Below are 109,850 nucleotides of genomic sequence, written 5' to 3' on the forward strand. Positions count from 1 at the left end.
GACTGCAAGCGCTCAAAATGCTCTTCACGTCCGACAGCACGCTGCTCACCACGCCGGCGACGGCCAAGATGGTGCAAGACAGCGCCAACATCCCCGGGTGGTGGGAGGGCAAGTTCAAGAAGGCATTCGTCGAGAGGTCCGAAATCGAGGTGCGTGAGAAACCCTGCAAACAAGAACGAACGCTCCAATGGCCATGCGTTCCTGGCAACAGCAACATCGGATTGCTCAGTAGTGTGGATGATCTTAGTTGACGACCCTGCATTGCTTCCTGATCTCGCCCTGCTTGCCGGTCTTCACCTCGATTTTGGACATCTCGACGAATGCCTTCTTGAACTTGCCCTCCCACCACCCGGGGATGTTGGCGCTGTCTTGCACCATCTTGGCCGTCGCCGGCGTGGTGAGCAGCGTGGCGTCGGACGTGAAGAGCACCTTGTGCGCCAGCACGTTCTTGTAGTACTGGTTGTCGAGTCCGTTGGGGGTGACGATGTCCTGGTTCACGGTGGGGTCGTTGGCCGGCGTCGGGTTGGCGGGGCACTGCCCCCTGAGGAAGTTGGCGAACCCGGCGTTGATGTCGGAGGGGACGGCGAGGCGGTCGGGGACGAAGGACGAGCAGTGGGAGCGTCCGATGGTGTGGGCTCCCGAGAGCACGACCATGTCCTCGGCGTTGAGGCCCTTGCCGGCGAAGCTGCCGACGAGCTGGGCGACGTTGAAGACGGGCGGCGGCAGGTTGTTCAGGGCGTCGGAGGAGCTGGAGACGCGCCCGTCGAGGCGGCCGGCGGGCATGTCGATCTTCATGTTGAACCCGCTGAGGAAGTAGGCGGCGTCGCGGGCGGCGAAGGCGACGATGTCCGCGCAGGAGACGACGCCGGGGCAGGCCTTCTCGACGGCGTCCTTGGCCGCGTCGATCACCTCGAAGCCGCGCAGACTGGGGAAGTTGGGCGGGCTCAGCTTCTCCGGCTGCGGGTTCGCCGGCGTTGGGTCCAGGAGGACGGAGCCGTCACATCCCTATATATAAGTGTGCATCGTGTCAGTGTCGTCGCATCCCTTGCAGCATTGCACGAAGAAGCATCTCGATCGTGTTCGTGTGCACGGTCAACAGTGCGTTACCTCACCGAAGCAGTCGTCGCAGAGCATGCGCATGAGGCCGGCGCCGATGCCGGCGTTCTTGTAGACGAACTTCTTCACCTCGTCTCTCACGATGTGCTCCACGCGCGGGCACGTCTTCTTGTAGTAGCCCACATCCAAGCCCTGACACGCCGTCGCCAGCAACAGGGCGCATGTCACCGCCACGGCGAGCCTGAACGAAGCAGCCATTGTGTGTCCTTATTTGGCTGCTCTCTTCTACTTTGCTCTGAGCCTTTGTGTATTTGAGTGCGGGAGCTAAGAGCGGATGGGAAATGATGAAGTGCTTTCCGGATGGGGTGGCTATTTATAGATGGAGATTCGCCGACGACGTCGACGTTGTTAGTTGGATCCATGGTGTATTGTATTATGGAGTAAGAGGAACTGATTAAAGGAGCTAGCTGTTACAGAACATGCATGGAAGCCGCAACCGCAAGTAGCTAAGCATGTTACAGAACCTGCAGTCTGCAGATGGATTGTTTAAGTTGCTGTGGCTGCATGTTGCGGAAAACTGCCTGTGGTATCCTCGCTCTGTCTGTGACTGAATTTTTTTGTCTCTTGATGGGAATGTTCCATTGCATGATTTGCTTTCAACCAATTGCTCACACTGCATATATCTCGTGGTCTTCTTTAGGGAAGTGAACATTTGTAGTGAAGAGTAATATATGCTCGTGAAGAGCAGGACGGAGCTGCCCCGTTGGATTAGATGATCACTTAATCTTCGAATTATCGGATCACAATGTCGAAGAAGCCACGGAAAATTAGCACCTGATGGTTGGATTTAAAATTTTCTCAAATGGATATATGTGTCAGTGCTAGGAATAATGCATTCAAATTGCCTTGTAAGAACCTGTAGATGTTTTTTTCTTAAAAAAAGAACAACTTGTGGTGTCTTTGTTCCTTTCTAAATCAGAAAGTTTGTATTTTATTGGCGCCTTTAACAAGCTGTCCATATGATTGGATCTCTACTTATTTTATTGGCGCCTCAGTAATTACTACTGTGTTATTGTAGGATTTTCAGAATAATTACCATTTTAAGTTTTAATACAAGAAACTGCCTTGCTGAATTTTCATTCACAACCTACATTAGGTAGTAAATGATATGCATTCAGCACAAAAGTTGATCATAAGGTATAAATACATGTATTTGGGAATGTATAGAGTAAAAAAATTACACAGATGACCTCCCCCTGTTGGTTGACGTCTGCCAATCAAACAGGATCGCCAACCTAAGTTCGATGAAATAATTAAGCTCTAGATAGCTGTACGCTCTTTCTTAGCTCAACTGGGAATTATTAGTACCATGTGGGATTAGGCACTGAGTCAATGAGCAAGCGAGCCGACTAAAACTGAATTGTTTGAAGTTTACACCTGGCAATGCACAGTACTCATCACAGCTGGGGGCGTTGTGCCAGACTGCCAGTCTTGCTTGCCTCTTGTGCATACGGTTTTGGCTGCTTCCTTCAGGTTTTCATGAACCGGAAAGTTGAGTTGTTTAGTAGTCCTGTCATCCCAAATTATAGATTGTTTTGACTTTTCTACATTTATAGAATTTGTTATGCATCTAGATATACATTATATCTAGATGCATAGCAAAAACTATAAATAAAACAAAATGATCAATAATTTGGGATGGAGAGAGTAGAAAATGTTCCGATCCCATTGGAAGTGTCCTTGAATTCGATTTCAGAAAGGTTAGGATAACTCCCTGCATTTCAAGTGAGCCTAGAATCAGATGCACTACTTAAATTTAGCTGAGCTCCTGAATTTCAATACGTGGTGGTTCATTTTCTCTTGCGCGATGTTGTTCACACATCTAGTTTAATATTCCCTCCATTTCAAACTGTAGGTCGTTCTGGCTTTTCTAGGTTCATAAATATTATTGATAATATTTATAATATTTATGAAACATATAAAAGCCAAAACAACCCACAATTTGGAATGGAGGGAAACAACCCACAATTTGGAATGGAGGGAGTACAACTTGTAGCTTACTAGCCTACCGTGCACTCTTCAGGTAGGCATAGGGAGCACGTTCTAAACTCTAATTATTTCCTCTGTTTCTAAATGTATTTAAAAATTGAGAGAGTAAAAGGCAAACTCGTGATGTTTTTGGTAACAAATAAGTTGAAAGGGTAGCAAGAAAAAGACAGTGTACAATAGGTTTTGCACTATGGATTTCAAGCAAATTATATGTTTTTGGTAACCAAACTCTAAGGGTTTCTCCAAAGAACACCTATATAGTTCAGGTAACAATTTATTGCCTAATTTAATTTCATCTATTAATCCTGGTTCGCTCAACTTAACACCCGTGAACATTTGTTGTTGTGTCAGAGGTTTAATCGAACATTGTGAAAGGTGAGTCAGCTAGCAAAATTGGTGAAGCCCTTGTACAAGTAGTTTCGGGTTCAAATCAACAAAATCACAGATTTAAGGACCACTCCCAAAAAATAGTTTAGATTAGAGGCTTACAGCACAATTTAGCCTTTTACAAATTATTACCGCTGTATTTGTTACTATTCCTGAAGATTCAGTTGAAGAAGGAAGAATACTAAGAAAAATAGTAAATGAGGGTGCAAGTACCAAGTAGCATAGCTTTGTGAAATTGGTCCCAGAAATTGCAGTCCCTCAGCAACGAATTTCATCACTTAAAAATAAATTTCATTTTCTTTCAACATAATCATGTGAACAAAGGTTAAATGAGTCATGTCCATGTTTATTACATAAACGGTACTCCTCTTATTATATATGACCTGATAATCAGACAGAATGTTGCTCATAATGTCCAAGGACAGAAAGAGGAACTAGCCAAGTGTTGAATAGCATCAGACAGTGAAACATATAAGCTCTCAGAACAACATGCACCATTATATGACCGCTTTGAATATTTGTACATCTGGGGCACATGGAGATGCACTCTAAGAAGAAAAAAAATTTATACACATTTTGGAGCACACATAATGACATGAATGATTTCTCATTCTTATTCACTCCACTTGTAAATTGGGAACAACTTACCCTTCTAAATAAATTGGGAACAATACACAACTGGTAGTGATAGACTCATAGACCTACCATTATATTACTGTAAGTTCAAGGAAGCGAGGACTTCAAGAAGGGAAGCAACAAATTGCATCTGAACCTTCTCATCAATTGCCAAGAAGAGGGGGAAATGAACGAAGAGAGACCTGATACCATGTTTCTCTGCAAACCTAAGAGAGTGATAATAGACATAGTTGCACACAAATCGACCAGCATCATCTGAAGGCGCCACATCATATCCCATTTGTTGAAGAGACTCGCTTATTTCCTTCACTGGTAGTGTAGTCTGCTTGGTCATGGAAGCAAAACGTGGTTCAGCTGATGGGCATGATAAGATAACTAACAGGAGAACATTTGAGATAAATCGCTCGTTAATGAGGGTGGTGCATTGAAGTGATAGCTTTAAGTTCAACAATGGAAAATCAATACTTGGATTGTGCTCTTGAAAATGAAAAGAATGGACAGCAGAGTCAGCAAAACAGAGGATTTGCATGACAGTAAGTTAACAACATAATGTGAAAGACAAGTTTTCCAAATGACATGTTTAGAGATACTCATAATGATTTTCAAATTTAATGGTTAAAATATACCTGTCTTGAGTGTAAGATGCTTCCATCACATGACAATATAGGCACCCTCTGGAATGTAGAACAAATGAATGATTGAACGTAAACAAGTTACGAAGATATAATGAAATAAAGAATGGAAACAAAGGTACAAGGATAGCAACCTGCGGTTTCCATCCTAGCTCATCTGGGCAACGAAAAGTAGCTTCATTAACAGCTTGGTTCTCAAGAGCAAACCTATGCGAACCACTGTTGGCTCCAAAATGGAGCTAAAAATGTTCCATAACCATAAGTCAAGGTTTAAACCACATGAATGGATAAATAAAAAATGTTTAGCCATCTGAAAACATTTCAGCATTATATCTTTCACCCAAATTAGAATCAGTCAATCGACACAACTTCTATTTAAATGGCCAAATTTCAAACCAAGAGGTGATGGAATTCTGTAAAATATACATAGTTCCGACTTTGCCTGCAGAAAAATGTTCATAGATGGCATTGATTTAAAATTATGCTAATCTCATGATGAAAGATGCTAGGTGGTGTGTAAATTAAAAAATTTACAAAGTGCTGTTATTTCTAAAACTTGGGAATTTATCACAGGAACTAATAAAACCGCTACTCCAAACTAGCTCACAGTTTCATACTTCGTCAGACAATTTACATTCAGTGCTGATATAGGATCGGGCGAAGGTGAGGTCTTACCAGAATTACTTGCCCCTGATTCGGTGATCCATTTTCCCGGTCCAGGACAGTTGACTCGAACAATTCATACAACGGACGCAGCGCACCCTGCCCGGCCGCTTCAAGAACAGTGCAGCTCCCGAGCACAAGGCCCTTGGGCAGCCCTCTCTTCTCCATGAACGACAGGAGATTGTGCACGATTCTCTCGGTCGGGTTCTCGGCGACTCCATGGAACCTCTTGAATCCGGTCACGTGAACGGTGATCGGAGAAGGCCCCTCGGAACCCATCTATCTTGTTATGCAGCTTGAGCAGTGAAACCTTGGCTCTGCCGGAGAACCTGGATAGAGGCCGGCTTGTATATGTAAGGTACTGCAGCCAGCAGGGGGAAAGCATGTTTGTTGAGGTTACTGCAGAATGCAGATAATTGCTGCAACTGCACAGCGTGAATGCATTCACACATCCAACATGTGGGCGATGCTAAGCAAGCCATGATACATGACATTCAGCAATATCGTTGCCAAGAAGAAATTTGTAATGATGGGGCGGAGGAAAGCCACAAAAATCAAAATGTGGTCCGAAGTCGTAACCACTAGCTTATCAACAAAGTATAGAAAAAAAGGATTGTAATCGGGTGTTTGGTTACATGTGCGACTGGCAGGACGCCACGGAGCGGCGAAGCCATCCTGCCAGGGACTTTGACACCGACTGACCGAGACGTCGCCCCGGAGTCTCATATACTAGGAGCAAGCAAGCAATGACAAAGCCATCCCATCTTTTTTGACCGGATCAGAGGATTAAAAGTTCATCCACAGTGAGTCCGGTTGTTGGAACAATTTAAACATGGAAGCTTGGAGGAATTTGTTCCCGTTGTGTGCAAGTACATGTTTTCTATTCTAGTAGCGTGCCAGCCCAATCCGGCCCAAAGCCAACATCGAGAAACCTGTCCGGTAACCAGGCAGCTCAGAAGAAGAATCCGTAGATGACGCAGGAATTTTCTTTCTGTGCTAGAAAGCACAGGATCAGAAGAACAAGGGAGAGGTCCCATCCTAGGTGCTCCAAGTTGTCCCGAAACGAAATTCCCCACACGAGAGCAGGAGTAGACCCGAACAAGCCACGCACTCACCTCGGGACAGAGAGCGGGGCGGGGGCGACGAAGGAGCTCCTCCTCCTCCTCCTGCAGCTGCTGGGTTGAGTGCGGTGCAACGATTTGCTCTTGCTTCTCGGCCTGTCTCGGGGACGGACGGGGTGTGGTGTGGCCGTGTGGGTGTGGGGGAAGAAGCAGACGGAAGGAAGAGCTTTGGCTAGCAGAGGAGCCGGGTCCGCCCAGCTGCCCCCTTATTAAAGCGCGCGCGCCGGCGGGCGGGCCCACAGGACAGAGACCGTGGGCGCTACGGCGGGGCCCCACGATTCAGCGGCGATTCGACGGGGGTGGGAGCCAGCTGAGCTACCCCCGGCCCCCGGCGTGGGATAAGCGAGAGGGCGGTTTCTGGGGTCTGGGGAAGCGGAAGCAAAACGAGACGGCAGCTGAGCTGAGAGGGTGCCAGCGTGCCGGCGCCGGGACGTCAGCCTTTGTCGGCGGCGCCGCCCCCGTGTCCGGTTTGGTTTTGCGGGGCCTGGTCTCCTACGCTACCACGGCAGGTTTCCTGAAACCGCATGGCGGTCGTGCGGTTTTTCTATCGCGCCACGGTTTCGCGCTCGCGGCGCCGGCGTCGGCGCCTGCTGGATCGATATCCGGACGGAACGGCACGGCACGGCAATGGCCACGCGGAGGTAACGCCATGACGGGAAGAGGAGCTGAGGAGGGGGCGCCAGCCGTTTGCTGCTGCTGTTTGCACCACAGCACTTTTTTCTTCAGGCCGGAAAAAGTAGTGACGACCTTATTCGGCCCGACCACAGCCTTAATGTTGTTCCAACGTGTAAAAATTTGACAAATGGCCTGACCCAGCCCGATTTGAGCCCGAACGTTTTTCTACTCCGACCTGGCCTGGCCCGTGGGCTTTGAAGATGAGCTGTGGGCTTGTGGCATGTCGGATTAGGAGGATTTAACAGCCCAAGATGAGTTGGGGGCTCGTGGCATTGCGGAAATCCTATCCATCTTCCGAAAGAATTTTTTAAGTTATTCGTACAACAAATGTGGTTTGTCAGATGTGCATCAAACCTAAATCTAACCTTCACTCATCTCTCCTCCCCTGCCTGCACCACCGCTTGTCGCCACCCCCTCCCCCTACCACCACCAGCCTGCGCATTGCCCGACGCTGGCGCCGTCGCGCCGCGCCCCGCATGGCCGTCGGCCATCGCGCTCGCCTCGCATGGCCGCGGCCCCAGCCCACATCCTTGTGCCGCGGCCGCCGGAGCTGGAGAAGAAGGCGTGACCGGCGCCGAACGTTTTCTAATAAAACTTGAAACAATTAAAAAAATATTGGTACAACTTTTTCCAAAAAGATGTTGGCTCAACTTTTTTTTCGAATAAATGTTAGTTCAACTTTTTCCCCGAAGGAATGTTGGTCCAATTTTTTAATAAAATATTGAACAATATTTTTTATCCAATATTTTTTCAGTGTGCCATTATCAAATGAGCGAGTCGGGGAAGAAGTTGAGGAAGAAGAAGATAAGGTTGAGATGGAGCTCAGTGGGCCGGGAGTTTTCCACGAGATAGATATGAGCCCCCGTGGCATGTCGGGGATGCGGAGGATTTCACAGCCCTGCCATGTATCCTTTTTTAGGGATAGAAAAATATTATCTGAACCAGTGAACCCTACCGGCACACGGCGGATTGTTTTCATTCTGCGTGCCCCATGAACGAATGACTGATGCTAAAACAAGGACTAGTAGTGACCTCGTTCATAATTTCTCAATTCGACCTTCTTCTTTTGAAAATGCTCTGCTTTTATTTGCATTTGATTTCCATATTAGACTAAAGCCTGAAAACCAACTCTTCTCTCGGTTGAGTGTTCTGAGAAAAGCGTGAACGGGCAACAATCTTCTCATACGGCGAGCCGTTTCCTTTCTCCGGTAGAGTTTCTTCGTCCTCTGGGTTTAGAATTAGAGGGAGGCGGGCATCATGGAAGCACAACGCAGCGGTTGAAGATGCTCGTGCTAGCTACAGAAACCATGGTCCGGGATTCATACGTTCCAATACCAGACAGAGACAATCAAGTGTGTACAGAGATAACGAAATATGTACGCAGGAGTACTAGGCAACGTCAAACCAAGCAGGGAGTCACGCGTAGGCTTCCGGCGCGAGTCGCGGCGTGACGACGGCGCGGAGCGGCACGGCCTTGGGCAGCGCGAGCCCGAAGGTCTCGGCCATGTCCAGCTTCTCCTCCCCCTCCGGCAGGCGCCAGTCGAACGCGTGCAGCAGCGTCCCCAGGAAGTACTGCACGAACACCATCCCGGCTAGCTTCCCGGCGCAGATCCTCCGCCCCGCGCCGAACGGGATGAGCTCGAAGTAGTTCCCGAGCGGGTCCACCTTCTCCGCCGCGCCGCCGGGCAGGAACCGCTCTGGCCGGAACTCGAGCGGCGCCTCCCACGCCTCCGGGTCCCGGCCGATGGCCCAGATGTTGATGAGCAGCCGGGTGTTGGCCGGGACGCGGTAGCCGCCGCCGCCGACGTCGACGTCGCAGGCGTCGAAGGAGAAGTGCGGGAGGCTCAGCGGCGTCGACGGGTGCAGCCGCATCGCCTCCTTGCAGGCGGCCTGCAGGTAGGGGAGCGCCGGCAGGTCCGACTCCTCCAGACGGCGGCCGCGGCCGACCACGCGGTCCAGCTCCTCCTGCGCCCGCGCCATCACGGACGGGTTCTTGAGCATCTCCGCCATCGCCCACTCCACGATGATCGACGACGTGTCCGTGCCCGCCGTGAACATGTCCTGCGTACGTGCGCGTCCATTGGAAAATTAATGAGCAAGAATGCAACTCAACGGCTAATAATCAGAAGATTAGTTTATAGGTTGGTTGGAGACACGATCGACGATGCATGGTCCCCGAGACGTAGGTGAGATTGTTCGATATTGTACGGCATGAATGTGAATCTCAACAAACTTTGGTCAAGTGCAGTCATCTGGGGTGTTTGGATACCCCATGCTAAAGTTTAGCACATGTCACATCGGATGTTTGATGCTAATTAGAAGTATTAAATATAGGCTAATTACAAAATTAATTGCACAGATGGAGTCTAATTCGCGAGACAAATCTCTTAAGCCTAATTAGTCCATGATTTGACAATGTAGTGCTACAGTAACCATTTACTAATGATGGATTAATTAGGCTTAATAGATTCATCTCGCGAAATAGCATAGGGGTTCTGCAATTAGTTTTATAATTAGATCATATTTAGTCCTCCTAATTAGCATCCGAACATCCGATGTGACACTGCTAAAGTTTAGCACCTAGTATCCAAACACCCTAAACTTGTTCATTTATTTCACCATTTTAGTTCACTATCTATCGATACCTAACAAGTTGGTGAGTTTAGACTTGAGATCAGTGGTGCATTGTTTTCGTAAAAGAAAGTTGAACAGAAGATAAAAAAAGTGACCGGTGACTTGATGAGTATGCTAGCGGTAGCAGCAAGCAACTCTGCACCAACCGAGTACCGGGCATGAGTAGGCTACCTTAACTTCCAGCCAACTTAACAACTAAACTATATATGGATAGATCCATTGTTTACGAATTCAGGTATGTTGGTGATCAGTTTCTTTTCAAGTTTGGCCCCGAAAAGTTTATGCTTTTACTACACCTTTCAGTGGCAAATTAAAACAGCAGTAGTACATTGCAAGGTATGCAAGTGAGTTGAGAACAACAGGTGGTTACAGCATCACTAATCCAGAACAATTTTTATTACGTCAAGCACAGTGTACCTTATGCTCCCTCCGTTCCAAATTGTAGGTCTTTTTAACCTTTCTAAATTCATAGATATTATTATGCATCTAGACGTACCCTACATTTTGGAACGGAGGGAGTATTAGAAAAAACAAAATTCATGGATGGTGATCACCAGTTCCTTGTCAACATCTTTGGTCTACGGGAACACTGCTCTACAACAATTTTGGTACTGTCAGTTTTGTATTTACCCTAGATAGCGATCGATCAATATGGAGGCAGGTGTCGTCATAAAGTTGTGGGTGTACCGTGTGTACGTAGTAAAGATATCGAGGTTCAGACTTGAGTCAAGGCCACAGGAGTCAGTAGGATGTCATGTTGAGAGCCCTGCTTGTCCAAACCTTAACAACCGTTAGTGGTTTTGGTTGCCTGAGTAGTCACGGCGCGGGCTAGGCTCAATGATATCAGTGTTGACACTCACCAATAATCACAACTAGATCATGCTTCAAGGCAACAGCCTTCGCACCATAGGTTCACTTGCCTACAAAATTCTTCTGGGAAATGACATAAGGACAGGAAGTAGAGTGCAAATATATCCCTAGGTATAAATGTCTCTTTATTTCTTTCCTGATAGACTGTTTCACTTGTTATTACTAAGAATTACGTGGCTTTCACTAATTAATTTCTATATGATCTTGGAACACACCATTTTTCCCCCAAAATTTCATTTAGAATATACTCCATAAGAATATATTTTATTATTGTAGTGTTTCTTCCAAAGAGGGCTTTTTGTTTGTTTTCAGAAAAAAAAACCCTCCTCTTTAGGGTGAGGATTCGAGGATCCCTTCCCCCCCCAACCCCACCCACATTTTTTTTCAGTAAAAAAAGCTTCTACTGATATCAAAACAATGTAAGAGGTGATCGCAACTATCTTGAGATCAGCCGCCTCTGCATGCAAAACAGACACGCTAAACAACCATCAATTTGCAGACTAGATTGTCATGCACCCATATGCCGGGGTAAAAAGAAATTTATTGGCCACCTTCTCCAATTGTTGACACGCCGTAGCAAGAAATAATTTTGGCCACCACATGTATAGACTTTTGTATTTAAAAAATATATGTTGTCATGTTCCAATCTAGTAAAAACATTCCAGTTAGAGAAAATGTTCGAGAAAATTGTATTTTTTTTTCTTGTTTAATTTCACCTACTTTTATATTTCGGCCTTATTAATTGTTACTGGATTTATCCAACGCTTTTGCAAAAGTTAATGATCCAGGGACCGCAAATCTATGGGCAGCTAAATAGATTGTCCCAAAAAAAAATCCTAAAAGCTAAGTGAATTCTGGGGACTAGGTAAACATCATCTTTGCGTAAAAGCATGCATTTTGTTCTAGGAATTTGACAGAACAAGCCATCAGCTATCACCTCACTTGACTGATCATGGTTGTGGAAGGCTCCAAACTGTACCATCAGTTCGACCACTAACCAAACATATCAGCTCGAGCGTGCTTTCGGTCGTCGTCGCTTTCCAACAGCTCGATCCACTAGTAGCTCCACCTACCTCACTTCACTCGTTCCCGCCCGGTCATGGAAGCCGCGCGCCCCCCACGAATTGCACCCGCACCGATGTGGCATGCATTATTCTTTTTTAAATAAAGCAGGAGAGCTGCCGATTATATTAAAAAAAGATGAAGTCTGAACTAGGCAATACAGCAAATGGAAGAAAAAATAACATGAGCAGATTGGATTAGGACATCGACACGATCTGAAACAACTCTGGCCGGTCGGATTGGGACATCGACACGATCCCGCAACAATAACATGGCATGCGTTACAATTACACAGCTAGAGCTAGCTTTCGGTTGAATAGTGCCCCATGTTAGGTAGTGGCTACTACATCTCGGAGCGATGGATCAGTCAATGAGTACGTAAAGCAAGCAATGGAGGAAAGAAATTAACTAAAAGCAGTAAGTAAGTAATGGATGAGCCAGGTCGAGCGCTTACGAAGATGAGGCCCTTGATGTTGACCTCGGTGATGGTCTCGCCGCTGTCGTCGTCGGCGCCGGCGTCCATGGCGGCGCGGAGCCTGTCGACGAAGTCCTGGCGGCCGTGACGCGCGCGGTCGGCGGCCGTCGCGGCGTGCTCCGCCAGCAGCTTGGTGATGAGGCCGTCGAACTGGTGGTGGATCCGCCGCAGCTTGGCCTGCACGCCCTGCAGGTCCAGGCGCGCCAGCGCCGGAACGAAGTCGCTGATGTTGAACAGGCCCGCGCCCGTCAGCAGCGACACGATCATGTCCTTGTAGCTGATACAATGATGCGACATGATAGTATGATACGGACATTATGTTTTGCACACCATATTTTGGATAAAAAAAGATTTAATTTTTGTTAGTCCGATGCTTTTCACAGTTTCACTTTCTAAGGTCATGTTTAGTTTCTCCCAAAATCCCAACTTTGACACTATGCAAAAAGAAGATTTCCCATCACATCAAACTTGCGATACATGCATGAAGTACTAAATGTAAATGAAATCAAAAACTAATTGCACAGTTTTGTTGTACTTTGCGAGACGAATCTTTTGAGCCTAATTAGTCAATTTTTAGACAATAATTCACAAATACAAACGAAATGCTACAGTTGCGCATTTATGACAAACTCCCAACTTTGGTACTCCCAAATTGGGAACTTGGCCTAAGTTTTGGTGAGCGACTCTCTTCACTGACAGGGACTTCACGGTTCAGTCATTGGCAGCTGGCAGATACAGATTTTTTTAAGTACGGACATCATACATAGGTCACTACCTAATTGATTATTCGTCTGTCTAGAGGACAGTTCCGATTAGTTCTTATTTTCTGAGTATTTGCGAGGAAGTACGATCCAAATTTTAATTATATCTAAACTAAAGGCACCGATTATCCTGAAATGTGGGGAAAATGTGGTTTTTAATTTATTCACTTCTAGAAGCGACTTTATTAATTTATCTTTCTGTTCGATCTCAACACATAATTATCTTTTTAAGAAATTTGAATTTTTATGATATCCATCGAACCGCACGCGTACAGGTCCTCACTCACCTGTTGGACTCCTCCCCCTGCGCGTCGAACACCCGCTTGCTGACGGTGATCTGGCCGACGATGTTGGCGAGCGCGCAGACGAGCACCTCCGGCACGACGACGGGCCTCCCCGCCGCGGCCGCCTCCGCCATCCCCCGCAGCAGGTGCCCCGCCTCGTCACGGCGCACGCACGCCCAGTCGGCGAGCGCGCGCGCCCCGAGCAGGTGCACGCTGGCCAGCTTTCGCATCAGCTTCCACTTGGGCCCGTAGTTGGCGAACACCATGTTCTGGCACCCGTACGTGATGTCGGCGGCGCTGGCCACGGCGGGGCGGTTGGCGTACGGCGCGTCCAGCGCCTTGAGGAACGCCCGCGCCGCGGCGGGCGACGACGCCACCACCACGCCGGCGGTGCCCATCTTGAGGTACATGACGGGCCCGTACCTGCGGGCCAGCGCGGCGAGGCCGGCGTGCGGGGCCGGGCCGACGAGCGGCAGCGCGCCGAGGATGGGGAGCCCCGGCGGGCCCGGTGGGAGGCGGCCGCGGCCGGAGGAGGAGGAGAGGGAGCGGCGGAGCGCGAGGTGGAGGAAGAGGCAGAGGAAGGCGCAGGAGAGCACGATGGGGTCGGTGCAGAGTGTGGCGAGCTGCATGGTGGCCGGTGGCCGGTGGCGCGTAGGGAGGAGGAAGACCTGCCCTAAGCTTCTCCCTCGCGCGCGCACGGCGGCTTTTATATATCCGTGCTAGCTGATACTGCTAGCGTGCAAGCTCGATCTGATAGGTTTGGTTCAGGTTGTGGCTCAAGATATCGATGCTTGGCTGCTGTACCTTTCGATTGACTTGTTTGTTGTGCGATCCTCGTCTTTATACGTACTCCCTCCGTTCTTTTTTATTCTTTTTTATTTGACGTTGCTTAGCTCAAATTTGAGCTAACCAGCGTCAATGATTTCTTTTTGAAACACCGTTTCTCGTTTACTTGAAAGTTTTCTTACGGTCAGAGGAGCATGGGCATGTCATGGCGTGGTGAGCTAGTGCACCCTCCACCAGAAAAGAAGACCCCGGCCCCCTTAGTGGCGTGGTGCAGCATGTAGAAAAATGGAAAAGCAACTTAGGCGTGCAAGATGGGAGTCCCGTGTAGCAATGATTACGGATCGATCACCGCATTTTAGGGTGATTCCGTGTTGGTATATGCATCCAAGAAGGCTCTCGTATCATAGTGTTATATTATGCTATCCAGAAGATCAAACACAATCACAACCACAACAAGATCATAAATTATGGTTTGGTGAGCTTGGTGCACACTTTCTTCCTATATAAAGCTGCGGGAAGAGAATTTCTTTGTCGCCACGGGCATGCCAACTTACGAGTGAGTTCATGACCCTGATACACATACTACATGTCAATTACGTACCTAGCTTACTAAACATAGCGAGAGTACTGCGTAACACACGTTACGCATATGTAATAATCCATCCACCTTCAAATACAAGGCACCGAAGAAATTTTTATGACAGATTAAGGGGGCAAAGGAAAAAAGCCAACATGTCCCTCGTTAAGCATTTAAGAGCTGTTGTGACTGCATGGGCTGTTCGTGTCCCTGTGCAATTAATAGGCAACCTTTTGCATGCAATTGGAGTAGAATTAAATGGATTAGTGCAAAATTGTGCAAGGATGGTTATAGTGACGTACTCCTCGTATAGGAAAAGGAGGTCGTTTTAGGCGTTTAGATGATTTACGCAAATGAAGTCGTTTTGGCTCCGTGAACCAACTTTTGGATGTGTTTGCCCCTGGCGCTTTGTTTTCTTAGCCTCCCTTCATTACTTGTGATGCTTTGTTTCCTGTGTGCCGGCCTTCCCCTTCCTCGCTAGCTTTGTTTCCTGTGCGCTAGCCTTCCCCTTCCTCGCTAGCTTGCATGCGCCATAGAGTCCGACGCCATGAAGCTCGCTCGCGCCATGGAGGAGGCGCCAGACTCCGTCTCGTTGGAGGAGGTGGCGCCGGACTCCTTGCCGCCGGACTCGTTTGCTGCCGTCTCGTTTGTGCCAGACTCCTTGTCGTCAGAGTCCCAGGCTGCCATCTCGTTTGTGCCAGACTCCTTGCCGCCGGAGTCCCAGCCGTCTACTTGTGTTCGCTGCAACATGGCCCATGACTGTGACGACGTTGAGGGCTGCCGCCTAGCTCGCCGCCTAGCAGGTGTGTCCGTTGTGGTCTTGTTCATAGTGACTACGACCTCGCAGCAAGGATAATGGATGACATAGACAAATTGGATTGCGAGATCTATATTCCTGATGTCAAAAAGTTTCAACCAAATGGATGGCGACACTATACTTGTGCCTGAGCACGTTTTGAAGAAGCTGGATGAGCTATGGAAGATGAAGCAAGATGCAAGGAAAGAACAGTAGATAATCGGTAAGCTTACATATCTCATTCATTCAAGCTAACATGCCTCTCCTAAATTGCTGCCTAAGCTTACACGTCTAACTATTTTTATGCAGGAAGACTAGCAATGGCATCAGCTAGCAACAACACCTCACAAGGGATTTGCAATGGCAGCCGATCTTCTTTCTCTAGTTTTTCTTTTTGCATATGAGAAATCTTGAACTTGTTGCATGCTTTAACCATCATGGATTCCTTCAAAACACTATGAAGTGTTAGAAAAATTATGTTTTCTTTGTGTGGACAATACTCTATGAATTCCTACAAAACATGTGTTGAAGAAATCAATCAATGGGTAAATTAGTTGTTCAAAAAATAATGAAACAAGTGAACAATTGATCCATTTACCTGTTGCACTGCTGGAACTAGATCTTCTATTATTTTTGCATTCTTCTTGTATTGAATAGATTGAATAGCTCGAAAAAACCTCAAGTCTAGAATGTTGAAATCTGAAGAATTGGGTGGTTGACAAATTAGACGAATGTCAAATCCTTGTTGCTTAACAGCCTCACAAAAAACCGGATCATTCACAGGTAAATGGGAAGGTGCATTATCTTGTTGTATGAAAATTGGTTTGTTCACATCTTCTCTTGGCCATTTGGCTCGATGGCGGGCGATACTTTGTTTACCATGAAATCTCTAATCACATCTCTTGTGATTGAAGTTATGGGCTTGATAACTTGGGCTCCATGAAGACGATTCTGACTTGTTCTTACAGCATTTCCATAAGTGATCAACGGAAAGCAACCAATTTTCCCATCAAAAATACACTCTCCATCCCTAAATCTCGGCCGAGCACAAACACACAAAAACATGAGCCTAGGGATGTAATTCTTGTTCTTACAAGTGAGATGGGGCTCATCTTCCTCGGGTAGCAAGTAATACTTCTCAAATTTTTGAGAGAGATAAAACCATTTTTCATCGATGAACACAAAGTCAAAAAACCCCTTAAATCTTGGATCACCAAGTAAACCCTTCTCAATCATGTCAACACACCACTTTAACTGAGACTTCTTGTTAGCATCTGTGAGGTATGATTTGATGCTACTAGAGTGGCGCCTAAGAAAACCTTTTTTAAATACATTTGTATCTTCCATTTGCTCATGTTAAATTTGTTACACACATCTTCTATGGTCATTCTTTCCTTGAGAGGAATGTTGCACAATACACACATCTTCTATGGTCATTCTTTCCTTAAGAGGAATGTTGCGTAATGCTTCCAAATCAACAGGGATTGCTTTACGGCCTACTGTACCCTTCTTTAGACTAGCAACACTAACCGAAATGTTTTGAGCAAGGGGGATTTTTACCTCGCTTCCACAAGCGCTAAACAGATCGAATGTGAAGTCCAAATTGTTCAACTACAACTCTCGTATCATACTTGCCTAGTTCCCCATTCTTACTTCTCGCCAATAAAGTTTGGAACACTTGTTTTGTGACTTATTCTTTCATGTCTTTCCTTCGTCCATTGACTTGAACGGGAGCCCATCAACATCTTCTAGTTGAAAAAAAAACGAGCACATTCAAACCAACGATTTTGATTACCAGCATAGTTTACTATCAAAATAAAATATCTTACCAGCAATGTTTTCTTCAAAATTGAAATTAACTGCACCAAATTCGTCTAGTGGCAAGTTCAAATAAAATCCTATCCAAAAGGAAACAATGATACGAGAGATGATTTTTAAATATAAAAAGGAAAGAGTGATATGAGAGGAGATTGAATATGAAAAAGGAAACTAATAAGAAATGGATCAAATCAAATCCTATGTGTGCCCAAACGTGAGCAAGCGGCAAAAATACGCGGCAAAAAAAACGCCTTCCTGGAAACAAATTGTGGACCTCAAGCCTCTAAGGCAGGCGCGCTAACCACTCCAGCAAGGAAAGTTAGTTGTATAGGTAATACCCGCAAGGTATTTAGCCCTTGTTTACTTCACCCCCAACTTCCAACTTTGGCACTATGCAAAAAGAAGATTCCCCATCACATCAAACTTGCAGTACATGTATGGAGTACTAAATGTAGATGAAATTAAAAACTAATTGCACAGTTTTGTTGTACTTTGCGAGACGAATCTTTTGAGCCTAATTAGTTAATGTTTGGACAATAATTCACAAATACAAACGAAACGCTACAGTGTGCTACAGTGCCAGCACAGTAATTTTGCACCTCCCAATTTGGCCAACTAACAAGGCCTTAATAAGGGCAAACAGGAAAAAAAAATACACCATAATTAATCACTCTTTGGTATGCTAAATGCTGTCCTAAACGACTTCCTTTTCCTATACGGAGGAGTACACTATTTAAGGATAAAAATTCGAATGCTTCGATGCCTTCGGCCCTAGATTATATAAGTTGGATTATAGATCATGGGTACTATGGTAAAAGATCACTTTGGGACCACTTGGAACCACAAATAATCTAAAATGGATAGCTTATTTCAGATTATTCGTGATCACATAGTGATCCCACGATGATCTTTTACCTTACTACCCTTGGACCATAATCTAACTTATATAATTTATGAGGGAAATAAACTTATACAAGAGGACTGCATGGTGCTACCTTACGGGGAAATCATGATAATTCAAGTACCGCGCTCCGCAAGACTTGCATCAAGCAAAAGAAAAACAAGTTTACCAATTGTTTTGCATATATATGGAAATGACGGGTACTTTAAACTTGATGCTCCTGCTCCAATCTTTCCCCTACCTTTTCCTCGAAAGAATTCTTTTTCCTTCCTCAAAGCTTGCATTAGTACGTTTCATCTATCAGCGCCCCATCCGAATCGAAATGCAACAAATTAGGGCTCCGTCCTAAAATCCCAAGGTTGCTGCTGCCTCAGTGCCAGCCAGCCAGCCAGCCAGCCAGGGGTGACGTGGGAGTGACGCTCGCGGGGAGTAGGTGAAGGAGGGCGACGGCCGGCCAGGCACCGGCAGCCGCCGCTGCATGACACGAGAGGTCGACATGGATGGAAATGGACCCGTCCATATATCTATAAATGTCCCCGTCGCGGTTTGGTGAGGCTTAACCAACCGCGCCGACCGTCCGCGGAGTCAGCTATGACTGGGCCGCGCGACGGCCGACGAGCCAGCGAGTGGCACAGGCTTTTGCCTTTCAGATGTGCCTCTGCCGACGCTTGCAAAACGCTGGCGACACTACAGTAATTCACCACTTACAATTAGCGAAGTCCAATTCGGCCGCGAAAAGCTTCACAAGCCGCGACATGCCAACCAAAAGATTCTAGAAGATTGAAATCCCTAAAAACCCTAGGACTAGAAGGAACATGGGAAATCATTGCATGCCGTAGAAGGCGGTAGTAGTGGCTAGTGCTTGCTGCCCATGCCCCATCAAGCCATCATGAGAGCTGACGAACACACACCCATGAGGGGAAACCGGGAAACAAACCATGAGTAGTAAAACGGGGAAGTTGACGATGAAACACAAGCCTCAGGATTCACTGTCAAGATCGGTACTCCCCTGCACCCCACATCGCTGTCCCGTTAACATCCGACGTGCCCTTGTACAGCGACTAGCAGCAGCTCACCAGCTACCACCACCACCACAACCTGCAGCAAAAGAATAAGCCGTCTCCAAGCTAGCGGCGGCCGCAGCGGGTCGCTTGTCTTGCTGCCAGTCAGATTCTGTGTATTCTGCGGAGTCATTTTCAGAGCTAACGGCTGCCGAGCCATCACCATCACCAAAATGCCTCAAAACTGTAAACTGAGACCAAAGGTTCCTACTCATACACCCCTGTAGAACGACCGGTATATACTTCCTTATCTCTTCTCATTTACGTCAATGGTTGCATCTTACACATGGTTTGTTTTCCATACACGACGTAACAACTTCTCTTAAAAGGTTTCCGTACCAACTTTCCATCGTCGAGTGAACTATAAAATGTCAGAAAGCTCGAAAACGATTCCTCTAAACCGGCACGATTCTGGAACCTCAGAGTATCGTGCACCTGTTGAGGCCAAGAGACGAGAAGATCCTCCTCGCGGAAGGCCACACACGGCCGAGCAGTCCTGGCCTCTCTTCCTCAAAGGCGTACTCTGATTCTCCACTCGGGCTGCCCTTCGTGTCCGCACCTCTATCAGCACTTGTTGCCTCACCAGAGCCTTTCACGTCGCCTGAGTCCTTTCCACCCTTTGATTCTGCTGCACCGACTTCGGATATCTCTCCGGGCTTCTTGTCGAAGAGTCCTTTGAACTGCTTCCTTGCCTTCTTTTCAGCTTCCTGATTTACAAAGGGTCCATCTCATGTCAGCCACACATTTGGAAGGGTCTGGGTTAAGGTTGCTCTATGGCATACCTGTTCCTTTTGCTTAAGTTTAAGAAGGGCAGCTGTAGCTTCTGGTTCTGACGACTTGTCGATAGTAATCATCTAACAAAGAAGCACGATCACCTTAGCACAGTGATGCATGCTGATAATTAGACATGGCACTGAAGTACGGCGTCACTAACCTTCTTAAAATCATTCCTAGCGTCATCAAATTCTCCTAGTAACATGTAGGACATTCCTCTGCGATAAAGAGCTTTCACATGCACAGGATTTGCATCCAGCACCTGCTCAAAGAGTAAACAAAAAAAAGTTTTCCCAATTTAGCTTCAGCATTACGTAGCTTAAGGCAGTGATGCATGTTATGAGAAACAAAACGATCGGCTAACAAATTCATTAACTTATGTTACAATTTGGTGCACCATGTGAAAGCACATATGTGACTGTTACTATCTTCCAGACAAATGCATAATTTTCAACTGAAGAGGGGATTAAGTAAGACTGAACATCATAAACACACTACCAGCAATGTTTTTTATATACTGCACCAAATGAAATTTTTTTGATATACAAAGCAAGGAAATTCTTTACCGCTAAACCCAAATGACTATAAGCAGTATTTGGCAAAGGCAGTTATTTGAAAATACCTACTAATATTCCGAGAAAAACCTACCTTATTGCATGTTTCAATGGATTTTCTGTATTCGCCAATCCTCTGGTAGCAAAAAGCTACATTTAGATGTAGAGAACTCTGCAAGTGTAACAAAAGAGAAGGTGAACAAATCTTCCACTGCTGCTTATTGGAGGATGCGCAAGAAAATGGTCGATTGATCCAAGCATCAAAATGTCATGGTAGGAGTGAAGTTGGAACAGAGTATCATCATACTCTTGAATTGGCAAAGATTTTTCCCTCTTCATCATCATGGGGATGCACGTGGTTATACTCCCTAAGCACCTGCAGCCATAGAGGTAGGAGTGCCAAAGTTAATGAAAAATTTGAAAAGTGTTTAATCTTGTATCAGTCCAAGAGAGAGAACATGTACTCATGAATATTGAACATGTACTAATCGAACAGCATGGAAGACCATTCAGAGACAAAATAATTAAAATCGCTGGAAAGATGTAGGTAACAAGACAAATATCACAAAGAAAAAAAAACATCTTCCTTCAATTATATGACAAATACAACAATTCAATTAGTAACCAGAACAGAATCGAAGTGTAAGAACATAATGTGCCTTCACCCAATATCTATATGACAAACAACAGTAACTCAATTATGATAAACATCAATTTGTGGCATACAAATTCCAGATCCTATGGAGGCCATACCTTATCATATTTTGCCTTCGCAAGTTCGTACTTTCCTTCTTTAAACAGTCTGTTACCCTGAGAAAGGCCTCCCATTTAGAACCAATCAAGCATAGCAAGCACAAGTATTTGACAGCAGATAAACAATTATTGCATATCATGTAAACAAGTACAGGCTGAAATATAGGACTGAAACCACCAACAAAACCAGACCAGTTAATGGACTAACGTAAGCTTCAAGACTTTCTCATGTTCATACTGAACCAATTGAACATATTGAGAAACATTGCGTATTTCCTTTTAGATATCATTCCAAATAAGGACGGGCTATTCAGTTTGTCAAAGTATACACATTTCTGCAAAAATACACGTATGACAAGCTAATGGGATACGAATTGGCAAGCTAAGCATAATTAGTTTAAGTTAGTATACCGTGTTCTTTATTTTGTCTGCCTCATCCATGATTTCTTTGAAGGTCAAGCCAGTCCAATCCTACATTAAATTTGGATTAGTTGTCAGAAGAAAGAAGATTCGATAGTGAAAACTACTGGCACTAGTGAAAGCAAAGGTGGATAAAAAAGGCATGTTACCTTGGGCATTTCGAATCCAAGTAGTTCAATTTCCCACTGAACGGTCGCTCCTTCAGGAACATTTGCTGGCCTGTTGCAGCCATAAGGCATTATTCAGAAAGCTCCATTACAAAAATGGACCCTAATATAAATGGTTGATACAACCTTGGGAACTTATCATATGCAAAATCCGGAGGGCAGGTGACAATAGATTTTTCACCAGGAAGCATTAGTCGAACACACATTTCGAATCCTTCAGGAACCTACAACATGCTTCGTCGATTTGTAAATTTAACAGCAAGATTTTATTCCACTGATCATTGTATAGCATGAGAAAGGTTAATGTGGTATTACTTACCAAGCCTTCTCCAGAACAGAACTCCAATGGCTCACCATCATTATCAACTCGTGTATCATAAAATATTGATTTCGATTCGTCAAGGAGCATACCCTTATAATGCACTCTCAATAAACTATCATGAAGAGGGCAGTCCATTGGAAATTCACCTGACATTTATAAGGAACACAAAGAAGCATCACAAGCAGAACTACATGATATAATCAAAACAAAGAACAGTAACACCATCGAAGGTAAAGTTACATTCCATCTGCAAGGTTTATTTAGTGAAGAACCTGCAGGTTTTATTAAAATATAAGAACAAATAACAAAGCAGTTTGTCTAATTTCACATTACTAATGCTTCCCTTAACCCAAAATTTTGGTTGTTTCTAGCGCTATTACTTGGATTATCAGACACCATTAGTCATCTGATTTTCATCTCATGGAATAATGATACATATAAGTCAATTCGACTTGTTCAATATTGGGAAATCAGTTGTTGACCAGGGATTTCTGGGGTCCATGTTAAGAAAAAAGTTCCATAAGAATCATGTGTGTAGTACAAAGTAGGTAAACCTACAAAATCTCAATTTCAAATTCATCTTTGAAATAGACTAAAAATCAAGTGTTACTGTTAGCGCATGATGAACAATGCTGGATGGACTACTTTTGTTTTGTTTCTTGACATCTAGGATGAATTGACCTCTGATTTTTTTGGCAGGCTTACTTTATGTGTAATACGTAGTGCATACATGACTTTTTACGAACTTTTGAAACACTGCAACATGCTGCATTCACAAAAGGGGATACCAGAACCCTGGATACAAAATCTGATAACAAAATATAAATAACTTAAATGTATTAAAGTCGACAAGTTGATGAATTTTGGGAAGGAAGCAACCATTTGTACTATAATTTTGTTTGTTCTAAAGAACTTATGCAAATGGAAGGTAGTAGGAGACACAAGAAAAATATTTCATCCTCACAAAAAAAAAAGAAATAACATGAAACAGAGTGTTAAGCTTATCTACCTTTTCCATCAACTACACGTCGTTTTATGAGGCGACCATCGCCAAGCATGTCTCTCACCTGTTAATGCATCCAACACACACATTTTAATGCAGTTTAGCATGGAAAGGAGAATGTGAATCTCCATAACAATAGAATATAAGTTATATGTACAAGAAAGATTGTGGTCTTAATCATATAATTCAAATGTATCAGAACTCCTAGAATGCTCTGGTATCTTCCATCAGCATATTTAGATATGAGAACCAGACTAATCTATTATATAGCAGGAACCCTCCATGCCTGACCAGTGAGCACAGCAAATGATTTTTGGAACTCAAATATTGGTCAAGCATATCTGGATATAGAGGTCATAACCCTTTTCCAGTATTGCACCCAGTTTTCTGTTGTTTCAATCTACCCAAAAGTTGTAGTACACTCTTATTCTAAGTCTCAAGAAACATGAGATTAAAAAATTCTTTAGGGAAACACATTTTATTAAATGTAGCTACATAAACATGGAAGAAAGAAAAAAAAAGTTGAGACCTTCAAATAAAACCAATCATAAGAATCTTTAAACAAGACAGCATAACAGTTTCTTAGTGGTTAGTGGATGGCAGGTGATCACCCAAGCTTCAAACACTTTAGGTTGGTGTAGCGATGCAAGCAGGCCAATTTATGACACAATACACTCAATCAGTTCACTGCTAACTTAATTGGTGATCCAAGTTATACACATGGTTAGTAAAGCAAAAAAGCTTAGGATGGGCCAATCATCAGCATGGTTAGTAAAGCAAAAGAGCTTAGGATGGGCCGATGATCAGCATGACTGGGATTGTATCTCTAGTTTGGTGGCCTAGATATACTGATATGTTATAGTGACCTTGATATGAAATTGTCTGCTAAAATTAACGCATTAGGAGGTGAATTGTAGCTCCAGTGACCTTGATCTAGAAACTGTTCAATGGATAATTGACATGGAGCCTTGCCCACTTGTAGCACGCCACAAAATCATTTTCATTGCAGTGTTCTGGTAGACAGGATAATCATCTAGTCAAAAAATCAAAGTATGACCACAATGATGAAATCATCATCAGGTATAGTCTAGGACAATACCTGATATTATAGCAGCCTAGGACAATCATGGGATGTCATCAAAATATAGCAGGCCTTAATATTAATTCTAAATTAATATAAAGATGCATGAGCATAGCAAGGAGATGGCGCACAAAATGAAACTACCAAACAGTTATGACTGTACCTGAACAAACTGAATCAGTTCAACGTCAAAATGAACTTCTTCAAGGCCTTCAAGGTGTGGCATTAGTGAGGCCTTTGTCAAATAGGTACTGCTAACAAAAATAATCGCCTTTTCCTTGCGTGTCATTGTCCCAATGCCCATCTCAAGCCCTTTAGGTACCTAAACTAGAACAGTAACAAAGATATTGCAACAAGCAGTCGTTAGGGGCAAAAAAGGCACTTAAATCAAAATGAAGCATATATGCTTTTAGTGTTAATTAAATAGAATCAGTGTCAAGTTTAGACTTATATTAAGACCAGGAAGCCAGCACTACAGATTGTTGCATTGAATTAACTGCTAGATGTTAAACAGTTCATGTATATGAAAGAAAACAGCCAATCACACATCATCCAATGTGCTACAAGGCTACAAGCAAACTACTGAATTTCTATATCCTTGCAAAGAACTTCAAAAGAGATGATATGACATGTTATCTCCAGTGATCAGTGCTATGTGTTCCCAAAGCTGTAGAATATTTTACAATAGAAGAGTTTGAAATACACTATGTATCTTTATCCTGCTACATGCAACGGAGTTTGAAGAAGCACAAAATATTGATATAACCTATGTTCCTATTACATCCAACAAGATATCACTGACCTCAGATTTACCAATAGTAAAGAAATATGCTTCTTCTTTACTGGGAATAATTTCTTTTCCATCTGCTGTTCTTGCAGTTATCCTGGAATGTTAAACAATATCTTAATTCAGATAATATTCAGGTAGGCAAAAAAATAATACAGTCATAGATTACATGTATTGATGTGCCTTCCATAAACTACTGTAAACAGAAATGGCAGTTGCAGAAGGCAAAGAAGATAAGAATGCAGTCAAAGTACAGGAAGACTGGAATGTAAACTGGTTTGCATCAAATACTTTAATTTCCATAGTGCCCGTACTAGCTAATTGTTGAAGTCAAGGGTATATTGGTCACAAGTAGGGATGCAAGAGGGTACCTGATGGGTCGTTCTAGATCATTTCCTTAGTTAATTTGCATCCCTTTTTTCTTTGAAATCCAGATTAGTTCAATTGAATGAGTTTTTTGTCAACCCAATGATCCAAAGAAACCAAAACTCGCATACCTAGTCACAAGGTCTTAAGAGCATTTTGTACAGGCACGTGCAACAACAAACAGAAGGCATGAATCACCCCCATTCCTTTCCATGCCAGAAATCCACAATATAGGCAATCATGTTGACCATTTCTAATCACAGAGATTAAGTGGCTGACACGAAGAACGAAAACATATCCTATGAATACAGCCAAAGCATAGATGGCTAGACGAGCCTTCTGCAAATAAATAAACGTAGATAGTTTACCGTGCTGTTATTTCATATGGCTCCCTAGGTGTTTCCCATCCCTTGCCTTCATCAATAATCTGCCACATTCAAAGGGAAAAAATTGTTTGTCAAAGAGCTGAAGCATCCAGCCTCACATACTAGACCACTTATTGGGCAAACCCACAAAAAAGGAATCTACAATGGCAGTTAAATAAATAACACTGATAAAGTTTGAAGAAAACAAAGACTAATGTACTCCTTTAGCGGTACTCCAAGCAAACTGGGGGAAAAAAACAGAATTCAGAATCTTTCAAGCTGAATGCAACAATATGAGAAGGCTGTTCACCTTCTTTACAACCCCTAAATCCTCAGCCACAACCTGTCAGAAAATAAGCAGAGTAATCAAAAGTAGCAAATATATATTTTGAATCTCATTAGTTCTTTAAATGTTAGGTTGGACAGCATCCATGAAATCAAGAAATAATCGAGACGGCGACTGAAGGAGAGAAAATGTGTTTCTCAGTTGTGACATAAACCTGACAAACTGTGTTTAAGTGAAACAAGTGTCATAATCAGAGTAAAAACGCTTGTTTGCATGAAACAGTTAACCTCAACAGCTTCCATATTCAATTGAAATCGATTTTATCCAGGAAAAGAGAAAACCAAATCATTAATATTGATAAACAATTTCTTATGTGATATATAGAAATTATAAGTCGTTTTAGGTTTGTCCTAAGTCAAACTTCTTTAGCTTTGACCAAGTTTAAAGAAAAAATGCATAAATATCTAGAACCATCAAACTAATTTCTCTAGGTAGATCATGAAATGTATTTTCATAGTGCATTTATATGATATTGTATAACATATTTTTCTATAAACTTAGTCAAAGTTAGACAAGTTAGAATTAATACAAAGCTGAAAGGACTTATAATTTGGAACAGAGGGAGTACTACTTAGTGGGATATACTGGCCAAAAAAACTATATACAAAGTTAGCAACAAGTGTTGCCATAAAAGAACAATTGGTAGACACAATATTATTTGAGTTATGAAGAGGAAAAATGATATGCCATGTCAACAACCACATTAGGTACCCTGCGATCTTGAGCACTGAGTCTTAACTTATATGACAATATCCCATTTTGTAAGCAAATATTGGATACTATTTTTAAAATCGTACTATGCTGTAGATAAAATTACTACTAGAAAAGGAAACTATTTGCCAGAAGTGCTTTGACATTACTGAAATAACCACCGGTTGAATTCATACTCAAGCAGTCATTTAATGAGACTAACCTTGGCTTTAAAAAAATCCAACATTTCAATCTCAAATTGAAGTTCATCATCTTTTGGAAAGCCATCTGGAGCTGCAACTGGACAATCATCCTCGGCATAGTGAATTTTAGGCTGCATTTTGAACTGAAAAAAGAAAACTGTAAGAGAAAAGGGGAAAGGGAAAAAATGAAAAAAAAACAATTGGTGCTTGCATTGTTATTGACATGTGCATTTTTTATTCGAATAGTTGCATTCTCTCTGAAAATTAGTGTTCTCTTTTTAGAATAAATTGTTTAGTTTAATTAAATGGTTTTAATCTGTTCAAAAGAAATACCATAGCAATTTCACCCTTCAGCATTGTTGGGAAGCCTTCAGCAAAGCCTAGGATCATCTTGCTCTTCCCTAAGACAAACCTGAGAGGGATCCCTTTACCTGTAAATTATAACAATAAAAAAGAAGATGATTTAAATTAGTTATTCAATTGGCTGCTCATATAGATGTGACAAATATTTGGGGTACATAATTCATGTAACAATCAATTGTAAGATACAAATATTATGGAAAAGGCATCTAATCTAATATATTGTTCCAGACTCCATAGGGTATATGGAAGCACAGGACATGTGTTTAGCTAGAAAATTAGGTTTTGTACGGACCTCTGTTTCTCCTTTTCAAAATCGCATACATAGTTGCCAGCATAAAACAGCAATAAGGATGCTTGCAACATAAAATTTAGAATCATAACCATTCAATGAAAACAAATGTAAACCTCTCAGCGACTGAGAAATTGGTAGTTGGGAAATGGAAGCAGGATACCTCAGCTCAGAGCAGAGGGGAAAGCAAACTAGTTAATATGAAAAAAGGATATGGAAGCAACAGCATTATAAGAAATAAGAATTTCTAAATTCAGGGTTATCTCCATGATTCTCTGCAATATATTTGGGTATACATAAGGTGATAATGCAGAAAGATATAGCATCACCTCCATGCTCCCTTCTTGTAGAATTGACAACAATACCATCCATTGTCCGAGTAGTGCAATGAATTATAACCTGCACAATTATTACAGATGAGCAATATTTGACAGCCTAAAATTCCATATGCCTACAATGCAAAAACAGGACTGTCTTAAAACCATTACGAGGGCCAGAAAAAAGTGCAGTCATGAACAATGTAAACTCACTAGTCTTGAATGAAGAAAAAAAGATTATATATAAGCTGTACAAGAAGAATTTCATTTAACCATCAGGCTAAGTTTCGTTATAGCATTTACAGGACACAGTAGGAAATGATAGTTTATGGATGCTCTCGGCATTACCCAAAATAATTACAACAGAAGGGTCATTCCTATTTAAGAATCAACAGCCAATTGCACAAATTGTTGGATGATTTAATCAATCAAGTATAGCTAAAGCTCAAAACGTCTTTGATCATCAACATTACAAGGGAAACTTAAATTACAAAAACAGAAGAGCATAGGGATAATCAAAACGGTGCTCGGCTGCAGATACAAACACACATTCATGTATTGTATTTTCGCAATGGTATCGGGCGACATAGGAAGGGAAGATTGCAGGTGGACACTGTAACCTGATCGCCGTCCGCAGGGGTAGCATCGCCGCTCCCAGACCGTATGAGCCCCTTCATCAAGCTCCCAGGGGTGAGTTTCTCCCTCCTGCAGCACAACACAAACGTCGCGTGATCACAAGCAAGCAGCAGCAGTTAAACCAACGAACGAAAATTTGGAAAACCTGAATTGCAAAATAATACATCCGGGAATAAAAATACAAAATTAAGTTGCGCAATTAGACTTCTGTATGCTTCGGAATCCCAGGGGGCGGACAGGGACTGACCTCTTCTCGGCCGCCTCCTCGGCGGGCGACTTCTTCTTCGCCGGCGGCGGGAGCTCGCCGCCGCCGTCGCCGCCGTCGCCGGCGTCGTGGGCCATGGCCGAAGCTAGCTCCCGGGGGAGGTGCTCGCCGGCCGCTGCCGCCGCGTCGAAACGGTGGGGAGAGGTAGGCCAAGGGTTCGATCTCTTCGCCAATCAAGGGCGCTGCGTGCGAGCGTAACTGCGCATTAATGGCCGGGGCAGGCGGAGCAGTTGCGGTAGCGGCAGCGCCGCTCACCTAGCGAGTCCCTCTGGCTGGAACCGGGTGGATGGTGGTGGAGGTGGACTCGCGCCGGCGCCGGCGGAGAGTCCAACGAAGCTTCGCTTGCTGCTGGCTTGCTTTGACTTGGGTCGTTCGGTCCAGTGGGCCCTGGGCCCTGGCTCCGTGTTCTGCTCATCAGAATGGGCCGTTGGGCCTCCCATTCCAGGCCTATCCCACGCTGGCAGAACGGTGGTTCGCCTGCTTCCTTTCCTTTCTCTGCGGCGGCGCGTCGTCTTCATACAGTCACCACCGGCGCCGCCACCGCGCCTACTCCTTGTGCGCCGGCACCGGGAGGTAGTCAACAAGGCTCGGCAGCGGTACCGTAAAGTAGGTAAGTAATTCAGAGTAATGGTACTGGTATGCAGTATCCTTCCTTTCCTCTATCTTGTCTTCAGTTCGTCTCAAACAACTCTTTCGCCAAGAGAATTGGGCATTGTATTGTTTGGTGCATTTTGATTCTCTTGCATACTTTTAGTAAATTGTTCTCTTATGCATCCGGCTGTTTAATCATGTAGAGGCATCGTGGTGATTCATGGAACTACGGTGGTATGGGGAATATTTGAGCTGCACTTTAGGTGTTCGAGGAAAGGACCAACCGTGTGATAAAACTAAATATCTTTGATAAAAGGCGACTGGTAGCTACCTATTTAGGCATGGGAGAGAGAAAGGAAAACGAATCAGTAATGCATAGTTCCCTGTGATTAGGGTAGCAGTCAATAACACCTTGAGATTTTCATCATGTTTGCATGTCTTGAAGGGATGTGGCAGTTTTTCTTTTATTCTCATTCTGTATGAAAATAAGTATGAAGCTCTTCTAACATCTCTTTCCTAACATTCGCAGCATGGAACCTCTTCATCTCGTGCACGTCAAGATTCTGGCTGCGGACCTTCTGTCCCTAACCGTGCAGCAGACTTCGCTGCCTTCCTTTCTTCGCCGTGGTCGTACGGTTACTCGTGCAGAGCTTGTTGGAATTGTGGTCTCGCGTGACCGCAGGGACAAGTTCCTCCGCTTCTTGATTGATGATGGCACTGGCTGTGTACCGTGTGTCCTATGGTTGAACCACCAATATTTAAATGCGAATGCTTCCTCCGAGCTGTCAGATTCCGATCCTACCGCGGAGATGGCATTGAAAATGTCAGAGGAGGTGCTTCTAGGCACTCTTTTGAGGGTCCGAGGAAAGATTGTCATGTACCGAGGTGCAATCCAGATTGCTGTGAGAGATGTAGTTCTGGAGAAGGACCCTAATGTGGAGGTGTTACATTGGTTACAATGTGTCCGCTTGGCCAAGGAATGCTATGATCTGCCACCACCTTCCGCTCAAGGTGCCATTTGAATGCAATTGATGATGTGTAATATGTACAAATTCATCTCTGTACTTGCTGGAGAACCAATCTCTTCTAACATGATCAAATTGTGCATAATAAGCCTCATTAATGAAATACACATGCTTATGTTGGGTGTGTGGGTTTACTTTTATTGAGTAATTTGCAACTGCTGTTTGCAACTGCATTACAAGGTCTAATGCGGAGGCACCTAGTGGCTAGTGGTAAGATTCTACACTTGGACCAGGCAATATCCATGTGCCCAAAAATGGTTATGTTTTTATCTGTCAGTCGAGAAGGAAAATTTTATTTTAGTTCTCACTTATCCATTTAAGTGGATGTTGACACTGAATGGTACTATATCTACTATCTCATTTCATATTTCGTTCACTTAAATACGCGCTTTGGTGCTCAGTATGGAATATTCGCCTTGCAGGAAAACAGTGGCTCCTGTTCTTAGGCTTGACTCCTTTTCTTCCAAGCCATTATTGCTGCAATGGTAATACAGGTCAAGCTGCACCTAAAAGAATATAACCAGAAACATTATGGCTTCTGAGGAGCTGAGCATTGTTCAAGCCAAGTGTGCAGGAGCATCTAGTGATGTCATCACCTATGGACAGAAAGAAGGATCAACCTGTTGTAATGTGGAACAAGCCGAAATACTGATGCATATTTTTTTTCCCTTGAATTGGCAGGCGAGCTGCCCATCATTAAATTTAGGAGGAACAAAAACCAAAGTGCAAACATGAAGAGACATATTATGACTGATTGGTGAGAGGCAAAACCTTTTGCAGCCTTTTCTTCTGAGGTTTATAATGTTGGCAGTATTACAATTATTGGCATTGGCTGCATCGTTTATTAATTTTTGTGTCTACATGTGGTCCTCAAGGGCCCAAAAACTTAAACAAAACCAAGTCAGATGATCTTGTATCCCCTTTTAGACTTTTATTTACTGTTTTATATTGGAATTCACATTCACTGAATGATATTTGCAATGTTTTGTACTCATTTCTGGAGGCTACTGTATTTAAATGCTGTTTGTTCCAGTAAAAAATATATTCTGATACTATTACAATACCAAAAGTTTATAATTTTGCAAACTAACTAAATGTTGCTGACAGATTTCCTATCGCAATCACCTTTGGCTTTTCCCTTTTTTGGATTGTTTGAAAAAAAAGAAGTGCTATCTTTCCCAGTAAGGACTTGCATGTCTGATTTTTCTGATGGTGACAATCTGTTGCTAGTCAATGTTTATGTTAAAGTTAACTTTAAGAGTGGCTTTTGCTTTTCTGCAGGTTTGGAAACCCCTTGGATCAAACAAAGAAACTAAGGCAATCCGTGCGTCCTCTTTGGACATGTGTTTCTTTGATAAGAAAAATTGTTATTTCCTGTTAGCTATATATTGCTTCTCCTTAAAATTATGGACCTATCTTTACTTATGCAGTTTTCGAGGTGGAGTCTGCTTAAATTTTAGAACCTCCTTGGATTTTTCATAAGTCATGACTCGTAATTTCGACAAGAGCTGCAAAATTGCATGACTGATTTTATCCTCAAAGTATCTGTTGCTCAATTTGAGTTTGGCATTCAGCTCTTATTTTTGTCACAGCTGCAAGAAGAATCCTGCATTGTTCAAAGTATTTTCTATCCTCTCATGGGCAATGAGTTGTTCTTCCTCTAAAGACTACTTTTATCTCAGCTATACCATTGTCTAGGACAACATTCTTTCTTTACTAAAAGGACAACATTCTTGGGTAGCTAGAAGTTACAGTATGTAGTCACAACTTTAAGAAAACTCGTATTCTTTAGAGGTCATTGGATAACTTTTGATTCAGAATGGACCCATTGGGTTTGGAAAGTTGGTGCCTTCTGATGATTCCCACTTGCCTTTTCTCCTCTTCTCTCCTCCTGCTTTATCCATAGAGATCTAAATCTTTTGCATCAGAATCTGCTGAGACACCCAGAGGGAGGCATATCAAAAGAGGAGCTCACTAGTACAATCATTGCTCGCAACATTCTTCAGTCACTTGGTTGATTCCCTGCATAGGCACTTCCCTACGGACTTCCTTTTTAGCATGCCATAGAGACAGCCCATGTTATTGTGTTGCTAGTAAATTGTCCAGTATTCTATATTGTCCCTTTCTAACATATTAATATGCCACTCACATGCATTCGGAAATGTTGATGGGAGATCGCCAGCTGAAACATGTAAGTTGTGCCATCAGGTACACTTAAAAATGAATATTAGGATAATATAATATTTTCGGTTCTCTATATTTATGTTCACATATGTATGCCTGGTCCATGATTTCCCTTGAGGGAATGTGCATGTATAGTATGCTTGAGATGAATGATGTGCTTGGTGTACCATAAACAAGGCCATGTTTGTTTACATTTTGTACGTAATTTCAGGTGTGGAAATAAGCTCCAAAGGGGGACACACTCTCATTACATATGAAGAAATTGCTATTGTTACATTGCACCTAGGGGACTAATAAACTTCCTTGGATCTTATGATCTTTAATTGTTTAGTACTCGGAAAAGTGGGATGCCTGAAAATTAAATCAGAGAGCTGTTCAGGCCTGCAATATGGAATCCACAATATATAACAGTAAGTGCAGATATCTTTGTTCTTTGCTTTCCTTTTATCATCATGTTTAAGATTTAATTGTCTCATTAAAAGTTTTATAAAGATGTTTTACTTTGGCAAAATATGCCTTTTTTCTAGTCCTTCTTTAATTTTTTTTTTCCTTTTGGTTGGTGGAGAGGGTATGCAGCCCCTCTCTTTCTGAATTATGGGATCCACTCTTCTCATTCACCTGTTGTCTTGCCCTTATTCCATATAGACTATATATAGTTGAGAAACTATTTAAGGTAATGAACAGTGAAACATAAATTTATGCTGTTTCTTTCACTCTAATCTTGCTTAAGCTGAAAAGGTGGCATTTGGGGGGAAAAAGAATTGAAAAGGTGTCTGGATAGTCAATACCTGCTTAACTTCAATAGGAAGTATCAACAAAAGATCATCCTTTCAGAACAAATTACAGCTTGTGAATGTGCCAGCCTGCCAGGTGATTGATCCATCATAATTATAGATCAGTATGTTATTTTTCTCCTGTAGAAAAGAGGCCAAGGCTGAAGCCGGATCATGATTAGATTCTGCAAGAACTTAAATGGCTGTAGCAAAGCCATCCACATTGCAACATTCTGCAGCATGCTTGGGTAGTAATTAGTAAAACTGGAAAAAGGAAATAGTAGGCTTCAGACGCAGAGGCCAGCCAAGCAGTAGATACACATTGAAACATGTAAAATTATTCCCTTCTAATATTGTGGCCATGGTGCATGTGACTCCATGCGGTGCAACAGAAGGCCGGTCAGACAACCACTGGAGAGTGGCGACCTCAGCTACTCAGCTGTGTATGTGTGAATGTGTGTTGGAAGCTTCATGCTCATGAGCCTGGCGTCAACTCACGTGTGCAGTGCACGAGCTTGGACTGATGCCTGGTGGGCTGCTCCCAGCAGCGCCCATATGTAGGCAGAAATAATTAGTGAGGCTGCAGTGGCGCATGCATGCGCTTGTTCTGCTGCTCAGGCTCAGCTGTGCGCCTCTGTATTTCTGTCTCTGCATACCTGGAACTGGAAGTCAGATAGTTGACGTCCCACAAGCTTTTATGATAATGCGTGATATCTGTATTACGGTACATAGACACTTGTATTCATGACGATGGAAAAAGGGTGGTTATTTGGATGAAAAACAGTAATATTCTAAAGTTAATATGCATCGATGTGGTATAAGTATCAGTTTAAGATTTAATGAGTAGATTTTATTTTTACTACTGCCTTGCCTTTGAGTGCTTTCTTCTCTAATCTATAACTTGTAATTCTTTCTAAATGTTGACTTGCAGGCTTGTAGCAGCCTTCAAAGACATGGTAGTGTCTGCCTTCCATTAGTCGGGCTACAGGTTCCCCTGGTGAGCAACTTACAGTTAGTTGTCATTTGCTAATCCCTTCTAACGCAGTATTTGCTAACTTAGGCTTCTAGCATATTCAGTAAATGTTACTCATCCTTGAACTTTGTCTCCCTTATTTTGCTTAGATGGATATTTTTCTCGGGGCTACTAGGTTTGTCTTTTAAATCAACATTCCTCACTAGATCAAACCGATATATATGTGTGTGGTCCAAGTCTTCAAGAAGTGTTATGGCCTTGTTTACTGGATAAGTTGATGTATGGAGCCCCAGTATTGTACTAATATAAGATGATAGTGCATCTGCCTGTGCTCTCGTGCTGAGATGAATGAGGTGGCTGCAGTGTGGCAGCACTATTGGTGATTTGGTTCATCTGCACATAAGATGATGCCCTTTGTTTATTAATGCAGAAACATCTAAATCTAGTGCTCAGAGCCATTCCTGTCTCTCTCTATTCTACCGCAGCAGCAGTGCAGCACCATGGCAGCATGAGAGAGAGGTCATGCACATGTGACATGTGGGGTGTGTAAGAGTTTGGAAAAAGAGTGGTGGTGGTAAATTCACATCTTTACACCTCCTTTATGAGCACTGACTTTAATCAGGTCTCCCTTAATGCTCTGCACCCTGACCCACGTCCCTCACTAAGAGGAAATGTTCTCTGAAAAGTTCCCCTCGGCTGGCCAGGCACCTTTCCTCTGCTTTTTCTATTTTTTTTAGTTTTCTGCATGAAAACTTTAAAGTTCTCGGTACGATGCGATGAATTTATAAGGAATCATGTGAGAGTAAATATTTCTGCAATATACATGTCATATTTAACAAGAGCTCTTCTATCTCATTAGAGGGGTTTTTTTTTTGCGAGAGATCTAGAATTTTTCTTTCCTAATAGGAGTATAGGACGCCTCTATGATAAGGAGAAATGGTACATTTTCCTCCCTACTTGCATTTATTTCCTTTTCAGGTTAGATGTAGAGTAAGGTTGCGGGTAGTAAATGATAAAACGGATCTCTATTTAATCAGGTACATCCAACTCCATGAGCTGAGGTTGCAGGCAGTACCATACAAGAGTGGCAATTGTGCTAGAATCAAACAGTACTTGCAGCTCTTCTCGATGCAGCAAGGGAACATGCATAAACAGTAGTCTATATTCACGTGAGCTCAATTCTTGGTCTAACTAGCTAGTTTCATACTGTAGTTGCATAGGGCCTTCCTTCCATCTTTTTCATTTTAATAATCATAAATGGCTTTGTGGCATATATCATTGTTCCAAAAATGGCCAGTAACCATTTAAAGCCAGGTCAGGCCCAAAATTTTGAATCGCCCGTCCAGCATTTTAAAAAAAGTGGCATGGTAAAACCCTCTGGTTGAACCACTTGTCTCCTTTGTTCAAAGCCTTATTCTATCTGTTTCTAGTTTATACTTTATACCTTACTTCAAATGGCCAAAACAAAATAATTTCGATTTTTTGAAAATTCAGAAAGACAGTAAAGCAGCAGTTCCCCCATGCCAAAGTGGCTGCCTAGCCGGGTTGTACCAAAGTTGCATGAAGCAAAAAAGAAAGCTCAGACGATGTGATGTATACATTAACCTATTCCAGCAGAAAAAATCTGATACACAAAATAATTGAGCTCAAGGATCTCAAGGGAACCAACGAAAACTGTCAGATATTCTTGTACAAATGGCTTGGTCTTTTGTAGTATGGCATGCATGATGCCATCAGCTTATTGTTTTGGCCTCATCCATATGCATATAAGAACAAAGTATGCTCTCACTTTTATCCAATATGTAATGTGATGATCCACATCTCATCATTTCTCTCTTTTGTTTTCTTGGGGTGTTTATATGATGCAGCCAGTCAAAGGTAGATCTGGACCTGCCCAGTCGCCGCAAATGCAGTGGGCCACATGTGGGGTGGGGAAAGGTCATGTGATGTACCCATAAAATGTCTCTGCAAGCACATCATGGACGCAGCTTTGTCATATGTGGAACGGAATCTTCCAAGATATTCAAATTCTACAGCCAATTACCACACCACACGAATGCAATCCGTTTGATTATCACAAATAAATGCTTGTACGTTAAATCTGCCTCCACTCTCCCAGTGGGTTATGGCTTATGACTTTTTCTGATGCTTAGGTGCTAAAGTTGATTGAAAGCTAGTGAGGTATAGTAGATAATGCAGGGATGTTTGTCATTCACACCTGGACTGGTGCCTCTGCATTAGTTATTTGCAGGATAATGTGGTATTTGCGATGCATCGCCATGGTCCAGGCCTGCCCTGAGTTTGATACGTGCTCAGTGTACAGGGGTAGCATATCCCGGCTTGCTTTTGGGCTAACTTGACTGAGACAAACTGATGCTTTCCAAACATCAGAGAAAGGAATGGGGAAAGGGATAGAGGAGGGGCTTCAATTTCAGTCACTGCACACCAGAAGTCCAGAACCCTTGCTGCATCTCCTTTGAACAAAGGTAAATATCCACATATAATGGACAGCGCCCACCTTTTGGGTTCAGCTATGGATTTCTCTGTAAGTCCATCTGGTTTTTTGTCTTTCCATGTTTTTCTGTTTCTAATGTTTCGTGGCATCTCCTTTTATGGAGAGAACCTGGCCTTGGTAAATCATGGTCAATCTATATCTTTGCAAACCTTCTTCCAGTCTCCAAATTCCAAGAAGGAATTAAGAAAATTCAACAACTTCCAAAGAATACGGAAACTTTTTTCATCAAAAAGTTGGGTGTGGGATTTGGTTTGTTCTTTTATAGGTGGATCTGAATTAATGGAAACAATTACAGCAGGTAGCACATCCATGCATGCAGTATTGCAGTCCAATGGATGGGAAGAGCAGTAGGAAATTGATGCTGCATCAGAAGGAACCCATCAGTCGTATATAGTTTTGTATACTCTACTCCTATGATTATCCCTCTCACTTCTAATTCCTATGTGTTTGCATAGAAGTCACGGGTACGCCTTGAAACTAGAAAAAAAAGGTTTGCAGTATCCTTGTTCCTTTCTCTGCAAACAAAACAAGATACCTCTACAAGAGAAACTATATATCTAGAAGGTGATGAGGCTGCGAAGAACACAGTAATTTGGGCACTAAATGCCATAGGGATATATACCAGTCAGGACTCTTGGGTAAGTACAGCACACACTACACAACATATAATAAGCTCATCTTCTCTGGGGAAAAAAGAGAGGAAATTTATAGATCATCTCTGAATTTGATGAATCCAGAACCTATTCATGCATGCATTTATCCCCTCTTTTCTGTAAAGTGTACTTTCTCCTGACCTTACATGCAAGCCAGTGTGCTATCACGTCAAATTATAGTGCTTGTAAATGTTGAATTCTGTATTCATGAAGGTGCCTTTTGTTTCTATATTTAAGATGAAAAGGTTGTAGAAATAGGGATTCCTAATTGTTAAAACCTATCTTACTTTAGTTAGCTGCAGTTATGTGTCTTCACACAATTTGTACTATCTGGTGAGCTACTATATATATGTTCATGACAACTAATTTGTTTGATGCTGCCAAAAAGTATTATTAATTCATATATGGATTGGTATATATCATGGTATGATATAATTAAGAAAGGATCATTGCAATTAAGAAAGGATCATTACCGGGCGGGGCAATTTATATCCAAAATACCTATATTTTTTAATTATTAAGTAGAACCGAGCAACAACTCGTTTGTAGAGTTTCCTGTCGAAGAGCTAGGCCGGCCAACCACTCGGGCTTGAACCTGCTCATCACAAAACATTGTTAGTGCCCTTCTTTAAGACAAATCCAGCAGATGTCATCATCTCATGGTCGAGTTTTTTTTTATGGACAGTAAGTGCAATCTGAGATTTTGGATATTCCTGTAACAAGTTTTAGGTTTAGGGGAAAAAAACCATATATAGAAACCTATATTTTGTTTGGTCTCTGTGAAAATTGCTTCAGTTGGAATGCAAAAGTTCCTTAGGATTGCTCAGCGTGAGCTAAATGTCTGATTCACACTATGGTGTTTTGTGTTTAAGCTGTAGAGCTATTTCGCTCATGACTCTTGGGGGCATCTCAAAAAAAAATCCTCCTCGAGACTAAGGTGTATCTTCTATATTTGCATCTTCTTTTATTTGGAGTCGTAGGTGATTGTTATGCACTCCCTTGGCTAGCTTAGGCCATGTTTAGTTCACTCCAAAATCCCAACTTTGGTACTATGCAAAAAGAAGATTCTCCATCACATCAAATTTGCGGTACATGCATGGAGTACTGAATGTAGACGAAATCAAAAACTAATTGCACAATTTTGTTGTACTTTGCGAGATGAATCTTTTGAGCCTAATTAGTCAATATTTGGACAATAATTCACAAATACAAATGAAATGAAACGCTACAGTGTTGCTACAATAATTTTGGCACCCCAAAGTTGGGCAACTAAACAAGGCCTTAGGGAGTGTTTGGTTCATTAGAACCTCCTAAATTCCTGTCACATCGAATGTTTGATACTAATTAGGAGTATTAAATATAGACTAATTATAAAACCAATTGCACAGATGGAGACTAATTTGCGAGACGAATCTATTAAGCCTAATTAGTCCATGATTTGACAATATGGTGCTACAGTAAACATGTACTAATGATGGATTAATTAGGTTTAATAGATTCGTATCGTGAATTAGCCTCTTTTATAATTCATGTTTAGTCATTTTAATTAATGTCCGAATATTTGATGTGACATGAATTTATTCCGGACTAAAGAAACAAACACGCCTTGCCTGTTGGAATTCTGCGCTAGGCCTGTAGCATTCTAGATGATAAGCGTCAGTCATCAATCACATCAAGACTTAAGTTAGTGTTTCACTACCATTGTTTTTAAACATGAAAAAAAAACCTTGGTTATTTGAACCGTTGAGTTCTGCTAGCTGGTGGTACCAATATAATTGTACTAGTGTTTGTAGTTAAGGCATGATCTATACGTACGGTTATTCTATAATTACTCACTGTACAAATTTTGACCAGTTACATAGCAGGAGCCAGGAGGTCTACATGCATGATGTATACATACGTGCCATGGAATTCCTCGTGAGCACTGAGCAGCCAGCCCCTCCTAAAAACCAAGCGGCCGGTGCTGGTACGTGCCAAGCGGAAGTGCGTGCAGAGGCAGGCTCGCACAGATATCCACGCATATGCATGTATAATGATGAGAGAGAGGGGGGACTGGGAGAGAGAGGGAGAGATGGGGACAGAGATTGGAGGAGACTAGCTCGAGCTTGAGGTCTGGACAGTGACCCACCCCAGCGAGAATATTTGAAGGTGGCGCCCTGCGCCTGCATGTGTGTGTATGTGTGCTCCAGTCTCAGACAGTGAGACTGGAGATATAGCTCTAGAGAGAGACTAGAGAGGGAGAGAGGCCTTGTTTCTCCTGTCTCCCCCCCTCTTTCTCCTCCATCCCCTCCTCTATCTTTTGTCCCAGAGCTGATGGCATTCCTTGTGGAGAGGGGCAGTGGTGGTGGTGGTGAGACGGTGGTGTCCAAGGCCATGGAGATGGAGATGATGAGCTCGCACGCCAAGCCGGTGGTGCCGGCGCCCTTCCTGACCAAGACCTTCCAGCTGGTGGACGACCCCCGCACTGACCACGTCGTGTCGTGGGGGGAGGACGGCTCCACCTTCGTGGTGTGGCGGCCGCCGGAGTTCGCCAGGGACCTCCTCCCCAACTACTTCAAGCACAACAACTTCTCCAGCTTCGTCAGGCAGCTCAACACCTACGTAAGTGATTAGATCAGACACAATTTTTGTGTGTGGTCGCTTATGTGCGTTTCAGTGCCACTTCATTATATCTCTCGTCGATTTTGAGGCTCCTGTTTTTCTGTGCAACTTAATGGGGGTTCTGCTGCAGTTCTGAAGCTATCCTTGTGGTTCTGGTTTTCATCCTAGATAAGCTTTATTCAAAGCTACAGCATTGCTGATGACATTTTACTGTGGTTTGCTGTTACGTTAGCTGCGAGATTTGTGTTTTCTACTCGGAAATTTGTTTTGATATACAACCACTAATAATTTGGCGGTGAAAATAGAGCGTGATATATATGCATGCATGTCTGAAGATTTTATTGCTGTACCAGACTACATGTTGGTTGGTGGTGACATTTCATCCTTTTTCCACTTGGTGTTTCCTACAATGTGGCAAGCGATAGTGTTTGTTTCTGGGTGATTGTGGACTAAATTAAGAGTGGGATAGCTGGCGAGGACATCTACCATCTTGTTGCTAGATTGAAGGCACTTATAGTGTGGTTTTCCGACCTGCCGATTTTTTTGTTTCTATGTGTTGAGAAAACATTATTTTTTAAATAAAACCTCTTCTCGATTTTTCATTTTGTTTTTTTTTTTGGTTTAATAGTCACAAATGATCGGTCATCACAGGATGTCTTTTTGCCTTTTTTCTTAGGGATGTTTTTTTAACAGAAGGAGAGTGCACGCTTACGTCTATCTTTTCTTCCATGCGGTTCTTTTGAGCTTCTATTTTTTTATTTATCATTCTTTTAGGACCAGCCTAGGTTTGATTCTTTTTTGAACTAAGCTCAGTTCTTGCTACTTATGCTTCATCATGTCCAGTTTTGTGTCCATATCTAGTATTACTCCCATGGCTTGCAAACCAACACTTTTTCACAAGTCACAACAATGGAAGTAGCTGCATGCCTGCATTATACTTATACATCACATTTACTAACATCCATCTTCTATCTTCCCCACCCTCTTATTTACAGCTAGCAATCCAGGCATTCATGCCTCTCATGCACCAGCAAACAGTACATTTTTTGCAGTGATGTTCCTCTCCCAATCATTGGCAGAGAAAAGATTGACATAAACACTTGCAATAATCCAAGTACTGTACAACCCCTATGGCATTATATTGTGTCCATGTAGCATCGATTTTCACACTAACTTGTACAACGCCTAAGCATTCGAATTAACTTTGTTAGTCTCCTGTGATTAACAGGGGTTCAGGAAGATCGTGGCAGACAGGTGGGAGTTCGCCAACGAGTTCTTCAAGAAGGGCGCCAAGCACCTCCTCTCGGAGATCCACCGGAGGAAGTCCTCGTCGTGCTCGCAGCCGCCGCAACAGCCATTCCCTCCGCACCAGCCTTACCTCAGCCTCTTTTCGCCGCCGCCGCCGCCGCATCCGCCCCCGTCGGCGTACCGCGTCCGGGAGGAGGATCACCACGGCGGCGGCAAGGACTTCCTTGCGACGCTGTCGGAGGACAACCGGGAGCTCCGGCGGCGCAACTCGCTGCTGCTGTCAGAGCTGGCGCACATGAGGCGGCTCTACAACGACATCATCTACTTCCTGCAGAACCACGTGGAGCCTGTGGCACCGCCGCCGCCACCGGCGGCCACCGGCTGCAGGCTCGTGGAGCTCGGCTCTGGTGACACCTGGCCACCGACGACGCGGAGGCCGCGCGGCGACGACGACGACGACGAGGCGCCGGTGAAGCTGTTTGGCGTGCGGCTGAACGACGGCAAGAAGAGGAAGGCGCAGGCGGCCGTGCTGCTGGAAGAAGAAGACGATGACGATGATCGGTGTGATGGCGATGGTGACCACATCAATGGACATGGCGATGGCGATGACCAGGGAAGCGAGACGTATTAGGTGGCTGTTGCGCGTAGCACGTAGACTGTTTTGTAGATATAGATGATGGTAGTACGTACGCTGCTGCAGGCTAGCTAGCTAGGTAGGCATCCATTTTATGTGAGTTGATTGGAACCTTGCTTGAGAGGAATCATTGCCCTTTTTACCTTAAGTATATGCTCTCGGCCTGCATGGATGGCATCACTAACCTTTCTTCTATTTTTCAAAGGAATGATTTGGGTGTTGGTGAAAATTCATGGACATGTAGTACTCCATCTAAAATGTAAGTCTTTTTTTGTTTGTCATAAGGCAAACTATTTAGAATTTAACCAAATTTGTAGGGAATAATATTAACATCATCTAAGAAGTAAAACATAAAAATACATTTCGTAATATCATAAATATTATTGATTATTTACAGCTTTAGTTAGATTTGAAATAGTTACTAGAATAAAGTAGACCTTGTTATATTTGTGGATGAAGAGAGTGTATATATAATAACTGACAATGGGTGGCCTAGGATAAAAAACTTAGGGGGTGTTTGGCAGGGAGGGGCTAAATTTTAGCCCCTGTCACATCGGATGTTTGGACACTAATTAGGAGTATTAAACATAGTCTAATTACAAAACTAATTGCACAACCCCTAGGCTAAATCGCGAGACGAATCTATTAAGCCTAATTAGTCCATGATTTGACAATGTGGTGCTACAGTAACCATTCGCTAATGATGGATTAATTAGGCTTAATAGATTCGTCTCGCGATTTAGCCTATGGGTTCTGCTATTGGTTTTTTAATTAGCTCATATTTAGTCCTCCTAATTAGCATCTGAACGTGTGATGTGACAGGGCTAAAGTTTAGCCCCTGACATCCAAACGCCCCCTTACTATACCTCATTGGAGTTTTTCTTTTCCGGTCGCAAACACAACAAGTCGTGTTTCGTTACACTCTTAACACCGTAAAGTGGCGTGGGTGCCCGCGTTTTACCACTCAACGCGGAACATACTCAACGCGGAACATGTGTGTATGTAGTACACACATTACAGATACAGACACGCATGTACACTTACTCCTATGAACATCTCTAAAAATTTGGTTAATTCTTAGAATAAATTCAGCTAAGTTAAGCTCAGTTAGCGGTCAATTTTGTACTACAAATTTTACTCGTCAGAATTTCTAAACCAAATTCATTTTAGAGCAGAGACGTCCGCAACATATAATTTATCAATTTTCCTCTTCTTTTTAAATTTTGAGAACTCCCTCGACGTCATAAATAGTACTGTAAATGTAAATACTTTGTACTAATAGTAGAGATCGGCTTGGCTGGCTGCCTGGCTGCTAGGCTTGCTAGAGCTAGCATGCTGCAGACTGAATTTGATCCAATGCCAGCAGGCTAGGGGAGAAGGGATGTCGACATGGCCCAAGCCAAGCTGGAATCTTGTAATAAAAGGCCAGCTACAGCTTCCAGCCCGACCCAGCAGGAACCAGTCAAATTTCAGATGCTGTCAAAACAAATCTCTCAAAAAAATCTCACTGTCACAACTAAGAACTCACCTAAGAGATGGGAAAACTTCAAGTATCAATAACTTTCAATATTTAGTATGGAAGCATAAAATTCATATGTAGATATTCCTTGAAAGAATACTTTCATAGTCTTTATTGAATTTTATAAATATATTATAATACTAGAAAGTAGTGGTCAAAGATAACATTAGAAATCGTATAAAAAAGTGTATTTTCTGAGCGGAGGGAGTAACACCTTAAAAACGAATTAAAAAAAGGGCAACCAAGAACCAACCAATGATATTCTCCACACTTAAAAGCCTCGATGTGCCAGTTGATTCTTACACATACTATACAGAAGGGTATCACATATATGCATCCTAAATCTGCAAACAAATCTTCTCTTCTAAACTAGTCCCTAATTGCAAAAGAATGGAACAAACAAGTCAAAAACTTTGGTCTTTTCCAGATTACAAGGACGTGTTAATATGAACAAACGTGCTGCAGTGAATCCCAGGTGGAGTTTCCACCAGTGCTGGCTGATTTCAGTAGCAAATGCTTCCTTGCCAGATTCATGTTTAACAGGCTATGTCAGGTTGTCAAGTTGCTGAAAGAGGGAGCTTCATATTTGGTGGCCAGCTACCGTCAATCATCTGTATACACTGGCCTTTGCCAAACCTTGGTGTTCTTCTTGGGATCATCACAGAGGGTCAAATCACTGTCAAATTCTCTCATTGTCTTGACAAATGTCTTTGCTCCTTGCATGATGAGCCTCTCCACCATGAATAGCTGATAGTTGTTCTCAATTACTGGCTCCAATATGCTACTGAAGTTGGATGAGTATGCTAACTTGTACCTAGATTGTTGCCCAAATGAATGAGCAAATACTTTCAGTAAGCACCAGATGGTTATATATTAACACATATGGAGGTAGAAACCTGAATTCGATTTAACCAGCATACAGATTGAAGAACTGACATGACCAACCACATGAGAACATCTTATTGCTAAAAAAATGCTTAACCATGACAACATGAAAACTGAACGGAAAAATGAATTTAACGCCTTTAGTAATCCTGAATATGAACAAGAACGAGGACAGCTTTCTTACTGCAATTACTAAGAAATGATGTACCATGCATCAGGATGCAGGAGGAAGATAAATGCCAATGTAAACAATGCCAGAGATCCTGGTTGGACGAGAACAATGGGAAAATAGTGCAGGTGGTACCTGTCTGACAGAGAGGAAAAGAAGCCTGGAGTTCTTTCATTTGATGCAATGTATAGAGTTCGACCTGGTGGAATCCATTTTGCAATTCTTTTTCTGATGTATTCAGGGCGAGTGTCTCGGTCTAGATGGGGATGAAGGCTCCGTTCAACACCAAATCTATCTTTCCTATTTTTCAATAGATCGCCTCTTCTCACATGAATAGCATCATAGTCATCAAGTATTTCTTTCATCTGAAACAGAGGGGGACTGATTTAGGGAGCTAAATCATATAGACTAAAGAGAATATTAGTGAGCATGAGCTGGCAATAGAGCAATTTACTTGATTTAAGAACTCGTGCAAGGAGAGTTAACAAGTACCCACACCCATACTTCTAAACCTGATGTATGCTTGACAAGCTACAAATCTATAGATGTTTCAGGGCATGACACTTGAGGTAAGTTCTATTTCGCGCAGTCAGAAGTCTGCACAACCTTAGCACATCACTTTAATAACTTGGCACAGGAGACAGAGTGCAATAATCTAGATAAACTGATATCCGCACCTCCAGGGTGTTCGTTATATACTTTACTTTATGGATGCAGCATCAAAACAACACCAGATTGCAGAAGTTAGTACATGTTTCGAATGATGAACATGAGCCGTCAGGCATTTACACAATGTCAAGGTTTAGTTAGCAACAGCAGTTCCCACTTTTGGTACATCACCATACAGTAATTTAATACAGTGTAGCCCAAGGATTGTAGAAAACAACTAGGTACGTCATTCTCATTCCAACCAAAAAAAAAGATAAATCCCTAAGTATATAAACATAAACAAAAGGTGCAGGAAAAGAAACAGAAACACACTACCAATCCATTTCCAAAATATTAGTCAGCCTGCATATACAAAAGGGCAAGAAATGATACCTTATTTGCTGCATCCCTCAATTTTTTTGCTGGCATACTTGGCAAAAAGGTGTAGGATAACATAACAGAGCTGCGGTTCTTGCGATCCTTGCACTCCATAAACCTGAATTTCTTGGACATCAATGGCTAAGGCATTGCTGAACAAAATATTAAGTTCAGAGAGGGGGAAAACCAAAGGCACTACAAGAACCTGTATGCTTACCAAGCAAGAGGACTTGCAGTACGGTTTATTATGAGAGCTGTTGAGTACAGGGAATTTTGTTTGAGTTCACCTCTGCTAATTCCTTGCACATGTGCCACACCTCCCACTTCTAATTTCACACTTTTTGATACTATATCATGCCATGTCTTGGAATTGTCCAGAATAACCGGTACTGTTCTTGAGATCTGATCAATATCATATAGAGATTCCATAGCACAAGAACTTTCTTCCCATCTACAAAATACTTGCTTTAGTATTGAAATATTCAAACTTCAGTGTGCGGAAACAACAGAGAGATAGATGAGATTAAGAAGCAAGAACCTTTGTTTTGAAGTTTCACTGCTTTGGAGGACCCCCTTTGTGTTATGTACTGAGCTTAGGCACATTCTTGAGGGCATCACAAATACTCTACAAAGAAACAAACCAGTAGCACAGATTAGTAGGTCTGCAGCATGGGGCATCTGCCTTCTAGTACCAGTCTTTGTCTTTTAGTCTTCGCATTCCGTATTTCAATGAGATGAAACTTTTAGCTACTTCGAAGAACCATCTTTGGCGAGCATAAGCACGGGACGGCGGGACGGTTGCTATTACCTGCCGAGGAAGAGGGCCTCCTCGAGGGCGCAGCGGAGGCTTGACTCCTGGTGCCCGAGCCCGGCGCAGGACCCGCAGTGCTTTCCGGGGCAGTCGACGCGGCCGCCCCAGTAAAGGTACTTGTCGCCGCTCCTAGCTCCGGATCTCCAAGCACCCGACAGCGAGGCGGCGGGGGACGAGGATAGGAGGCAAAGTACGGCGAGCGCCACCGCTGCTGCCAATGCAGTTAGGAGGGTCCTCGCCGGTGGGAGCGGCGGAATCCTCGGCTTGCGGCCGCCGCCGCCCCCGGCGATCCGGGGAGGAGGTATCGCCATGGGAAGGGTGCGATGGAGGGCTGGGATCCGGGGCAGGGCTGTCACTGGCTTGGACGCCACTTAAATGATAGATTGATAGGTGGCCATCTGAGCCGTTCAAAATCAATCCAGCGTCTAAAACTAGTCGGGCCACCTTCCCTGTTTATTTGCACTGCTAATGATTTCAGGATATTTTGGGATCAAGAGAAAAAAAATTAAAAAAAACACTTCATATGGTATTTAGGTTTTGAGATTCCACCTAAGATGTTTTATCCCAAATGCTCATACTCTAGCTAACTGCGTTGCAAAATCCATCAAACACACTCTCGTGCTCATTAGATTCCGTCCATTTTCACCAACTTAGAGCAGCAAAATCAAGTTTAGTCATAGATCTTGGACTATGATTGCTATCATATTGCACGCGAAGAATTTTTTTTGGATAGAAAATACTAATATGAACATTACTTTAGTTTTTTTCTTGGAGAATCTTTCTAGTGGAATCTCTAAAAATATTAGGAACTACCAACACTTCTATTAAACTGGTTTTGACACACTTTTGAAAGAAATCGGTGCTTGTATATATGGACCATTCTGATTGTAGTTTTAATCGATTTGGAGTAAATAATCTAGATAATTCTACTACATATATCAAGATGAGGGCAATATTTTAATGGGCCTGAACACCCACAAGGGATTTTGATTTTACTAGGTGCAGGCTCTTGAATTGAGTAACAACCCTACGTCATGGGTGTGCTTGAAGCTATTATGGTGTGTATTGCTTCTCCTGGAAAGAAAGAGAGCTGGGACTGCCTTTTATACCCAAAAGCCAGGTACCCACGCCGGCACACATACACACACGCCACGGTATTTCCTAGAGGTAGTGTGTTCACATAAACAGTCATTTTTAGGCTAAATGACTGGGCTAAATAGTCGTTTGAACAGGATAAACGATTGATTAGACGTGCCTTGGCTAGCCACCTAGAGGAGAGTCGTGTCATCTGGGATTCGTCTTTCTAAATGTGAATGGTGGTCACCGTCCTTGATAAGAAATTGCTTAGTATATATGTTCATTCTAGCTGTTAAGAAAGATTGCCAGGGCAAAGAGAGTAAATAGCCAACTGGGTCTCAATTAAGTTCCAGATCATTGCAATGCTAATATCTGACTATTGATGTATTAAAAAAAAGCATTCATGATTTCATTTCAAGTATGCTGACGCGGTACCTAGTGAGAACACAACAACAGAATGTCATTCACATCTATACAAACTAAAGTTTCCTTTGCTATCTCCTTATCTGTGGTTATATAATCGCCTGCATTGTTCCATAGCATGATTGCATCTCCATCTACATACTACGCAAGCTTAAAAATAGTCAAAACTAAGGGATGGTGAAGGGTAAGACATCGATGGGTAGGCAAAAGATCGAGATGAAGAAAATCGAGAGTGAGGAGGCACGCTCGGTGTGCTTCTCCAAGCGTCGTGCGGGCATGTGCAAGAAGGCTGCTGAGCTCTCCATTCTTTGCGGTGCCATGGTCGCTATTGTTGTCTTCTCCCCTTCTGGTAGGCCCTTCTCATTTGGTAGTCCCTCTTTTAAGGCCGTGTACAATCGCTTCCGTACCTTGATCGACCCTGCTATAAGTGGTGAGAGTTGTGATGGTAGTAGCGAGGAGACAAACACTACACATGAGCTTTTAGAGTACTCAGAGTTGGAACAATCGATTGAGGGTGAGAAGAAGAGAAAGAAGAGATTAGATGAGACAATTATTGAGCGAGATATTGATGCGCGTGTGATGGATTTGTTGACTACGGAAGTCTACTCATCAGGGCTTGATGACCTGCAAGAATTCCACAAGAAGCTTGTAGCAATACAAGATATTGTCAAGGAAAAGATCAAACAGGTGATGCAAGAAGAAAGGCACCCAACACGACCATATCCACCTACGTTTATCGATTTGGTTTCAAAGTACATGCTTGATATGCAAATTGATACACATATTTCTTCCACGACTCTGAATTCTAACCACACAGCTGCTGATGGGCTTGATGTCAATGGCCCCTCGACTAGCAGTGTCCATGCCGTTGGTACCTCGGTGAACTATCCCAGCAATCAACTTGATGGGTGATGGATGCAAGTAGAATGTCATAAGAATAACAATGATCAGTCATATGTGCAAGATTGATCATTGGTTATGTAAAACATGCAATTTGTGTTATTTATGTTGGATGTATGTCTCCAAGGTATATCTTGGACATACTGTCAAGATACATGCATCCAGGAGATATGTTACGATTGGAATTACTTTATGAAGCTTGATTTCTCCGTACATGTTAGTACTATTTTTCGTAGAATGAGTTATGCGTATGATATTGCTCTATTCAAAACCGTCTGGTCTTTTCCATCGAGCATATGGTTTAGATTTCTAGGTAACTCTGCATGTAGTGGGAATGCAAGGCCCGTAGTTAGCAAAATAATCATTTTTGTGGGAAAAATTTTACTATAGGATACTCTAATTTTGAGGTCTTAGCTGCGCCATGGAGACCCATGCTTATTGTTAGATACTCTTAAAATTTTAATACCCCTATATTTACTATAAAAGATCAGTTGACCATTTGATATAGTCCCTGTTGCATGGGGTTAAAACTTTTGAATATATTTGGATAGTAGGAACACAAGGTCCCGTAGTTGGCCAAAAAATCCTCTATTTTCTTTTATTGTAGGATGTTTTTTTTAACGCATTATAGACGCATAGGCTCACGCTCACGTGCACGCACGCACTCACCCCTGTAAATACACGCATGCCATCCTACCATTATAAGCACCTGCGAGAGAGTGGGTCGGTAAATCTCAAGATTGACGAAGTCACGACAAGGCTCGCTGTTGACAACCACGTCACCTACTACTGAAAGATAACACTAGTTAAATCCTGGAAAAATCTAGAAAAATGTAAGCACTCGTGTTGAGTCGAGATCTCAAACTCGGATGAATAGATTCTACCACAAGGAACGTCCAGTTAAGCTACGCTCGATTTGCTCATTATTTCATTAATGCACGTGGACATTGCTACTAGAATCACTATGAAAATGATTATTTTGCCCCTATGGATGCCCAGGACCCACCTGTCATAACGTCTTCATCCACGTATGGACCGCATGCATCCGTGTGTGAATTATGATTTGTTTGCCCGGCGGCTTCGGCGTAGCTCGGGTTCAGATGCGGCCTGACATGTTCGGGACTGTTTGTCTGAACTTTCTAATTCTCATCGTGAAAAATGAAAACTCAGAAAAAATTTTGTGCGGAAAGATGGAAATTTTAAAAAATGGTTTAGTTTATATAGAAAGTTGGAAAGCTCAGTTTTATTGAGCTCAGAAACCATACTTTTTAAAAGTTTGTGTTGGTTTTTTAAACTAAAAAGCCAACAATAATTTTTTTAAAAAAATTAAAAGTAAGTTGTTGGAGCAGGAACCAGCAGCGGGCCTGGATTGAGAGGAAAGTCTAGTTTACACTTTACAGGAGGGCCTCGAAACGCGCGCGCTCGGCGAGTCGGCAGCGAGCAGGCCGGCCTGCGCGGGCTACGAGCGAACGGCCCAGCGTGTTGGGCTGAGGTGGGCTGAAGTGAGTACGCCCTCGCTGGAATACGTAATATTTTTACCAAAACAACGGTCCACTTCGCCAAATGCAGGCTATTGGCTTTATGACCCAATCAATTATGGCACAAACTGGTAAACCACAGCCCAAAGCAAACCTAACAGGACCCATGTCCTCGCACACGACTGTTCTTTTCGCGAATCTAAAATTCATCGACGTATCAGCCAATGTCCCTCGAGTATATAAATGCAAATTTTGATGTAAAAAACATGGGGTGAAAATCTAGAGCGCCTAACTGACACTTACCAATCACACTGGAGAATTCGACTTTGTTAATTGCTCCTGAATGAGTCCCAGTAGCTATCATTGGATCTGTCTGATCCTTCTATTGGGAAGGGCTCTAAAGTTACAAAGCTAAACATTACCTCTCGTTAGAAATTTAAATAACATGGAGATTACAGCAATTAGAATACGAAATTAGGGCATGAAGCGGCACAACACAAGGCAAGGCATTACCTCTCAACCCATTACTGAGACACACAGCACCACACAACGTTGACACCCACAAAATCAGCCTCAAATCTTTTAGCCCTTCCATTCTTCCCCAAACCAAATCTATACATTCTAACATTCTTCTAAACATCCTGAGTGCAATGTCGATCCATGTGAGAGGCGGCGACAATATAGATAGACCTACTGAGAGCCTTTACCTCTTTACACTACTATATCATCTGTTAACCTTTGTGCTAGTTTCATGCAACTTCTACAACCAGACATGCCATGCACTGGGCAGAGATTAGCTTAGTTGTCACTTTTCTCCTTGGTTGGCGCAAGAGGTTATCTCAGACTTTAGGGATAGGGCGCGAAGAAACTCCATGCAATAGTTTTATGAATCCGAGGAAACTGAGTTTTCCATCGGGATGTCTGATCCAATCTTGGAGAACAATATGAAGTGGAACTGAAGGGCCAAGTCCAAGTTCCTGAAAGATGAACGACACATCATAAGTCACAGTTCATTTCCTATGCAGAAACTATGTTTAAGATCAAACTATACCGATACAAGTTCTTCGATCACAATTGGTCTGTTGCCCTCCTTGTCAAATAATTCATACGCTTGCCGAGCATGTTGTTCCCACGTCTCTAGGCCTTCCATTTGATAAACGCTAATAGCCGAAGCAGAGAACTCCTCGAAATCAAACTTTCCATATGGGATATTGCATATCTAGCACAATGGGTACAATTAATATATGGTCATTTACCCATGCCACACAAGTATGAAAAGAACATAAGAAACAACAGAGAAGACTCACTGAGTTAACAAAGTCAACAACCCTAGAATCATTCATTGCACCTGAGGAATTCTTCATCAAGGCCTAGAAGTTCCATGAAAATTTAGAAATTGCATATCATGGATTTATTGGATTGAATAAGGAAAAATAACTAACCGTCTTCATATTTTGCAAGGAGATATGGCCACTCTTGTTTGGACCTAACAGTGTAAACTGCTCTCTCAGGTAGAAGAGTTGATCTATCGTCAGTGTCTTTGCAAGAGCCTGAAAAACGTAAAGAGCTCATTAGCAAATCCGCATGGCAGTTTCTTGAAGTGGCCTCCGTTCACAATCCTAGCAAAAATGAAGTCACAGAAAATAAGGGTTCGTAGAATGCAAAAATAGAACACCCACAGGATGAATTTGTGATCATTGATTATAATTTTTTAGGTGAAAGGCAGGCAAGGAACGTACTGAATAGTTATATGTGTAGTAATACATGATGCATTAAGCTAAACATAATGAGTCGACTACAATCATGTCCACAGTCACCAAAGATTCTTGCGGCGTAACGGTTAGAGCATTGAATTCCAGGGGTCAATGAAACCCCTCCCCTGTTGCCGGCCCAGGTTCAAATCTTGGTACCAGCTTCTTTAAGACCAAATCAGAGAGACGTCTCTCCCTCTGGTTGAGTTTTTTTTAATCATGTCCACAGGCATTCAGTGTTTTCATTTCCAGAGCAGGTACATATATTGTATGAGGAAAAAACATGACAGGATCAGGAATCCAAAAAAAAACAGAACAACCGTTTGCTAGAATCATTTACCAATACAATACACTTTTTTTCTGAAAAATGGAGATTATTTCATATTATTGGCATCGTTTATGTTGGAAAATGGAGGCTTCAGCTATTATATCTTCAATTACAGACAAGAAAGATGACTTGCAGAACAGTACAAACAACCTATAGAAGTATTACCCTCAATGCAGACCTCCGTAGAGAAGATGAACTTATGTAAGCCCTCATGAGCCTGTAGATAATCATGTCTAAATTAATCTTAACTTCCTGAGTGCCACGGATCCATGGATGGCCTGTAATTGTCAAGGTATGCAAAACGTGGTGTAATCTCATCTGCAAGCTGAAAAACAGGGTAAACCGAGCTCAAAACAAGAATGTTACTTACAGAGGGCTTGTGCAGCAGTCATCCTCTTGCGGTAATCCTTATTGAGTAGCCTTCTTACAAAATCTTTTGCTTCAGCAGAAAGGGTAGGCCAAGGGGTATCATCAAAACTAGGGTCTGCTTTTAGGACAGCTCGAAAAATTCCAGACTCAGTTCGTGCCCAGAAAGGGCGGCTTCCACAAAGCAAAATATATGCAATTACTCCGATGCTCCACATATCTGCCTCAGTGCCGTAAGATCGATGGAGCACTTCAGGAGCAACATAATATGCACTTCCAACAATGTCATTAAGTCTTTCATCTGCATAAGATGATGGCATGTGTATTTTAATAGAAAATAATGATAAGCAATGATCCAAAGAAAAAACTGTTAGACTAACCTGGCTTAACAAAGTCAGACAAACCAAAGTCTATGACTTTCAAGGCAGAATTCTCATCCTTTGACATGAAAAGAAAATTCTGAAAAATGGAAGTAAAATGCAAACTAGCATTAGCATCAGCATAAAATATCAAGGTTTTTATAGCATTTCTCTTAACTCAGCTAAGATCCACAGAAACAACAGAGATAAGGGCATGTTAAAAGGAAGTATGCCGACGTTCACACAGTTCCACCAACAACTAGTGAGCTTCATGGTACTAAACATTAGTTGTGAATTGCTCGAACAATCTTACCTCTGGTTTCAGATCCCGATGAACAACACCCTGAAGATGGCAAAATGAAGCAACACTTAGAATTTGGTGAATAACAACCTTAGCATCTTCCTCAGAATATTTTCCACCTCTGCAAAACAGTAGTCAGCTATTCTCAGAATTCATGTAGAGTCAATGAGTTCAGTTTTAGAAATGAAATGTCATGTAAGTACCTAGCCAAAATCCTGTCCAGCAGTTCACCTCCTTTGCATAACCTGGATCAGGAAAAAAAACCAGTGAGTTATTCAGGTATTGCAACACCTTTATAGATGCATACAACATATTTGTACATATCAAAAGGGCTTGGCTTGGTAACCTACTTTGGAAGAAAAGTTTACAGATCTTAAAGATACAAGTCAAGGCCAAATCAGTTCTTGCACTAACATTGTTATGAGTTATGACACATACAAGGAAAAAAATCATCCCAGTCTGGCTGTTCCAACAAAACAGTCCTATCATATTGGGTGACTCTTATCCAGTCTCAACTCCATGCAAATACGTAAACAGCCAACAAGAGGCTGAATGTATTAAAAAATTGGCATCAACATCTAAGGAAAGCAAATAAAGTGGCATTATTAGAGCCAGTCCCAACTCTAGGTGTGGGACTAGTCAATATGGACCGCACAGGTTCCATCGATGTTAAGACACTATTTCCCAAAAGGAAAGCTAGTTTTATTCTCTATGGTTGGTACGCTTGGAATGTAAGCTATGCATGGATAGGTAATAAAGCATCTCTATTAATAATTAGTTTCATGAGATCATATCCTGAGAGTGAGAGCTATTTTTTCTTAAAAAATGCTGATCACACTAGCAGAATGTGCATGAGATCGGAAATATTGATAGCAATAATGATTCATGAGGTAACATATCCTTCTAGGCGGGTTATAATGTATATATTCCTAGCTTTTTCCTACATTTGAGTTAGCCAAACCAATCACGCTTATTTCCTTTCCAGATCTGACAAAAATACAAAGAGCATTGAAAGGTGACTGAATTTAGAAAAGTTCAAATTCTAAGTGACGCATGTTTCAATGACTCATCTGATTTGCTTGCTTACTTTTTACATACCAGTATCATATACAGACACCTAATCTTCATTAAAAAAGGAATAATAAGGGAATGATAAGATGTAGCCAAAAGCCAAGCAAAATGAGTGTCTTGCATATCAAGTTTGCCGGGGACCAAGGCTGCTCAGCAACCACAACCAGGGACTACATTTTAGTCTTGCTAATCTGTACAAGAATTAGTACATCAAGTTTTGCCTTTTCTGAAAATGCATACGACAAGGTTGGATGACCTGCCCTATTTCGTTGACATAATGCTGCATAAACCTAATTAGAAGTTTCAGTAAGTTAGTAAAATTACTTATAAATGAAACAAGTGTGGACTTACTCCATAACAACATATACATTTTCTTCATCCTCAAAAGCATCATAAAACTGCACTAGATTGCTGTGGCCTGTCAAAGAACTCAATATTCTGACTTCCCTTCTGACATCTTCAATGGCAATAGCAGTAGTCATCTGTGCAAGAGTAGTTAGATTGGGTGAGAGTGAGACTACAGCATGTTCTTAGGATTTTAAGTGGGATTTTACTAACAATATATACTAACAAGCTATTACAATTATATCAGTATAATCAAAATTGATCATGCAATCAACCATAAAAAAAGATAAAATGGTGAACATGATATATAAGAGGGTCCATGTTGATGTTGGAGTCTGTTGCAAGACAATTTCTAAGCCCTCCTTAGATCAAATCCTAACTGTGCATTGAAGTTACAAGATCAATGCATAAAATATATCAAATCAATTAGGGCCCAAACAACTGTGTGAGTATATTTTATATTGTATTATTTTTTGTTTTGCCCAGAAGCTATGACCACTAGTAACAGAAAATTCAAGTGACCTCCAAGTACAAATGATTATTCTAATTCAACAACCAACAATCTGGTCTGGTTAAAAACTATACAATCAAATGACAGCAGAGACAAATCACTAAACATGAATAGTAGGTACACGAAAAACAAGATGCTCCATGCTACCGATACATATTACGTATTACAAACTGATCATCGAGAAAAGTGCACCACCAACATACTGAATATAATGCATAATCATAAAGTTATACTCTGTCTTCTTGAATTCACTTAATTTTGTGTGCGTTTGTGTGGGTGTGTGAGTGGAACAGAGGCAGGGCAAACCCAAAATACAATTTGGAGATTCCACTTCGGAAACCAACATTCCTGAAACACAAATGTATGAAAAAGTAGAAGTATCCATCGACTATTGGCCAATCCAGCCTTCAATAAACTAACTAATATCAGTTTGGAGATTCTACTTTGGAAATCAACATTGCTGAAACTGTGAAACACAAATGCATGAAAAAGTAGTAGTATCCGTCAACTGTTGGCCAATCCAGCCTTCAATAAACTAACTAATATCACACAATTTGATCCTAGCCATCCAATTAACTGCATCTAATGCTAACGTTCATTTTTTTATTGTCTTCATCCAACAATTAATAGAAATAACACCTTAAACGTGACCATATTCACCATATCGGTACCACTGCACCTAATTGGTAACACAAATAATACCACTAAAGTGGCACCATCAATTTACCAGATTAAAAGTACCAATTGCATGTGCGTGGTTACCAAGATGAAGAACTGATAATTCATGTGTCTCTGACAGAAGCCTTAAAACTCTAGATAAGCATTTATTAAAGGAAACTTCCACTAACAGAACTGAAAGACCCCAGAACGGGTCAAATGTGACTAATTCAACAGAATGAAAATTGGGTCGTGACAGTATTGAATTTTTAACAAATACAGACTGGACTTGCATAGCACCATACACCTTGCTGCCTTTGACTCATGGAAATTTAATGACCATGATTGTTTTTGAGATAAGAAGATACCACCAACAGGGAGCAGAGAATCAAATAGCCAAAGATACCATTATGACAACATGATACCAATTTAATGAGCAAGCTCTCTAAAACCAGTCAGAGGAGGTCACTAACAGAGCTTTTGAACAAACATTTTGGAGAAGGAACCAAGCTTTGCTGGAGCATCATGGTCCCTGTCCCAACTAACAACCAACACCAGGAACCACCCCAATCACTCAAGAGATCAAATTCAGACTCCTCAATCTGTCCTTTTAATACTAATCAAGCAACTGACTAACGTCTAACAATCTGATAATTGAAGTATAGAGTGCCAAATGAAGTCCCCTGGAAGTACAGTGTACATCTATTTCATATTTACATACATAGTTCCTATCTTCTCCTAGTAGTGCAATATGAAGCAATGAAGTTTGAATAAGTCACAGGCATGTCATCTGAAAGTCTATTACCACATGAGCAAGGTGAACTCAGGTGAATACAGAAAGAATGGGCTTTAAGCCCAAACTGCGGAGTAGCATTACTCTGTAGGCGATTTATTAAAGAATGCAAACAGCCATGGACGATCCAATCGAGCAAACAAAACTAGGCAGTGAAAACAAATGAGGAACAGAACAGAAGAAATCACCCCAGGGAAAGAGGATATGCTCTAGCACCTTGGCCTTGGGAATGACCTTGACGGCGACGTCCTCGCCCTTGAGCTCGCCCTTCTTGGCCTTGGCGGCGCAGGTGTAGCCGAAGTGGCCGCGCCCCACCTCCCGGCCGAGGTCGTACTTGGCCGCGAAGTGCTTGGAGTATCCGAAGCTCTTGTCCAGCCCCAGGTCCGGCTCGGCGCCCTCGGGGATGGACGCCTCGTTGGGCTTGACCGAGCCGTGCCGGCGCGCCAGGAGCGCGCGGATGTGCTTGGCGGGCGATGGCGGCGGGAACGGGCGCTTGCGCGCCGGCGTGGACGCGACGCTGGAGTTGGCCGGCGAGCCCTTGTAGCTGGAGGTTGGGAGCGGGCTCGGCAGGTAGAAGGAGAACTTGGGCTGCTTGGGCGTCGGGGGCGCCTTCGCCGGCGACGCGGCCCCATCATCGCGGGCCACCGCTGGAGGTGCCGCGCCGGCAGCTACTTGGGTTTCTTCCTCCGCCGCAGGCTCCTGGACCCCCGCCGACTTGCCGTAGCAGAGGCCCATGGCGCCCGGCGGATCAAGAACCGAGCGACGTCAGCTCAAAATTCGGGAGATTGGGCTGGTCAAAGATTCACCTCGGCTTCAAGAACCCATCATTGCATCGCGGACTCCTCTCAGGATACCATCAACCCACACCAAATTCCTCTCCTTGAAAGGGGGATCCTTCCCAAACCAAGAACCGAGGCTTCCAAACCAAGCTGCGGAATCCAAAGCGAATAACGCAGCCCACTGAGGGGGCGCTTCAAGAAATGGAGAAGGAACGAACTGAACTCCGAGGAGCGGACAAAAACCGCGGCAACAGCACAGCAGCAAACAACGCAACGAAAACAAAATCCGTTGTTTTCCTGGACGGACCAGGCCGTAGACGCCAAGCAAAAACGAGGGAAAGGTTGGAGCTTTGGGGGCGGGCGAAGACGACAGACGGGGCCTGGATCGGAGGAAGGCGAGGGGAGGAAGAAACAGGGCGAACGATTGAAGGGCGCGTGAGTCCTCTGTGGAATGGGGGGAAGTGGCGGAAAAGGAGAGGCTTGGGTTGCTTTCCGTTGCGCTCTCCTTCTCGCTCCGTATCTTTTTCCTCCTCTTTCGAAGTTTTTTTTTTCTATTTTCCATTTGAAGACTCCGGCTGTACTGTACCTGCAGTGCAGAAGGAAGGTGGAGACTGCTCCTTGACCTGACACTGGTCGTGGAATTTGACAGTTTCTGTTGCCAAAGCGCGTTCTCGCCCAAGGTGAAATAGAATATAATTGAAATAAATTAACTCGTTCATGGTCTTCTTTAAAGTTTGTATACATTTTGTACGGATCATATTTTGTGTTGGTACTAGGCAGGTTGTCGTGTAGGCGGCCATGAGAACCAAAACTAGTTGAGTGTATTAGAATGGGTATAATGTATTATTTCAGGTAAAAATCAATATTTTATCTCAGTTAAAGGTTTTCAATTATTGGATTATTGCACATTTCTGTACACATCAAGGTCCTACTAATCCGTTGCACACAAAAAAATACCTCCTGATTTTATTGACTTTTTTCCTCCACAACAGTATAGTTTAAAAAACATTTCCAAATAACCTTCCAATTGAAATTTTTCCAAAAAGGGAGATTTTTTTCAAGAGAGGTTTTCATGAAAACTTTTCAAGAGAACTTAAAATATTTAGTGGGTAACCCAGTAAAGAAGGATAACCTGATAATGGAGGCGGTAGCGCGAGACAGTGATGTTAGCCAATGAGAAAAGTCATAACAAGGACAACTAATTCAAACATGTATGTTAGTGTGGTGGAAGGGCGATGGTAGTATATTCAGCACCAGGAGTGAGACATAGGAGGAGAATACTAGGGTAGATGCAAGTGTAACCGGACATATATATAGCTGATAAGAAAGAGAAGAGGATAGGTGGATAAAGACCGCAGAAAGAAGGCATGGATTGTAAGATCTCAATAAAATGGACTAGAAAACCTCTAACGGAGAAGCAATAAAAGAACTTCAAATTTCTTTTTAGTGACTTTTTTTAACATCCTATTGTTGGAAAGCTTTTCAAAACATTTCTGGAAAACCTAAGCGAGGTTTTACTGAAAACTCTTTAGGAGAACTTTTGCAAACCTATTTTCTAAAAAAACCATTTTGTACTTCTTCAAATAAGTTTCCAAAAAACTTCTTCAACCAAGTTTTCTACAAAAGTTTTTCAAATCAATTTTCTAAAAACCTTTTCGAATAGGTTGTATGGAAAAAACTTCATTGAATATGTTTATACAAACATCTTTAATTTTTTTCTAGAGAACTTCTAAAATCTAAAAAAAACAAGAAAATAGGGGGTACTAGAGACAACTAAAGGACAATAGATTTATTTTTTTTTCCTAGATAGGAATAAAGTAGTAGGATGAGATTCGGTCAGAAAAAAGTAGTAGGATGAGTGGGAAAAAGGACGGGAAAATAGGAAAACATAAACACACGCATTAATGAGTGACGTGTGGATGGTCAGGTCAAAGCGGGATTGGATATAGGTTTATATTTTCGATTATTATCTTGTTTCTTTCATAAATTATTGTAACTATTATCTTATGCATGCTAAATAGGCTTCCGTGACTCCATCGAGGCCTTGTGTCTTGTTCGCCTTCGGCAGAGTTTCTTTGGCAAGTACCTATAGGGTGTAAGGTTGGTGGATTTGGGCTCCATTGAGGATTCTTCTAATCTATGCTAATCCACACTAACCCAAGGTGCGTGATTGGTGGGCGAGGAGGCTAAGGAAATCAATGAGGAAGGTCAAGACATGAACAACTCATTCTAACAGGTTAGTGTGCCGGGAGGGTGGTAGTAGCACATCCAATGCCAAGAGCTGCTACAGAGGATCGGAGGAGGCTAGTTGATAAGAGAGAGAAGAGATCACGTACGTGTTGATAGAGGGCAAAGAAAGGAGGGCATGGATTGTAAGCTCTTGATCCAATTGACCGAAAAATTGAGTGCATCGGCCCAACCAAGCATTCGAATGCGCCTCCTATGTATACTTTCTGTGGACATTTATATGACTTTGTGATATCGTCCAAGCACACACCGAGGAGTGTAGGGAAGAATAATTTGTTATGGCGGTGACCGGTGAGTTGCAAGATAATGCGACGGTCAATGGCACATCACCATCCTTTGGTGGGCGGAAGGGGAAGTGCATGTGGGAGGGTTGCTCATATTGAGAGAGGATGAATAAGACGTGGTAATGGTCCTCCCACACCGAGCTGGTGGTGACGTGATAGAAAATGGCACAAACGAGAGGCGGCTGGGGAGGTGGTGTAGTGAATATGGTTGGACTAAATCTTATAATGAGAAAAATATGTATAATCTCCATAAAAATATGTGTATTGACAATTTTATCAACGAATGAAGTAAAGATTGGATCTATGTGTTAGCCTACTTCTATGACCAACATATATTGTGTTGTAAGTTGTGGCATCCTTCTATCGTGGTTGTTCCTATAAATTTTTTAGTCCTTTTGCAGACTATCCTAGAACGATGATGTACACAAGCATCAGCTTCTTGCATTTACCTTCTTCTATCAGACAATTATTCGAGACCCAACATTTTGTTTTCATAAGGACAGGAGTAATGTGCATGGCCATCTCCATCTATATAAACACATCAACATCTAGGACCCTACTAAAATATTAATTGTGCGTGAGGTACCAATCCCAACATTGAAACATGCAAATATTAAGCTGATTTGTGCAGCATAAGACGTATCGTCCAACCAATCGTGTTCACACTTTCCTTCACAAGAAAACCAAACAGGAAATTTACTCATGTTCTCAGGAAAAAGACTAGCTACCTAAAATTGTTCTATGCACAGCAAATAGATGAAGTATGTGTGACGTGCAGGTAAGATATCACTAGTGGAGTCTCCAAGGGTGAGCCTCAAGTGGAATCTCCAAGAAACTATAAACTCCAATTGCCCTAACAAAACAAAAGGGACTTGCATTTATTCTCGGCCAATAATATTTGACGTAGTAACCAATAATACTAGCACAATGTAAATTGTATTAAAATTGATCGACGTCCTGAAGGAAAAAGATATTTATACTTGTGACCAGCTAGAATTTGGGCAAAGGAAACCCCAAATTATATATTTCTGCTGATGCAGAGAGTATTTTCTTAATTTGGCCTCGAAGCATGAAATGGGATTCACCTCAAAAGATAGTTGATTTGGAACCAAAATGTCCAATAATTCTGTTGTCACTTTCTCCAAAACTCACATAATACAGGTTGGTTGTCAGTATCATTATTTCTTTGATGTGCGATCTAGGCCATCTGCTATAAGTTCAGGTTACACGTACACATCCATCATATGTGTATATGTTCAGTTATTTTAACTACAATTAGTCTTGATCAAAAGTAGTTGTATGATGCAAGCATGCATATATAGTATAATGGTATCCTTTTTCACGATAAGGTAAATAATTAATACCTTGCAAATATAATCATAATTAACCAGTTTTGTCGGAAGCTAAAAACTTGGTAAGCATATTAGCTCAGCTGATTAGATTCCTTGAGGTGCAATCTATCCCCCGGGTTTAATTCCTTAACTTACTTAGCACGAGCGCTTGTATTTTTATGAATTATTCCATGAATTAACGGTGTTGTTCATTAGCGGCGACGTGATCATCGATAGCAAGGCTCCTGTGCGACTTTGTTAATCTCAAGATCTGCCAACTCAATCTCTTGGGAGCGCTCACAGGGGTAGGATTTGCGTAAAGGGGGTGAGTGTTCGTGCATGTATATAAATGTCTTTGTCTAAATTGTGATTTGTGAAAAAAAAATAAAACATTTTTACCATGCACCTTTGTTGTAACCTTTTTCTGTTTATACATACAAAATGAGGCAGTCTAATAATGGTTATATTTTCTCATAAGAAAACTAATGAAGCACATGAAAAATCCATTGAATTTTCTCCGGTTGCTGAAACAAGTAAAAATTTAGTGTCGGTTATTGACCATCTAGCTAGTTTTCCTTTAGCGTGCTCCTTCACTGGGATACGTTTCCTCTCCATGTATAAACAATGTAAAGAAAGATGGCAGATTTCTACAAGAAAGCAGATAAAAGCACATGGAAATTCACAGAATTTTCTCGGGTTGCTGAAACAAGGGAAAGGTTAGTGTTTTGTTATTGACCCCAGAGCATCATGGCCAGCCTAACATTCACACGGTCCACCAAATCTCAGATCAGCCAAGCAAAAGGTTACGAAATCACCGCAACCTGACCACTTTGATGATCAGGGATTCAGGAGTGGATTAGAGAATGACAAGGACATACATAGAAGAAGAATCATTCTTTCATCATCAGTTCTGTACTTATAGACTTGATCAATGACTCTGTCATCATCATATCTGTACTTAAACAACTCCGATCACTCGATTGCCCTTTTTGAGTCCAACTTGGGAATTGCCGAAGAAAATAATAGGGGTTACAATCGAGGTAGTACGAATTAAAGGAATAAATAAGGAAAAGTTGGTATACTTGATCAGTTTGCAGTTGTCATTACTTATCTTAAGATTAAGATCTTTACATTTGTTCTTTGCAGATAAGCTGGTCACCTTGCAGTTCCCATTTGCCAAGTAGTAGTTCTCTAGAAACAGTCTCACTCTTTTGGTAGGAAACTGAAACTTGTGCCCGAGAGCAAATATAATTCTTACACTATCTTACATAAAAAACATGTCATTTCTTATTGGCCATTACACGTTGTCTAAGGTAATACAACTAATTTGATTTGGCTAGTAATAAGCGTTCTGTTCTCAGGCAATTGCCAGCAGCTCTTTTTAGGATTTTGGCTATTGCTAATGGGCACATGCATATTGTGTGATACCCCAGGAGTCTTGCAAAGAGATTGAAAATTTTATAATTTTCTGTGATACATGCAGAATTATCTCAGATGATGACCTTGATTTGGGCACAACCTAGGAAAATTCTGATGAATTGAGGACTCGCTTAGACGCTTACATAGCAGCATTTTCTTTAGAAATAAAAGACCAGGCCAGTTTTTCGCATTCCCACTTCCAACTTCCAACAACCATTGAAGCGTCCGTACCTCCGCCATGGAATTAGTCATATGATCAGTATATCACTACAAAAATCATTGAGCGGAATAATTGAAGCAACCAGATAAAAATGATTCAAAACCTGATTAAGTAGTTGGGGAGGGAAGGAATGTATTGGTTAGAATAAAGTTGGTGGAACATGGGGCAACATGCATGTTGGTCCAGGAAGAATATGTGCTACTTTTATGCGATTGCGAGATGACCTTATATGCTTTCTTTCGGGAGAAGGTCGCCATTGCAAGTTAACCACCAAAGCATTAGCCTGCACGATCGAACAGCTTCAGTTGACAAATGACAACCATAATCGTAGCTAGCTGGGCCTGGACTAGAGCAGAAGTGTATGGAAATTTGGCTTGCCTCTGCAATCCGCTAGCCATGGTCTGTGCGGATGTGTACGTGGCTCTGGTCGATCATTTTCTTGGTCCCTTGAGGGTGAGGAAGAGGAATGAATGGCTAGGCTGGCACTGCACGCCTGCACGGTTGGTTAGAGGCCGGGATCCGCCAATAATCAAGAAGAAAGCGAACGCGTTGCACGTCGATTAATTGCGATAAATAATGGAAGGAAATAAGGCAGATGCATGCTGAATGCATTATACATGATGTCCAGCAGTTCTAACAGTAGTACCTCATCTCATGATTCGTGAACGAGTTGTGCCCCGACTGCTAGCTTAACTTCAGGCCAACAGTACACGATGCTAGCTAGCTAAACCAAGTGATCTGATGAACACAGCACTGCAGCAAGGGAAGCTTATGGATCGATCGATGGGCCCATGAACACCCAAGTCAATTCAACAGGTGGCTGCGTGAAGAGCTAACAGAAATTCTGGCAAGGGGATGCCGGAGACTCTGCAGTGGCCAGTTCCATCTGAAGCAAGACCATCCATTCTGAACCTGCGCTTGTGGACTCGCTGAATTTGTGTCACTGCTAGTGGCCGGAAATGAGAATGTGTCACTGCTACCGCTTGATCCAGTAGTGATAAGCAGTTGATTAAGCGCCACGACAGTCAGTCTCAGGCTCTCAGCACGTTGCCGCGTATTGAGGAGGACACCTTCACCCTGCCGACAGCGAATCACACGGTGCGCAACCGACGCCACGCCATGCATGCATATCGTGTACTAACAGCCGCTAAGTGTCAGAGTAGTCAGCGAGCTAGAGAGATGTATATGGTCCTGACAACGCACGCGGAAGGATTCTCAATGCAAGCTTGCATGGCAAAGTCGAAGATGGTCCTGAGACTAAGGGAGACCACAAGACATGAGAACCCCAAAAGCTCGTCAGAGTCCAGTGCAGTATGGGCTGCAAATGTCCTAGCCGGCACTCAGATCAACTGTCTTTGAAAAAAAGGTCAGATGACTTCGTTTTACTGAGTTCAGAAGTAGCCGAGTTCAACTTACTTTAACCACGGCCACTCTGCTTTGTGCTATCCTTCCTGTGCAAGCCAAGACAGACACACTACTGAGCGAGGAAGCTTCTAACACTGGACTTGTGAGCTGTCTGACGACCACACTAGGCTGAGCCCTCGATTGTTTAGTACTCCACTCACCAGGATCAATGGCAGTTAATTGCGTGCTTTGACTTGCAGTAAATGCCTTGACCAAATGCGCACAAAAAATTCGCAGTCTCCAATGAGACCGGGGGGCAGAACCCGATCGATGGCAAACGAACAATGACAGCTCAGCTATTGTCTCCTCTTCCAGGGTTTCAGCGCACCTAATCCACTCCTGCACCAGCAAGAGCTCGACCGTCTGTCTGACTGAACCAATTACTAGCTAGCTTAGCCAGAGCTGAGTGATCATCAGCTCGCAGTTCATGCATGCACTCCTAGCTAGTTAAAGAGATCCAGACAGAAGATGACGCTGTATAGCGGCAAGGAGCTCAAGCTCATCCCTCTAGTCCTCGCATCCCTGCTGCTCCTGATGCAGTTTCAGAGTGTAAGCTGTTCCTCTTCCTGCTGTTTCCATCAGCGCGGAGGGCTGCTTCGAGGTAGAAGATTGTTGATGGGTCGTCATGGCGAGGCGATCTTTGCGAAGGGATTGATGGAGCCAGTGGTCGCCAAGGAAGGTGGAGGGGCGCTCCGTGAGGAGGACAAGAGGGAGGTCATCACAGGGCCTAATCCACTTCACAACCGGAGATAGGGGGTGCTGGCGAGCTGCTTCACTCGAGTTCTTCCTCTTCAACCTTTCTTCTGGTCCTTTCGCTTTCAACTTTCAAGGTTCTTTCTTAGAGAGGTAGCTATAGATTGTTCCACGCATGTAATTGTTCATTTTATTTGTTTTTATATTTTCGATCTGGCACGAAAGATTAGTTGAGTTCCACCAGCATTTGAGCTATCACCGGTAGAAACTGACTATTAGTTCCGGTTGGAGAGACGCATAGATCTTGAAAATCTAACTGGAACTAATTATTCGAGATTAAAGATTCTCATCTTTAGTCTTGGGTGAAAGACCCAGGACTAAAGACAAACCTTTAATCCCGGTCACGTAGCAAGTCACAAGTCACGCGATTTTTCACGTGAAATATGCGCATGCGCAGTGCGTGGGATTCGAACCCACAACCTCTTGCCTCGCACGTAGTTTCCTTACCATCTTACATACATAGTACATCCAACTGAATAGGGGATGCTATTCTTTTGAATTCACCCGTGGGGGATCCTTTAGTCTCGGTTGGCCCTTTAGTCCCGGTTCGTGTTACCAACCGCGACTAAAGCTCGGAGGGTTACCAACCGGGACTAAGAGTCACCTTTAATCCCGGTTGGTAACACTAGCCAAGACTAAAGGGGTCTCCACGGACCACGAAACCTAGGACTAAAGCCTATTTAGTCCTGGGTCCAAAAACGACCGAGATTTTTGTTGAGGAAAAGACGTTTTTCTACTAGTGTAAGCATCTATCAGAAAGTTACTGACATAAGAGAATCAAGTATTGTTCTTCATTCTTTGCCTATAGGCTACCCCCAATTCAGTTTCTTATTACAAACTCCAAATAAACCATGTCACCTGAACTTTTGGATATACAACTTGCCTGGTGAATACACTATCATAGGCTCTTTCTGATATATTTTTCTAAGGAAGCAACAGGGGCGGACTGTGCTCACCTGAACATTTCATTCAAAGAGGCCGGTGACTGAACGGTCACTGCTGAATTTTACAAGGCGGTATAGACGTCAGAATTACAAAGCACAAGACATAAGGACAAAGACTAAGACTTGCAAAGCTCAAAGAGCAAGCCGCAATTCACCTTGGGCACTACAACCAAGTGACATGCTTGCCAGCTCCACTGAGACCATAGTGCTACCCCACCACCCCTCATAGCACGCGCACTCTGTTGCCGCCCTCAACGTCCAACGGGGGGAGGAAGCCCTGAAGGAATGAGGGATAGCTACAACAAAGAGGGGACTAAGAGTGAGGGGAGCACGCGGAACGCGATATCATTTGACACACCGATCTCCCTTTGAGCTAATGGTAGCACCTTTAGAAGCACATCCGAGCCTCCACCTACCACCATCCAACGCCCTTCAAGGGGAGGAAGCCTCAAATGAGGGAGAGTCGGCTACTATAAATGCACTTGGCATTTGATTTGATGACACCAACAACAAGGAGCGCGATGACGGAGTAGAGGTGCCAGAAGCGGGCATCGAACAAACCACGGATGAACCCAATCAACCAAGCAAGACGAGGCTGAAAGGACCGAGATATCGCCTAGAGAGGGGGTGAATAGGTGAGTTGACCAATTTGTAAAACTTCAACCCACTCAGCAGCACTGCCTAGGCCAAACCGATTAGACCGGTCCAAGCAGGGTGGCACACCAAGTGCTGCTCAAGTCCCTCCTTGACTACTAGCACCAACAAAACTTGGAGAGTGGCTTCTGTAGATGATTTTCAACATGGCCAAATAGTCCCTGCATACAAGATAAGCACACCCAAGTAGATCGAAGCAGAAGCACAAGTAAATTGCTAGAAATAAACAAGTAAAGCAAACCAAATGAAGACACGAGGATTTGTTTATTCGAAGTTCAGATTCACCGCAATGAATCCTACGTCTCCATTGAGGAGCCTATTGGAATACAAGTCTATTCAACTCCTTTCCAACAAGCCAGGTCTCTTTCAACCACTTTTCTTGTCTCAACTAGATGATCTTTTTCCTTGTGGAGGCTAGATCACAGCCCTCACAAACTTGCCGCTGCTCACCACACCTTGGGAGCTAGCTGGCGACGCCTAGCCGTCTAGGAGGCACACCTCCAAGAGTAACAAATACTTCAAATGCTTTCTCGACGCGAACCACAAATGCTCAAGCTATGGATTGCTCTTTTCAGATCACTAATGCTCACACAAGATCACTCTTTCAACCCAACTCAAAGATTTCTCAAGAATCACTCAAGTCACACAAAGAGAGGTTGGAGGAGAGTTTTTCTGGTCACTGGATGATGTCAAGGGCGTGTGTAACCAGTAGCCCACTAAGGAGAGGGTCAAGGGGTATAAATACCCCCACAAACTAGAAACTAGCCGTTGGAGCTGATCAAACCGGTTAGACTGGTTGCTATACCGGTCACATCGGTCTAGTTTGAAAAACTAGCTGTTGCCAGACCAGTCCGCCAAACTGGTTTGACCGGTTTGGCTGAGTTAGCCGTTAGCTACCTGAATCCCCAGACTGGTCAGGTCGGTCTGCCAAACCGGTCTAACCGGTCCCAAAACTCTCAAACACTCACTCTCGGTCCACCCACTGGTTAAATCGACCATTGTTAGCTGAGCTCGGACAGTTAGCTCACTCAAGGGTTTTCTTGAGGCCAATCTCACGTAGGTCAACTAGAAGCGCTTTTGGTGTTGTTATTAGCTAATGTTGCATCCCTCTTGGCATACCTATACTCAATAATAAATATAAACATTATATCATCCACTTGAGCTTGTAAGTTTTCATCCATGCCATACTTTGACCAATATTCATTTGAGGGCTCTCAACATAGCTATCATCTTGAGCACATCCATCTTGAGCTAGTGACTTAATATTTTCCCTTATTCATGATAAGATATGCTTGAATCCTTAAGTCACTCCATTTTATCAACCACAATAGATTAGATGCATTGCATTGCTTCTCTCGGTAAGGCTTAGATATGATACTTCGAAACCTCCCGGATACTAGCCACTTCACCTTAGCAAAATGCACATAGTCCAAGCCGTCGCTTAAGTTTGTTTAGTCCCTCGCTCTAGTATCTCGCTTGATTTCTTCACTATTCTTACCACTTTGAGTTTAGTATTACTTTTGACATCAACAATGAAATCTCATTGAAATTCTCTTCAAATGCTTGTTCTTAATTGATAAAGAATGTCTCATGAATTGCAAACTTCTAATAACAATACCAATATGTAAGACATAAGCTCATATCTATTTATCATATGCACATGAAATCTTGCAATATCTATTTGTGAATATCACTATTCTTTTCTTAATGATCCCTTTACTTGTCAATCAAGCTATCACATGATTTGGAGTCTTATAGATCAAACCATAAAATATTTCCCAAGTTTTACTTCACCCTTACTTGTCATTGATCATATAATTGCATCATGGGATCACATACTCGCTTGCTTTTCTTTATTGTAAGTCATATAATACACATTCAACTTATGAGACAATATCACATCATAAATATGAGAATAAAATCCTGCTCACAATCTTAAACAAACAAGTTAGTACTTCAATCATTTTGTCATTCAATTCACCAAAACCCACCTAAGTGATGCTTTCGATGGTGGGCTGTGTGAAGGTCAGTGACCTCCCCACGCACCGGGCACGGCGCTTTCGCTGCAAGGCCGCCAGCACCACAAGTCATAGCACGCTCTAATAGTAGAGGACTTGCATGGACGACGAGCTGCCACCGCATCAACCATGACAGGATCCTTGGCTACAGCAAAACTTCGCGAAGTCACCGGACTCTGCGAGGTGTAGAAGCACCTCTGCACAACGAGCGCAGCACTTTCATGCACAATACTCGGTGACTAAGGTACCGTCTCTATTGGAACTTTGCACTCCTCGTCACCAAGATGAGACACAAAGGGACGGCCACCATGGACGCACTTTGACCTTCGTTGATGATGAGCAGATTGATTCACACAACCACCGTGCCAACCAAGCGGAGAACCAGCCGAAGACGACGAGCACGCATGGAAGGGGCATGAATGTTGTGGCGGTGTAGCCCCGAGGGGCCGGATCTAGGCCTCACACCTGAATCCGGTGAAGGGGAGCCAAGCCATGCCCACCCACCCACACGGCCCCCACGGCAGCATCTACAACACACTGCCGGGAGACCCACGGCGCTGCGTGCTCGTCAGACGGCATTGTCAGCAGCACAGATCGGTGATCCCGCCAACAGTACTGGCGAAAGGCCCCTCCGAGCCTCATGGCGTCGGACCAGCCATGGGAGGCCAGATCCACGCCCCACGATGCCGGATCTACCAACCATGAGGAGGCTTCGAGCAGGCAAGCATGCAGCCGAGACGGAGGAGCAGGTGGAGATTTATGAAGGGAGCAAGAAAGGGGATGAAGAAGGAGACCTCAAGGAGGAGAGGGAAGGGGTGCCGCGGCCATCGGCTTTGGCACCGCCGCGGGCCGCCGCCGCTGCTCGCTGGATGCTGGCGACGGTGACGGCCAGGGGAGGGCCCGTCCGGGGAGCTCAGCGGCGGGAGGTGGAGTCGCCCCTCCCGTCGCTCGCGCAGGCGACGCGAAGGGTACTGCTTCGGCTTTTCGACCCATATCGATATGTAGCCTTCGATAGTGAATTCTATTTCTGACATATCATACGATAATTAATTGTTTCATATATTTGTGATTATAAGTTCACTTGTATGGTTCTCTTCTTTTAGCTCCATACCATGTCAAAAAAAAATTCTATGTGACACTCATTTAATGTGCATACTTTGATGCAGGACTCTTGGAGTAGCCTTGTTATGCCATTGAATTTCTTTAACTTTAGAAAAAAAATACAAATATTGAGTCCATGCCTTTTTCGAAAACATGCACCACAGAGCTCCGCAAAATGAAATCCGATAAGGCCCTGTTTGGGTCCCTTCATTTTGAAGGAATTGGAATCTATTTAATAGAGTAGGCTAATTTATGTTGGAATGTGGCATTCCACAACTTTCCAAAGTTTAGATATAAGCCTATCTTAAATTCATAGGGTGGGAGATGGAAATTGATTCTATAGATTATGGTTATTAGAATGGAATTCAATTCTTATAGCACGCTCTTAGACTCGCTTCTCTATAGTAGAAGTGCAGCATATAAGTATCTCTCCCATATCACCAACTATAATATACAACTATATTCCACATACAATTATATTAGCTTAATTAATTTGTGTCTAAATTATGATTATTAGGATGGAATTCAATTCCAATGATCCAAACGGGGCCTAAGAGAAAAACGGAAAAACAAAGAGGCTCAGCTTCCAGCGCAAAGAATCAGCAGCATCGGTGCCAGCCCATTAACTTGCACGTTGGGCCGTTAGCCCAACAACGAATGAGCGCGTATCGACGACCTGGAACCTTCTAGACCTCCCGCGACGCACCCCGTTTCCCGATCCTACCCTCAGCCCCAAACTCCGCACCCCGCACGCTGTCCGGGGGCAAATTCGTAAAGCCCCACCCCCGCGCCGTCGCCGTTCTCCCAAATAAACCCTAAACCCTGCGGGCCGCGGCTACAGCAAAAGCCACCGCAAGCAGAAGCCCGCATCAACTTGCTCCCCAAGAAGAAGCGAGCGGAAGAGCTCCTCGCGGCGATGGCGAAGCGTCTGATCCCCTCGCTGAACCGGGTGCTGGTGGAGAAGCTGCTGCAGCCCAAGAAGAGCGCCGGCGGCATCCTCCTCCCGGAGACCACCAAGCAGGTTCGCGCTGCATAGATCTCGCTTGTTCGTCTCAGCTTCCCGTGGTGGGTCCCTGCTCCATCCGCGCGTGATTGGTCCAGCGCTTGTGCGCGGGAGGCCTTCTCGGCGTGGAGTTTGGGTTTGTAGATCCGGGTCGGGGAAGTTGAGATTCCTGTTGGGAGGGAGGGGATAATGGCAGTATCGCAGTTGCTTGGGGAAAAGTGGTAATTTTGAGTCGATGCATTGTGATTATTAGACATTAATCAGATTATGTTTGTGATGATCCGACTACAAAGGAGGGTTTTGAGCGCTCTGTAAACTATTCAGTTGAGGAGCTATTAGCCAGCTTATTATTATTTGAGCATTGCAACTAATCTTTATTTTCTTGGATGAAGCCTGAAAGGCTGAAATTATGCTCTTGTATGATTCCGTGATGATACCAAATGGTCCGGTGGCAGCTTGAATTCATGAACCGGTTCCAAGACCAAATCAAATATTTTGAACTATGTGTTCAAGGTTTGGGGATGGAATTCTGTTTGCATGACCTGATTTTTTTTTGCTCCTCAGGGATCCCATGGTATGCAGCGTTAGAGAACCGACAACAGACTTAAAAATATGTACAGTTGAATAGATTAGGTGTTGATGCTACATAGTTTTTACTAATTAGTTGCTATGATAAACTTCTGTACATGCATCAAGAAATAATATTTGATGTCGGAGTGATATTGCATAAATTCTTATGTATTTTGATTGAAACACAGCTCACTTGATGCATCATTGTGTGGTAGATTTTTGTTATTGTCCATGTGAGTCTTGGTAGTACCAAGGCTGTATAATCTGCTATCTTATATTTATGGTTTATGATTCGTTAAAATATATCAACTTGTTATGTCATTGTGCTGTTGACGTGGGTTTTGCCTTGGATGCTGGTTTTGGTGATTTCGTGATCTAGCTTACAGAAGACACTGCTGATGTATGATCAGGGCTAAATAAAATGCATTATGACCTTCCTTATAGATAGTGAAACTGCTGTCTTTATGAGACAAGTGCTAGTGCTAAGATTATTTTTCCATTCTTTGGTTCTTATTTGGGCAACATTGCATACTAGTGGTAATGAATTTTCTGTTACTGCAATATCTCTATCAAGCCCTGCCTGAGGCCCTTTACAGATCATTAGATCAATCTTGGCAGTGTGAGCATTTGGCTTGCATATTTCTTTCATAATATGCTGCTGTATGCACAATTTTCTGGTAGATTTGCATATAGATGTGGGTGCACATTGCATAGGGCGAGTTTGAGTTGAAATGTAATAATCTGGTTAATTTAGGTCCAGATTGAGCTTGAGTTCATTTTGGTCTTGAGTTTTCTTATGTTCCTTTGGAGCCTAATACATACCTTCTATTTGAATCCAGCTGAATGCTGCTAAAGTCATAGCTGTTGGTCCTGGTGATCGTGATAGGGATGGCAAGCTGATCCCTGTATCCCTGAATGAAGGTGACACTGTTCTACTTCCTGAGTATGGTGGAACAGAAGTGAAGCTCGCTGAGAAGGAGTATGTGAAATTTCTTTATCGTGTTAATTTGGCTCGATATTTCTTTCTTTTCCCTTTTCTGTTGCTTCGGTTGCCACTCCAAGTTTTCAAAAACTTATTAACTTGCATTCTGGAAGGTAGAGCAAGTGAAATGGCAACTAGGTTCCTTCTGCTAAGACACTGTAATTAAGCCAATATATGCTTAAGCTGGTTATATTTCCGATTATGTAAGCTGCTTAATTCTTTAAATCAACTCCTTCATTGGAGTTGACCAATTAAGAATTTAGGTTGCAATAATTCTGTGCATGGTCCTATGAATTAGTAGTCTGAATGGGTGTTTGCTTCTTCTCATCTGCTCATATTTTCTGGTTTGCTGACACTATTTTTCTCCATATGCTATATGAATCTTTAACTGAAGTGGGTGCTAGTTATAAAATTCATAGCTAAAGGCAATTTCGATTTAAGACTAATACACAGTTCACTCTGGTTTGTCAAGTGCTGCATCCGATTCCATGCTGGATGTCTAACCTGGCTGCTTGCAATCTCAGGTACCTTCTTTTCAGAGAGCACGACATACTGGGAAAGCTTTTGGAGTAACTTCGGGCTGCAATGATCCCAAGGCTGCAGTTGTTTGCAAGTAGAGATGCAGGAGTGTAGCAAGAGACTTCTCTCTTTTTTGTGTGAATGGGAAAAACAAAACCCAACCATGAGAATTCGATGACATTGCCTCATCCTGAAATATCTTTTGAAATGATATAATGGCTCATTTGACGCTCGAATGGTTGCCATCGTGTTATCATTACATAATTGCTCATTTTGACGCTCGAATGACGCTCGGGCAGGACAAGTGACGCTGCAGATTTATTTCCTGCTGCTGCTGTTACATGTAACTCTTCAACTGTGTTTGTTTTGGGATTACAGTGTTCAGCATCTTCATGTGGACAGTATGGACGGCTCGGCATACGGTCCGTCCAGCACGCCCCTGGCCACGAAGCGATACGCTGGTTCGGTGAGACGCTCCCCATCCCATGGGACGTACTTCGACGTGGCGTTGCAAGACACAAACGTGTTGGAGTTGTAAGGGCCGCCGTCTTCGCAGCACACCACCAGAGCTCTGTCCTCCGCAAACCATGCGAGGTTAGAGGTCATCTCCAGCGTATTCTCAGCATGTGAGATTAAGCTAGCCCACGGAATCTATAGATGTCCATGCAGCCCGACACGAAGCTCGGTTTTTTTGCCTGGCCCAAGCCTGCGCAGCGGTGGCGGCCTGGTAGCCATCCGACTCACATGCGACAACCCCTCCAGCCCTCCCTCTCCCCTAGTACCCTAGAGCCCCACCGCCACCTCCTTCTCGGCTCTCGCATCTGGCGCCCCGCCGCCCCTACCCCCACCGCACTCGACACGACGCCTCACCCTCCCTGCGGCCTCGTCGCTCCTGCCAGCTGCCATCGCCACTCCTTCCCTAGGCTCCGGTCTCCGGCTCCCCCCACGAGATATAGGCAGTAAGACTGGGAGCGGCGGGCGGTTGGGCGGAGAGCCACAATAGGGAGCGGGAGCAGCGGTGTGGAGGTCCAGCCGTGGCAGCAGTGGCGATAGCGGCGCGAGGCGCCGACCACACGGAGCCAAAGCAGTAGTGCGAGGAGCTGGTCACGGCGGCGCATGGCCAGCCGGTGGCGGCGGCGGCGCGAGGGGCGACGGTGGCGGCACGCAGGAGGAGACGGCGGCTCAGCTGCAGCCTGTAGTGGCACACAGGCACAGCACAAGGTACAGGCCATGAGGGTCGGCCGTGCCTCGCGGTGGCCCGAAGCGGTCGTGCTTTACGGGCCGACCCGGCACGAAAAAGGCCTTGCGGACCCGTGTTTGGGCCGCCGGTGCACGGCACGACATGGCCGTCGTGACGGATCAGGCCCGGCTTGAAAAATAACAGGCCTTGCCGGGCCCGTACCGGACCGGGCTGGGCGGTCCAAATGGACAACTATAACGGAATCGTACCGTGCTTGAGAGGGTTCGGATGATCTCCAGGCCGGCTTCGTAGTAGTCGGCGTAGACGACGGCTGCGTAGAAGCCGGCGACCGCCGGATCCCGGGGGATCCGAGCCAGCAAGGTCCTGATGGCACGGTTGTGCTGCTGGATGAGGTCGTTGAGGCGCCTGATGCATCCGGAGGCGTCGTAGTCGCCCGGGTCGGTGCTCTGTAACATGGTGAGGTACCGCGGCAGGCAGCCCATCGGGAAATGCCCTGGGACGACGATCGTCCTGGCTCCTAGGTCAATCAGGACCTTGTGGGTGCAGAGAAGAATTATTTCGTGGCTTTGTCAGGGTTCAAGTTTGCAGAATGGACTTGAAGATGGTTATTTTTTACTTAGAAGAATTATAGTTCTTATTATATTTCTGTAAATCATCATCCTCCCCACCTCACATAGAAAAATGTAGTGAAAAATAGTTCTTACCTTGATGGCGTTTTCTATCTTTGCAACAACTTTTGGTATCACCAAGGGTTTGATCACAGCGTCCAGGGATCGGTTCTGCAGGATGAGGTAGCTGTAATCGTTCTCCCCGATCTCCCCCACGACGAACAGGGAGCTCGGCATGATGCCCTTGCGTTCCGCAGCAGAAAGCTAAGCACCGTGCTCCATGTCCATGTGTTGGCAACACTTACAGCTTTGGTGAAACACACGTACCGTCAAGGTTACCTTGCTCCGTGGGCCCGAGCAAGCGGAGCACCTGCTTGAACCACTCCATCTGCACGTCCAGCGAGCAGGGCGGGATGAAGCGGACGAGGGCCGGGCTGAGCCCCATCTCCCTGAAGAAATCCTTGCCCAGCGCCGTCGCCGTGCCCACCGCGAAGTTGGCCCCGTGCCGGAACTCCTCCGCCGTCCTGCCGCCGCCGCCGCGGAGGAACAGGGGCGAGAACGGCAGCCCCGGCGCCTCCGCTGCGCACGTTTCAATTTGGCGTCACTTTCGTACACTAGCTAGTTCGTATATGAAGCGTGCATTCAACACCGACCTATGAAGTCGACGATGAGCCTGCCGTCGCAGAAGCGGCCGGTGGGGCGGCGGAAGAAGGTCTCGCCGTACGGCAGCGCGCGGTGGCGGGGGCGTCGGGGAAGAAGGTGGTGTAGCCGCAGGAGGCGACGCCAGCGGCTGATGCTGCGGCGGCGTACGGGCACACGAGGAGATGGAGGTGGAGGAGGAGAAGGGGAAGCACCGCGGAGAAGCCGCCATGGATCGGATGATACCGTCCTTGCTAACTGCCGAGCTGCAACATGATAATCGAAGTACATATAGCAACGTCGTCACAGCTAGATCAAACGGGGAAGAAACGTAACCATGGTGGTGATCGAGATCACGGACTGCAGATGGCAGTCACCAATTTGCTCCTGTAATGACATGATTTTCCTCTAAACATCGATGAGGTAGCATTGCATATGTTATCAGCCACCGTTGGGGCGTCAGACAGAAGACCGATCGATGTGCTGATCATGGGGCAAGTCGTCCCTTTGACTTGGAGACCATTCAGCCGGTTAGTGAATAAAGCAATCATATAAACTTCGTTCCAATGCGCGTTTCTGTCAATAAGAATGAATAATCAGGGTAAGCAAAAGTCCATCATGATCGATTTTGTTGTCTCGCTGGCTCTGAACCGTGTGCACAAACTGGGAACGCACATAGCCATCTTTTCGTGTTGACGTGTGTACGAGAGTCTTGAATGTACTCACATGTTACTATACATCACTCGGAATGTATGAAATGTGTTACGCCTTGAAGAGAACTGTAGATTGTTTCACGAGAAGAATCGAGTGGCCGTACGTGTGCACCAAAAATGGTGCCGTGGTTTTGGTAGTTTCTGTTGCCGGACGAGGAGCAGTCTCGTGCGAGCAATGGCAACTGGGAATGATCACTGCAGATGCACACAAGCAGCAGCAGGCAATGCAAATAAAGTTTTTTTGGAGTACATTGTTTTTTATTTGGCCGGGCCCATTTCACAATCACGCACGCAGACAATGAGACCAAGCCGTTCTGCGGGCTGCAGCTGATGATGATCAGCATCTGCATTTGGACAGGATGGGCGGCGCTGCGTACGGGCCGTCGAGCACGCCCCCCGCCACGAACTGGTAGGCCGCTTCGGTGAGGTGCACGCCGTCCCACGAGATGTGCCTGGACGGGTCCGGGCACAGGACCGACGTGGCGTTGCAGGCGATGAGCGTGCCGGAGTTGTGGGGGCCTCCGTCGCCGCAGCACGCCGTCAACGCGACATCCTTCCTGAACCCTGCATGTTGAATTTAATTACTTTGATTTCAGTTGAATTTCCGGTTTTACTTTTTTGCAGCAGCATGTTGGGACGACAGTTTCTACTGTCAGTAAAACACGTCTGATTCAGGTTGTGACAGGTACCGTGCTTGAGAGGGTTGCGGGTGATCTCCAGGATGGCGCCGTAGTAGTCGGCGTAGACGACGGCGACCCCCGGGTGGTCGTCGCGGGGGCGGAGCTGCCCCAGCATGCGCCGGAGCGCGCGGTTGTGCTCCTCGGCGAAGTCGTTGAGCCACCGGATGCACCCGGCGGCGTCGTAGTCGCCGGGGTTGTCGCTCTGGAACATGGTCAGGTACCGAGGCATGCACCCCACGGGGATCGTCCCGGGGACCACGATCGTCTTCGCTCCAAGCCCGAACAGCACCTGATGTGATCGAGCATCAAAGTTTCGTACTTGGAGAGGGAGCTGACCCTTTTATTTTGTAGTGTGGGCTTGGTAGGAACTAGGACGGATACCTTGGTGGCGTTTTCGATCTTTTCGATAACTTTTGGGACCAGGGGCCTGATCTCGTCGACGAAGGACCGGTTCTGGAAGAAGGGGTGGTTGTAGTCGTTGATCCCGATCTCCCCTAACAGGAACAGCGAGCTCGACATGATGTCCTGGCGCTCTGCAGACACGTACACGTGTCACGATGTTCAAAGCCTTTTTTGCATCGGTTGGTTACATGCATCGGTTATACTAGTAGTTACTACCTTTCTCAGTAGGGCCGAGCAAGTGGAGCACGCGCTTGAACCACTCGAGCTGCACGTCCAGCGAGAAGGGCGGCAGGATGGCCAGGTCAAGACCCATGTCTTTAAAGAACTGCTGGCTCAGCGCCGTCGCGCCGGACACTGCGAAGTTCGCCCCCTGCCGGAAGTCCGCCGCCGTCTTCCCGGCGAGGAACGGGGTCAGGAACGGCAGCTTCAACGCCTCCGCTGTAGGCGCAGGCAGACACACGCTTAGCATTCATCCACGACATGCAATTGCAACATCAGCACACAGGCGCGCCGCGAGCGTTGAGGCAACCAATGGATCCTTCCTACCGATGAAGTCGACGATGAGCCTGCCGTCGCAGAAGCGGCCGGTGGGGCGGCGGAAGAAGGTCTCGCCGTAGGGGAACGCTAGGACGGAGGTGTTGGGGGCCACGCTGGCGAGGTTACCGGCGTCGGTGATGGAGTCGCCCAGGCTGAACAGCCGCTTGTAGCAGGACGCGCCCGGCGGGTCGTCGTTCCGGCCGGCCGACGCGGCGGGGCACGGCCACACGACGAGGAGGAGCAGCAGGAGAAGGGGGACGACACGCGCCATGGACGAAGACGCCATGGGTGTCTGGCTGTCTGCTAACCTTAACAAATTAAGCTGCGAGCAAAGAGGAAACAGATCAATTTTCGCACGCATTCTCGGTGAATTTGTTGCATGTGTTGAACTCCATATATAAGAGTATCGAGCGTAGATACGCGAGATCAATTTGCGTGTGCAACGATCGACACAATCTTAGGCGATCGATTTATTATTTGTGTGTGCAATGATCCACATAATCTGTCGAACTACCTATTCTTTTCTCGGCGTCAACTGATGAACGGTTTTTAAGTTATCATCAGGCACGCATTTGGCCGGCAACTGATCGGTCGAAGACTTGGTTTTAAAATTTTAGTCAACTGAGCACGTGTCGTTAACACACACAACGAATTGGCATTAAAGACTGTCACTGTGTCACAGCAGCATGCAAATCTAGCATTACGAAAATGCAGTAGCGTGCTGTACCTAGCTATTAGCAGCTCCATAGTCTGAAGTCTGAACCCTATTATGCTTTTTTTTTTGAGACAATGTGCAGCAACCTACAGATTACGATGAGATCACATTGACATTCAGTTCAGTCATCTTAACGCTCGCAGTTTCAAAGGTCACATGTTGAAATCTCAAAAGATAACATATACGCCTCACTCGTACAAAATCGTATAAAAGGTTGCGCAACCATTGGTCTATAGAGGTATGCAGGGTTGGTAAAATTTAGAGAAACTCAAGTTGGCCTAGCTAAGACGCTGCCATCTCGCGATCTCGTCAAATCTCCAGTTTTGTAGATTAGCCGTGATCACGTACGCAAGCAAAGATCAACCCGTGATTTTTCCAGAAGGTTTGCATTCGGTTACTCTCGTCATCCTCGACTGCGACCGAACGATCGATGGTGATACTGAATTCCCAAAAGTCCAAAATAACATTCTGCACAATATGCGGCAGATGCATTTCATAGCGGTGGTTCAGGCGAGACATCAGGCCGGCGGTCTGCCAATGGAGCAAGCCGTAATTTGACTTGTGGTTTGCAGGTAGCACATAATATGGATCGTTAGTGACAAGATTATTGCTATTCCATCTATTCTAAATTGAAAGTCATTTTAATTTTATTTTAAGTCAAACTTCTTTAGTTTTGACCAAATTTATAGAAAAATGTACAAACATCTCCAACATCAAAATTGTTTTCGTCGTAAATTTGAGATTCTTCACGCTCACAGGCTCACAGCCCAGCCAAGGGCTTCCCGCTCGCGGGCCGCCGGCTACTGGAGGGGAGGTCCGCTCTCGAGCGAGGGCCGATCCGGAATTAAAAGCGGGGGCCGGCCTAGCCAAGGTATTTACTAAGGCCCAGCTACGCACTAGCAAGGCCGAAAGCAGATTGGTGGGCCAACTGAGTGCTGAAAATTGGTTGGGCTGATATGTGCCGTCAGTTTCTCCCTCAACAAATATTCGGCCTTTGGTGCTTGAAACGCAACACCAACTTCACACATTCTTCTTTTGAACGTGCTCCTAAACAAATTTTTAGGGCACGAATATTCTACAATATTCCTGTTAGTCCTTCCATCCTCAAATTTCATCATGTTCCGAACATCTTTTTCATTTAAAAAGACAAATAAAGAGTCATTCGGAAACGTTTATACTTTAAGACTATACATCAAAATGTCATAAACAACAGGTACTAATAAAGTAATAGACAGTCGAAAGATTGAAAGAAAGCGGCAGAAATTCATGCCCCTGGAACCCACGCACATGTGCGCTGAGCTGAGCAAAAAGGTGGCCGACCTAGCGACGTTTTTCTCAGCTCTGCTGTCGCCTGCTTCCTAGGCGGAACCGCAACCTGCACGAGACTGGGGGAACTCTTCCAAATTGAAGTTTGAAAATGATCGCGTTTTGTTGATATGGGTGGTGAATAAATGGTGATCCCTACTATATTACAACGACGTTTAATTTTTCAACTGAATTTGGTTCAAATTTCACCATCTGCGGTCTGCGCTACTGCCACTTCGTAGCCATACTATTTGTTCAGACGATCAGGGTTGTATTGTTCTGGTAATAAAACTGATCATAAGGAGACACCGGAGTACCAGAAAGTTTTTGCTCCAAAGTGAAGCTGCCTTTGTCCATTGCTGGTCCGCGATGGCGATGCTGCTGCTAGGAGAACAACAACGACTAGCGCACTTTTCTTTATAGGATGGGAGGCAAAGGCAATGCATGCAGGTAGGGGGTGATGGCTGATGGCAAAGCCTAAAAGGCGCCTTTCGGACACCACCTGTAGTAGCAGTGCTACATGAGATTCTTAGCCGCTAAGCTAGCCATGGAGCAAATGCATGCATGGACGCCAAAGCTTCGTTCGTCCTTAGCCTCAGTTCCTTCGAGTAAGATGATGAGTCACTGTTCGTTTCCAAAGATAAAAAGGGCTAGAAAAAGGCCTTGTTAATTAGTTGCCTGATGCTAATGCGCCATGCTCTCGGAGATCATCAGAGGCGAGAAAATAAGTCCTCTAGCTAGTTTTTCCTGATGCATTACCATATTACGACAAGCACAATAGGAGATTATCTGATCTGCCCACTGCCCTACGATCCAAGTGGTTGGACGATACTGTAATAGGTATATAGGTGCAGTGCCGTGCCTGAGAGTGAGGCTGCCGCAGGGCTCCAATTATGCGAACTGCATGCAACGTCTCTCAAAGACTACTAAAGTGACCGCTGACGGATCACGCAATGTAATGCAAGTTGCAACTGCGGTCCAACCAACCATTCATCTCTAACACATCAAATCGATCGCTCGCTCGATCTTGGTCTTTGTGTTATACAGGTTAGTCATCTCTCTAGAGGAACCCCACATCACATGCAGATCGACTGCACTGACGACTGAATCGTATCATTCAGGTTGGTGGCCACCTCACCAACAGCCGGCTCTGCCTGAGTACTGCTGTGCGCTGACATGAAGTCAAAGTGGGCCACTCACCCCTCTCTGAGGCACCAACGATGATAAGAGGAGAGAGTAGTGCGTGTGCGGCGTGCCCTATCCAGACAATCTCGATCCCACTAGTGAGTGACCGAGATCGACAAAAGCCCCTGGCTACTGCTCACCACCTTGGTGCCTAGGCTAGGTGCTACTGTGTGTGTTCTTTCTCTCGTGTGGTGCTCTAGCCCTAGCCATGAGTCACAACTTTTTTCTTTGTGTGATTATTTTTAATCACCTGTCATGGTGGGTACCTCCTTGTCCCCTATGCATGTCTCCCTTCCGATCGATCGCAATGCAAGATCACATCACCAACACAGAAAAGGACGATCATCGATAATTCGATGTGGGTGGCTCGCTCGTGGTTAATTAGGGCATAATTAATTAACAGGCAGCCTAGTTCGGTGGTAGGTCTGGACCTGCCACTGAGTACTTATTACGGGCTTGATCTCGATACAATGGACGGCCCAGATCGATCGGCATCAGCTGTTTGGAGTTGGGTACGGTGGTCTGCTGTCAGGCGCGCATCAGCTGCCACTGCCGCCGCCTCCCGGGTAGGTGGTGATGAAGACTGAAGAAGCGGCCGGAGGGGAGAGCAGAGCACGCGAGCGCTTGCCGACGCTGTTTGGTTGCTGACGTTTAAACCCGACCTGATCCATCCGCTGTCGCGTGCGGAGCTCACACCCCCTTGTCACGCCACGACCAAGCTACAGTGCCGGCCAGCCGGTGGATCGCATCGTGCGATTCCTCGACTGTTACGCATAACTGGATGCAATATATTAGGCCGTTGTTTAATTTGTCAAGAAAGAGAACTGCTGGTCACCATGTGTTTTCGCCATCATCGCCGACTTGTTAGTCGCGTGCTCTTGGTGCTCCCCGCTGCCATCTTACAGTGAAAAACAAGCAATGGAAATGACATCAGATTGTGATTTGAAGGGAAATCGATCCAGAGAAAGCTAAGTGAAAAAAAGAAGGTCCATCTACCGAGTCTAGCCGAGTGAAGTGAACATGGCTCATTAGATCATAGTTTGTGATTTTTGGTGATTATGTGACAACATAATTATTGGAACTAATACTTTATCTAGCATGTACCTTTTAGGTTTTTTCTAGGTCCCAAGAATATAAACCAAATTATGGTAAGGTCCAAATCATAGTAATCTTGATATCCAAATTATGATATTCAAGTGTCCAAGCTATGGTATTCAAATGATCAAGCCAAAGTATCTATGATTATTCTATGGTATTGAAGCATCCAAATGATAGAGCACCAAGTTGTGGCGCTCCAAGTGTAAATCCAGAAAATGCATGATCATTCCTAAGCATCCAAGTGACGGCATCTTCGGTGTGCAAGTTGTGGCGCTTAGAAGAAAAATGGCACCATCGGATGTTCCGATGGCCTATCTGAGAAGTGTCGGAACAATCATTGGATCAATTGGTACAATGGAAAATAGGAAAAAGAGTCAAGACCATCGAATGTTCCGATGGTAGGTTTTCTAGTAGCGTCAGATGAATTCTAGGATGAAGAAAACAAAGACAAAGAAAACACTATAGCACCGGATGATTCGATGGTGGGCCAAGGGGAGCGTCGGATGAAGCATATTTAGTTTGCGAAGTTTTAGAGAGATTTTGGTCAGAAGCTCTCTAGCACCGGATGATCCGATGGCACCATCGGATGAAGCGTCGGATGAATTTTGGATGAGTTAGTGAAAAACTTAGGCGAAGTGAGGCCAATGGCTAGTTGCACTAGATGTTCCGATGCATGCCAAAACAGACCATCAGAAGATCCGATGTATACTTTAACTAGCCGTTGGAGCAACGGCTCTTTGATGCCTTGAGCTATTAATACCCCCTTTACTCGTCTATTTGAAGTTGCTGGAGTGTGCAGGAATCCATTGGAGATCAAGACCCATCAAGAACATATCCAAGTCACCAAAAGTGCATAAATGATTTGTCAAAGGCTTCGCACAAGTTTAGAAGAGTGAGTGCAAGGTGTGCCTACCTTGTAATCGGTTCAAGAAAGGGAACCACAGTTGTACAAGATGTGCCGGCTCCTTGGAGCCTTGGTGGCTCGCGGCAAGTCTTAGACCCTCCGACTTGGTGTGGAGCGGTGTCGACGACCGTGTGCGGGACGTGGAGACCCCTTCCTTTATGGAGAAGATCTTTAGTGGAGACGGCATCAAGGTGACTGGAAAACTTGGCGTGAGCCTTAATGGCCAAGCCTTTGTGGCAAGTTAACGGGTCCCGGAAGAGATTTGGTGATCGGGAAGCAATACTCTTGTGTGAGTGCTTCAACAACGTGAGCTAGTGGTGGATAAATCATCGTGTCAAGAGTTTGCTTCCCCCCATCCCTTTTTCTTATATTTTCGCATTACATTCTTACAACTTGTGTGTCTTTACATTCTTAGTGGAGTATCTTATTAGAATTGGTTTTATGTTGCAAAACTTGTTTTGGGATGAGAGTTTCACACTAAATCGACATGATCTAGTTCAAATTTGATGTAAAAGTAGTAGAAGCTATCTTTCTTTTAGTTACGAGGACCGATTCCTTGCACCGACCAGCATTTCCAAATCGTAATTAAGTCGTAACGAGCTGGAGTGAGCCGAGACGTCTCGTTATCCAACACGTACGCCGCTCGATTCCTCAACTGTCACGCACAATTGAAAAACAAGCAAACGAAATTTACATCACATGCCGATTTGAAGGGAAATCGATCCGGAGAAAACTAAGGGAAAAAAAAAAGGACCCGTGTACCGAGCCGAGAGCCGAGAGCCGAGCAGCCATTCCAGCTCGTTTAGATAACGAGCCAAGCTAAACCATCCTGATATCTTAACGAGTTGGAGTGAGCCAAACTATCTCGTGATCCAACACATTCATCGCTTGATTCCAGGGGCGGACACAGGTTGTGAAGGGAGGGGGTTTTCATTTTCCTCCTTCCTCTCTTTCCCTTCTTCTTTTTTCTTCCTTTCTTCCTCCTCCTCTTTATCTATGGTTGAAATTAGGGGTTCCATAAACTTCATGGGGTAGGAGGCTCCAGCCCAATGGATCCCCCTAGCTTGATTCCTAAGTTGTGTTACGCACAGCTAATAAATGCTTAATACGTATGTTTTTTTTCCATCAACGGCTTGTCAGTCTCACGTACTCTTGGTGCTCTCACAGTAAAAATAATAAGGAAAAGAAATCTACTCAGACATCGATTTGAAAGCAAATCTAGAGAAATCTAAGAGGAAAACTTATGTAGCCCTAATTCTAATATCGTTTGGGGAATCATCTTAATCAACTCAAACCATAATTCAACCTCGTCAAAACTCACCAAATCTTGCCAAGGCAAGAAGAGTGAGAAGAAAGAAAGAGGGGAAAAAATGTGAAGGAAGTTGAAAGAGTCCAGACGAGATACAAATTCAAAGTCAAGACTGTCAAAACTGATGGATGGGGAAATAAAGCTAAAAAGAAGGAAGAGGGTGTCATGCATATTTTTCTCGAATATGTTGGAGAGCTACGTATCATTTCATTCATTAAGAGGAGAGAAGAATAATTTACAAGAGTAGGTGTTGCACCGCGGAGCCGACCCTCAACGCCACCGAGCGCTAGCCCAGATAAAAGAGTTTGTAGCATTCATGGACACAACCAAGATAAAAGAAAACTATCAACTACTGATAGCGTCTAGCCCAGAGATGCGCTTCCCGTAGTATCGTTGCCTGAACTTGGAGCGCCGACCTGCTGCAGGCATCGAAAAGCCTTGCATTATGCGGTTATTGGATTATCAGCATCTCCAAAAGCCGGATAGAACGGATTGCGACAAGTCAATGTCTCCTACCCCAAAAGGATCGTGCTGGATTTCTCTTTGCTTGTTCTGCGCTACTAAGAGCTCCTTCGCGGCATTATGCGGTTATTCACTTGATAATTTCTCTTTTTATTTCTTTCTAGAACTTTACGATATAAGGAAAAACTGCTTTGGCAAGACAAAAGTATTCCCGTCAGACAAAATGCTTAGAGGTTTGCGGAAAGCACGATGATCCTCACTCATAGCCATCTCGGTAGACGGGCACACACAGTGGATAACAGAATGGCAGGGGGCAGAGCAGCCCCAAAGCCTGTTTGGATCGCTTGGCTGGCGCCCGGCGGGACACGAGCAAAAGGCCCCGTGCGTGCCCCACGCCACGAGACCCCTCGACCGCTCGACGTGTCTCACGGTGACACAAGCCGCGCCCGACGCGGGCGACACGCAATCCAGGCCCAGCACCAGGAGACTGGAGACCGTATCCACACAGCCAGCCGCGTACCACGACAACCTGGCCATGAATCACGACGAGCTCGGCTCGGACACGCCGCCGACCATTCTCCTCCGCCCGCTCGCTCGCCGCCGGTTCCCGCCGTGTCGCGCGGCCACTCGACAGCGACCAATAATGCCTGCTCCAGGGGCTCTGGTCCCTCGCGTTCACATCACAGCATCACCCCGAAATCACATGGAACTGAAGAAGGCCACCGACTGAGCTTGGAAGCTACTCCGTACCTACCAACCACTGCCGGTCAAACCGATCGGCGCAAGATTATCCCAGTCGGTTCTGGAACATTTGATACGGAGCTGCCGTGCTAATCAAGACCCCGATCGGCTGAAGAAAAACGCTGCTCCAAAACATGCAACTGTTTCGTGTTCTCGTGCCATCTTCTCGGTCCAAGCCACACTTGACAACGGCTCGTTCAGGTCAGGTCAGGTCAGTGCGAGCGACAGGCCCCAGGCAGGAGGCACCTCCGCCACAAAAGGAGGGGGCACGCACTGTCTGTGTTTGGTCTTCGCTGCAGCCGCAAGTAGACCAACACAGACCATCCTAGTCTCCTTACTACGACAGGTGACAGCAGCAGCAAGTGTGAGCATGTGCATACAGACCAAAGGAAGACAATGCGGTATGTCAGCAGGTCCCAGAAGTCACAACTGCTGCTATCTATAGTATCACTATGTAATAATGTAACATCATCTCTACAAAGTTTGGCGAACGAGCCACTTATGAGTTATGACCCAACATGTTAGGGCTGCAACTTAAAGCAGTACATGTACATCCCTGGTGACTCAGTTCCCGCCTTACCGTTGTTATGCATGTGCATAGTGTACTGAGACCAAACCAAAACACTCTGACTCATGTATCCAGGTTACAAGCAGCAACCACCAATGGCAAGGGTAAGGGATTTATCTTTTGGCAAGGGATGGATGATATGATGGTGGGTATCCAAAATTAGTGAAGATGCACATGGTGGATGGATTTAATCAGCGACGCATGCCCAGCCGATTCCAGATGTTGTTGCTGTTCCTTGCCTTGCCGTTGAGCACCAGGTTTCGGTTCCCTTGCTTCGGCAGGTCTTGTGGATCCACCATCTGTACTGTCCTCTGCTTCTTTGCTGCAATTGCATCAAACTGGGGTCACAACTCAACTTTTGAGAGGTTGGGAACTTAGGATCATCATTGATCAATAAATGTAAGTGTTCTAAGCAGACCTACACATTGGTCATCGGCAAACCGTACACTATTCTATTTTAAGATTATCTCCCACTGTAAGAAATTTTGGTCCTGCAAAGAACTAACTAAAATTGAAGAAAACGGCATACCATTGTTGAATTCTTGGTAACCCTCTTGAAGCTTACGCTTTGTAGCTTCGAGCTTGGCTTCCTTTGCAAGCTCTAGCTTTGCTCGAACAGAATTTTCATCCTGCCGAGGCGATGGCTGCTATACCGACAATGAAACAGTTGAGACCAACATTACCTTACACGTCAAAAAACCATGCAGTTTGTAACAATGCATCATGCTTACCTTAGGCACCGTTGGTTTCAGTCTTCTTTGGGCCACTGAGACATCTTGCTCTTGCTTTGGTCTCATTTCGGAGCCTTTCAGCTCCAAACGCATCATCTGAGGTCTTCCTGGACCAAATGCTGCATTTGATGGCTTCCCTTGTGCCCCTGGATTAGGTTGGTGCTTTGTCTGCCAGTTGAATGGCTCATTCGGTCGGGATTGCTTCATTGCAGACTGATCTAGCCTCCAATTCTGCTCTGGGTCATACCATTGGCCCATAGGTGATTGCTTCCTGACTGGCTCTTGGTTTGGAGGATTACACCGCGTGCGCTCCTTGGCATCACTTCTAATGTCTGCATAAAGGTTTACGTGACAGGAGTCAGGTCAATGCAATATGTAACCGAGAGTCACCGCAGCATGCGATCAAGGAAGTGTGATTACTCACTTCCATCATCATCCATTTCATCGAAGAACTTCGAAACCAAAGCAGGTTTCCAGCACCAAGAAAGGGTCCAAGTTTGTCAGAACAACTGTAACAATGCTAGATGAAGTAAAAACAAAAACAGAAGTTTCTGTGTCTGGTACCTCAGATAGCTGGATTGAAGTGCATGGTGTCGCAAACAGGGCAGCCTCGTCCATTGGAGGAGAAGGCAGACCCCCTTCTTCCTGATCCAGGCAAGAAGCATCCACTGATTGTGGTGTGTGATCTGTGAATTGTTTCAGCAAGACCATATTGAGCAAAAGCAGAACAGGAAGAACTGGCAGTGAAAAGTACATTTGCTTCTGCATTCTTTACCTACAATGGGACCTCCATCATTCACCCACTCATTAACTGTAGACTTCCAACCCCTACAATTTCGGATGAAGCATAACATCAAACATGGCAATACTAGAAAGCTGCATAGGAACAAACTGGCACCTAAAATGGTGGCCAAGCAGTATGAAGAAATAGACACATTTAGCATGGAAAAGCATAAGCAGCTTACTCAATGAGCGATCGGATGAGTTGCCGAATCTGCTTTGAGGCATGCTTTCTCAGCGGTTTCACCGCCATTCCAATCTCAGTAGCCTATATGACCAACCGAGAGATATGAACAAAGAAACAAAGGATAGTTCATGAAGCACATGCGGCGGCAGTTTCATCACGGCTCACCATGATGGCGTCCACCGTGAATTCCAGCTGGCGCAGCCTCTGAAGCAGCTCGAGCAACTCGGCCTCCGACTGCAAGTGAGAAGAACACATAGCTGGGCCGATCAGAAAAGGCTAGAGCCAACATCAAGAGGTCAGGAAAGAAACCGGCGGTGCCGCGGAGGGGGAGGCAAGGGAGGACCTTTTCATGGGCATTGGAGAGAGCGGCCTTGACGCGGAACGCCTCGGCGACGACGGCGTCATTCCGCGGCGCTGCGCCGCCGTCGTTGGTGACGACCTCGGCGCGGTCGGAGCTGCAGAGGCTGGGGACGCTGGCGGCGCCCTCGGGGAGGAGGAGCGCCGGCTGGCCCGGGGTGGGGAGCCCCGGCGCCTCCGGCTGCGGAAGGGCGATAAGCGCGGTGTAGAGGCGCTCGGCGATGGCGTCGCGGCGCGCGCGGAGGGCGTCGGGGTGGTCGGCGGCGGCGACCCGGATGGCGGCGTCGATGGCGTCGAAGATGCTGGCCCGCGCACCGCTGAAGAACCCCCGCCAGTACTCCAGCGACGGCGGCGGCGGCGGCGGCGCCATCCGAGCCAAGATCGGCCGCCGCCGATCAAACCAAAGCTCTCGCCTTTCTTGAAGATTGCAGTCAATCAAGGTTGGTTCTATTTTTAGTCTTGGAATTTAATGCTAGGCGTTTTTCTTGATCTCGCGGTTATCGGTCCAATCCAATGGAACCGCGAAAAATTAATGTCTCAACCGGCGATGGATCCGTCGAGGAGAGAGGAGGGAGGACAGAGAGAGAGAGAAGGAAGCTCGCGCGGCTTCTTTTCTTGGGCAGCGCGATCTGTCTCTCTTGGTAACGGCGCCGCTGTATCTGTCTGCCTGTCTACGCCAAGCTGGGGGAGGTAGAGGCGGAGGCGGAGGTGGAGGTGGAGGAGGGCGACCATGGAGAGCGACAGGGACGGGGCGGGTTGGGGGTGGGCCGGCTGGTGCTGCGAGGAGGACCGCGATGGCGATGGCGATGGCGAGTGGGAATGGGAATGGAATGGATGCCGCAATCCAATCCAATCCGGATTCCTGTGGATTTTCTTCACGATGCGATTCGATGCGAACGAGAAAAGGGAGCAAATCCCTGAGGGGATGGGGGGGCGTCATCGATCGATTCGTTGCGCTCGTTGGAGACTTTGAGGTGACTGGGCCCTCTACGTAGTCAGGTCCAGCCAATTTAGCCTATAGGCTACATACTAAGCCCAGCGATGCTGAAAAATAATAGAACACAAGCCCACATAATACTCGGGCCGACGGAAGCCCACATGATACTCGTTTGCTCCAAAATGACCAACCCAGTTCGACGCGAGGGACTGGCCCATGAAGTGTAGGTAGGCTTTTCTTTGTTATTTTTTTTTAAAAAAATTGATGACATGGACTTCTTTATTCATCGTGTAAGACCTAATATAACCTAACTAAAAAGTGTATTGGATTTTACTCCGTATCACGTTAATCTAAGTGTTTCTACAATTTTATCAAAGGCACTACAAAAAATTATTCAACTCGTATCTTATTTATCAAATGGAATGTGGACGTCAAAATGTATCCAAAACATGCACCTGCTTTGAAAGATCCTTGTATCTAAAGTTTGAACAAAAAAAAAAAACCTTTTATCAATCTCCCATACCTGGCAGCACAGCAAACATGAGAACTGCCCTGTTTTTTACCATTCCACTGAGCTGAAGATGCAACTATGTGCTAGGACGTTCATACGGTCGAGAATGTCACTTTTGCTGCTTAGATTATGGCTGTGCAGATCTTTTCGGGCCTGTGGACCATTTGGAGTTGTTCAGCCGTGCCATGAGGTTGCAATAATATCTGCATTCCAAAATACAATTCTTCTATTGCGCTTGATTGTGTGTAGCAAACCGATCCTAGCTGCAGTAGTATCCATTGCAATTAGTTTCTGCAAATGCCCAGCTAGCTGTGCTCTATAAAAGCCTTGATGATCGACGGATCTCCCGAGCCAAGCCCAACATCCAACTGCGTGATGTGACGATCCGTACGTGCGTTTGAATGCCGCGAGATCAACTAGCTGTGCTGATCGCCGAGGATTTCAAGGCTGCCGGCCAAAGGGGATCCCGTTCAGGCAGACATACACAGGGGCGCTTGACAGCGATGCATGCATGAGCATTAGCTGAAGGTTAGCGACGCGCGTGGTGGCACATTAGAGAGTGCAGCTGGAGAGCGGTGACCGTGATGAAAGATCATGTGCATGGAGAGCTGAAACGAGGATGGAAGCAGAGGGTGTGGTTGGGCTTGGAAGGCTACGTAGATTCAACTAAATTAATTAATTTCAGTGGTTCACTATCGGCTGCAGTACACACAATGCTTTCCATAATCAAATGGGCGCAGATCTTTTGCACGTTCTTGAAATAAGAAATTGTGATCATATACTACTTGCCTTGTACTTTAAATCTTGCTTAATCATTTGTCCTATTTTCATATGTAAGAACCAACTGTGGTCACCCTTGGATGATGAGTGATTAACAACATTGTGTGGAATGATGTTGCTTTTGGCTTGTGATGTGCAGGTCTAGAATGCGACATGGCGGTCAACGACGTGCGGTGAAGGTCAAGCGAAAGGTTTATGCTGATGGACCAAGGACGGTGAAGGGTGAAAACGAGTAGGCTTGGAACGAGAGACCCGAGGAGTCTGGGTGGAGTCATAGGCGATCCATATGGTGCAAGGAAGAGCAAGAGAACGTGACAGGATGGAGACGGCGCCGGTCAAGTCAAGCGGGACGGAGGCGTCAAAGACTTGGCGAAGGCCAGACATGCGTCGACATCGAGGAGGTCGCGTGGCGGACAAGCGGAGATAGACGGTTTGAGTGGTTTGGGCCTCAAAATCATCGTGCAGGCAGGTTTCCCGGTTTGGGCCTCAAAACCGGGGGCGAGCCCGGTGCAGCCGGAGCTTCGAGGAGGGCACGTGGCGTCATCGTGAAGCTTGTGTCGAGGCAAAGTGAAGTCGTGAAGGCGGCGTGTCCGTCAAATACGTCTAAAAAAATATGAACAGATTTGCTCTTAAGAGGATATGTAGATTTGCTCTTAAGAGGTTATGTATCGTAGTTGTAGTTGTAGGGATATTTTACTCTTTAGCCATGGACGATGGCTGGTTGAGGGGGCTCTCTTAGTTTTCATTTTTCCTTTTTCACCAGGCTAACAGGGCTTTACGGTAGAAAGAGAGAGAGAGGAGAAGTGACTGCTTTTCTTTCGATCTTCACAAGAGTGGGAGGATGAGGTGGCTTCCTAGCCTTGTATCAAAATCTTGACTTATTTGCTTAATCCATGACCTGGTTGATTCGTCAAGTCTTACCTCTCCCATCTTGTTCCTGGATATTTCTCTTTTACTCTATGTTTGGGTGATTTTCTGAGGATTTTTCGTTCGTAGGATTTGAGTGCTTTCTGAGACAGTTCTTTTGGGGGATTCTATACTAGTTCATTCGTGAGTTTTCCTATGGCATTTCCCTAGCATTTCCCCTGCTTAAATCTCACGATTTGTTTTTTCCCTAAAATTGTTCTTCACCTAGGGTTTCTCTGTTATCTGAAATTCGAGTTAGAGGCTAAATCTTTTTGTTGATTCTGGTTGGAATGGACTGCCTGTGACCTTGTGAGGCTACAAATTTGTGTGAATCAAATTTGTTCTTGTGTCAGTCTGTTCTTTTGAGTTGGGTTGTTTGCATGTGTGGTTTCTCTTCTCTGCTCCCTGTCGAGAGCAACACTGATAGGTCTTCAGTTTGTGTTTGCTTGCAGCTTGCCCTGTTTACAGTTTTGATTGTGGTCCTGAGCTTTTATTCAGATGGCCTGGGGTTGAGTTGTTCTGCTGCAGCTCGAAGGAATTACCTTTCAGTTTCTGTGGGAAGCAAGCTGCCGAGCAGCTCTGGAAATTTGCAAGCTTCCTATGCAGGTTCAGCTTAGTGCTAAAATAACAGCAGGAGGGTTGTGACTGGAAGTTTCACATTAGTTTGCCATTTCGACAGTTCCTTCATGCTTGCAGTTTGCTATTCAAGTACCAGCTAAATTCGTTTGATATGTAGTGTCACTTTCATGCAATGGTGAATCAACTGTTCACATAATCATGGTTTAATCTTTGAAGTATTAGTTTATTTCCTTGGCAAGGTTTTGGTGCTCGACATGTACAATTGCAAGGAGTTAGTTTTGAGTACTTTTGGACTCGCTGTCAGCTTGCATCTATGCCAGTAATTCTTTTTGCTGTTACTTGATCTCCTGGACTGTGCTACTGTGTTGTTAATTTCTTATAGTCATAGTAGTACAGTTGCTTAGTGCAAGCTTGGTTCAGCAGCTAAGCTCGTGTTTTCGCTTCCGTATTGCTTTGGAGATTTCCTAATCGTTACTAAGGTCAATACATTGCGGGATGGTGCAGGTGATCTTGGCGATTAGATGAGAGATCCGTTGGGTCGTACTTAGGACATAGGTTTCAATTCTAGTTAAGAATTTTTGAGACTCCCATTCACCCCCTCTAGTCGTCGTTCCGGTTCTCAATGTAATGACTTTTGCAGCCGGGTTGGTGTATTTGCAAAAACAAGGTAAACGAGCTGAACGAGATCCACAGCATCCTGGGAACACCAAAGAAACAGAATCTGCTGAGAGAAGGGGTGGCCTGGCCAGCACCCAGCAGGCAGTGCGTTCAGGCGGTGCAGCGATATGATTGTGTTCTGAAAACCTGGACGTGGTGCCTCCGGAGAAATCTAGCTTGGACCAGGCATTCATGATTCCTTGGGCCACGCGGCCAATCCATGCGTGTATATCCATAGCGAATTAAGGATTCCTGCAAACCCCTTAGCTGTACGCCTGTACCTGATAAATGCCTGGATCGGATTCGGGTGGATGATGGATCCATCGGCAGATGCAGATAAATGATCTTGCAGCAGCCGTAAGGGTACAATAATCATCATTTGAATGCAGGGGTTACCATCGGTTAGGTTATGTTAGTTACTGCCTCTGTTAGCGGGTAACCTCCGTAAAAACGCAAAACGGTCCTTCCTGTCCTGGCCTGGCCTGACTGACATATGCTTGCAAAAGGAAAGTTCAGATGGCGAAGAAGTGTTTCAAGTGTCATAGCATGTGGAGGGACTGAGGGAGTATTGGTTGGGTGAGTCTTTGACAAGGACGAGCTTGACGACGACAGATCACGTAGCATGAACTGTGGCAGCTGAACTGATGAGGATGCATGGAACAGAGGATGTGGTTGAGCTTGGAATCGAGCTGTCCATATGCCTATCCTAATGCCTCGAACGTTTCAGTATCAGCTACAGCAACCGCATGATGCGCGCAAATAATCTTTGGCAGGACCAGTTTGGAGGAGAGAAACTATTGGATATGGGCGGCACCGTAGCCTGCATGTTCGCTGCCGTAGTCGCAATGGCAATCCGGACAACGGCCTGCGCAGCACGCATCCTCATTTGCCATACATACATACATACATACATACATACATACATACTTCTCTTCGCTGAAGCAGTGAAGCTGGTCATCAATCGTACGGATTACTTCGTCCATCTCCGTCCATGGCGAGCGATTTCCTTTCCAAGCCATGATGATTTTGGCGTACGTCCCGGTGGGCGCGCGGCCGACTGCATCATTGCGAGGGAAAAAAAACAAAAGGCCGATCGCCGATGGGTGCGCGCAGTGGTTAAGCGCGTTGATTACTTGCTGCTTAATTGGGTTTATTAGGTAGCTAGTTGGTTAGGGGCTTAGGGCACCCCATCATAGATTCATACCATCGTTGCCTTTCGTCTCAAGGCATATCGATCATCTGGTGACCGCTGCACTGTTATTAAAAAAGAACACTGACCGCACCGCACTGCAATTGCAGCACGCAGCAGCAATGATGGCGAGTGTTCATAGGTTGCTCCCTAAGCTCGCTCCTCTCTCCTCTGTCTGCTCAAAGTGGAAATTGCATCCTTACGTTAAGCCTGATTTTCTGTAGCTAGCTAGCAGCTAGAATTAACATGTCAGTTGGGGTCGAAAAGGTAAAGGCTACATATCTCAAGTTTGGTAATTGATCATGTCGAGTTTCCTAAAAGGAAAAAAAAAGGTCAGTATGAGAAGCACTGAAAAAGGATCATAGAGATTCTGATAAAAAATATCTTATCACCGATTTAGTAGACTCTAATCACCATTGATAACAATAGCCATTGGATGGAACTTATCTCTAAATTACAACCTTGCTGTTATATATGAAATATTAACTCAAAAGTACCTCGATCAATACATTCTTCTAAATTACTGAGTACTCACTGATTCACTTTTACAATTAAAGATAATTAATCCAAAGTAACCTCTCTAATCCATGGAGAAGAGAGGGAGCCGAGGAGGTAAATTAAAGATGGAGCAGAAGGAAGAAAAGTAAAAACTGTCCACCAATGCCACTATGAAACCCAAACTACCTCTAATATCTGTTCATAAGTTACCCAGATCTTGCTATTTAAAAAACGAACTTATAAAACCCAACTACTTTACAGCTAACCCATTGAAGTGCATCAAATACCTATTTATAAATTACTCATGTGCTAATATGAAAATAGGACATGCATGAATTGGAAGCATGACACTGCTAGGCATTCTAAGTCCTCTTTGGAACGCTGGAATACAAAGAGAAAAAAGAAAGAAAGATGGCCTTGATTCGGTAGAGAAAGTAGAGGGGTATATCAATTAAGAGAATAGCATCAATGTTATTAGAGCATCTTGAGCAGATTACTCATATTCCCTTAACAAAATATTTTCTCTCTCCATCCCCATTAGATACTTTTACGATTTTGGAGATCACTACCACCGCAGACTAATAAAAATCAATCTCCAATACCTCTCAGACAGGTGGGACCCGTATGTCAGTAACCCATTTTTTTTCCTTTTTACTTCCTTCCTGCCCATCTCTCCCTTATGTGTTCCTGATCCCTCCGACCCTCCGATCCAATCTCTTTCTCGCGCAGCGACGCCGCCCCTACCTCATCTCTGTTCCGTCGATTCCCGATGCTGCCAATTCCTCCTTAGATCCGCCTGAGGAGAAGGCCCAACATCCCAAGAAGTGGATCTCAGGATCCATAGCGTGGTGGTGGAGGCAAGCTCCATGGAACAGCCCCATGGCTCAGAGGTGAAGCATTGGAGCTCTACAATCGACTATGGCTCACCGGCGACGGAGGTAGGCAACTTGTGGATCTCCTTCTCCTCTCTATCTCTTTGCAAAATGACCGCAGACCACGTGGTTCCCAAACGACGGTATTGTGTATTTGTATTACGACTGATTTTTTTTCCGAGAGGGTACAACAAGGACGTACATGACGTACGCACTCCACACTCACACTTTAGACGACTGATTAAGGAGAGGACAAGGTCCTCCTCAAACGACGAGGACCACAAGAGAGACAAGTCCGAACAACCTCGGCATCGGTAGCACATGCTGTACGTGCGTTACGTTTAGCATGGGGCTCCCCGATAATTCAGGCGTAATGGCGCGGAATCAGACACCCCCCAACAGTCGACACGGAACGTGCGAGTATATTCATACGCTGCTTCCTTAGGTTTGGTTGGTCTCTGCTGCGGCTGACAGAGACGCGGCCTCGACGCTCATCAGGTTGGTGAGTTGATCAAGCCAAGCCAATTAGCCAATGGCCTCCTCCACTCGATCTCTCTTCTCCAGGGGCGTGTCCGTCCCTACTTGAGATAATGAACAACCGCGAGGGGTTTCGCGTAAAATGTCGCAACGGCCTGTAACGGACTGCCGCCACCCGTCCGCGTCGGGGACCCGCCCTCCCGTTCCCGCCACCAGCCAGCGGCGCGATCCGACGCGTCCGAGCGGCGGCCAGGCCAGCCGACGGCCGCGATCGGTCGTCGTCTGCCAGGAGAGGGGACCGCCTGCACCGGGATAAGCGGCGCGGGCCTGCCGGCTGCTGCCCGGGCCCCACCGGCCCCCCCGGCCCGACTCCCGAGCCGGGATCCTCTGCGGCGTTCCTCCATCGACTCCGTCCCATGGCCTGACACCCGGGCGAGGCCGCAGAGTGGGGCGCCGCCGCACCGGATGCCCGCGGGGCGCAGGCGCACAGATTGCTCGGCCCTGTTGCTTTTCTCTTCGTGTCTGCATGGTGACCGCCGGTGTGCTCGGCTTTCGCGTACCAAAGCCAAAGGATTGATGTGGTATTTGGTTCGCTCGAAGACGCACCAGGGCTAGGGCTGGCCAAATTGGGAGGTGCTAAATTACTGTGCTGGTACTGTAGCACACTGTAGCGTTTCGTTTGTATTTGTGAATTATTGTCCAAAAATTGACTAATTAGGCTCAAAAGAGTCGTCTCGCAAAGTGCAACAAAACTGTGCAATTAGTTTTTAATTTCATCTACATTAATACTCCATGCATGTACCGTAAGTTTGATGTGATGGAATCTTCTTTTTGCATAGTGCCAAAGTTGGAAGTTGGGAGTGAACTGCTAAATTTTAACAGTGTCACATCGGATGTTCGGATGCTAATTAGGAGAACTAAACATAAGCTAATTATAAAACTAATTGCAGAACCCTGTATTAATTCGCGAGATGAATCTATTAAGCCTAATTAATCCATCATTAGCAAATGGTTACTGTAGCACCACATTGTCAAATCATGGACTAATTAGGCTTAATAGATTCGTCTCGCGAATTACACTCCATCTGTGTAATTAGTTTTATAATTAGCCTATGTTTAATACTCCTAATTAGCATCCAAACATCCGATGTGATGGGTGTTAAATTTTAATACCCTAGAGCCAAACAGGCCCTAAACGAAGTCCAGATGGAAACATCTCGATCGAGAATGACTGGATGCCCTGGAATCTAACTGTTTGGATATCAGACTAACTTTTAACCCTATCACATGGGATGTTCGAATGCTAATTAGGAGGACTAAACATGAGCTAATTATAAAACTAATTGCAGAACCCCTAAGCTAATCCGCGAGACAAATCTATTAAGTCTAATTAATTCATCATTAGCAAATGGTTTAGCACCACATTATCAAATCATGAACTAATTAGGCTTAATAGATTCGTCTCACGAATTAGCCTCCATCTGTATAATTAGTTTTGTAGTTAGACTATGTTTAATACTCCTAATTAGTGGGGGTTAAAGTTTAGTCCCTGTGGGCCAAACCTTTGGTATCCAGTTCTGCTACCTACATTTTTTTTTCATGTTAATTCTATGTCAATACCCAACAGGAACACTAAATAAGAATGAACACTTCCCTGCATTTGAATACCGCAAACTCGATTACGAGAAATTTCCTTCGGAATTATTTCTAAAAATATTATGTTAAGGATTCATGGAGTAGTATCGACATTTCCATTTGAGTCATGTTTATAGCTTATAAATATTATAGATTATAAATAGATGGGCTATTTTTTTTTACGAAAAATAGTTGGGCTATTTGGATCCATGGATTATAAGGCGGTTGGAGGGTTGGTCATGTCTATAGTCTCTAAGTAGTAGGAATGAAGGAGGTGGTGGGACTATAATAATTTGGGTGATTGGAATTTTATAATCCATCCATTTTACCTAAGGTGTTTGATCTTATAATGATTTTTAGCTAATTTCTACTCCCTCAGTCCCAAATTACACATTATTTTAGCTTTTCTAAATGCATAGTTTTTTATATGCACCTAAACATAGTGTACGTCTAGACGCAAACAAATATCTATGAATCTAGAAAAGTTAAAACGACCTACAATTTGAAACGGAGGGTGTATATTCAAAATAATATCAAAACTGGACCTTAATATAGATAAGCATGGTTCATTCTCGCTTTTTTGTTCAATTAATTTTTTATGTATGAAAAAAGCTACATGAAAGGAGTCAAACAAACAAATTCAAGGGGAGATGACACATCTTCGTTCAATTAGTTTTAGATTAGCACAACCACAAACATTGACTACCGCGTGATATGACCGCTATATATATGTGTGTAAAGTTGTTTATAATCCATTTCTCAGGCAATATTTGCCTTTTGTCTCTATAGCCGCCGCCACATTAAGACCAGTTTGAAATTCACAATGTGCTGTACTGCTGTAGCATTAATGTGGAATAAAGTTAAGCAAAACAAATAGTAGAACGTACAAAGCAAGAATACAAGCTTTCTTTTTTCCACCAATGGTCCTGCTCCTGCATGCCTTGTGAACCAGGAAACACCAAAGGAAGATGCACGTTGTGCAGTGTGGCCCTAGCAAAGGAGAGATGCGATACCCCCGGACTAGAGATTGCCATTCAAAGCTGCCACCCGCCCTCCCCTGCTCCCACAGCCAGCCCATAGCTAGCCCTACCAGAGTGTGTGTGAGAGAGAGAGAGGAGAGAGAGGGCGAGAGAGAGAGAGCGCGAGGCGCGAGCAGAACCCGCGCAGAAAAGCAACTACCTCCCCTCCCTTTCTGGCCCGCACCGCCCTCGCCCTCGCCCTCGCAAGATCCCCAATCTCGCCGCAGGTTTCTCGCCGCAGGTTTCTCGCCGGAGCGACCACCACCGCGGCGCGGGCTTGCCGATTCCGCGGCCCGCAGTTCTCTCCATGCTGCTGCTGTGAGTCCCGCGAATCGATTCGAGCTCTGTTGGCGTGGAGGAGGCCGCCCGAGCCGCGGCCAAGGCGCGCGCATTGCGAGGTTTGTTACTTCTTGGTATCAATCATTGTTCCTTTCCCTCCGCGCGGATTTTAGTGTGCCTTTCGTTGCAATCTGGCGATTTGTTTGATGCATTCCTTGCTACGGGAGCGGAAAGTTTGGATCTTTTAGCTCTGTTCGTTGGTACTGTTAAGGTTCTTTGTGACCTGTGTTCATCATCGAGGCGCTCTGTTCGATCCCTTGAGTGCCAGCGAAGAAGGTTGAAGCGCGGGGCTCGCATTTCCGTGTAGCGGTTGGGTTGGTTAGTCCTGGGACTCGGTGATGTGAATTAAAATGGGATGCCGTGTGGAGTCCGAATTAGTTCAGTGATACAGCTGGAGTGCAATTGTTTATGCTCTTGATGGGGCCTTGTAGAGCTTGCAATACACTCGCACTTTGGGGGGCTAGTAGGAGTAAGCTAAACACCGTATGTTTTCTTTTCTAAGAATTGTTTGGTCTAAGATACGATCTTATCTTATGGTCTACGCCAATAATTGTATTGGCGTACTAGAGAAGAAAAAATGGTCGTACTGGCTTCATCCCTCTTGCTGACAGAGGTTTTTGTTGGAAAAAAAAGCTCAAGTGGATGCCAAATCAATGGGCTAAGCAACTACAGTATATTGCATAGTTATAATGACTTGTCATGCACTTATGCTCTAGCTTAGTGTAATGTATTGCTATTTCTTTCAAGGCAAAGGTCCTCAAAACTGAAGCAGTCACAGTGCAAGATTTGGTCTATGCTGTACTTTTGATCTACCCCCGAGTAACGTCAGATCGCGTTCTTGATTCGGTAATTTAATTGACTTTCTGCATGTGGAGTAAATGAGGCAGGAAGGGGATGCTGTCATGTGAGGAAATTCTGATCTTCTGTATCACTAGATGCCGATCCCTGCTTTCAGTCACCTCTCTAGGAGTCTAGCTCTGTCCCAAGCACTTGCTGTTTTCCTAACAAACAATGGTGGCCCACTCCCAACTGTAAAGCACAAATGCTTTTCTTATTCACTGATAAAGTTGCATTCTTGCCGTCCCCTAACTGTCCTTTTTGTGGATTTCAAGAAAGCGATGTCAAAAGTGTGGTTGGTTCCACTCTGATTTCAGCTTAGTACTCAAATTTGCTGTTAATTCTGTGGACAGTATGGGAAGCTTGCTGCATTATTTTTCCAACCACCTGCAGGCTGCAATCATTCATGCTCCAAATATTTCCTGCCAGATAATAGGCCTTTTTTGACTTCTTTTTGTGAGTGCCTAATTTTTTTTTCTTTTTCTTTTGGTGCGAATTGTTAAAGAAGGCGTTTGGACATTACTGTTTTTTATCATTAGAATGCGCCTTTTGTTTCCTTGTTTCTTGTCATCTCAAAGACAAGCTCGATTGAAGTTTATTTTATTGCAGTACATGCTAAAAACAATTAGGCCATCCCTATTTTATTGCTCATCCAGTCTGTATCCACCAACCTTTACATACTTGGATTCCATCGTGAAAGTTTTCCTGTTTGGCCATTATTCTTTTCTTTTTGGCATGCTTTTGAGCAAAAGAAATCATTATATGGCAAATGTTTATCCACAAGATATATGTATACAGAATATTGTGAATTTCACAATAACAATGCTATGTTTTGTGGATCAGGATTGTGACGTATTTCATAGATGACGAGGGCTGCAACTCTTTATGGGGCCAAGACACAGACTGAGACCCTACGGCCAGGGCCATTGCGTCCAGCAAATATCATCAGGAGTAAATTTCCTACATACAAGAATGGTTCAAATGGTATAGTGATCAAGCTGGCTGATGGTCCAGAAATACCACCTCTCAAGGAGATTGTTGCAAAGGAGACTGCAGATCTACTTGATCGTCGTCAGCGTCTCTCTGTCCGTGAACTTGCAATGAAGTTTGAGAAGGGTCTCAATACTGCTACGCTGTTGTCGAATGAGGTTCAGACCCTTACATTTCAGTGCATTATGTGCCAGTTATTTAAATTAATTCAATAACACAATACCATTTTCCATGCTTCTGTGATCATACTAATATGTAGTATTGTAGTGTGTTGGTTGATGTGTTCCGTGATGAATGCGGTTTACCAATAACTGTAAGCCTGACCAAACATATAACACTAAATGTTTTGCTTGAATTGACAGGTTAAATGGAGACAAGTAGCTTTACTGGAGAGGGATATCCTTTTGAAGAATCTAAAGAGTGTATTAGAGTCACTGAGAGGTCGGGTGACTGGCAAAACTAAGGATGAAATCGAGGAGTCTATATCTATGGTTGGTTTCTTCATATCCTTTGTCAATGAATTTTTATTAGGTTTGTACATTTCTTAAAAAGACTCCACATAGCCTAGTTTGTTGTGTCAGGGTGTTTTATCTATTCTGTTGCAGTACTTTCATCAAGAAACTTCCAGCAACATGCTCAAGTGGTGCTCCTATTTCATTTTTATATTTGATTGGGGTGTACTGTTCTGTAGGTGGAGATCCTTGCAGTTCAGCTCTCCAAAAGAGAAGCTGAGTTGCTTCAGCAAAAAGAAGAGGTCACGAAATTAGCAAAATCATTAAAGCAGGTGTGATCCACATTTTTGTATAACTTATCTAAATGTGAGCGATAATATTTTAATTGAAATCTACTTAATTGAAATATTCCAAAGTTCTTACTGTCATGATTCATTCATATTGCACCGTTTATAGTTTCCCACCAACATGTTTAGCTCGAAGGTTGCCGTTTTGAAGCCATTTCTGTTCATGACCTGCCTCAAAAAATGAATCTTGTTGTAATGGTAGTCCTTTATTTCACCTGACTTTATGTAATTTAAATATGACTCAGCAATCATATATTTACTATACAAGCATAGCACAGATTACCTTATGTAGGATTTGATTTTTAGACTCATTTTAAGCATTGTGTTTTGGCATTGATTTCTCTCAGCATAAAAATCATCCCAGCATTCTGAATTTAGCAACCCACTACTCCTCTTTCATGTTATTATTTGTTTAATCGTGTGAGAGTTTGCTCCTTTTCAATCTTGCTCATAGGCTTCTGAAGATGCAAAGAGAATTGTTGAAGAAGAAAGAGCTAATGCCCATACAGAGATAGAAAGTGCTAAGGATGCTGTCCAAAGAGTTCAGCAAGCAGTTCAGGAGCACGAGAAGATGTGCCAAAGTACTGGGAAGCAAGTATGTGGATAAACTCAGAAGTTTTTCATAATCATTACCTTCGAATTGCTACAAGCTAATGCATAAACTGGATTTGTTGCCTCTAGTTTAAGTGAGGTTTCGATATAGTTGTTGATACATCTTGTCTTGTTTTACCAATCTGTTATTCCTTGCTAATTGCTTTATCTACAAAAATCAGTATGATCAGTTCTGAAGATTTGCTTATCTCTCTGGACCAATGCATGCATCATTATAAAATTTAGTTACATGAAAGTTTATTTCAGCACATCTGTACAGGTTGGGATAACCTGGAAGATACTTCCCATAGTTTCCCTTGTCGTGTATCGGTGTATGTCTGTATTATTAGCCATATTGGAGTTAGTACATGCATTTCTGTTTTTTTTTACCATTCTTAGTTCAAATCCCTAGTTCCATGCTATTATACGGAACTTGCAGAAGCTACTCCCTTTGTATATACATGTATTCATTCAGAGGTTTACATCATTTCAAATTTACAATTAATCGTATAATTCCATTTTTCAACTATGAACGTGTATGTGATATCTATTTGCTGTTTGGAAGGACATGGATGAACTAAAGAAAGAAGTTAGAGAGGCTCGAAGGATCAAAATGTTGCATCAGCCAAGCAAGGTAGGAATAATCATACTTACTGTAAAACTCAGTATGTCAATTGTTGCCTGTATACTCTTTTCAGCGATGTGACCGCACGATACATTTTGCTGTTCTTTAGGCAATGGATCTGGAAAACGAAATACGGATTTTACGTAAGACATTTGCTGAGAAGTCCACAGATTGTGTTAATCTCTTGAAAGAGGTATATCTTTACAGATGCTGGCTTCAATTATATCCGTGTATATTTCATATTTAAGGGTGAAAGTTGAAATCATACAACATTTTGTCATTTGTATTGTGTAGTGTACTGGAAATTAGTTAGTACAAATTACACAAACGGGTGCAAGGACACCATATTATTCAGAAGCATGATGCATACATACCACTTCTTTTGTTGGTTCTGCTGTTATTTCTGTGTGGCTACCAACCTCAAGTTCTGTTATTTTCAACATCTGAAAAATATTTTCTGCGGAAGATCTTTTGCCGGCTAGAATATAAATATGTGTTAGATTACTGATTTCAAAATATGTTTTTGGCAGTTGGAACTGCATAAAAGGTTAAAAGAAAATAGTACCCCATCATTCGATTTGGAGGGTCTCCAATGCTTAGGCTCAGTCCTATGTATAGTTGCTCTGAGTGGTACTCACATGGATTTGTCAAATATTTCAATCCAGTGGTTCCGCATACACCCAAAAGAAAGCAACAAAGAAATAATTTCAGGTGAAATCATGCTCTATCTCTCTCATCTTCAAATTAAATTCAGAGTGCCAGTGCTTTTGACACCTTTTGTCATCGAACCTTTTTAGGTGCCACAAGACCAGTATATGCTCTAGAGCCACATGATGTTGGACGCTATTTGCAAGCTGAAATTGATGTTGGTGGTGAAATTGCAGTAGCAAAGACAGCTGGGCCAGTAGACCCTGGTTTGTTTGACTGAACATATTTGGCGAGCAATATTATCTGTATGTCTGGTTATTGCTTGACTTGTATTTTTATTATTGCTGGCAGATGCTGGATTGGTGGATTATGTGGAGACACTCGTAAGGAAACCTGAAACGGAGTTCAATGTATGATCACACGTCCTCTCACTTTATGGCATTTCTTTTGCACAAACATGTTGGGGTTGCATTTTTTTGAAATCTTTATTTCTATTCACCAAATAAGCAGTCCGAACCATCATAACCAGTATGTTAGCTTAAAGTTTTATTTAACCCTGCACATGCACTACTCTTAAGCATGTACTACTGCTCTTAATTTGAATACTGCTGGTAACCTAGTCATACATCAAATCCCATCAAGGCACAACTATTTTTTTCTCGAACACTCCAAAAATAACTATAAGAACCTTGAACAGGTGTTCTTAGGTGCCTCTTGTTTTGTGTCTCATGACAGGTTGTTGTGCTTCAATTGAATGGCATTGAGCAGCCAAAAGAGTCAGTTCATGTTCTCAATGTCGGAAGACTGCGGATGAGACTTACTAAAGGGAAGTCAGTAGTTGCCAAGGAATTCTATTCCTCATCTATGCAGGTATGGTACAGTACATGAGTAACATCATATCTTCTCTTCTCGGTTTAGATAGTGACTGAAGGCAAAAAACACCATATCTATGTTACTGGTAGTTCAGTTGGTTGAAACATATAGTAGTCATCTGCGACCCTGCATCTATAGTAGTCATGTTTCTTATAAGCATGAGTTAGTATTGGCATATTGCTCTTGTTCAATACTGCTACCAGTCCAAGTCGAGAAGTGACAAGCTTGTGCCTACCCTTAAAAGCCTTCCTGTTTCTGTTACAGTTATGTGGTGTTAGAGGTGGTGGTGAAGCAGCCTCTCAGGCAATCTTTTGGCAACCCAGAAACGACCTCAGCTTGGTGCTGGCCTTTGAGACCGCTCGAGAACGTAACACAGCCATCATGCTTGCTCGGCGATTCGCTATAGATTGCAATGTATGTGCCTTCGCCTAGCACTATGACATGCTCTGATTCATATATTGTTGCTACAATTTTTTTCTTACCATAATGAAATGGTTGCAGATCATCCTTGCTGGGCCAGGTGACAAAACTCCCTGGTAGAGGAAGGTGGCACTGGTAGTGCTCCTCATATCCAATGGCTCCTGTCGGTCTGCGACCCGTGCAGTGATGTACATTTGCGTGCACAGCGTGTTTGCATCAGTTCTTCCTAGTTTCTTGTTCAGTCTGGGCTGTTCTGCTCTTCCTCGTGCTGTAGGTTTCTGAAAGAAGGCGCCGTGCGCACCGTTTTAACCACCTCGGCGCCATCTTTCTATCTCACTGTGCTGTGTTTTTTCAGTTGCGAGCGTTGTGATCTGTTGCTAGCTGTGACAGCTAAGCTTGATGCGGAACACATCTAATTGTGTTTGACATATGTTAGTGTTGATGTTGAAGCAGTGGTAGGTAATAACTAATATGCATGGGGAACAAAACCTTACCACCCGCCTTAGTGTCTCTTGTTGAATGATACAACTGTACGATAAGGTTTGAAATACAACTGTAATATGTAACTCTAATTTCTATGGTTGAAATGATAGTTCTTGCCTAGTTTCTAAATTTTAATTATCCTTATTTGTTAATTGCTCTACAACTATAGGAGTTCTAATTATCCAACAGTGTTACGATTCCACCCACCAAAATAGGCAGTGTATTTTTTTTATCTATCTTCTACTACGAATAAAAGAGAAGTTTATCTTCACGCTGTTTCACCTTGTCAATTTGTGGCTGACACCTTCGTCCGTCGTTTCGACTTTCGTGTCGTGCGTCACCCCGCTTCGTCCTCCCTCCATCGTCCGTCGCCCAGGCAGGTGGGCTTGGAGCGCGTAGCTCGACGGTCGGTCCGCCCTCCACGCTGATTGGTGGCCCATCTATCGTTCTCGCATTCAGCTCCGTTTTTTCGCCCGTTCCGCCGTTCAATTTAGTTGCCAAATACTTTGCTTCTCCGATCGTGGAAGAAACGAATCGTCGATCTCGTCACAGCTCGTCTGCCTTGCGCCGCACCTCCACACCTCGGGCTCCTCGCGGCACTGGCAATGCATGCCCGTCAATCACTCCACCAGATAACTGCTCCTCTCGCTCAAGATCGTCATCGGTTCGGCAGTCGCGATCGTCGATGGCCACTTGCGGATCACGGAGCAATCAGTCCGGCGGCCATGACCCCGTCAGTCCGCCGCCCGCGATCACCGCTGGCCAGCCGTGGAGCACAACACTATCTGTCAGAGACATAGCCGAGTGTCGCTCTCGCGTCTCCACCACAAGGAGCAGATCAAGATGAGTGACACACCGTTTTGAATTGGAAGTCCCACCAGATTTATACGCTAGGTTTTGGAAGTCCCACAAGATTTATACGCTAGGTTTTGGGTTGGTACGGTGCGCCGCGATCACTTGTAAGCACTCATGGAGCACGACGCCAACCGTCAAGTCATCTCATCATTTGCAGCTTGAATGGTCGTTGGTTCATTCTCTAATCTAACTAGATGATCACAGTTCCGGATTATTCCCATATCATCGCTTGTCCCTTCACAAAATTGTAATTTTTCGTGGGTCAAGCAGTGGCGGCAGGGTGTAAGAAGTCGCAGTGCTGTTGTAGATGCCGAACTACAGCAACGCCTTGATTGCTTGCAAAAACGCACGGCAAGGTTGCCTGGTTAACTGATGCATTAGCACTTAGAATTGACAGTTGGTTTCTGTCAACCTCCATTATGATGAAATTGATCCAACTGAAGGATTTTTAGTGCACGCTCAAAATCTGGTATGGAACTGAAATAATAAGCTGATTGATTGATGGTCTGTTCTGTTTTCCCACAATGTTAATCTGCTACTTCTATCTGAGATGCTGCACACAGTGGTGACGAGATGGAGAGGGAACGAGATGGATGGATTCTGGTGCTTGGATTATGATCTAATTAAGAGAGATGGTTGGAGGAGGAGGGGGACTTTGATGACTTAAGTGTATATTGTTTTGTTCAACTAAAAATTCTAATTGATAAGAACAACGAGTGCCAAATGTTTCGATCCTGCAAACAATTTTTATGCAACCTTTTGCTTTTGTTGATCGTTTCCTTCTTTTTCAGGGCAAACTGCTATCGTAATTAATAATGGGCTTGGCTTAACGATCCCGATTTCTGACGATATCGGTACTGTTGCCTCAGAGTTCCACTTCCACCTGAAAATTAGGAATAAGTCCACATTTTTGGCTCTCTAACTCAATTTGTCTGATTTTACCCTTCGTCCCTTCCCTAAGTCAAATATCGCTAAGTTTGAATATCCCAACTTCCACTTCGTCTAGTGTTGGCCCCTGAGTCGCCAGAGCGGTTCAGGTTCAGGGCTAACGTGCCAGTGGTTTCTGCATGCCTTGGTAGGGTGGGACTGGGAGGAATGAGAACGGCTGAATGAGCTGTAGGCCGGCGAAACGAAACAAAAGCCCGTGATGAGTGGCGTGGTGCCAACAACGATGAATCCGGTATCCAGCCAGTGAAGAAAGCAGATCGAGCAGCAGGGCAGGCCAACGGAAAAGACCAAATTAATAAACAGGAGGGGAGAGCACGGGCTGATTGGCTGAAGGTGACAAAAAAAGAGAGCCAAATTAAAGGGGCCCGGCCCGGCCCGGCTGGCTGGCCTCTAATGATAGGGACTAATGGAGTTTGCACATCAGGGGGGTCATGGCCCCTATTGGCCTCTGAGAAGCTCTGCCAGTGCTTAGCAATAGCCAGCCGGTGAGACTAGCCTTATTAAAAAAGTAAACATATAACAGATGGAGTGATCAACACCTTCTAGACCCTAATTACCGTCATCCTCCACGACGACGCCCTGCCCATCTACCTGTGGCCCCAATCTTACATTCTCCTTGGCCTCCTCCAACGCGGTCACCAGCCTCGCGAGGCACGGTCCGGCGTCCTCGAATTCGACGGGGGCCTTGGGCGTAAGGTGCTCGCCGACGTCGACGGGCGCCATGTCCACCTCCTCGAGCAGCGCCTTCACACGGTCGCACTGCGCCTGGTGCTCCTCAACGACGCCGTCGTGGAGGTGCATCCGGGCCAGGAACTTGAAGGACTCGAAGTCGCAGTAGGACATCTCGATCTTCTTGTCCATCCGCCCCGTCCGGACCAGCGCCGCGTCGAGCTTGTCGACGTGGTTGGTGGTGAAGACGATGAGCCGCTCCTCGCCGCACGCCGACCAGAGCCCGTCGATGAAGTTGAGCAGGCCGGACAGGGTGACGTTGCTCTTCGTGCCCTTCTTGTCCGGACGGCGCGTGGGGTCCTCCCCATCGCCGTCGTCCTTGTCCTCCTCCTCCTTGCTCTTGCGCTTGCCGGTCAGGTCGAGGGAGCAGTCGATGTCCTCGAACACCATGATGGACTTGCTCTTGGTCTCGATGAGCAGCTTCCGGAGGTCGGTGTTGGTCTTCACCGAGGTGAGCTCGAAGTCGTAGACGTCGTACTTGAGGTGGTTGGCCATGGCCGCGACCATGGTGGACTTGCCGGTGCCAGGCGGACCGTGCAGGAGGTACCCCCGCTTCCACGGCTTCCCGACGCGGCTGTGGTACTCCTTGCCCTTCTTGAACATGTCCAGGTCGTCGATGATCTCCTTCTTCTTCGCTGGGTCCATGGCCAGCTTGTCGAACGTCTTGGGGTGGTCGAACGGGACATGGGTCCAGACGTCTCGGTAGAAACTGCATGCGGCAGTTGCATCAATTAGCAGACCTTTAATTACTTTCGTAGTGCGTTAACGTACGTGTCTTTAATCATGTTCAAGAAAGAAAGGGTGTTCCTGCTTCTGCTTACCCATCATCATCAAAGCCTTCCCTGAGGATGTTGGTGTAGAGCCTGCGCTGGCGGTTCTGGGCCATGACGTCGCGGCCCCGCCTGCGCACGTGTGGGAGGTACTCGTTGAGCACGAGGTCGCGGTGGCTCTCGTGGAAGTCCAGCCGGAAGAACCGGCGCTCGGCGCGCGCCGCGCGCCTCCATGACACGGTGTCTTGCGGCGGCGGCACGGCGGCCGCCGACCACCAGACCGTGGCGCCCTTGAAGACGTCGGCGACCTCCTCGTCCTTGGCCATGCTGAGCACGAGCTTGTCCCTGTCGGCGGCGGCGGCGTCCGAGCGGGATCCGCCGCCGCACTCGGCCCTGAGGTGGCGCACGTCGCGCGTGCCGGTCGCCGTGGTGAGGTAGGACTTGACCTCGTCGAAGGCGTCGCTGCTCTTGATGCGGCCGCCCTCGTACTCCTCGAAGGTGACCGACAGGTAGGGGTCGACCGCCGCGGCAAGCCGCCGCGCGCGCCGGTTGAAGTTGCGGGAGAAGAACTGTTGCAGGTGGATGTGCTGCAGGTTCTGCCAGATCATGGTCCAGCACACGGTGAGAACGCTGACCAGCACAGACGCCTGGCCGAACCATGACATGAGCTCATCCATCTCTCAATGGAACGGCACCCGTTTTGTGTGCTCTGCTACTCGCTAGCTAGTGGGTACTGGCTATCCTGTTCAGTTTCGAGTTCGTTCTCGCGACATGGCAATCCTATGTATAGTGGAGGTCTGGACGACGCCAGTCGCCAGGGACGCATCTACGGGTGTGATGCGATGCACAGGGGAATACCGAGACGTTATCCAGAGGGGATGAATAGGCGAGTTGATCAACTTCAACCTACAACATAAGTATTGCTCGAGTTCTTCCTTGACTTTTAGCATCAACCAAACTTAAAGAGTGACTTCTGTAAATGATTTCCAACAGGACAAAGTAGTCCCTGCACACAAGACAAACACACCCAAGTAGATCGAAGCGGAAGCATATGTAAATTATTGGAAATCAACAAGTTTGTTTATCCGAAGCGGAAGCAAACCAAATGAAGACATGAGGATTTGTTTATCCGAAGTTTAGATTCACCGCAATAAATCCTACGTCTCCGTTGGAGCCTATTGGAAAACGAGTTTATTTCAACTCCCTTCCAACAAGTCGGGTCTCTTTCAACCACTTTCCTCGTCTCCACTAGTTGATCTTTTTTCTTGCGGAGGCAAAATCGCAGCCCTCACAAACTTGCTGCTGCTCGCCATACCTTGGGAGCTAGCCGGCAACGTCAAGCTATCTATGTCGGTGTTCAGACCCGGTAACCTATCGAGGAGGTAACTGAGGTAGTGTTTTATGTGTGGAGCTCACCGAGATTAGGAACATACGATTTAGACAGATTTAGCCAAGTAATTTAGAGGAAGCTCTCAATCAGGCATTAGAGTTGGACTCGCCAAATCGAACTTGCAATAGCTGAAACGGAGTCCCGGCCGGCCGGATCGATCCCTGCCATGGACAAGAATCCTTTGCAGCTTCTACTTCTCCTCTGCTTTAGTCCCTCCACTTCTCCTGCAAC

The 109,850-nt window shown here is 44.6% G+C and overlaps 15 protein-coding genes across 21 annotated transcripts; 5 read left to right on the forward strand and 10 right to left on the reverse strand.

Moving 5' to 3' along the window:
- Positions 1–146: 146 nt before the first annotated feature.
- On the reverse strand, positions 147–1,386 carry LOC101754194 (peroxidase 2). Its single transcript, XM_004984219.2, has 2 exons — positions 1,108–1,386; positions 147–1,005 (listed from the first exon to the last, which is right to left on the reverse strand). The coding sequence occupies exons 1-2, from the start codon at positions 1,312–1,314 to the stop codon at positions 244–246; spliced, it is 969 nt and encodes a 322-aa protein (XP_004984276.1). The 5' UTR covers positions 1,315–1,386; the 3' UTR covers positions 147–243.
- A 2,569-nt stretch (positions 1,387–3,955) lies between these two features.
- Positions 3,956–6,930, reverse strand: LOC101754587 (pyrrolidone-carboxylate peptidase). Of its 2 annotated transcripts, none has more exons than XM_012848768.2 (5): positions 6,539–6,930; positions 5,436–5,752; positions 4,895–4,999; positions 4,755–4,802; positions 3,956–4,450 (listed from the first exon to the last, which is right to left on the reverse strand). In XM_012848768.2, the coding sequence occupies exons 2-5, from the start codon at positions 5,700–5,702 to the stop codon at positions 4,205–4,207; spliced, it is 666 nt and encodes a 221-aa protein (XP_012704222.1). In that variant the 5' UTR covers positions 5,703–5,752; positions 6,539–6,930; the 3' UTR covers positions 3,956–4,204. The 2 variants fall into 2 exon arrangements, with proteins under 2 accessions (XP_012704222.1, XP_004984277.1); XM_004984220.3 differs by having other exon boundaries at positions 5,436–5,784; positions 6,539–6,743.
- Positions 6,931–8,380: 1,450 nt separating this feature from the next.
- Positions 8,381–14,113, reverse strand: LOC101754995 (flavonoid 3',5'-hydroxylase 1). The gene is made up of 3 exons (XM_004984221.4): positions 13,309–14,113; positions 12,240–12,537; positions 8,381–9,280 (listed from the first exon to the last, which is right to left on the reverse strand). Exons 1-3 carry the CDS (start codon positions 13,932–13,934, stop codon positions 8,636–8,638), a joined length of 1,569 nt encoding a protein of 522 aa, XP_004984278.1. The 5' UTR covers positions 13,935–14,113; the 3' UTR covers positions 8,381–8,635.
- Positions 14,114–19,466: 5,353 nt separating this feature from the next.
- LOC101755406 (peptidyl-prolyl cis-trans isomerase PASTICCINO1) lies at positions 19,467–29,274 on the reverse strand. The gene is made up of 20 exons (XM_004984222.4): positions 28,928–29,274; positions 28,665–28,749; positions 28,057–28,126; positions 27,409–27,506; positions 27,096–27,218; positions 26,147–26,179; positions 25,840–25,898; positions 25,121–25,202; positions 24,482–24,640; positions 23,244–23,301; positions 22,232–22,380; positions 22,039–22,136; positions 21,895–21,964; positions 21,737–21,796; positions 21,326–21,382; positions 20,880–20,948; positions 20,667–20,744; positions 20,179–20,280; positions 20,027–20,098; positions 19,467–19,951 (listed from the first exon to the last, which is right to left on the reverse strand). Exons 1-20 carry the CDS (start codon positions 29,020–29,022, stop codon positions 19,664–19,666), a joined length of 1,905 nt encoding a protein of 634 aa, XP_004984279.1. The 5' UTR covers positions 29,023–29,274; the 3' UTR covers positions 19,467–19,663.
- Positions 29,275–29,411: 137 nt separating this feature from the next.
- Positions 29,412–36,997, forward strand: LOC101756218 (CST complex subunit STN1). 5 transcript variants are annotated; one of them, XM_022823134.1, is made up of 7 exons: positions 29,412–29,555; positions 30,066–30,547; positions 30,984–31,318; positions 31,669–31,742; positions 31,843–33,155; positions 34,450–34,515; positions 34,641–34,943. In XM_022823134.1, exons 2-3 carry the CDS (start codon positions 30,067–30,069, stop codon positions 31,079–31,081), a joined length of 579 nt encoding a protein of 192 aa, XP_022678869.1. In that variant the 5' UTR covers positions 29,412–29,555; position 30,066; the 3' UTR covers positions 31,082–31,318; positions 31,669–31,742; positions 31,843–33,155; positions 34,450–34,515; positions 34,641–34,943. The 5 variants fall into 5 exon arrangements, with proteins under 5 accessions (XP_022678869.1, XP_022678871.1, XP_022678870.1 ...); XM_022823136.1 differs by lacking the exon at positions 31,669–31,742 and having other exon boundaries at positions 31,843–31,885; positions 32,957–33,155; XM_022823135.1 differs by lacking the exons at positions 31,669–31,742; positions 34,641–34,943 and adding an exon at positions 36,360–36,997.
- Positions 36,998–39,714: 2,717 nt separating this feature from the next.
- On the forward strand, positions 39,715–42,290 carry LOC101756484 (heat stress transcription factor B-4d). The gene is made up of 2 exons (XM_004984224.3): positions 39,715–40,260; positions 41,489–42,290. Exons 1-2 carry the CDS (start codon positions 39,973–39,975, stop codon positions 42,137–42,139), a joined length of 939 nt encoding a protein of 312 aa, XP_004984281.1. The 5' UTR covers positions 39,715–39,972; the 3' UTR covers positions 42,140–42,290.
- A 1,597-nt stretch (positions 42,291–43,887) lies between these two features.
- Positions 43,888–46,889, reverse strand: LOC101756894. The gene is made up of 6 exons (XM_004984225.2): positions 46,550–46,889; positions 46,280–46,366; positions 45,959–46,192; positions 45,757–45,859; positions 44,851–45,080; positions 43,888–44,475 (listed from the first exon to the last, which is right to left on the reverse strand). The coding sequence occupies exons 1-6, from the start codon at positions 46,861–46,863 to the stop codon at positions 44,265–44,267; spliced, it is 1,179 nt and encodes a 392-aa protein (XP_004984282.1). The 5' UTR covers positions 46,864–46,889; the 3' UTR covers positions 43,888–44,264.
- Positions 46,890–48,247: 1,358 nt separating this feature from the next.
- LOC101771635 (agamous-like MADS-box protein AGL29) lies at positions 48,248–48,964 on the forward strand. The gene has a single exon (XM_004986913.1). The coding sequence runs from the start codon at positions 48,248–48,250 to the stop codon at positions 48,962–48,964; it is 717 nt and encodes a 238-aa protein (XP_004986970.1).
- A 1,864-nt stretch (positions 48,965–50,828) lies between these two features.
- On the reverse strand, positions 50,829–58,205 carry LOC101757290 (calcium/calmodulin-dependent serine/threonine-protein kinase 1). The gene is made up of 11 exons (XM_004984226.3): positions 57,129–58,205; positions 54,958–55,088; positions 53,739–53,780; positions 53,548–53,656; positions 53,256–53,334; positions 52,880–53,176; positions 52,675–52,787; positions 51,873–51,980; positions 51,738–51,800; positions 51,482–51,649; positions 50,829–51,407 (listed from the first exon to the last, which is right to left on the reverse strand). The coding sequence occupies exons 1-11, from the start codon at positions 57,645–57,647 to the stop codon at positions 51,270–51,272; spliced, it is 1,767 nt and encodes a 588-aa protein (XP_004984283.1). The 5' UTR covers positions 57,648–58,205; the 3' UTR covers positions 50,829–51,269.
- Positions 58,206–70,892: 12,687 nt separating this feature from the next.
- Positions 70,893–73,399, forward strand: LOC101758100 (10 kDa chaperonin, mitochondrial). The gene is made up of 3 exons (XM_004984228.2): positions 70,893–71,087; positions 72,479–72,618; positions 73,146–73,399. The coding sequence occupies exons 1-3, from the start codon at positions 70,983–70,985 to the stop codon at positions 73,192–73,194; spliced, it is 294 nt and encodes a 97-aa protein (XP_004984285.1). The 5' UTR covers positions 70,893–70,982; the 3' UTR covers positions 73,195–73,399.
- Positions 73,400–74,006: 607 nt separating this feature from the next.
- LOC101772038 (GDSL esterase/lipase At5g45910) lies at positions 74,007–75,879 on the reverse strand. The gene is made up of 5 exons (XM_014805831.1): positions 75,603–75,879; positions 75,291–75,528; positions 75,046–75,202; positions 74,590–74,874; positions 74,007–74,333 (listed from the first exon to the last, which is right to left on the reverse strand). The coding sequence occupies exons 1-5, from the start codon at positions 75,877–75,879 to the stop codon at positions 74,007–74,009; spliced, it is 1,284 nt and encodes a 427-aa protein (XP_014661317.1).
- A 649-nt stretch (positions 75,880–76,528) lies between these two features.
- Positions 76,529–78,270, reverse strand: LOC101758513 (GDSL esterase/lipase At1g28600). The gene is made up of 5 exons (XM_004984229.3): positions 77,930–78,270; positions 77,600–77,821; positions 77,363–77,514; positions 76,991–77,270; positions 76,529–76,865 (listed from the first exon to the last, which is right to left on the reverse strand). The coding sequence occupies exons 1-5, from the start codon at positions 78,204–78,206 to the stop codon at positions 76,639–76,641; spliced, it is 1,158 nt and encodes a 385-aa protein (XP_004984286.1). The 5' UTR covers positions 78,207–78,270; the 3' UTR covers positions 76,529–76,638.
- A 7,773-nt stretch (positions 78,271–86,043) lies between these two features.
- LOC101758918 (probable mediator of RNA polymerase II transcription subunit 26b) lies at positions 86,044–89,031 on the reverse strand. 2 transcript variants are annotated; one of them, XM_004984230.3, is made up of 9 exons: positions 88,249–89,031; positions 88,071–88,139; positions 87,904–87,986; positions 87,714–87,766; positions 87,503–87,624; positions 87,363–87,390; positions 86,939–87,270; positions 86,737–86,854; positions 86,044–86,529 (listed from the first exon to the last, which is right to left on the reverse strand). In XM_004984230.3, the coding sequence occupies exons 1-9, from the start codon at positions 88,630–88,632 to the stop codon at positions 86,399–86,401; spliced, it is 1,320 nt and encodes a 439-aa protein (XP_004984287.1). In that variant the 5' UTR covers positions 88,633–89,031; the 3' UTR covers positions 86,044–86,398. The 2 variants fall into 2 exon arrangements, with proteins under 2 accessions (XP_004984287.1, XP_004984288.1); XM_004984231.3 differs by having other exon boundaries at positions 86,737–86,851; positions 88,249–89,029.
- A 9,331-nt stretch (positions 89,032–98,362) lies between these two features.
- LOC101759597 (stomatal closure-related actin-binding protein 1) lies at positions 98,363–105,062 on the forward strand. The gene is made up of 13 exons (XM_004984232.4): positions 98,363–98,720; positions 100,342–100,646; positions 100,851–100,979; positions 101,180–101,272; positions 101,742–101,882; positions 102,444–102,512; positions 102,613–102,696; positions 103,034–103,214; positions 103,301–103,417; positions 103,503–103,561; positions 103,887–104,021; positions 104,289–104,438; positions 104,526–105,062. Exons 2-13 carry the CDS (start codon positions 100,362–100,364, stop codon positions 104,562–104,564), a joined length of 1,482 nt encoding a protein of 493 aa, XP_004984289.1. The 5' UTR covers positions 98,363–98,720; positions 100,342–100,361; the 3' UTR covers positions 104,565–105,062.
- Positions 105,063–107,058: 1,996 nt separating this feature from the next.
- LOC101760401 (AAA-ATPase At3g28580) lies at positions 107,059–109,107 on the reverse strand. Its single transcript, XM_004984234.3, has 2 exons — positions 108,281–109,107; positions 107,059–108,168 (listed from the first exon to the last, which is right to left on the reverse strand). The coding sequence occupies exons 1-2, from the start codon at positions 108,904–108,906 to the stop codon at positions 107,280–107,282; spliced, it is 1,515 nt and encodes a 504-aa protein (XP_004984291.1). The 5' UTR covers positions 108,907–109,107; the 3' UTR covers positions 107,059–107,279.
- Positions 109,108–109,850: the final 743 nt, after the last annotated feature.

The sequence above is a fragment of the Setaria italica genome, chromosome IX (assembly GCF_000263155.2).
Source record: "Setaria italica strain Yugu1 chromosome IX, Setaria_italica_v2.0, whole genome shotgun sequence".
Taxonomy (NCBI): Eukaryota; Viridiplantae; Streptophyta; class Magnoliopsida; order Poales; family Poaceae; genus Setaria; species Setaria italica.

What these genes read in the sequence shown, in the direction of transcription:
- LOC101754194 (XM_004984219.2), bottom strand. Translation starts at nt 1,314, where the DNA reads ATGGCTGCTTCGTTCAGGCTCGCCGTGGCGGTGACATGCGCCCTGTTG. An exon ending in GCGACGACTGCTTCGGTGAG is followed by an intron (nt 1,006 to 1,107) that starts GTAACGCACTGT and finishes ACTTATATATAG; the next exon opens with GGATGTGACGGCTCCGTCCT.
- LOC101754587 (XM_012848768.2), bottom strand. Translation starts at nt 5,702, where the DNA reads ATGGGTTCCGAGGGGCCTTCTCCGATCACCGTTCACGTGACCGGATTC. An exon ending in ATCAGGGGCAAGTAATTCTG is followed by an intron (nt 5,000 to 5,435) that starts GTAAGACCTCAC and finishes GAACATTTTTAG; the next exon opens with CTCCATTTTGGAGCCAACAG. An exon ending in GCATCTTACACTCAAGACAG is followed by an intron (nt 4,451 to 4,754) that starts GTATATTTTAAC and finishes ATGACCAAGCAG; the next exon opens with ACTACACTACCAGTGAAGGA.
- LOC101754995 (XM_004984221.4), bottom strand. Translation starts at nt 13,934, where the DNA reads ATGCAGCTCGCCACACTCTGCACCGACCCCATCGTGCTCTCCTGCGCC. An exon ending in CAGGGGGAGGAGTCCAACAG is followed by an intron (nt 12,538 to 13,308) that starts GTGAGTGAGGAC and finishes TCATTGTATCAG; the next exon opens with CTACAAGGACATGATCGTGT. An exon ending in ACATCAAGGGCCTCATCTTC is followed by an intron (nt 9,281 to 12,239) that starts GTAAGCGCTCGA and finishes GCACGTACGCAG; the next exon opens with GACATGTTCACGGCGGGCAC.
- LOC101755406 (XM_004984222.4), bottom strand. Translation starts at nt 29,022, where the DNA reads ATGGCCCACGACGCCGGCGACGGCGGCGACGGCGGCGGCGAGCTCCCG. An exon ending in CAGACAAAATAAAGAACACG is followed by an intron (nt 21,383 to 21,736) that starts GTATACTAACTT and finishes GGCCTTTCTCAG; the next exon opens with GGTAACAGACTGTTTAAAGA. An exon ending in AACTTAAGCAAAAGGAACAG is followed by an intron (nt 19,952 to 20,026) that starts GTATGCCATAGA and finishes TTTGTAAATCAG; the next exon opens with GAAGCTGAAAAGAAGGCAAG.
- LOC101756218 (XM_022823135.1), top strand. Translation starts at nt 30,067, where the DNA reads ATGGAACCTCTTCATCTCGTGCACGTCAAGATTCTGGCTGCGGACCTT. An exon ending in GCCACCACCTTCCGCTCAAG is followed by an intron (nt 30,548 to 30,983) that starts GTGCCATTTGAA and finishes TTCGCCTTGCAG; the next exon opens with GAAAACAGTGGCTCCTGTTC.
- LOC101756484 (XM_004984224.3), top strand. Translation starts at nt 39,973, where the DNA reads ATGGCATTCCTTGTGGAGAGGGGCAGTGGTGGTGGTGGTGAGACGGTG. An exon ending in TCAGGCAGCTCAACACCTAC is followed by an intron (nt 40,261 to 41,488) that starts GTAAGTGATTAG and finishes TGTGATTAACAG; the next exon opens with GGGTTCAGGAAGATCGTGGC.
- LOC101756894 (XM_004984225.2), bottom strand. Translation starts at nt 46,863, where the DNA reads ATGGCGATACCTCCTCCCCGGATCGCCGGGGGCGGCGGCGGCCGCAAG. An exon ending in GAGGCCCTCTTCCTCGGCAG is followed by an intron (nt 46,367 to 46,549) that starts GTAATAGCAACC and finishes GTTTCTTTGTAG; the next exon opens with AGTATTTGTGATGCCCTCAA. An exon ending in TTTTCCTCTCTGTCAGACAG is followed by an intron (nt 44,476 to 44,850) that starts GTACCACCTGCA and finishes GCAACAATCTAG; the next exon opens with GTACAAGTTAGCATACTCAT.
- LOC101771635 (XM_004986913.1), top strand. Translation starts at nt 48,248, where the DNA reads ATGGGTAGGCAAAAGATCGAGATGAAGAAAATCGAGAGTGAGGAGGCA.
- LOC101757290 (XM_004984226.3), bottom strand. Translation starts at nt 57,647, where the DNA reads ATGGGCCTCTGCTACGGCAAGTCGGCGGGGGTCCAGGAGCCTGCGGCG. An exon ending in GTCTGACTTTGTTAAGCCAG is followed by an intron (nt 53,177 to 53,255) that starts GTTAGTCTAACA and finishes CATCTTATGCAG; the next exon opens with ATGAAAGACTTAATGACATT. An exon ending in CCTTGCAAAATATGAAGACG is followed by an intron (nt 51,801 to 51,872) that starts GTTAGTTATTTT and finishes TGGAACTTCTAG; the next exon opens with GCCTTGATGAAGAATTCCTC.
- LOC101758100 (XM_004984228.2), top strand. Translation starts at nt 70,983, where the DNA reads ATGGCGAAGCGTCTGATCCCCTCGCTGAACCGGGTGCTGGTGGAGAAG. An exon ending in TCCCGGAGACCACCAAGCAG is followed by an intron (nt 71,088 to 72,478) that starts GTTCGCGCTGCA and finishes ATTTGAATCCAG; the next exon opens with CTGAATGCTGCTAAAGTCAT. An exon ending in GTGAAGCTCGCTGAGAAGGA is followed by an intron (nt 72,619 to 73,145) that starts GTATGTGAAATT and finishes TTGCAATCTCAG; the next exon opens with GTACCTTCTTTTCAGAGAGC.
- LOC101772038 (XM_014805831.1), bottom strand. Translation starts at nt 75,879, where the DNA reads ATGTACTTCGATTATCATGTTGCAGCTCGGCAGTTAGCAAGGACGGTA. An exon ending in AGATAGAAAACGCCATCAAG is followed by an intron (nt 74,875 to 75,045) that starts GTAAGAACTATT and finishes TGCACCCACAAG; the next exon opens with GTCCTGATTGACCTAGGAGC. An exon ending in TCCGAACCCTCTCAAGCACG is followed by an intron (nt 74,334 to 74,589) that starts GTACGATTCCGT and finishes GTGCCACTACAG; the next exon opens with GCTGCAGCTGAGCCGCCGTC.
- LOC101758513 (XM_004984229.3), bottom strand. Translation starts at nt 78,206, where the DNA reads ATGGCGTCTTCGTCCATGGCGCGTGTCGTCCCCCTTCTCCTGCTGCTC. An exon ending in AGATCGAAAACGCCACCAAG is followed by an intron (nt 77,271 to 77,362) that starts GTATCCGTCCTA and finishes CGATCACATCAG; the next exon opens with GTGCTGTTCGGGCTTGGAGC. An exon ending in CCGCAACCCTCTCAAGCACG is followed by an intron (nt 76,866 to 76,990) that starts GTACCTGTCACA and finishes TTCAACATGCAG; the next exon opens with GGTTCAGGAAGGATGTCGCG.
- LOC101758918 (XM_004984230.3), bottom strand. Translation starts at nt 88,632, where the DNA reads ATGGCGCCGCCGCCGCCGCCGCCGTCGCTGGAGTACTGGCGGGGGTTC. An exon ending in TCACGGTGGACGCCATCATG is followed by an intron (nt 87,987 to 88,070) that starts GTGAGCCGTGAT and finishes TTGGTCATATAG; the next exon opens with GCTACTGAGATTGGAATGGC. An exon ending in TGAAACCAACGGTGCCTAAG is followed by an intron (nt 86,855 to 86,938) that starts GTAAGCATGATG and finishes TTGTCGGTATAG; the next exon opens with CAGCCATCGCCTCGGCAGGA.
- LOC101759597 (XM_004984232.4), top strand. Translation starts at nt 100,362, where the DNA reads ATGACGAGGGCTGCAACTCTTTATGGGGCCAAGACACAGACTGAGACC. An exon ending in GTGTTAATCTCTTGAAAGAG is followed by an intron (nt 102,697 to 103,033) that starts GTATATCTTTAC and finishes TGTTTTTGGCAG; the next exon opens with TTGGAACTGCATAAAAGGTT. An exon ending in AACCTGAAACGGAGTTCAAT is followed by an intron (nt 103,562 to 103,886) that starts GTATGATCACAC and finishes GTCTCATGACAG; the next exon opens with GTTGTTGTGCTTCAATTGAA.
- LOC101760401 (XM_004984234.3), bottom strand. Translation starts at nt 108,906, where the DNA reads ATGGATGAGCTCATGTCATGGTTCGGCCAGGCGTCTGTGCTGGTCAGC. An exon ending in GAAGGCTTTGATGATGATGG is followed by an intron (nt 108,169 to 108,280) that starts GTAAGCAGAAGC and finishes TGCCGCATGCAG; the next exon opens with TTTCTACCGAGACGTCTGGA.